Source organism: Neopsephotus bourkii, unplaced genomic scaffold, assembly GCF_033783945.1.
Source record: "Neopsephotus bourkii isolate Nb327-2 ecotype Australia unplaced genomic scaffold, CSIRO-AGI_Nbou_v1 NB_1524, whole genome shotgun sequence".
In the NCBI taxonomy this organism is placed as follows: Eukaryota; Metazoa; Chordata; class Aves; order Psittaciformes; family Psittacidae; genus Neopsephotus; species Neopsephotus bourkii.
In genome coordinates this window covers 34,344-175,969 of record NW_026902000.1, presented here as the reverse complement: position 1 = coordinate 175,969, position 141,626 = coordinate 34,344, and the positions used below count along the sequence as shown (strand labels likewise).

General features: G+C 40.1%; 1 protein-coding gene and 1 long non-coding RNA gene across 2 annotated transcripts in view; both read right to left on the bottom strand.

Moving 5' to 3' along the window:
• Positions 1 to 30,066: 30,066 nt before the first annotated feature.
• SLC7A11 (solute carrier family 7 member 11) lies at positions 30,067 to 97,328 on the bottom strand. Its single transcript, XM_061369928.1, has 12 exons — positions 93,508 to 97,328; positions 91,927 to 92,053; positions 87,768 to 87,883; positions 76,737 to 76,862; positions 74,414 to 74,513; positions 71,254 to 71,298; positions 42,952 to 43,075; positions 41,656 to 41,759; positions 41,065 to 41,161; positions 37,950 to 38,099; positions 36,065 to 36,242; positions 30,067 to 31,247 (listed from the first exon to the last, which is right to left on the bottom strand). The coding sequence occupies exons 1-12, from the start codon at positions 93,782 to 93,784 to the stop codon at positions 31,180 to 31,182; spliced, it is 1,512 nt and encodes a 503-aa protein (XP_061225912.1). The 5' UTR covers positions 93,785 to 97,328; the 3' UTR covers positions 30,067 to 31,179.
• Positions 97,329 to 126,408: 29,080 nt separating this feature from the next.
• The window catches only part of LOC133221218 (uncharacterized), a 23,408-nt gene continuing 8,190 nt past the window's right edge, over positions 126,409 to 141,626 (bottom strand). The window contains exons 3-4 of the long non-coding RNA XR_009727937.1: positions 126,860 to 127,000; positions 126,409 to 126,524 (exon numbers count right to left, since the gene is read on the bottom strand). This is a non-coding gene — a long non-coding RNA (uncharacterized LOC133221218). The remainder of the gene's footprint in view (positions 126,525 to 126,859; positions 127,001 to 141,626) is intronic.

Sequence of the window (141,626 nt, the reverse complement as noted above, 5' to 3'; positions counted from 1 at the left end):
TCCATTCCTGGCAGTGTTCATGGCTATGCTCAACAGAGCCTTGGTTGACATGGTTTAGTGTGAGGTCTCCTTGCCCATGGCAGGGGGCTGGAACTAGATGATCTTAAGGTACTTTCCAACCCAAATCATTCAATGATTCTATCATTATTACAGGCAAATTTTGCAAAATATTGCACTGATGGGGATGTTCTTCATGAGAAACCTGTGTCTGAACTGACCAGTAGAAGCCATAATTGCAGAAAAATTATATTGCTCCTCACAGTAGAATAGGGTAGTGAAAGTGTTGAAACTAGAAAAATATCATACAGGTATATAGGTGTCCTGGAAGTCTGAATATATCATAAAATACTCATGCTTTTATCTTGTTACAATCAGAAACCTATAATGTCTACCTAGTGTTTTATCACTAGTTTTTTCTCAGTTGGTTCTTTATATGTAATGGATACAAATAACTCTTATAGGTAGTGGTGTAGTATTCAGTTACGTAGTACTGGCAACTAAACACTTAGATTTTATTTCTTCTTCACATAAACTGTTTTTTCAATCCAGGTTAGTCTTTGGTACACGTGCACAAGAAATTAATATGCCTTTGAATGAACAAAAAATTATAAAATCCAATATCTACTAAATAACATTGGAAAAATTTCTCCCTGACAGCATGATAAATATTCCAAGGAACCCAGATCTACATGTGTGCAGGAATTTTACAACTGTTTTAATATGTATTTAACAGTGTAACTGTAAAAATGACTGCAAAAATAAGGTCCATATCTGTGCCTATCTGCTTATGGAATTCCCAAAATCTTTTTGCATCTTTTGTGCTGTTGTCCCATCTTTTTCTGGCTGGTTTTTTTGTTTGTTTGTTTCTTTGTTTGCTTGTTTTGGGTTTGTTTTTGTTTTTGTTGTTGTCATTTCTGTATTTGGATATTGTCACTGAAGCATCCCATGTTTATTTCCCAGAGCAGTATTTTCTGTCTAGAGTAATATATGCAACTTATATTTAGATCTTATGGTACTGATACTTACTTGGGGGTTTGGGGGTCTATTTGTTACTTCCACAATGGCTTCTTTACAGTATTATGCTTCAAAACCTGATGCCATCTCAATTTTAGAAATACATCATATTGTTTGTTTTATGAGTGCATTAACTCCATCAAATATTATTCTTAAAATATTTTTTTCCATTACATGAGTCCTAAAAAGACTGTGGTTTAGATTTCACAGAGTTTTGGTTTGATTTCATATAGTTTTATGTAAAATATTCCTTCAGCTCTAATCTGAATGAGTGTGATATCCTTTAACTTTATTGTTCCTTAGCACATAAGGGCTCTGACCCAAGTGAAATTCTATCTGAACTTGAGTTTAATCTGAATTCACATTACCTCATCCAAACTCTTTTTTTTTTTTTTTTCAGATATAGTACTCCAAGTTTTAAACAAAGTTCAACTCAGCTCACACCCAAACTACCATCAGTGCACAGTCATGTGATTTTTGGGAAGCTCTGATAATGGTGAAACTAGCACAACTTCACTTATAAATTGTATGACAGCATGAATAGCAGGCCAGACTAAGTCACATGGCTCTAAAACTTATTTAACAGTCCAGGTCTAAACTATCAGAATTGAAGCACCACTACAATTTGCATGTTTCCATTTGTTTGCAAATATATCACATTACTTTTCTATTACACCAAACCAGGTGTGTGAACACAGACATATTAACTCAAAGGACCCAGAATCCCTGCTTATGAAAATTGGTTGATGTTAGTAGAATTGGTTGATTTCCACCATTTAACCATCTGTCCCTCCAACATTTTCTATAAAATACAGCCAGAATAACAGCTGAGTAGCTAAGCATAAACTAACAGATAGCAAACGTATGCAAAACAGTGGTACATTTTGTAACTGGAAAGTAAGAAATAGATGTTCCAGATGAGACTTAGCTCTCCATCTGGTACTGGAAGTGCCTTCACCTGGAATTTAGATGCTGCAAATACTGAGCTATAATCTGCTTTAGCACACAGAACTATGGCAGGCTGGGAGCACACACACCTACTCAGCATCTGTGCCATAGCAAAAGCCCTGGAGCTTTTACCAACAGGCATTTCCTTCACCACCTAGGGACATGCTGAATTCCTCCTGCTGAAGTGTCTCCTCTTGTGAAAACTGATTCAGTATTAAATCAGTGAGGAACCCAGCCCTATGCTGAGATGGAGTTAGCATCTCTCTTTCTCAAGGTAGTGGTAGAAACCAAAATCCCCTCAAGCCCTCAGACAGCTTGGAGCAACTGGGCTCCAAGCCCACCATTCATTGGGCTTTTCTGTTCACTTGCTTGTTTGGAGGGGGGACATTGGCCAGCCTTCTCTCACCTCCTAGCCAGCTTTCATAGCTGTGCACCCTGAACACAGAGAGACCTTTCCATACCTCATTGCTGAGAAAGGCATCTAAACCCTTCTTTTCCTTTCTGCTGGTCAAGGCTAAGCAGCTCCCCACTCAATGTGCAGGCTTTTACAAACACAGGTCTTAGCCTTTAAGATATATCTACAAAGTTAGGCAGTTGTATTTAAGTGAGCAGGAATATCAGAAAGGCCCCAGCTATGTTAGCACAGGATCCATCGATAACCAGGTTGGGCTGTGTGCCCAGGAGGGTTGTTGATCTAACTTGGCCATGCTCCCTTCAGTACTCCATTCAGCTACCTGAGCAATGCAAACTGCCTCTCCCTCTGCCCCTGCCCTGGGCCTGCAATTTTCATATTGCAGCACTAAACCCACTTGGGAATCTAATCTTAGGTTTTTCCATGACTAGAGCAGGCTTATTTGCCTATTGACATGGCAGTATATAAAAAACCTGGAATTTCTGTTCTCTTTTGGGGATCTGAATCTAGACCTAAAACCTTTCCTCATACTCTTATCACTCCCTAAAATCCATTAGTCTCTGCTTCAACAATCACAGCAAAATAATAGTCGTTACCCAAATGCGAGGTGCTGCCATCTTCTCAGTACAAAAAAAAAAAAAAAATCTTCGTTCTGAGCTCATTATTCATCCTGCCCCACACCTACTACTACTGTTAAAAACCATAACACACTGAAGGGAGATTGTGCTATATTTCATGAACATTCATTGCTGGCACTAAGGGACATACCCATCTGTTATTTGCTCTCATCTTTGCTTACTGACAAAACAGGAAAGACAGCTTGCTGATGGGCTCTTTGAAGCAAAAGGCTCCTCTCCTTTTTACAATTAAGGTTTATAAATTATTTTTTTAGTAGACAGTTGCAGCCTACCTCAAATCAAAACTGTTTCTACTAAATTAGAATTAAATATTCTGCACTCTTTTTTTTTTTTTCACGTGACTTTGAGTAATGGAACTTTACAGTAGCATGACTCATTTGAAAATATATTGAATGGGACTTTTTCCCAGCACAATCTGGTTTTCTGTTATCTGGGTTTCAAACGTACATTCTAGTGTGTTTCCCAGCTATGCTGTCATATAAAAATACATGAAGGAGCTAGTGCTTTCTGGCTCAGGGACACAAGGGGGAATTAAGGGCAGAGGTCAGGCAGGAAGATGTAGCTGCCTGTAGGATGGAGGCTATGATGGATACTGTGCTGTGGCCTTTCCAGGTTTCTTTCTGCTCATTCTTATGGCCATCACAGGTCCCAGGAACATCCCAGTACTGAAGACAGAAAGCCTGCTACCATGCTGGGAGTGACATTAGCCATCCAACACACCACACAAATCCCTCCCAGCAGTGACTGCATCCACCAGAACCTCTGCTAGTCACCATCTACTTTGGGCTCTTGCAGCACAACCAGGGGCACTGCAATAGTCCTGTCAGAGCAGACCCATGCAGGGACCTGGGTACTGCCATGATGAGCAGGCACTCTTTCTTATCTTCATTTCTAGGCATCTTGCTGACCTTTCCCATGCCAAGTTTCTGCTTGAGATAGTGGAGATCTCTATTGTGCAAAGAATAAACATAAAGGCATGAATACAGCTCCCCCCAAAAAAAAATATGTGAAAAACACCCTCTTTTTTTATTGTGCTTCTACTCTGCACGTGCTCAGACAATTCAGTTATCTCACACTTTTTCAACAAGGCAATATCTGAAGATTTCAGCATCTAAACAGGGATGGTTTTCACCTCCAGGGACATGTAATTGGAGATAAAACAAAGCTATGCATGTGGGAACTGTGTTTTCAGAGTATGAATGAGTCCCTCCTTTTTATTACTCAGAGTAATAATTGCATTTCCAACCACCATCAATCAGTGCATCAGCTCAGATTTAATACCAAAAGAATATTAAAAGTCCCCTAGAAAGTTTCCAGTTCTGCCAAGTATATAACCTGGCAGCTACCCATCTAACATATGGTTCCTGTGCCACCCTTCAAGCCCCATCAGTGGACTGCTGGCCAGGCAGTGAGTTCATCTTCATTTAGTGCAGGAACATTCAGCAGTGACAGTTCTGAGTCAATGGGAGTCTACTCCATGGAAAAGGAACACCAGTGACAGATGATATACGGTTTCTTTTGCTATATAGTTCAAAGTGACATTTAAAGCTTTGTGACAGAAAGTTAATTTTCTGCCTGCTGGTATTATACAACCTGGAAACACAGGAAGAGTGATCCTCCATGATTCACAGTCAACAGGTTCTGAGCTTTCAGATTTAACAGTTAACAGCATACTCTGTGCATTTCTCAAGGTATTTGGGAACAAATAATTGTTCTGACAAGGTCATTTCTACTGCTTGGACCTGTTAAACCTCTTAAAGAGAAAAAAAATACATTGCCCGTTAGCACAGAAAATTCAGCTGTAGATTCAAGGTATTTCAAAGTGCCTTCATAGTTCAGAAAATACAACCTTATAACATTGGAACAAATTCGCTAACACAGACACCTCTGCACAAGCAGCTTGATTTTGCTAAACGTGATCAATATACAGAATTCTCATAATGGGTGTGCCACCACAACATATGAGATATCCAAATAACCAAATGAGCAATCTTTCCCTATTCTTCTTCCCACATATCTCCTTATTGCCCACATTTACATATCCTTATTTACAGCACAGGAGAAAAATCTAAGGAATGTGGACTGGTGGATTCCTATCACTTTGGGAGGCTGGAGGGCTGTGTAAGCTGAGTCACTGTGCCACAGATGTCAGCTTAAAATAACCTAGGAAAACATTCAGGGAAGAATAGCAGTGTTCTCTGGTTGTACTGTTATTCTACCTTTCCTATACTGACAAGCCCTCAGAGAAAGCTGGTGAGAACTACCTTACTCACACCAGCTGAGGATGTTGGGATTCTTGATAAAAAGCATTGCTGAGGTACAACTCTCAAGCAGTGAGAGGTCTGAGACACTGGCGGCTGGCCACCAGAGCAGCTGAGCAAGCACAGCCTCATAACAGAGACAGGGTGGCTGGAGTCTGCTGAGGAGCTTTGCTGTGCTTTGTGGAGGGACAGGTGTCGCAGATGTAGTGTGCCGGTTTACATGGTTTATGTTTACAAGGGGATTTAAGATGGAAAGTAAATGCAGGCAAAAGCCACAGAAAGTGCAGTCACCCCTTATGTGCCTCTGGCTACTGCAATTGTTGCCTGAAGCACACTGTACTGGTGAGTCACAAGGTCTCAGCTGGACATTAGGGTACAAATGTACAAAGTCAGGGTAACCTCACAGTGCAAAAATCTCCACTGTATTACTGCTTTGCCTGCAGCAATCATTGTTATCTCTTCTGTAAGCATAGCTGTCGTTGTAGCTGAACATAATTACATTAGTAATTTGTCTATGCTTTGAAAAAAATGTGTAGCTTGCAATGGTGTGACCCACTGTCACGAACTGTCTTGATTCTGTCGCTCTCTTCCACATAGCATATTTGCTAAATTTGCTTTGTTGTTCGGGGTTTTTTTCCCTCTTGATCACAATAAACAAAAAAAGCACATAACAAAAACCTCCACCAGTCCTGAGGCCCTTAATCTTTACTCTAAGGCAAACATGCTATTAAAGCCAAGCTGATACCTGTCTCCATTCAGACGGACTGGCTCCAAAAGGGCAGGTCCGGTTTCTCCTTGTAAATTTCCCCATCCAGACAAGCCCTGGGCACTAGCCTTCACCTGATAATGCTGGAAGAACAGTACAGGTACGGTCATTGGTTATAAAGAATTTCACCACTGACCAGAAGGTCTCCCTTCCTGCTCAAGGCAATGGAGAACCCTCCACTGAAGACTTTTTGGGGCCAAAGTACATAGTTCCTCTCCCCAGAAGCAGAAAGGGCTACCTCTTTCTTGCAGTCCAGCAGCGTTTCCAAGGCACCAGAACAGAAAAGGGGCTTACGTAGCACCAGTTCATGAAACCTTATGTCATGTGGAAAGGGTCATCTCCTATGCCCTTTTCCTTGCTTAAGAAAATTAAAGAAAGGAAAGAAGGAAAGACACTCCGATGCACAATAGAAGTGCAAAAATGTAGACAAAAAGTAGGCAGAAATACCTATGTTTGTGCTCTATTTATGCGTGATTTATGAGTGATTTATGCGTGATTTATGAGTGATGTTTTTCATCTCTGGTGATGTAATACATCTGATCCTTGAAATATACCTGTATGTGTGGATATATGTGCCTTTTTTTTTCCCCACTGGTATAAGTTCACTTGTTAGCCTAGTGTTATGCTGTCAAGAGCCTTCTGGGAAAAGTAATCGGGATTTCATGGTTATTGTGAACTTTTCATTCCTTCCTTTCAAACAAGGTCTATGGATTGCTTATCTGTTCCCTTCAAGTGTGAACACATTCTGTCATACATTATTACATGAACCTCCTTAGGGACTATATAATGCAATTAGATCCCCTTCTGTCACCTTCTTTCTAGGACTAGAGATACTGTACTTTTCAAACCTCTTTTCATACATAACATACTCATTTAATTCCCCACAGTACACTTTTTGCCCTTCTCTGCACTTCCTACACTATTTAAGTACCATTTTCAAACTCTTGTTATGAGACCATCCAACGAAAGAGCACACAGAAATTAGCCCAATTTCTGGAGACACTGTAGAGATGTTTTCTTTGACTCATAAAAAAACTCTTCCCGGTCTTCTGGCAGCTGAATCCTTTGAGAAAAGGAGCCTCAGAAGCAAACCATTTTGAAAAGAGAGGTATAGCTTTTTGCTTTCTCTGGTACACTTCAGTCGTTTTCAGGGCTTTACTGAGTGTCCTGGGTTATACAATTTCCTTTTGCTGAAGCATGTCATCAGCACCTAGATTCTGTTTTGGTAGTGTTACAGTCAGCATACAAACAGTGCAAGGGATGAATTTCAAAATAGATATGCTGGGAGCTAAAGGGCATTTCTTTAGTTTTCAAAGTGTTGTCACAAAGCTCTAAAACCTTGAATAGCTATCAGAAAGAATGAAACGTTTGCTTAGGAAAGGAAGGTTATAATTTGTAACAGGAAGAGTTTCTATTCTAAAACTAAAATAAAGCTGAGGGAACAAAATATCAATCCCTCATCAAGCAGCCCTCTAGAGAAATCAGCTATCTCCTTACTAACAATGCCACTTATGAGTGAAGTATTCTCCACTTTTCTTCCCAAATGGATTTTGTACTCAATAAAAGCATGAATGTGTAATTACATAATGGTTCTTACAGTTGCCAGTGCCTAAGTATATTTAGTCCAGTTCTAAACCCTGTCAGGTTTACATTTTCCCTAGTGTTAAATAGACTATTTTGTGGAGTTCGCTCCTGCACAATAATGAGCAGACTGGTACGTATCACTCTTGCACTGTCATTAGCAGTGTTCTGGAACGAGGCCATGCCTTGCTGGAGCAAAGCCAGACTATAGAATTATTTAATAAATGCCAAAGCTTGTCCAAGAGAATACCTCATATAAAGCAAGCCAGAAAATTTCCATCAAAATAAGTTTTTATTGAAATGCATCAGGTTTCTCAAGCACAAAATATTAAATACAAACTTGCTGATTATGGTGATAGGGGCCATGAGAAGTATGACTAGTTTCCAGCCAGGTGAAGCAATCCTCAGAAACTGTCCGGGTCTGTACTGGAAGCATCTTTTCTGTTGAGAGACCAGCAGTTATTCTATGACTCATGGCCCAGGAGCACATCGCACTTGCAGGCTGGCACAGGTAAGGGGCTCTACAAACTACTCAAGGAGGGGTATTTCCCCAAAGTTTTCCCCAGCTTTTCATTGGAAGTTTCATATACATACTTTTTCAAAACACCCCCCCTTTTTTTTTCAAAAAAAAAAAAAAGGAGTGAAAGTACCCAAAGCCCCAGGGATTCTGAGTATCTCAAAACTGTGAAAAGAAATCTCTGCTTTCCACTACCTCTGTTTTCAAATATTGACTTCTTCAGAGAGCTCATAGTAAATTTGGTACGCAGGTTTACACAATGCAACACTTGGGGCAAGTATATGCTTTAACATGTAATTGCTTTGGTTTCCTTACAGGTAGAGGAAAAACGCAGTAATAATGATGCAGTGTTACCCGCTCTTAAGTGTTTCTTGTATTTCTTTCTGTTTTGGTGAAATACACTATATTTTGAATTTTTTACTGGAATCGTCAGCACTATGCAGCATTATAGTACAGGAAGCATACTCCTTGAAGCTTGGATTTAACAGTAGGTTTAATGGTCCAAATAGTGTGCTCCTCTGCCTCATCTGAGTATAAATTAGCCTGTGTAAAATGACATGAAGATCCAAACCAGATGAATCAGTGTTACATCTGCAAAATGAGAATAGCATTGAACTCTGGTCTTCCTACTACTGTAGTGCAGCACAACTGTAGAGATGACTTATGAGGCAATTCCTCTACATTAATTTAGATGACATGCTCTCCCCTCAAAAATAACTTAGGCATTCTTCTGCCAGCAAGTATATTGTGCTGAATCAGCCTCTAGCTAGCTCTTTATTTCAGTGCCATAAATTTCAACAACTAGTAATAAAATATATACTTTTTCTTCCTTAGGAGAACCAGAAGTTTGAGATTTACGTTTCTTTAACCATGGAGCTGGGTTTGGTCATTGCAGTGGTGCCTGTGGGTAAAAGTAATTAATAGTTCCTGACTAATACTCTTCGTCAAAAACAAGTCATCATTTGTATGAACAGACGTATGTGTCTGCATCAGGAAAAAAGCTCTTAAAAAAGGCTAAAAATTCAAGAGATGTGAAAATCTGCCTTATAGTTGGGGCAGGGGTGGTGATGTTGTGAGCTATATTTACTAATGAAGCTATGCTTTCTTTTGGTTTTAAGATCCAAACTTGCCTTAACTATTCCATCAGCAGTAGCGCCTCAGTATTTTATTAGAGGATACTTATACATGCCAAATCCTAGAAGAAAGATTTTATTTCACTATTATCTTGAGTCTGATAGGGGCCTGGATTGCTATTTCTGTGATTTTAATCCTCTTATTTTCTGGCCTCATTTACCTGGCATGTGTGGTTCTATGTCATGCAGCAGGAGAGGTTTGCTGTCCCCTGGAGTGTTGCAAACAGTCTAAAGGTTTACAGACTCTTAGTGGTAATAATGCCTAATGTCCCCAATTCCCTGTTCTACTCACACACTCAGTATCAGCCTGTAAGCCAGATTTCATGTCTAGACAGATTTTATATCCTATTGGCTTGGAAAGGACAAAAAGATGGCGGTTTTAGCTCTCCACTGTGTGGAGTACAAAGGAATCCCTAGGCTTAGATGTGCATTCTACCCTACAAAATGCTGTGCCATAGGGACACAGAACACTGCTCTTTACATACATACGCATGCAAAAGACCTAATCTCAGTTTTTCTCTGGGTTGGTTGTTGTGTTTTTTTTCTGGCTTCTCTTCAGTTCTGCTTCCTGTGGTTCATTATTATTTTTGCCTTTGAATCACTTACTACAAGTCTTATGTTGATTATTGGGTATCAGAGTGATTTGCGACCGCTGCAGGCTGGTGACAATTAGAGTAGATGTTTTGTAGACCCTTCTAACCCAGACATCAATAGTACAGTTGTCTGTGATAGTCAGATGATCCCACATTTCTAACATATTTGAGCAAATGTTAAATGCATCCTGTCCCTTCCTTCTCTCTGTTTTTCTTATTGTCATTTGTAAAGTTAGACTTGTAAGACAGAAAAATATCTGAAGATACCTGATTTAAGGCTAAATTTCCCTTGGTTCATGCATATCTGTCCTGAAGAAGAAAGGACTATAGCACCTTGAAGGAAACACTGCAGTGCCTTGGAGCAAAGACTGAGAATCAAACCGCACATTTTGAAGAAAACAGATACCCAGTTTCACATATAATGTCTGAAGGTGTGAATGGGTATGCTGAACCTTATGTTTAACTTCACAGTAAGAGGCTATCTTTGTTTTGTCTGTAAATATAATGAAGAACTGAGCCCAAAGGCACTGATTCAGCTCCAAGGTTGCAAATGTCCCTTCTTCATCATATCTCAGGCTCTGTAGGTGGGGTTGCTTGCTTATTCTGAACTCCACTTCTACACATTAAGTGTAGAAGTCTGTAATTAGTGTCTAAAGTAAATCTTTATGACTATTCCAAGGTTTCTGCCTAAAGCAGAAGCTCCAAACAATTTCAGACAGCTGAAACCGGGATGTTGTACTGCAAACCATTCCTTTGTACAGCATTATGTTTATTCCTCACTAGTAGTTCCAATTTAATTTATCTCTTAAATATTCACTTCTCTTCACTATGATCTTATAGTGTTGAAGGTTGACCACAAGCGGGGCTGTACTGGTAAGACTGGAGGCAGCAACTCAATATAATCATTATGCTCCTCTTTTTAGCATTTCTGAGACCATGTTTGGGGTAACATTCCCAGTTTTGGGCTCCCTGATACCATCAGAACATGGAAATACTGGAGCAAGTTCAGAAAAGGGCCATGAAACTGGCTGGGGATCTGTGAGGAGATGCCAAGGGAGACACTCAGTGTAAAGAAGTCCTCAGCTGTCCAGTAACAAGTTTTATGGAAGAGCCAGATGCTTCCTGGAGGACTAACAGTGAAAGGACAAGAGGCAAAGGACACCAGATGAGCCAAGGAACAGAGTTTCCTGCAAGGGTGGTCCAACACTGGAGGAGACTGCCCAGAAAGGCTGTGCCATCTGCATCCTTAGAGGCATGCAAAACTCCACTGGGCATGGCCCTGAACAGCCTAGTCCAGTGTAGAAGTTGCCCATCATAGATAAGGCGGCTGGACCAAACAAGCTGTAGAGGTCCCTTCCAACCCATTTTTTCCTCTCTGCAAATTTAAAACCCCTATGATGAAATGGAGCAATGATGTGTAAATCAACAGGCAGAGGTGCAGAGAAACTTAGGAAACCAGAACAATTTTAATCCTGACCTGAATTTCTCTGTCTTTTGAGACTATAAATTATTTCATAAACATAACTCGGGAAGTGTCCAGTTCCTGAGGCACATTTATAAAATGCGTTGACATTGAAACAAGTCTTCCAGAGCAACATCTTTCCCCCTCTCACAAAATGTGTTTTTTTTATGACATTTCACAGAGGGACAGCCAGCCGTGAGAGGGCTGATTAATTCCACTCCCTGTTCACTGGGGGTAGGTTAAAAGCTGAAATGCAGTCATCTAGCCTAGCAATACTAATTATAGTAGTAAGATGACTAATGAGATGAGTAATGGAGGATATCATGGCTTAAAATTTCACCTTTCCCAGGGATGAAAGGTTGAGGGACATAGTTGCATTTACACACTAATTCCTCCCTATACAGGGACCAGATGGTTTTTAGAATTGATTCCATTGATTTTTTATTTTTTTTTATTTATTTGACATTCTAGCAGGAGAGCTCTTCTTTCATAGCAGCTGTGGGACTTATCTTTTCATAGTCCCACAACAGTTATTTCTTCCTTTTCCTTTTCCTAATCTGTGCAGGTTTTGATAACCAAAAAGCCAATTTTGCGAAGTTTAAATGGAGCATGAGTGCAAGATGGAAACATTATTCTTTTGTTTAGCGTGGTTTGTCTCTTATACTAAACAAAAATTCAGCCCTCAGAAAAAAAGTTACACACAAGAGAGATATATGGTGGCTTACTGTAAAGCATGTTAAAATGGTTTGCCTTTTATTAGGCCCACACTGCCCGATACTGTGGTAAAGTCACACCTGGAAAAGCACTTAAGCACATACCTATTTATAGGTGGCAGAAGTAGCTTGCAAACCAGGAATGGACTACTCAGCTGGGGACCACATTTGCAAATTGCACACTTATCAGCAATCTGAGTAAGTCTTGTAAAAGGAACTGCCTAAATAGCACACACATGGTGCAGAAATTACCATACTCCCAGAAAGAAAATATACGGAGTGGTAATGATAATTACTAGTATTGTAATCTATAGAAATGACAAGTAACCGGTAATGATGTATCCCAGTGTTTAGATTTGAAAGTTTATTCTGAGATTAGGAGTTTCACAAAAGTTTACGCTATAAAGGGCAATATTTCACAACAGAATGCAAGCTTAATGCCATGTTTTAAAGAGCTCTAAACATCAGGATGTTCCAACAACAGAGGTTCATTCAAGAATCGTTTTGCAGGGCCTTACAAGCAGGCATTGCTAGGTCCCACACAAGGGGGTCTTCTGCTCCCTGTGAATCAGTATCTGTTCCTTGCAGCATTACTGACTGTGCTCGAGTCTGCTACTAAGGGTCTGACTTAGAATCTTCATCTATTGACAGCTACTGAAGGGAATAAATAGCTTCAGCATCAGGTTCTGAAAAAGGAGGCTTCTGTACAAGTTTTGCATCAGAGGCTGTGGATATAAACAAGTTTGTTTCACAAGCAAACTCTGGCCTTTATATCCCCAACTTCCCTCTAATGAGAAGACAGGTTGCAAGACTGTAACATCTGCTGCCTCTTAGAAACAGGACAATGATATTAACTCAGCCTAATTGCACAGGCTGGATACTTGCGTCCACATAAACGTAGAGATGTGCCCACGGGGAGCACACTGACTTCCCAAGTCACTTAGAAATTTTTGAGAGCCTTATACATCAGATCAGATTCACCACCAGTCTTCTTTGCCTCAGGGGAAACCATGACAAATATGTTCACAGTTTTTACTTCACAAAGCGAAACAGTGCATGCATGGTGCCAGTTGTCTTTGCTAGATGACTCAGTTTTCAGTTCTCAGTTCAAGAGGTCTATCTCTCAATTTGGAAAGGCTTTGTTTCAATTTATTACCCTGAGTTTGTTTCTGTTGAATAGGAGATACTCAGTTTAATAATTTGAATTTATAGGCCTTACGCTAATAACTTCATCTGACTGTGAAGTGTGAACAATGGTAAAGACGGAGTACTCTTATTGCAAAATAGCTTTTGAAAAATTGAAGTTGGATTTATGCTAATACAGCTATAAATAAACAGGACTAGTCTATGACATCTCTACAGAGAAAAACAAAGCAGCAGGGGTACTTCTTATGGCCTTTCTCACACTTCTTTTTGCGATTTTCCATTTCAACTTCATGCACTTCAGGGACGAAGTACAGCTATGCCTAGTTACCATGACAGCACTAAAAAACTGTTTCAAATTCACCATGAGTGTAGCCTTTTGCTTGTACAATTTGCCTGGTATCGGCGGCCACAAGAAGCACAGTCCTGGATCCCTGCATTGCTGATGGGAAATGGGGAGGGGAGTATTTACCCCATATAATTGCAAGACATGAATCCTCATGTAGGCCAAGGTCTTGGGTCTTTATTGCTCACCTCAAGGAGCCTTTTCTGGTTATTCCCTGGTGTACAATAGACCAAAAACCACTAGCAGATACTTTAGAGAAAGGGGCTTTTCTCACAGCCTTTCCCTCCCTGTTCCAGTCCACTTATGGGCATTGACTAATATACCTGATAAAAATCATAGAATCATAGAACAGTTTGAGTTGGAAAGGACCTTTAAAGATGATCTAGTTCCAGCCCCCCCTGCAATGACCAGGGGCATCTGCAACCACAACAGGTTGCTCAGAACTCCATCCAGCCTGACCCTGACTGTTTCTAGGGATGAGGCATTCATGAGTTCTCTGGGCAACCTGCTCCAGTTTTACTAAAAGGCCTCCCTAGAGCTTTCTCTTCTCCAGGCTGAACGGCTAGAGCTCTCTCATCCTTTCCTTATAGAATCATTCTATCCTTCTGATCATTTTTTTACAGAAATAGGAAAGCATCCTCCTTCCTCAAAGCAATGACTTTATTTGCAGTTGACATTTATCCAGGGTTTAGACATCACACCTACCTGTTGCCTTCTTCAGCCACACTCCACCCTCTTTTTGAAACATGAAACCTTTCACTTGTACTGCCCTTTCTGACTTGCAGATGGAGCTTTGATTGCAGATGAACTTAGAAAAGTCTCTGTTACCCATTAACTTTTTCTTTCTATAGCTATATTGCAGCTCAGCCACTGAAGGCTGATCGACTACAGTAACAGGAACCGAAGAAGCCAGAGGACAAACTCAAAGCATCGTACAGACAGCCCTGCTACATAAATATGTACCTTAGTGTATGTCTGTGTATGCATGTGAGATAGCTAGTGCGTGCTCATCCCCCCCACAAAAAAAAAAATTGCTAGATTACATTTTTTTTAATAACTTCAGTCTGAGACAAATTAAATCACCCTTCCAAAAATAATGAAAGCCAAATTGATCTCCTAAGTGGATCAATAGAAGCTTAACTGAAATACATAGGGGAGTTTATCAGACCTGATGTAGTAAAACACTAATAAGATCACTTCCAATTCACACATATAGGACTAAATTTTCAGCACAAATTGATCTCATTGCCAAGGATGAATGGGAACCCTTAGTAATGGATTAGGGCTGTAAAGCGTTCTTCTTCTATGCAAACAGTAGATTTTCCCCTTTTTCTTACTGATTGCATATTTTTAATGCTGCATTTTGCACAAATCAGTAGATTTCTCTCTGAAGTGCTTATTTGTTTCAGAAAACAGACTGTCAGTTCATCACCTGCACCATTTTGCACTGAATGGTACCTGAGACAAAGAATCTGGGAATAAAATCATTTATTGTCATGGGTGTAAGAGCAGTCCTCTCACAGCCCTCCTTACTATCCCTGCCTTCAGTGTCCAAATAGTGAGGTTGGGTAAAGTGAAACAACCTCAGGAGAAGGGATGGAGAGTCCCCAGCAGCCCTGAAGAAGAGGGGAGAGCTGAAATGGAGGCTCCCATAGCTGGTGCTGACCACTGGGTATTTGGCACCTTTTGCCTTAAGTTTTCAATTTTGAGTTTTTCTAATGGAAAGAAAAAACTACTTTGACCCTAGCTCGATTATGAAATCTGCAAAAGGCACGTCACTCCTGCTGCTGCAGCAATGGGCATAAAGCCATTTTTTCCAGCGAAGCACCTCTTTCTCTTCATTCTTCCCAGCTAATGAGTTGCTCTCTTCCCTCAGCACATTATCCTGGCTGTTCATGCAGGCATCTGTACTGCTAGGTGGATGGATAATCTCGTTGCATTTATTGCTACTTCTTCAAAGAGTGGGATTTACCCCATCTATTTTCAACTGCCCAAAAGTTCGATGTGTTTGCTCTTACATAGCTCCATGGTCAGTGGGAAAAACCAGACTACTCCAGACAGAGTGATGAGAAAACCCACCATACTCAAATGGCTGTGAGCTGAGATGTGTCAAAGAGTATCGGTGTAAAAGGCAGGAAAGTCCAACAGTACTGGAGAGACAAGAAAGTACAACTTCACTGAAAACAGAAGGCAGGCAGACAGAAATCATCCTGCGCACAGCAGAATGGCTCATATTAACTCCTGGAAGGACCAGTTTTTATCCAGTGATTAGAGATCTTCAACACTTGCACTGACTAAATGCTTAGTTTTCAGGTGGTTAGAGGCAAGTGAATCAAATACAACTTTGAAGATCCAGCAAAAACAACTGTGAAGTTAGCTCTTAATCTGATTCAATTTTTTTCTGGAAGGCTGTTCATGCAGCTGGAATGTAACTTGTTTACTGCAGGTCGACCCATTTAAAGGAGGAAAAAAAAAGGGACGAGAAAACACTTGTCTTCCCATTTTTGGTTACATGCATGTAAATAAATGTATTCAGAAAGGAGACAGCCCTTGCACAACTTTACCTTTCTCTGTTTGACTCCTAAAATGTAAAGAAAGAAAATGAAAGGAACTGCCAAGAGAAATCTTCTTGTGCTATAGGACATGAAAATAAAGGGAAAATAGACACAATAAAGTATATAGATAAAAAAAAACAAACAAGAATTTTGACTATGTAAAGTTTTGGTAATGTTAAGAGGTACTCTCTATAGCAGCAATTTCTGACCCATTGGGTATGGGATACAGAGCTCTGTTGTAACCCTTTCTGAGGTTAATATACCTCCTGTGAAGTGATACAAATTGTTTTGATACAGAGATATTCAGTAAGGAGCTTAGTATGCTATGGGATTAAAGGATCCAGAAGACTTTCAGTGCCGGAGATGAAAGATGGCTAAATATTTTTATCCCAAGGTTCAAATTTCCTGTAAATTTAGAATAATTTACAGGAAAAAATAGGGACGAAATTATAGCACAGCACAGTAACATGCCTTTCCTAATGGTTTGAAGTTTTTGTTTGGTTGGGTTTTGGGGGGTTTGGGTTTTTTTGTGATTTTGGGGGCTTAATTTTTTTTTTTTTAATATAAAGGGATATTTAACAGGATCATTCTTCCTTTTTAATTTTAGGACCAGCTATATATCATCAATAAAATGGACTTCATCGATAAATACATTTATGAAAGGTAATAACTGCTTTGTAAAGAAACCCTGTAGCAATATACAAGAGCAATATAGATACACTATCAAGGAAAGCGGAATGATACTGAAGATTTCTGACAGCAAAACAACAGGGTACCAAATGCAGGTATGCATTTGATACTAAATGAGAGGACTCTCAGTATTACCAATTAGTACAAATAAACTTACTGAAAACCAGACAGGACTGAAGAAAGATAATATTTCCTGAACCAGAACTTCTGAACACGAATTATTGTCTGAAAGAATCATGTTGAATATGGCATATTATAATAGATACAAAACCAACTAAACTGGAATTACAATCAATTTTTGAAACAACAGAAACATAAATAAGAGAGCAACAGTATCATGATACCCATTGGACCTGAATTTTGTTAATGAGAAATAAAGGATTTCTGCAAAATAGGCTGTTAATATAAAAGCCATAACTCTGCCTAAGCTTCAGATAGCTTTCTCTGGAATGATAGCCCCTGATCTGCTCCTAGCATTTCCAAGAATACAAGAATGTAAACTATATGCAGAGTACAGACAATAAAGCTAAAGCCTTTCTTTATTTATTTTATTTTTTTTTTTAGTGAACAAAATCTTTTAGTAATGGACTTGAATTACAGGCTTTGCAGGCAAAAATTCTGAAGCACTTTTGGAACACAATAAGCGATACGCACACTGTTCGGGGATTAAAAAGAATAAATTTACTGCTCCAAATAGAGTCCCCAGCTTCTAATTTAAGGCTCTGAAAGTCTGAAAATTAAACTCAAAGTATAACAAACCAGATGCTCTGAAACACAGAAAACCAAAATCTGTTGTTCTATGTCAATGTATTTTTTTCTTACTTAAAAGACATAATTGCAACTGAAGCCCTTTGTGCATGTCCTTTCCATTATCATTTGAACTGAATGTTTGGAATAGGTGCCCTAGCTGAACAGAAACAATATTACATGTCTGTCTGAACCAATCACAGTTGGTTTATGGATATAATTCCTCAATTGTAGACTAAAGAATTCAAAACTATTTCTCAAATATGTCTGAATGTCAAGTGACCCTCAGGGAACCACAATTTGTTAATTGATATGACAGTATCAGAAAAAGGACATGCAACCGGCAAAAACCTATTAAAAATGCATTGTCCATATATTAGTAAGAAACTAAATCAAGAGATAAATTTCTATTAGATGCACAGGCATTGCTGGGGAGCCACAAACCTTATCAGAATAAATTTTCATGGTGAAGAAAAGCAGGAAAGAAGAAATTTCAAATAAGCAGTGCTGCAGGGACACTTACCCCCCAGGGTAGGCAGTGCACATTCACAAGTGAAGAGAGAGGTTATTGTGTACCACTTCAAAAGCACCCGCATAGGAATATAAGGGGCGCCTGACCAACAAACAGCCTGTCCTGGGCCATGTGTCATCTGATTTGTGTGAGTACCTGCTGAAGGTTCAAGCCACCATTGGGCGTTTCTTCTTTCTTCATCTCTTGCCTGAACCTTTCACAAGATGAAGTGACTCTGATCATGGCTGCAGGCGGGGGGACCTGATGTGGACAAGAATTTCATGAAGTTTGGCACAGAATTTTGGAGTCTGAAGAGGAATATTTTAGTGCCAATGTTACAGTGGGAACTCATCAATGCCCAGTTATTTCTTTACAGAGCGTTGTATATGGCACAGCTCTCTGTTAGATGTCTCTCCCTTAACTAGGACCAAAATAGCATGTGTTACACAACTCATTAAAAAGCATTGTTGCCTTTCATGAACCTTGGAAATATGTGATTTGTTCTAATGATTAGTTCTAACCTGGAAGAAAATTAAAGAAAACAAAATGGAAAAAAATTCCAACCCAAACCCCAAACTACTATTCTTTAAACTACACATGGCTATCCTTCCTATCTTCCTTCCCAGACAGGCTCAAAAGGAGAGAGCACGTTTTTTGATGATGTGCTTCTCACAGCTGTTAAATGCCCTAGTCCAGATGCAGTCACTGGCTCAGAAAGTCCTTTGTCCCCCAGGTTGCTGGGAAGCAAGCCAGAGAAGCTATGTGTCTCCCTCTTTCTGATGATCGTTTTTGTTCTCAGAAGAAAAGCCACTCACAGGGACAAGACACTAGATTACATGGACCTTTGCTCTCAGCCAGTTCAGCAACTTTTATATACATAGATCTGCTTCAACCATTTACATTATTAAAAAAAAATAAAAATAATAAAAGTTAGATTGTACAGAATACAAAGAAACTCCTGGGTCTCAATTCCCTGCTTGTTTTCAGCCCCGTCCCAAGTCTGGAAGGGCTTGGGACGCACACACACAACTGAATCAGGACTTGCTGTGGAAGCTGCCGAAACTCATGCATTTGTTGCCTGAATGTAAATATGGGGAAAAATAGGGAAGGCAATTCAGAGAAGTTGAAAGGTTTATTATGAATGTTGCTTCTGTATTTGTATGAATGGAGGCCACAACAGCTTGGATCTTTTTCAGCTCAGTCGTAGTCAATATAACTTGTCCAAGGAATCTCTTATCTGCCCTCAGGTTTCATACATCAGCCATCAGTTTTCTCTGGCTGGGAGAGATAGGTCTGTCTCTCTGGCACTCTTCTTTAAGAGGCTTTTAAGCCTGCAGTTACCTCTTTGAGTCACCTTGACTTGAAATTCATGGCGACAAAACTCTGCCCATTCATTCTTGCTGATGATGCCCTGATCCTCAATTTGGTATGTCTCCCTTTAACTTCCCTCTTTTCTCCAGCTACTTAAAATAAGAAATAATCCAGTTTTTGCAACTGCCCTCAGGAAATGAGACTTTTTTTTCTTTTTTTTTTTTTTTTTTCTGTAAGATATGCTTGTCTGTCCAGCATGTTCAATTAATTATCTCCTATGGACACAGAAGCACAGGAATACACACAACACTGACAGCACTGATATGTTTGGTTTTGGGGTCTATTTCTTTTATACAGTCTATTGTAGCCTAGTATAACAGACTTTATTGCAAACTTCACATAGCTTGTATTTGTCACGAATACTAGGTTTTGGATGGGCTCTCAAAAGCCAGCTGTTTTCCCTGGACTCTCGTTAAATACAACATTCCCCCTGGGTATGGAGAGAGCAGGAACTAAGTGGCATAGGTCATGGTCTGCCTCTCCATGAAGGCTAATGGCTTTTCCCAGGTGCTTGCTTCTGCTAATGCTCTGTAGCTCATGACTCCCATTTCTAGGGAAAAAAACACTCCAGCCACATTTCTCCATGGTGTCAGCACCTGAAAAGCTGGCATTGAAAGTGCTTGGGAGGAGAGATGGGAATATCAGAGGGGCATCCCAGAACTGCAGCAGCACAACTCTCCCACTACAGGACTTGCTCCTTCCCCGCAGCTAGTGGCTGACAGTTCAGTGTTGGTACACAGAGCATTGCTCTTATGTGCTGCTTCAAACCAGTAATGTTTTGTTCGTTCTCTCACACACACAGCTATCCAACTTTTATTAGAGCAAAAACATTTTATATAAGTCTGGAGGACTGGGGTTTATTTTTAAAATGCTTGCAGTAGTACTTCTGAAGCATCCCTATCATCTGGCAAAAAAAGGGAATTTAATGCAAACCCATATTTCAGTCACTCTCCTAACACTGCTTCCTCTTTGTTTTATTGAATCTGAGTTTTTTAAAATGAATTTGGTATTCATGAAAGAGCTCAGATTGATAGTTTGGAAAGCAATGGCCAGATTTCCACACAGAAGCCAGGTAGCAAAACTTATTTCAGACCTGCTGCAATAGCTGCTTGAAGAAGTTTAGTTTTTAAAGAGGTTCATCTGGGCTTTTGGTTCTAATCTGCAGGGAAACATTTACCCCATGTGCACAATGTCATGCAAGGCAATGTTGCCACTGACACCTAGACTTCTTCCCAGGCTTATTGTAAAGATTTGTTGCCTGGATGGAGCTCTATTGGAGGTACAGCTGTGCATTTAGTGCCTTTGGGAGGCAGCATAAAGACAAGACAGTGACCAATAATATGGTCAGACAGTGATTCAAACAACTGATCCAACAACAAAAAGCTGATTTATTACCTGACAGATTCAATATTCTCTTTCATCAGTTTAGTTAGAAAGAAAGGAACTGGTTGCATTTTAAAAGCAACGTTGAAAAATATGGTACAGATGAAATACAAAATAAAAAACCTTTTCTTTCTTTTGGCAACAGAAGAGACTACCCAAAACCTTTCAATAGTGGCTACATTCTCCAAAAAACTTCAAAAGTTGCATCAGCATTTGTCTTTATCCAAGAACTATCTTCACATGACCTGATAAACACAGCCACTTTGATATGAGTAAACACAGTTTCAGGTTTGCATCAATCAAAAGAAAAAAAAAAAGCACAAAACCGAAAACTGTGTTAAGTTTATCCAGCAACTCCCTTTTATTCTATTTTCCATTTCTATCCAGCTTGGTTCAAAGTTCAAAATAACAAACCTTTACTTCATGCACAGTTGTAGCATTTGGCAAACTGGGGGCTGGCTGATATGATACCTTACCAATAAAGATGTTAAATGCATAAGGAAAAGAGGGTCCATCTCATTTTATCTCATATATATAGGGGAAAAATAGATTCTGAAGTACTGCAGAATTATTACAGAGAGCTTGAAAGAACCTCCTAATTATTATTCACTGCTTTATACATCATTGTTAAAAGTGTTAATTTCAATATCTAAATGTTTTTTCTGGCTTGTATGTCATTTGCAGTAAAATTACTAGGGCCAGATTTACTGGTGTACACCATTTGTTGCATGCAATTCCAGCCTTGGCTTTATGACTGCTTTGTGTTGCTGGAGTGGTGTACTGAGCTTTCTAATGAATCTGGCTTATTGTCTTTCCCCCACACATTCTGTATCAATTTATTATTCCATGGTGGATGGTTATATGCTTTCTGCAATTTACTTTAGAAATAATATTAAAAATGAAGTTGACATGCATTAAATAATACTTTGTTTTTTCTTACTTTTTTCTTAAACCTGAAACACAGGAATGCACCTCTGTAACACTAGCTCTAAATCATATATATACCCATATATGCATACACAGAAAACCACATGTATAATAGAGAAAGCCAGATGAAAGCCATATAAGTTGAACATAAGTATATCTCAAATAACATATTGAAAAATTGTGAGGAAAAATATCCCCAACATTGTACTGCATGAGCCTGTGCTTTGTATGAAGGCACATTCATAACATGAATGAAATACCATTTCTCCATAAGAATTGCTTCCAAATGAGCCACACTGTTACAATGGCTACACAAGCTGCTCACTAGCAAGCCCAGGAAGGGGAGACAGCCACATGCTGCTCCCCTCATGCCTCTGCCCAGGGAAGCTATTGGGTTTCAGAACATATTTCAAGCACAGAGTTTTGGTGCAGGCATCCATCAGCAAGAGCCAAACAGCAACAAATCAAACCCAGATCTGTAGCAGTACATTGTTTCTGACACTCGATTAGTCAGTTATTTTCTAAAGCAGAAATAAGAGCAGTATTTGGGTGACCACCTAACCTTCTGTCTAACATACAATGATTTAATTTCTGAAAAAGGCAACCCTAAGTGAGCTTGGAGACTAGGTATTTTATTACCCACATGTGTCTGCCTTAGATAATAGCTTTACGTTTCCATTTTGGAAAGGATTTTGAAAACAATTTTTGTTGAAAATATGGGTAAAGGAATAAAAATGGGTCAAGGTGGATTCAACATAAGAGATAATTATTAGCATGAGCTACAGCATGAAGCATCTTAGTGTACACATGCCGCTAGATAAATATGACACTGGCACAGCACTGTATGCTATCTTCTAAGCTAGTGTGCTTTTCATCATTCAGATGCCTTTGTATGATCTAAAGTAAGACTGCATGAAACTTGCAGTCAAATGCAGTGCTGTCAAAAAGGTATGATCAATCATCTCTGCCAAGCTGACAGTACAGAATCTGATTTATCCTGCTTCTGACTCACATATTTATTATAAAATCAAAGGTTGCCAAGGTTTAGCACCAGTACATAGTGCTGGAGTTTTGTTCAATAGTGAGCTATTGCATGTGGAACAAGCGTCAAATCTTCTGGCGTTTAATGATTCATTTTAAATATATCTGGCACATGAATTAGCAGAGCTGTGGAATACTAACAGCAGCCAGAAGTAATTTATGAATATCAAATGGCACTGTGCAGTATGTCATGTAGAAATACAGAAAGAATTCCTTTAAAAGATTCTTTGTATGTCCTAGCTTTCTAGTAATCAGAATACCTGGGCGAGCTGCAGTGAATGTAATGTTCTAAATCTCCAAATTTAAGAAAAAAAATAAAAAAGAAATGCATAGCAGATATTTTTTTAATGAAGATGTTGGTAACTGAAAATATGCAAGTAATTAAGTATATATAGATAGCTAATCGTAAGATTCACTGCTGTGCACATAGTTTTTCAGTTTGTCCAAATCTATCAACATCCCCACAGAATTTTCATAACCTCTATCAGGATTTTTCACATATCCACATTTTCTAACACAACTTGGCTGTGTCAGGACCTTTAATAAGGTGTTGGAACACAAGGATTCTATTAAACTACTGCAGCACATCTGAGCTACCCTTGAGGAGCTGAGCATTTGACGTGATAAAGCCTTAAGACCCTCCACTTGCAATCTGCAAACAAAACTATATGAGCCTGTGACGGAGGAGCTGCTTGGAAAGGCTTTAGAGCCTTATGTGACCATAACTCGTGATCATGTTACTTCTTAAAAGTAATGTTACAGCCTGGAAAACAGGTTTTCTATGACATGACAGTTTTCAGATGAAGAAAAATATGAGGCTTAAAAAAAATCAAAACTGTATGGGCACAAATAGCACCCAGCTTAAAATTAAATACAGATATTTCAAAAAGCTGGTTTACACAGGAGACATTGAAAGGAAAAGCTTTCAGTGGAAAGTTATTTGTAACATTCAGTCAGGGTGCATGTAGGAGAAAGCACTAGTTGGAATGTAAGAGCCGTCACCTGCCTAGGAGCTCATATTTATACCTCTAAGATTTTCCTCATTGCCTCCCAGAAATTTTACAAAGTGCAGCAGAATGCACATGTATATACAATCTAACACACCTCAGGCTTTGCTCACACTTTGTCCTGGGCTTTGTCAGAAGCCCTTTGAAAAGCCCTCATCCACTTCAAACCAGAGATCCTCCTCAATGCTTTTAAACAGCTTGATATGCAGGTACTGTGAAAACTCAAGTTATTGTGAAGATTTACTTATTCATCTGTGTCTGTCTACTATGCTACTCATATTCATTGATTAATATCCTTTAGAAATCAGCTGGATGTCATAATTAAGACAAGCCAGCATTGCTAGAAGCAAATTATACACATACTTTAGATCCAATTACACTGTAATGACTGAGTGGCAAAGAGATATTGGCAGCTAAAGCTGAATCAAATGGCTTTCTTGAAACAGAGCCAACAGTATGGGGTAGAATTAGAAAACTGTCCCATAACATTTAGACTTCTCATAACAAACAGGGAGGAGAAACAAAAACCCCACCAAAATAACAATTTTGTAAAACATTGTAAGTACATGTGTGAGTGGTGATGGAAAAGCCAGCTACTTTATAAAACCCAGGATTCCAGTTTCTCTTGAAGAAAGCAAGCTTTGGGCTCAGCAAGGTGCCTCTCTGCAACTAAAGCTCACTTGTTAACAGCCAAAGCTGTGAGCCAGGTGGTGAGGTGTACCCCAAAGGAAAGGATGATATTTCTCTTTCAAAGGTGTACCCCAAAGGAAAGGATGATATTTCTCTTTCAAAGGGGATCTAGCCAAATTCCTGGGAGCAGAAAGAGGCCTTCAGAAAAGCTTAACAGTGGGAAAGTTTTGTAGCTTGCCTTGTGAGAAGAGAATGAGCTACAGAAGCAGAAACCTGACTGTAACCACAGTGCTTTTATAACCACGTTGGATCATCATCAATATGATATTTAGAAAACATCAAAGGTGTGGTTTAGATCACAACACTGTAGACATTCCTGTAACAGGGAAGGTAAAGAGCATCCAAACTCTTTCTTGACAAAGTCAAGACTCTGTTGAAAAAGGTGTTTCATCCATTTGGGTCTTTGCATTTCAAGGAAAAAAAATATATTTGAAAAGTTTCTTTGAATAAAAAGAAAACAAGAAAGCAAATGTAAACAGAATTGGTGTGTCAATTGTAGACATGCTCCCCAGTAATTCCTTGGCAAAAAAAACAATAACAGAAATCAAATTAAACATGGACTAACATGCAAGAAAAATACAGAGACTTCTGAAGGCAAGCAGAAACATCAGTTTGCCAAGTCTCATCAAGTCACCAGTAGGTGTTTAACACAAGGACACTTTCCTGAGTCACTCCAGACTCCCCACCACAGAGAAATGGATAAAAGGGTACAGGGGGGTGGGGTGGGAAATGTACAAGGGGAAAGAAATCACAATTGCCATCTTCTGCAAACAAGAGCTCCTTTCCTAGGATGCTTGTCCTCACCACTGTTACAAGGCTTGCACAAAAAACACCTTTACAGACTATATAAAGAGTCTGAGTAGGCTTAAGAGTGCAAGTTCAAATGCTTGAAGGTCCAGTGATGTTCCTGAACTGGCATTTGGCACTGGCCTTTTATGTGCCAGCAGTCACACAGACATTGCAGCCACTACAAAAAAGACTCTTGTCTTTGGAAGCAGCCCTATAACAAGGTTCAAAATGCCAGTTTTTGTCCTTTTCATCCTTCCCAGGCATGAATACCTTTTCAGCACTGGATTTCAGCATGCTCCCTGCTACAGGGTCTGCTGCATGAGCCATCTGTGCTCTGATGGTCATTAAACACAATGTTTGATAGGTATGTTGCAAAAATCAAATGTCTAATTCCTCCTGAGGAAAAATTAACACCCGTTTTTCTAAGACCTGCACTAATTAAAATCTGCCTGGATTCTGATATATGTCTAAAGCTTGAGCCAGAAGTTCTGGAGGTACTGAAAGTTATGAAAAGTCCTTTTCCTCTTGTTCCATCAACACAATTAGCTACCTACCTTGTGGATATAGGTAACATCTATCTTTTTCTGTAGAAGAATGTTTGAAAAATATTCTTAAATTGAAAGCTGATTTTCCTCTGAAAATCAAAAAGCAGGAGCATACACGTTCAGCCAAAAATTATATTAACCTAGTCAAAGTCAGATGAACTTCTTACAAGCCAAGTTGGTTTTTTTTTTGGCTTTCATTCAAATTGGAAAATCTGAAAAACGGAGCGTGTTCTACTCAAAGAAACCTCTATGGCAATTTGAACTGAAAATAAATAATTCTTAGGGGGTAACTGTAATCCTCAGTATCAGTTTAGAAAATAAGGGCTTTTAGTAGTTATATTATACCAGCTGCAGTAATTTAGAGTTCATTTCACTCCTGCTCAGCTATCTGACATGTTAAGCATGCCTAAACTTGTATTCCCACCTCCTCCTTTAAGAAAAACAGAGCTATGAGCAATTCCAGAGATCAGTTCACATAATTTACCTTGAATACCTGCCTTAGCATGGGATGTATCACATCCTCAGGCAGCTTCGTTTTCTCAGGCTTGTCTTTCACTAAACCAGCATGGCCGTTAGTTTATGATACCAATCTGATACATGTTTATATCAAATCAGGTTAAATGTCTTTGTTCCTGTACACTAGTATTAAAAGATTATTTTTGAAATGCACAAGTGAGAATAACAATAAGCAACAATTTCTGTATCAAGTTAAAAATGTACAAAAAAAAAGGCATGAAAGTTATGATGCTGTTTCATTTTTAAAGGCTTTTTCAAAAGTACTTGGAGGTTTTTTCATAAAAACATAGCTTGAACACATGTTATGGCAATATATACAAATATGTATATATACACATGCTCCTAAAACACCATGACCCCATAGCAGCCTTCCGGTATCTGAAGGGGGCCTATAGGGATGCTGGGGAGGGACTCTTCATTAGGGACTGTAGTGATAGGACAAGGAGTAATGGGTTAAAACTTAAACAGGGGAAGTTTAGATTGGATATAAGGAGGAAATTCTTTCCTGTTAGGGTGGTGAGGCACTGGAATAGGTTGCCCAAGGAGGTTGTGAATGCTCCATCCCTGGCAGTGTTCAAGGCCAGGTTGGACGAGGCCTTGGGTGATATGGTTTAGAGCAAGGTGTCCCTGCCCATGGCAGGGGGGTTGGAACTTGATGATCTTAAGGTCCTTTCCAACCCTAACCATTCTATGATTCTATGATTGGTGGTGCAGTATTTTAAGGCAGACCAAAATCCGTGCAGTTTGACTGAAAACACTACACGTCAAACTGCAGCAGCCTGAGAGCTGATTGACAGGGTGAGGAGCTGGGAACAAACATTGCGCTAAAGCATCTTTGCTCCTTGGTCACATCTGGAGGCCTTGGTGCCCCTGGAAAGGTGTTGTCTGTCATCAGCATGTTGGCACTACTTCTTCACAAACCGCATGCTATCAGAACAAAAAGCACCCCTAAAATATTGCAGCTGCCAGTCATATTAAAGACCTCAATGTATTTTGTCCTGTACCAAAAATGTTCATGTACAACAACGTAAAAAGGGCACTATGAAAAGCTCTATAGAGTGGATCTGGAAGCATCTCACACAACAAGTACAATTCAGATTTTATCAGATGACAGGCACCTCATTTAAAAAATGAGATTCTCTCTTACCTGCTTTGATTCCTGTGTATAAAGGAGATTACCTGGAGTAACAGAAACAAAGCATGAAAACTCTAGCTCCGGAAAAGAATGTATTGCTGAGGTGCAGAAGGAAGAGAGGACCCTCTAGCTCCCACCCAATAGCCCCTCAAAAGCCATAGGACACCTGGGCTGGGAGGGAATGGCAGGGACAGACTTGCAGCACATGGCACCATAGAAAAGGTCAGCCACACTGCACCCATGCAGAGCTGGGAGCAGCCTTCAGAAATAAAACATGCCCCTCTGATTAAATTATGCCTTAGGCAACATCGCAGTTGAGATCAGGAGGTGCAAAGATAGATTAGCATCTTTGGAGGCTTCAGATGCTGAACTGCTTCTCTAAGAGGTGCTGTACCAAACCTCATCAGTATTTGCTGCTCACAAAAGAAACCCTGCACATTGCTGCTGCCTTTGGTGAGACTTCTGCACTTATCCCAAAAGAGCAACAAATTCAAAGGAGAAAAACAGCAGCACAAATCTAAACAAAAAGAAAGACATATTTTGACAGAGTCCAGTTGATGAAGACATGCAAAGTGCAAGGACAAATAATGAAAACATTAGGTATCATTCAATCCCAACAGAAGCAGTCTCATTGGCCTGACCACCTTAGACCCAAATTAAAAAATTACATATAGATTTTATCTTTTATTCTAGAAGAATTTCCTTCATGACTCTGAAGACAATACTTTCTTAAAAGTCCTGAAAGAATAAATTGATGATTTATAAAACATCTGTCTTTCCTCCATTTGTGATGATACGCTTCACTTCCAGATGTAATTAAGTCCTTATTACTGGCTTTTATAACTGTCGTGGTTTAACCCACAGCCAGACAGCTTGTCCACTCACTCCCCCCCCACTTCTTGCCCTCCCCCTACTCTCGGAGGGACGGAGAGGAGAATCAGAAAGAATGCAACTTCCATGGGTTGAGATAAGAACAGTTTAGTAACTAAGGTATAACACAAATCACTACTGCTACCACCAATAATAGTAATGACAAAGGAAATAACAAGGGAAGAGAATACAACACCCCATCACCAGGCGACTGATAAATTGCCCCCCCAGCCCAATCAAGCACCAACCGATACCTCCTTCAACCCTGCAGTCTCCCTAGTCCTTCCGGGTAACTCCCAGTTCCCCCCCTGGGCATGACGTGCTGTGGTATGGAATACTTCTTTGGTCAGTTTGGGTCAGGTGTCCTGTCTCTGCTTCCTCCCAGCTTCCCTCCTCCCTGGCAGAGCATGAGGCCCACAAAGTCCGTGGCCGAACCAAAACATCATTGTTTTTCAGCTTTGTTCCCAGCTGAAAGTCAAAACTCAGCACTGCACCAGCTACCAAGAAAGAGAAAAATGACTGCCACTGCTAAACCCAGGACAATAACACAGCGGAAACCCAGCTACAACATTTTGTATCGTGATTCTGTGTGCTAAAGAAACTATACCTGAAGTTAGAATCCCTATGCATATCAGTCAATGAGTCTTAGGATTTCCCTTACATGAAATAAACCTTGTAAAATTGTGGTCATTAAATCAGGTTTCAGAAGCATTTCTAAACTTTAATGTCCACAACAGGAAAATAAACCAACACTCAGTTATATCTACAGAGCCCATTTATTTCCATAAGTTAGCATTGCCTCCATTTAAACTTTCAAGTAATGTGGCACAACAGGAGTGAATACTTGGAATTAAACAGTTGGTGCTGAAAACCTGGCACCCACACTACCAGTATTCAGGTGTTTTCGCTTTGGACTAGCTCTGGTGGGATCCTGTGCACTCAGTATCCATTAGCAGAGGAGTGTGTTAGTTGCAGTACTGGAGGGCATCATGTAGTTTATTTTTATCAGAGGGAAATACAGTTTGTATACTCTGCAGATGCTTCACAATGACACAGGCTAAACTCTGGAGAACTGGGATGGCAGGAGATGGCATCAAAAGCAGAATTTTGACCAAAATGTAAATACTAATGAAACACATGCACTGTCAGTATAAAAACCTCTTTCAAAACTTTGCCTAAAAAAGTTTCAAATAACATTTTAAGTTACTGTAAACAGAAAACATTTAAAAAAAAAAGTGTTTGCAAGATGTTTTCTGTGTCTTAAATTATCACTCTTCTACGGAATTAATTACTCAAATTTCTCTACTTCTATGAAATTCCACCATAGAAATACAAGAAAGAAAAACATGCATAAATTTAAGGCATTTTCCTGTACACCCTTAAAACAGTTGATATTCTCGATATATACAACATATATACAATACACAGTCTCCCTCTACTGTAGTGGTATGGCTACTAGTTGTACTTTTCTCCCAGTTTAGGAAGTTTAATGTTGCTTAGTTCCGTAAAAGTTTCCTTGAAACATATGACTTACTGACAGCACACAGCTCAAAATGTAGTGCGTTAAATATTTAAGCATTATATTCTTGATAGAGTGATAACAAACCTTAATCTTAAGACTGAGTAGTCTAACAATATAAAACTGAATTTCTAAGCATTAAAAATCTTTTCATCTACAACTGTTTTTAAAAAAGGGTAAAATGAGCTCACATTTGAGCCAAATTTCAGCTTGAACATCATTCCAAAGATGAATGAATTTCTCTGTTTCTGCTGAGATAAAACTGGGAAGAAGACATTGGCAAAGCACCTTTTCCTTGGTGTTTCAGAGCCCAGTTAATTGGAGTGTGCTCAAATCTCAAACCCACAGATTAGGCAAATATCCTACTCAAATCAACAGATCTGTTGTAGCTTGCCTTACACCTTATTCATAAAAAAGTATTTCATTTATTGCCTTGTCTATGCAGTATTCTTAGTAGTAACTATTACTTATTTCTGCCCACTGACCAATGATATAAAACTTTAAAATCAGTTTTGCCTGACTGATAACTGAAGGTCCACAAGCTTCCCTATAGAAAATACTCATACAGCAACGGAGGCTGCATCTAAATGCTTTCGCTCACTTGGAGGTGATTACTCAGTTGCTGTATTTCCTATACATATGTACACAGAGAAACACTGGCTAAACCAGTAACCAATTCCAGACTGGTGGAAACTTTAACATGTATAAAATTAGACCCCAGGCTAAAATCTTCCTGCCTCACTGTCAGGAATACTAATTCTCAGAAGATGTTCCTATCCGCTACAGTATAACAACTCTGGAATGAAGAAACCTTGCCACCACAAAGGTGTGGAAACAGTTGTGCTTCTGCATCAGCGTGCTGGTGCTCGCAGTGAGCCAGAAGTCGACAAATCAGGCTACGGGAAGAACACTAGTAAGTGAAACTCAGCAGCTTTATCTCACCCTTTCTCTGAGGAGAGTCAGGTTCTTCAGGGACAGCAAGCAGGATACATTCTTCACAGTACACATGACTACTACTTACACATTACTTAAATCTATTTTCAGTGACAATGCATCCAAAATCCTAGTCTGAAGAACCTAAGGTTTGTTAAAATATGACACTGTAATAAAAGAAATAGTGAAGAGATTAGCTCCCTCATAGTACAAGTTCTTACTTTCTACGCATAAACCAATCATATTAAAACAAAAATTTGCAACATCATAAAATATAGTTCTGGTAATTGACTCGCTCGGTATCCATCTCAGCTGTCACTTGTTCCTCCAGTTTGCAGAAGAAGGGTAAGGTAAGGGGATAAATTCCCGCACCTTCTTCCTCAGGTAGAAATGAAACACCAAGCCAAAAGCTGTACATGAAGATCATGATTTCTGGTCTTCCTCTGATGGGACAACTTCCAAGAGGATTTGCAATGTCACGGTTAGCTTGTCTGCAAAGATAAAAGCATACACATGGGAAATTGTGGTGGGGATGGAGAAGGCAGAAGCAGACAGGAAAATTACCTTAGCTGCTCTACAGCCTACTTGCACATGTGGTTCACAGTAGTTATATATACCAGGTGCATATATCATTTAAAAGACTGGTTTGATTTTTTCTTCTCTTTAACTATGGGGGTTTTTTTGCCTCTGGTCCAAGCCTACACATGTACTATAATAATGGAAGAGTATAGATGTATAAACTTGTTCAAAAAAGGTCTTCATGTATTCAAAAGCTTTCTTAAAGCCTAACTAGTCTGCACAACTGTCACTCTGGACATTTATTTCCTTCAGGTAGTTTTGGTGGAGGTTTTTTAGGGCACTGATTCATAAACGGCACAGTTAATTTATCTACAGAATAGTAAATCAGCATTGTCTTACCACTCCTTTCACTTACCACTTTTATCTTAGTAACTCATTTTAAACAAGCAGGAGTTGTTGTAAGAGAAAGTTCTGATATGCCTGGTCTAGCTCGTCATCAGTGTAAAGCAAGGATAACACAGTGCAACTCACAGAAGATATGAACTGAAACTACTTTCCTGCTCTCCTGTCTAAGGCATACTCTACCACCTTTTGCTCTTCTCTCTGAAGGTCACCAGTTCAGTGCAAAGCCAGGTTGCCCTTAAACTATAAACTGATGGGGTCAGGGAGGCTGAGAGCCAACAGGGACTACATTTTCCCCCCATCTCCCTCCCCTACCTACAGCGGGGACTTTGCAGCTGGGCTGAGCATGGCCGGAAGGAAGAGCAGGAGGAAAGCCAGCTGCAGGAATCCAGCAGGGCTTCGCCCCAGCCATCCCAGGTTTGAACCTGAGCAAGGGAAGAAGAAAAATAGACTTTCTGTCAAGCTGAGCTGTGCTGTAACAGCTCTTGGAAAAGGGCACGGCAGCAGAGGGGAAGCCTGGGCATCTCAAGAGCTGTCTGGGATTTTAATATCCTGTTTGACAAAATGGACAGAGCCACCTGCAGCAAGACCTTGCCCTTGCTGTAGCGGGAGGTGGCTGCCACTCTTTCACTGACGCACAGAAGCTTTGCTCTGTGCTGGGATGAAGCCATGGAGGAGCAATCAGACAAGCTGGGGGGGGGGATGGACACACACTGCAGTGCTTGTTTGCTGTTTCATTTGGTTGCAACATACTCAGGATAAGACAGTATAAGGAGTATTTCATCCCCAAAAATGTTCCAATCTGTATCCAGTCAGTATATCTATATCATGTGCTTTGAGCAGTACATAGGTTTACAGGACTAGTTTCACATTTCTAACAAGACAACTTACCATACCATGACAGTAACTACAACTTCCCATCTCCCTGACCTGTAAATCTTAATTTTCCCTTTCAAGAGGAGAATTCACAGTAAATGGGTCTCAGGGGACAGCCTCTAGAAAAAGAATAGACCTGGTATCTGCATAAGCACCCCATAAAACTTGGGTGGGGAAAGAAATCAGTAATTTATTGGATCTGTATGAGGCTAGACATGAAATCTACAACAGCAAAACCCTGACATGATTTCCACAGAACCCAACGTAATAAACTTGACAAATATAAGCAAACCAAGCTTATAACACTGTCCTGAGTGATCAAGTGTCATCTCCTGGTGTTTGTAAATAACCCTGAAAGAGACATTTTGTTGCATAAACAGATCTCTTTGCCGGTATGGGCTCAAGCTATGAAGAAAGCAGGATGCAACTTTTAAGCTCCTTGCAATTCAATCCACCGTAAAGAAATAGATGTTTTAAATATGAGTCTAAGGTTGGGTTTTCAAAGGAGAAAGTCCAAATAGAAGCATTCTCATGCTGGTGCTGCATCCTTTTACACACTGATCTGCTTTGTAGGATTTGCTAGGCTTGACTTTCTTTTCATTTTTGCATTAGTTCTATAAAAAGCGAGAAAGTGGAGGTCAAATGAAGCCTGTACTAGCTGGAAATTATTTGTCCCAGCACATCTGGTGCTACAGCAAATTTATTTATTTTTTTTTGGAAGAGGAAAGAACAAAATGTTATTTTCACTGCAAAATACCACCCAAACCCTATTAAGCCCACAAACTGTGATGTTACCTTTTGTTCAACACAGTAATTTGGTAAGGGGAGTGGGCAACATAAATGCCATTAAGGACAGTCAAACTGAAAGATGTTCAGCCTGGGAGAGGATTTTGTGGGTAATCCATTTGAGGGCTACTGTAACCAGCCTGAAACCCCTTTCACAAATATACTTATCTCTGATCCTAGTAAAACCTCTTCTGAATATCCAGTGTAATCTTATGTAGGGCTGGTCTGTACCCCTGTGTCCTTGCGCCAGTGTTGTCCTTTACTTAAATAGCACGTGTTCCACATGAGTTTTATGAGCAGCAGTCATTTCTTGTACCCATGTCTGGGTAGCCGAGCAAATAAAGTTCCCCACAAGGCTACTTTGCAAATGGGTAGAGAGCCCCACAGTGCTCTGTTCATGCACTGATCTGCACAGATGAAGCAACTTGGGAATAGTCTTGTTAGCACAGTGTCATGTTCAGACTAATCAGGCTTTGACTCTCCCCATGGTACTACACAAAATGCTTTGTTGAAATCTAAGTTATTGGATCTATCACATTCTCCTTTGTCTAGAAAAATCAGTTATCTTCTTAAAGAAAGTTACCCGGTCCATCTGGCAAAAATCTACCTCTTAAATTACAATCCCACTCTTTCCTGCTGTCTTTTACTTCATGTCTGGCCTTATTCTTTCATGCTTATATACACTTAATGCATATTGTTTCAAGGTTAGAATATTAAGCTTGCAGCTGCCCAATGGCTTTTCTATATCTCACAGAGGTACCTTAAGTGAATTCATGCTCACTCAATGCCTTTGAAAAATGCTCTCAAGCTATACAATGGAGCTCCCTTAACACAAAATAATGCCAGTTTAATGACTCCACACAGAAGGTTTATTGCTTCGAGGAAATAAAAAAAAAAATCTTTATATTCAAAAAGTAAATATCCACTCTGCTCCACCTCAAAACTGTCAGCATCAGTTTTCAGTCATTACTGTTGTTATTTTGGGAATTATAATTGCAAAGCGAACAAGCTGTTTCACCCACTGACTGGCATCCACTGCTTTCCCCTCTGAGCCAGTAAACTGTGCCCCTCCATACGTATTACACAGGCAACAGGTCTTTCTAGGAAGGGAATTTTGTGTTATCTAAACAGCTAGAAGATTCACCTTTGTCACAGCTGGCAGAAAAAGCTTCACATCTACCCAGTCTACCTTAAAGAGAATATTTTTTCCATCACCCATGTAATGTAGTCCAACACTGGCATCCTGTGGCCAGAGATTCAAGCAACGATTCAAAACCTCTCAGACTTCACAGAAAATGCCAGAAATCTCCTGGGTTTGATATGGGAAAATTTCCAAAATGTCAGGGCTGAGAAATTATAAACAGACAAAAACCCAACTATTTAATACAACGTCCTTTTGCATATAACTGTTTTCCTTTGCACTGGAGCTTTCTACCCATTCCCAGGACATTGAAAGAATTTTATAACCCTATGCATAAAAAAATAAGATGAGCAGATTGTGCTAGCATTAAGGTAACATCTTTTTCTGTAAATACTTTCTGTCCTATTGTCTATGGCGTTCCCAGCATGACTTCAGAGGGAAATTCATAGATCCTGCAATAGGTAGCACATAACTATGCAGCCTATATTTATAGAGAGAAAATACATACAAAAGGTTATAGTATAATAACATATATATGAAACCCCCATTCTTTTATTCTGAGCAGCTCATTTTAAATCGTCCTTTAAGACAGAAGCACAGACTACAATATGCATTTCTGATTTGGCACCTATACAAGAAACTATTTTTAGTTGAAAGCTTTCATGGCTTGAGTTTTTCTTTTGCATCAAAAGAGATATTCTTTCAGTTTGATTTAATAAATTATCCAACATTTCTGAAATATTTTGTCTATATTCTTGTTTCATGTTTTGAAAATTACCTGCACTTTGAAAACCTATCATACTGAGCAACAAAAACCAGAATAATGGGAACTGTAATAAATGATAGTGACTTCTTTCTAATGTAAATGCTCCAAATAACCTTTCTCTAATACATCAGAACTTCTACAAATGCTTTCAAAAACTTTCAGAAATGTATAAATATTATTCTTAGGGTAATTCAGATGAAAATACTACAGCCAAGTTACACAAAAGCTGTTTTTCATGAAGCACAGAAACCATTTTCCACAGAGGTGTATCAAACTCAGTATTTTTTGTCATTATTTTGTCAGGAGCCCCTGCTAAGGACAGTGTCCTCATAGCAAGCTCACCTGCACCTGTCCCATTCCAAATACTCCACAGATGCATGGTCTCAGTAGAGTGCACCAAGTCTATCCTGTCATTCCCAACTCTGATTTTTAAGTTTCCAAACTGATTCTCCTGATAGTGTAATACTCTCTCTACTAGCGTAGGCCAACAACCAGGGGAGGGAGATGAGTGATTTAAAAAGAACTGTTTGTAAGAGAGTGAGAGAAGAATATGACAGAGGGAGAGGCATCTAGTCTTTTAAAGTCAATCATTAGGTGAAGAATGTATCTCATGTATTAGGTGTAGATGTATCTCATTAGTTAACGAACACTGACTGTAACCAGCAGTGCAATGCTATACTATGCACCAAAAAGAAGCTTGCATTGTCATCACCAGCTAAGAGCAGCTGAGAGGATTGATCGGGAAGTATTTCACAACACAGGGAGCCCTGAGAAATTCCTGGAGGCAGTATGAAGGAGAGGAGTTCACCGGGGCTTACCTAGGAGGTTTCTGAACCACTTTGGCTTATTGTCCCATACAATAAAGAAGTAGTAGGCAGGAACTCCAGTCAGGGTTATTGCAAATCCAATCCCTGTATTCACTGGATCAGAGTAAAGTGACAGTGCAACCATGAAGAGGCAGGTGAAGGAAAACAATGCTGGAATAAATAGAGGTACCTGAAACATAACCACACAAAGAACTATTACTTTACATTGACCTTGCTACTGAATGACTGTGGCATTTGATGTTCCATTAAATGTAAATTGGATAAAACCCAGCAGTACAGGATAGTTCCGGAGAAATACAGGTGTCTAGAACATGGACACAAAATGTCCGTGACTGCAGAAACCAAGCTATGCAGAATGTTATGCAGTAAGTACCACAGAAGTCTTTTAATTACACACTAAAACACTGCAGTGTTTTACATCCTCGAAAATGTAAGGGCTGTAAATAAGTTACTTTGCAAAAGTCCTTTCTCTAATCTCCCAGTAGATAAGTAATCAGGTCTAACCTCAGTAAAGATATCCTCTTTGATAATTACCTATTAGAAAACACTTTAAAACACAACCAGGAGCTCGAGTCACCTTTTAAAACTAATAAGAACATATTGATTTTCTTCCTAAGGTAAAAATTAAAATCTAGAAAGAAGAGAGCAAATTAGACAATAATTTGACTGGTGATAAAGATTTTTGATAACATTATGCAAGTGGTAGCTACTGAAAAAGCACTTTCTGATTGTATGACTGGTAGTATTGCCAGTGTTGAAAGCAGAAAAAATAAAAATATCAGATTAATTCTTTCAATTTTCAAGAACATCACTACAACCACTATGGTAGCACCTCTCTGAAGGAAACACCTAGAGGCATGGTTGAGATGTTTGGTGTAACGGAGAGCTGGAGAATTCCTTGGAGATTATTCTCCTCATTTCATGCCTTGAAGCATTACTGTTCCTCTTTTGTGGACTGTCAAAACCTTTTTTTATTATTATTTTTAGTCAAAGTAAAACAGGTAGTGCTTTTGACCTTATTTATGGATATACACACAGGAATGCAACACTGCACATTCTTAGTTCTTCAAAAAATAAGCTTCTTGGCAATACATAAACAGGGATAGTTTCCTCCATTTTTTTCATGATGGACATTATCTTTCCAAATACATAACAGGACAACTTACTTTGTAAGATGTTACTTCAAACAAGCAAAAAAAATGGCCGAACCAAAGCTAAAACAGCTACTGTTCAAAGGGCCAGACTATTAGCACTTTCAGGGTTCACAATAACTGTTTGCAAATCCATTGCAAGTCCCAGACATCATACTAATAGCATTAACAACTCATTTGTGCATCAAATTGGCATATTGGATAGGCAATGAAATAAAGGTTTAATATTAATGCTTATGCTTAACATGAATTCTTATGAATTAACATGGTGGCAAAATTATTCAGGCCTTTATCAAAGAAGAGATTAAATAGAGGACTGGCTGAAAATCAAGTTGGCACATGTAACCCCAAGATGTGCAGTTTGAATCCTATGGACTACACAGGACTAGAGGCATTTTCACACAGCCTGAATCACACTGCCTCAATGCAGCAGATAGGCAAAACTAAGCAATTACCTTTGGCACAGCAGCTTCAGTGGCTGCCACCGAAGCACCACGGAATAGACAAGAATTACCTTTCAGAAGTGAAGATAGCTGAAGAAGCACTGGGGATCTTGCAGGAAAACACTCAGAGACCTTTCAGTGCAAAAGACTATTTTCTATTGACTCTACTTTTCTCAAAAAAGAGCTTAGCTTTCTACATCATAAAATACTCCTTTACTGTCTGGACACACAATGGATAAAAGGGAGAAGGATCCATGTAAACCAGTAGAGAGTAGAGGTTACCTTGAAAGGACGAGGCATATCAGGACGTTTATATCTGAGATAAATCAACCCAGCAACTACCAGTCCAATAAAAAGCCACCTGGCAAAACTGAGGAAATTCAGGAGGCTGTAGAGATCACCGGTGAATAACATTATCATTGTGAGAGGATGCTGCAAAAGAAATTCAGAGCATAAGAGAGGGGGGTTAGTGGATTGTTCTTTATTATTTTACAGCCACAATGTCAATTTTTTCCACAGGGACAAGTAGCACAGCCTTGTGCAGAGACCCCTGAGGGCCACAGATGTGGGGCCTTCCTTTGTCATACAATCAGGTGTGTAATCGATCCAGCTGTCCCCTGAGATCACATCTGATAAATATATATCTGTCTCATGTGGCCACGTATCTGTGACCAATACATATTTGTCCATCGTGTCCTAGAAAAACACACACAGGCATACAGCCCACTGCATCACCAAAATGCTTGGGCATCCTGGGCACTGTTCTTGTGGGACCTGAGAAATATATTAGCCCACTGTTTTACTCGCCCGTCACTGACGCAGATGACAAGAGGAGCTGAGTCTTGGTCACATCTGATCATATGAAAGCAGAGGTTTCCAGGTGTCTTGTAGAAGGACAAAGTCTTACAGTCCTGCAACCTGTAACAGGGGAAGTCTGCAAAGAGGGCACGGTAAGTGGTAGCTACACACTACAGGATGACAGCTGGGCACACTGGTTTGCCAACCAGCTTGTACTTTCACTGTGCCTTTCAAGCTTGCAGGGTGGACTGACTACACATCAGAAATGCAAACATTTCTAAGCACAGAAAATCATTGAGGTGTCACTCAGGCAACTACTGAAGAACAAGAAAGAGAGGGGACACTAGAATAAATGTATTTCCTCATTATAAAGCTGTTCTGAAAGACAAGGTCTCTGTGAGGCAGGTAAAAGCTCACGTATAACCTAGTGCTGTGCCTAGGGTTAGGTTATTAGCGTAGGCTACAGGGATCTATTTTAGGGTAGTGTCTTGACAAAAGCATAACTTTTGTAGCTTGGATTAACTCTGCAGGGTAATCCGCCCTTCCCATGAGACAGCCTATGCCCACAACAACACAGTCCTTGTATTTGGGGATGAAGCAATGAATCAAATCCAACACAGCCCTTATTATTCAGCAAGAGGGATGATCCTGGCAGCCACAGCCTCTCCAGGTATATAATGAGGCAACAGGTGAAATCAACTGCAGATGCAGTAAAACACTGGGCTAAATCTTAATGTAAGGAAAACTAACTTTTATTAGTTACCTAGATTCTCAGCCTCTTTGTCTCTCTCTCTCTCTCTCTGCCTTTTAAGCAGTGAAGACAGCAAGAATTTTGGACCAAAAGGGTCAATATTTGAAATGTGGGTCTCTGGATTCCAGCCTCTAATGACTTACAAAGTGCTTGGTGCTTTATGCTGATACTAAACAAACTCCTCTGTAAAGGTCAAAGGAAATTTTACCACTGCATTATATTGGGCAAGATTTCTTCTATATAGACTCAGCCCCTAAAAGTTTAAAACCTCAGTTATAAGTATGATAAAGCTAGAAAAGGCCACAGACAATGAAGAAGAGGTATCAAGAGATAAAGAATAACTGTGATTGCACGATTTCTTGGAGCTGTTTCATACACATCTATCAAATACCAGAACATACATACATGAATGGATCTCTTAATTACTAAGAATGGTTTCCTTATTTAGCAAACCTCAAACACTGAACATGTTTATTTTCTGTTTATCCTCAAAAGCTTTCTTTTCTTACAGTGTGGAGACCTTGACAGAAGAAATAAACCAGGAAAATGCTAAAAGGCAGACTATTGATGCAGAATATGTTCTGCAACTACTCTGTTTGCAATAAGGCAAGAAAAAATTATCTCTGAATGAAAGACATCTTCATGTGGGAATATGACTTTTTCAAAGGAAATCAATGCATTGGTGTAACAGAAGCAGATGCAATAGCAGAAAATATATTTCAGAAAAAAAGAAAGTATTTCATTCTACAGAAAACAATGCCTTTACGTGAAAGATACTGCTACTCACTCAAAGCAATAAGATGCAAAGTAAATGCTTATGTAAAATGAATTCCATAAAACTTTTCGCCATAATCACATTGCCTAATATTGAAAATGTGGAAGCCTGCAGTTGTATGTGCACATATAAAATTCAACGCTTTAGCTGGCGCTTCAGAAGTGAGCTTATAAGCATGTAGCTCAAAAACTGATTTAAATTCCAGCATAAGCATCTGATCTTACTACCACAGACTCATAAGGGCACATGTGTCTTCTGCCATGGCTAGATCTCACAGATGCAGAGGTTCTGTCCAGATACATTACAGTCATTAGTCCCAAAAAAGAGCTAAATACCCATGGTTACAAAAACTGCAAGTTAAGTGAAAATCTTCAAAGCACTTTGCAAACTGAGGTTTGAGGTCAGTATTTTGACATTTTGTCTTAACATTTTACCATACAAATTAGCCTGCAATGCAAACACATGGCCAACATTTAGCTCTGCTGCTATTTTGGAAGTCAGTAATAGGATTTCTACTATAATGCTGGTGTATTTCCTTAGACAATTCACAGACTATTGCCCAGGCACACGTTCTCTCATTTTTTAATCACCACTACACTGCACTGCTGAGGGTTCCCCTTCCATTATCCTAATGCATAATTGTTTGCATTTTTCACTATAAGGTAGTATAATGAGCCTTTAGGGTGCTCCCAGATGCTGGTGTTTAGCTGCATTTTCAGTTAAATGAATCCGTTTTTTTGTTTGTTTGTTTGTTTAAGTGGAATTTGTTCCTCTGAAAGGGAACTAGCTTATCACTAGCAGGACCTTAGAAACAAAATGCAATAAGACATGAATGAGGTGGAGATAAGTAGGAGATAAGTAGACAAGTGCTACCAACAAGATTGCAAGGAGGAGATGATAGAATAAGAACAACTCCCAAATCTCCTTCCTCTCTTTACTGTCCTCTGCCCTGCCCAAAGCCCACGTACACATTAATAAATGAGACTCAAGCCGTGCCCAAATTCTGTTCAAATCCTCCAGAGCAAGGCTGTAATATGAATTCTTGTGCAGGAACATTTGTTTATATGATTTACCAAAACAATGACAGCTGGCAGAGGAGTGTGCTTGCGGACATGAATCATGGAGAGAATTTCCGGAAGGTGACCCTCACGGGATGCAACGAAGAACATCCTGGTGGGAAATAAATGTGGACAGATTTTAAATGTGCTCATTACTGCAACTAGGCAAAGCAGCTCATGAAAGTCACAGAGCACAGCAGCACTTCTTAGGCTTGTTTGAGGCATTCTGAATGAAAAGACTAGCAGGAGAAGCCTATAAGCAGAAATCAAAGTCATCTCTGAAGGTGTCCCCTCCTTACTTTATGCTATGATCAGTGTTTGGAATTGGTTAACATTTTTTCTCCGATTTCCCTCCTTCATATGAAACAAAGCAGCCATTAAGTGCTATGCTCAGAGGGATCCACTTCCAAATATTTCAAAGGGTTTTAACAATAAGAATCAAACCCAGCAGGAACAAAGGTGAGAAACAGACCCACATCTGGTAACCATTACAGTCATTTCTCACTTCCTGCTAAAGGAATGAATCCTACTCGCCTATCCTCTTGCTTCCTTGCTTCAAGTGTATATCCTATGCCCTTCACCCCCAGTAATATTAGCAATGCTTACCTGGAGACCGCAAAAATACCGCCATTCATAGATCCAAAGCAGGAGAGAGCAACAAATACTGGTACAGCTAAAGAAAAGTTTCCCATCAGTCGTTCAGCAAAGGTCTGTTAGAGGAGAGAGAGAAACACAGTGATTTTTCCTAAAACACAAGAGTCATTTTTATCTATTAACTAATCACTAATAAGTATGATAAGTTCTAGTTATACACCTTTTCTACATCCCTCACTGGCAGTTATGCTGTGCTTGTTACCTCTTATTTTATGTTGCCAACACTACCGTGGATGAGGTCTCCCACCCTTACTCCTGACTGTGTGTGGAAAATCGTCAGTTGAGGCAATATTGTGGTGGTCCTTTTTTTTTGTCAGTTTAGACCATTATGACTCAAAAAAAAAAAAAAAAGAAAAAGAAAAAGAAGACCTAATCTGAATGGATCATGGCCTGATCTGCTTACCTAATAATTTTTTCCTCCAGTCTTCACTTAGGTGATACTACCAAGTGGTATAGTCCATCCGTCCATGTTTTTTTGTTCTAGATTACCAGAAGAGCCTTAATTGGAGTTTGAGGCACCACAGGAGACATGCACAAATTTCTTCAGGTTTGCAAAATCTTTTCTTTCTAAATCTCCCATGAGCTACAGAATTTGGTCATTTTTAAATACCACGTCAATTGAAATAGCCACAGGCAGTACCACTACTGGAAAGTAAATGGAAATTTTTATTTCCTCATTGTGAGTCAGATACCGTAAATATGAACATCAGTGTCATCACCACAATTCAGCAAGAACAACCAAAGTAATACTGCCAAGCCAGGTTGTTTTGCAACTCCTTCCCAAATGAACTTCAGTGTTCACAGCAACCCCCTTCCTAAGTACTCCAGATGCAAAGTTGTACAGAGACAAGAAGCAAGACAGCTTCTTGATACAAAAAGCAGTTCAGAACTCCCACTTCCACAAGTATCTGTGTTTTTACTGCTTCCCAGTAGTCTGGCCTACAGTTTAGCACAGAATTATTCAAGCATACGCTTGACTATAAAATTTAAGTCCTATTGACTTTGTTTTATCAGATAAATAAATATGGTCTAACATTATACCATGAATGCTATCTATGGCCTTAAGTGCAATCCCACTCAACCAAAAATCAGACTAATTTCACCAGGATACCACTATATGGTGTAAGAGGAGCCACAGAAAAGCCTGATTGTATGCTTCCCCCAACTTTTTTCCCCGAGAAATAAGAATACATCAACAAACACAACTGCAGAAGGGATATAGCTTTGTATTTTTCTTCTGTAACTTACCACTGCTACAGCTTTTGAAAGGAGCAATTCCCCAGCACTGATTGTAGTGAAATAAGCCACGTTTGTTAACACATAGCCAACTGTGACGATAATCATTGAAATGCATATTGCGAGGGGTATGTTTCTGAAATACACAAGGTAGCTCATTATTTTGCAATCTGGTTGCTATTCCCTGAACATGAAACAAATAACATGAGAAGAAGCCACTAATGATGGTGAATGCACATTTGGTGATCCTGAAATACCATAATTGAAAAGTACCAGTAAAAAAATAACACATCTAAACAAAATCATCTATATAGAGCAAATAGGTTTATAATGAAGAGGTGAGAAACCATTTGAGGAAGGAGTAATTTGGGGACACCAAGAGGTTGTGATCCCCATGCTTCCCATGCAAGAAGTATTGCCCATTTGAACTGCCTACCCATATACACTTTCAAGCTGAGCCCAATGGGAAGGCAGCAGGCATCAGTGCTTGAACCAGCAATAAAGCAGATGACAGACACAGGTGATCCAGCTCTCTATCAGGAGAGCAATCACAATAGCATCTACAAAAACCTACTGCCACTGAGTGAGTGCCCATCTGGAGGTGGTTCAACACCTTCCCCTGGATGCCAAAACGTCTAACATTTGGAATTCTGCTCTTTCCTCTTCTGTGCAATTCCACTCTTGCACACCTTATCATATCCCAAATATCTCTATATTCTTTAGGGATACATGAAGGCAGAATATGACACAGAAATAGAAAAAGCAGAAATTTGTACTGTTAGCACACCACAAACATTACTGAAGAGCACAAACCTAATATTTTAGCTAAAAAACAACAATAAACAAATAATAATGTTGAACTTGTATAGAGAACATCCTCCCAGTCAACAAAGCAGAAAAGCAGATTTCTCTTTTCAAAAAGAGGAACAGAGACACAGTGAATTTGTCCTAAGCCATACTGCCAGCAAATGTTTGAGTTAGGGGGAAAAAAACAGATGCTTCAAGGTTTACGCTAGTATCTTTTCCCTTGATATCATTGCTTGATATCATTGATACGTGCATTGTACAAAGAAGAGTCTCAGATCTGAAACCAATGTTCAGTCCTTTAATGCCAAGGCTGAGAGATGCAGCTGGAAAGATGCTGCATGTGCACTCCCTCTGAGGAGAGCTGCTTCGCAGCTGGTTGCCTCTGGCTATCTACATTAAGACAGCTTTTGAAGAGATGGAGAGGTTGCCATATGTAAAGAACCCTATTGTGAAGGTCAACCCATCAGGTGGGAGGAGAGACAGAATGAGGAATCCTGATGTCCCAGAAGAGATTGTAAGCACAGTCCTAAAGGACTATTGAAATTATCTCAAAGGAAAAGGTGTTTTGAAATCCAAGCAAAGATGTATTATTTTATGGTATTTTTCTCAAAGAAATACAGCTGGGTCTGAATTTAAGGATTCTCTTGACTATCAGTCCTTATATCTCAACAAAATTCTTATTATACCTGTACAGAGCTGAAAAGCAGTGTTAAATGGAGACTAAAATAAATAGAGCAGGACAGTAAAGCTGTCGCACACCTTGCCTATGAAACCATGATGTCAAATACTGTCATTAACCCAGGCCCACAGGTAGGTAAGAGGATCATACCATTTTGCAGCACTAAATCTGGGTAGACAGGATGATTCTGCATTAACCCATTGCTACCTCATACAGTCTTAGATGAAGAAGCTGGAAGGAGGGAAGCCAGTCAGCTTGTAGGATGTGCTTGTTGATGGAAAAGGCAACAGCCAGGACCACAGCAAACAACCCAGAACACAAGTGCTGTATTTCTAGGAAAACCACAGAGTTGCTGACTCAAGCATCATTGCAGAACTGCATGTTGATATATCTGCAGAAAAAGCTTTTGTAGGTCAGCTGCCAGATATTTTGCAACTAGTATGTTTAAGCTCATTACTTGACCTGGGTGTAAATTAAATTCAACCCACTTGGCATCTGATTCAAGGTATGGATACGTGGTTTTAAAGCCTCTCAAAACAGAGATTTTAATTATATCTTGTGCATCATAGCTTCAACCATGAAGCTATTGGATAAATCAGCACTAACCAAAACCTTAAAAAAGTATTTCCAGTCAAAGATATCAAACTTGTACTATTTTCACAAATACTGTTTGAATGACTGGAACCGCACTGTTGAATTTAACTAAATTTTTCTATTCTGACTCTTACTTAACAGCTGCTTGCACTGGAATAAAACCTGTAATGCTATTACCAATAAAGATTACCTCCTTTCCTTGGAGGACCACTGTACCAATTTTTTTGTATTTTAGATATTCTCCTAAACTTCCAAATCTTTTCTCCAAATCAGGAAAAATCATACCTAGCCTCTATTCTCCATTAAACTGTCTCTATCGATGCAGATTTAACCTTTTCACATCTGTACCCTATGAATCAAACACAACATGGGATGGTAGCACACATAAGCCATGTTTCTGATATAATGCAAATTCACAACTGCCACACAGCTAGACAGGAGATGTTACAGAGAACAGCATTACTCTCTGCAACTGGTACCCTTCTAGGTCTGAAGTTTTAGCCTAGAGTGTGTTTATCCTAATTTGTTTTTTAGGAAAGCCTGCTGGAAAGGGTATTGAAAGCATTTGAGAGGTGCTGTGGTTTAATCCTGACCAGCAACTACGCACCATGCAGCTGCTTGCTCATGCTACCTCCTCCCTGGTGAGATGGGTAGGAGAACTGGAAAAAAGAAAAGTAAAATTTGTGGAGTGAAATTGTTTAACAATCAAAATAAGCCAAAGTAAAATACAGTAATAATACAAATACTACTACTGCTACTACTAATAATAATGAGTAAGAAGAAAAGAGGAATAAAACCCAAGTACAATACAGTTGCTCAACACCCAGTGATGGATATCCAGCCCCACCCGACCAAGGATCAGTCCCTTCTGGGTGACTCCCCCCAGTTTATATCCTGAGCTTGACATGCTGTGGTATGGAATACCCCTTTGGCTAGTTTGGGTCAGGTGTCCTGTCTCTGCTTCCTCCTGGCTTCCTGTGCCCGTCCTCACTGGCTGAGCATGAGAGACCAAAAAGTCCTTGATCAGGGTTAAGTGCTACAGAGCAACAACTAAACCGTTGGTGTGTTACCAGCATTGTTCCCAGACTAAAGCCAAAACACAGCACTGCACCAGCTACTAGGAAGAAAATTAACTCTATCCCAGCTGAAACCAGGACAAGAAGTTAATAAAAGCTACTGCCCTTCCTAACATGCTTTTTAACACAGCTTGACCCTTTAAAGTCAGCTGGTCATAGAAGACCCATTTTATGAACTCTAAGCAATTATATTCCAAACCAGTGAAGTCAAACACCAGGAAGAAACCAAGTAATTAGGCACTGTGGAATCTTTTCTTCTCTTGCTAGGTGACAGAAAGCAAGATTATTTCTAAATGCAGACTGTGGCGTGATTCTTCACTCTATTATCCCAGTGCCGTGCTGCTGGGTGTCTGCAGATGTCAGAGATACAGAGCCAATGCATTGAAACAGAGAGGGGAGCCCTTTTTAATGCTCACTGCAGCAGTAACATTCATGGAGTGTGTGGTGGCATAAATGACAGTGCAGCTTAATAGCTAGTCTTTTTTTTTTTTCTTCATTTCTCCCTGGAAAAGCACAATCAGAAGAAGATGAAGCAAAGCCATGTAATTTAATAGTGTCTGAGCTGCAAGCCCACAAATAGCAGCTCAGTCCAGAACATGAGGCTGGAACATATTGGGAGGCAGAGGAAGGGGGAAGCGGTGATCTACTGAGGAGAAACTTTGCTGCAATAAACAAAATAATAATTGCTTATTGCTGAAGTCAGCCATTGCCGAGACCCATATTAGCATCTACAAATACATGGAATCAAGAGGTGCTGTGATTAATCCTACCCCTTTTGCCTCTATTCCTGACTTTGATTCTGTCATGGCAGGTGGCGTCCTTTCAAGTTTTGAATCCTCCTTTTCTCTTAGCAGATAGGCTAGATTGTAATTTTTTCACATACTGACATGGTGAGAACCATTTGATCCCTTCAGTATAATGGGCTGTGCTGTATGCTGCTTTTTACATGGAAAACATGCATTCCATATAAGTAAATTTATATCAAAACATACTGCTTTGCTTTCCAGGTTTCAGGATTGCTACAGCTCACAGAGTGACTAGCTAGGAAGGGTGAGAGATGTTGGTTGGGCTCTGGAATGCGGCACTTACTAAGCCAAGCCTATACATTTTCTGTTCTTGCAATGAGGTCCTGGGAATATTAAATTACCAGGTCTCTCTTGCTGCTTTCTATATTATATTTGGTGGTGTTTTTTTCCAGTGTCAGGTTATTTTGATAAATTTGCACTTGTGAATCCTTCTGCCCAACATTTGCCCTATGGGCAGTGCAGTGGATGAATGGATTTTTTTAAGAGTGCCCAAATCTGAAAGGAGCTCACTTTGAAAACTGTTTAACAGATTGCAAATGGTGAATAAATTATCACAGAAGGGAACTTTTGAAAAGAATCTTAAAATTTCTTTGGTGGTAAATTTTCAACTAAAGAAATACAGCATATACAGATCCATGCTCACAAAACCCAAGCAAATATTTGCCTGGAAAACATGTGACGTAATTAGGACTTTTTCTCTCTTTTTTTGTTGTTTCTTTAATTTTAATTATGACAAAGTATCTTTCACAATTTCCATAGCACAGTAAAGACGTAGCTTATCTTACTTAATGTTACCAGTAATTAAATGATTTGTTTAGATCTTCTTATTTTTCCCATCTGGGTCCACTGGCACAGCTTTTTCCAGGACAGTCAACTCAGACTGAACATTTGTAAAACCTGGCCTTGAAGTGGATGCAAGGAAATTATTTTGGCACAGCCTCTAAACAACAAAGGATGCAGTGACAATACGCTTCATCCTTGTGAACTCGGGGTATATTTGACTGTGTGCTTGTCGTTTCACAGAAAGAACAGTCCACAGTGGTCGCAGCTCTTAGAGTTCACTGCTGTTATAAAAGTTGCCATTAAACTGGGATATGAGCTGTAGACATCTGGGAATGTTCCTCAGCTGATTTACTGGCATTGTTGTTCTTATCCCCAGGTTCTCACTCTGGCTTTTTTCTTCCTTCCTGCCCTCCCCCATCCCTTGGTCTGCTTTGTGTTTTTTTCTCTAAAATGTCTGTAGGAGGTAGATCAGTCTCAGAGCAGATTATCAGAAGACCTATGATTCTGAAACACCAAAGGTCAAATCCAAAACCCAGTGGATTATCCTGATTAACTGAACCCTATGCCCTAGCTCTGGGGCAGGCTCTAGAAGAAGGAAATTTGCTTCAAAGCTGTATACAGCAGAGCTTGGCAGTGCATTTCACCCTGTATAGCCATGGGATGGGCTAGGTGTGTTCCTAATGATGAATTTCTTTGTGATGGTAGACACCTCAGTGGTTTTTTCAGAGAAGCAAAAGGTAGGTGTGCTCTTTCTTTAAGCTGTTGCAGTTCTTCATTACAATTGCTTTGTATATAGGGCAGAAGGGGAATATTTGGTTTTGAATTGTAGTTAAATCTTAAAAAGCATGGAGATTCAATTTTAATTAACATTCAGAAGTTTAGAAGCTACCCTAGCTGTCTCTCATCTGATTTTATTAAGGCTTTTTAATTGCATTGCTATTTTCCTGATTCAGGCTACCTCAATTACTTTTCTTCCATTTTGACACTGTTTTTCTTCAAAGTTCTGGGAGAAAGATGAATATTGCAAAATACTTTCATGGCAGTGGCTTCCCCTCCTACCCAAGGAGCAGTCTGCTTGAATATCATTTTGGCAGTAACACACAAGACAATTACAAATCATTGTACAAGTTTGGGTCTAATATCAGCACCTCAAAATTTACTCAAAACCAACTGATTTGAAGAGTTTTCTCAATTCTGAAATCTGTTGAGATTACATTCCAAGAGGAAATAAGAACTGCCCTGCAGTAACCAGTAGCCACTTCAATGATAGTTCAAGTCCTGGGCCTGCTTTAAGTAAGTAAATTATTGCAATCTCCAATACAAAAAAAAAAAAACAAAACAAAAAAAAAAAACAACAGATGTATTGGCACACATATAATACTATGGATTTTAAGAAACTGGCCATTCTGAAGGCTTTACCAGTTGGACAAGATTTGCGTCTTGATTCTAAAATTTTTTTCCTAAGAAATGCCATACTGAAATGGATCAAGCTTTTCATCAGAAGTTTTAACTTCAATGAATCAAAATCTTAAAGTAAATTCTTGCATTTTCTGACTCCCTCTAGTCTAAAACTTTCTCCTTCTAGGCAAATCCCCCCAGCTGAAGTCTCAAGCAGAAGTAAATCTGTCAACAGCTTTGAGAGACTGAGATTTAAACCTGGCTGTATTCACATTGTGTACCAAGTCAAGTTGGCAAGACAGATCTCCCCAGAGTGCCATATTCATTTGCATCATAGCCCAAGCCCTAACTTGTGAAGCCAATGCTTTTTCTGAAACACCTTTCTTCAAAGAGCAGGATGGATTCCTCTAAAACTTGGACTACTAGCTAGAGAGGCCTCTCATGTTCAAGCAGGATCCTGAATCTTTTCACATGGACTGCATAGCATTCCTGGCTTTCCCAAAGAAAACTAAGCCAACAGAACAAACATTAAAGATGGTAGCTAAATCCACAAAGGACTTTCAAGGTCACAACACTGTGTTAGTCACTCTGTCTGTGCTTGGCCATGCATGTTTCTTGTACAGCAAGCATGTGAGCACTGTTCGGAGCCAGAAAGTGAGTACAAGAGGCAACACACAGAGCTGCTGGAAAAATATGACGTGCAAATTAAATGGGGGCCTAATTTTTAAAAATACATCTTTAAAAAAGAAATAGAACACAGACTTGAATCATAAGATATAAATTATCCCCTGTGACTTCTCAGTCAAGTATTTGATAAACCACTTCCGTATGTCCATCAAGTGCCAATATTCAACATCTTCACATTACCTCACTTGCAAAATAATTGTACAAAGTTTATAACCATTACCCAAAGACATATAATCAAACCTGGATTTTATTTTGTACTGTAATTTGTCCCCAAGCCACATTCCTCCCCAGGACCTAAAGGTCCTAAGGACCTAAGCTGGCTTTTCTTTCCCATGGAAATAGTCAAGCCTAGCCACCTGTGCCTTCAGATGAGCTTGCCCCAGGGAACTCCAGCATGCTTATTATCAGACAGTTTTAACTGGGGAACAGACAGGTGCCTGGAAATACAGGCAGCAGCTGAGCAGGATCTGTAGCAGAAGATCTGCATTTAGCACTTCAGAACCTGAATTGACTGTGAAGATGTTCAGATAAAGATGCTCATTTGTGTAGGGCAGTGCAATAAAGGTGTGGTTTAGGCTGGACCTGTAACTTAAAAAGTGTCTGCCACACCCTTTAACAAAAGCTTGCTTTTAAAATGCAGCACAATCTAAATTCAGAGGATTCAAACGCAAATCTATTGTCACTCCTGGGTCTGAAGAATGACTTGCTTGCTTTTACCCAACATCAGCCTTTTGACATCCCCCTTTATTTATTTGCCATTTTTGCCTACATGGCTAAGCAAGACTGAGTAATGCAAGGGAGCAGGCTGGAGAGGCTGCTATCATTCAAAAAATGAGCTGCTCAACTTTGGAGCCTGGGAACAAGCAGCATAAATACAAAGCACCTCACTCAGCTCTGGTGGAGGGTAGAGGAGGGTACAGCCCCACAGCTGAACTTCTTAGGAAGCACTGCTGGTAGCATATTAATGATTCTTTATGGTATCAAGAGAAGACATATTCTTAGGTGCATAAAGGGATGAAGGCAGGAGCCTTTGCATGAGTCAGATTTTTTATACTTGTTAAATTCCTAGACATTTAATTTTGAACAAGAGACTTTCCACAATGCAAAGGATCATAAAGGAACAATTTGTTGCTGTATGTTATCATTGATATTTCAGCATGAATGAAAATTGCACCATTTGGTGATGAAAAGAGCAGCTACTTGTAATAAGGAGCACCATGAAAACTGAAATATCATTTACTAAGAAAGACTCTTCTTCTGAAGGAATTCCGAATGAGAAAAATGGCAATGGTGGTTGCCTTGAAGCATTAGCATTTTAAAATATATAAAAGGCTTTAAATGAAATTAAAAGGAGATGTCTTAACAATACTGCACTACCATGAAGAGGGCTGTCTGGCAGAAAAAGAGTTTTCTCAGCAGAAAGCATGGAAATAAGGGTTTTGCTAAGGACAGCCAAGCAGTCTGGCTACAGCTGTGGGACAGCCCATACAGCACACAGAAATAACTCTGTAAGAAATGACTAGGTTCTGACACAGAAATCTAGAAAACTCCAAGTTTGAGCTGAAATATGCCTTTGTAGCATGTCATAACCAGAGGCACTTGAATGGAGCTCAAATGGGAACTTTTCCCCTTTTATTGTCTTCAGTGCTTTGAGAAAGGAAATATCAGTGAGCTGAAATCTTCTTGCTAAAACTCCATAATGCTTGAACTAGAATTGCATGAATAAAGGACCCTATCCAATTTGGGGGGGGGATGTGCTTTTGGTTTCTGGTTTCTTTTAAGGAGTGTTGAAGTAATGCCATGAAAAGAATTATACAAAGTCTTCAAAATTTTTTTTTTTTATATTTTTTTTTTTTAAAGGCTGGTGGCTTTGTGTCGAACCTGAAAAATCCTAAATATAAGCCTTAGAGAACTAGTATCACAGTATCACAGTATGTTAGAGATTGGAAGGGACCTCAAAAGATCATCTAGTCTAATCCCCCTGCCGGAGCAGGAACACCTAGATAAGGTTACACAGGAACGTGTCCAGGCGGGTTTTGAATGTCTCCAAGGAAGGAGATTCCACAACCTCCCTGGGCAGCCTGTTCCAGGGTTCTGTCACCCCCACTGAGAAGAAGTTTCTTCTCAAGTTTAAGTGGAACCTCTTGTGTTCCAGTTTGTACCCATTGCCCCTTGTCCTATCATTGTTTGCCACTGAGAAGAGCCTGGCTCCATCCTCGTGACACTCCCCCTTTATATATTTATATACACTAATAAGGTCACCCCTCAATCTCCTCTTCTCCAAACTATAGAGACCCAGCTCCCTCAGTCTTTCCTCATAAGGGAGATGCTCCACTCCCTTAATCATCTTAGTTGCCCTGCGCTGGACTCTCTCCAGCAGGTCCCTGTCCTTCTTAAACTGAGGGGCCCAGAACTGGACACAATATTCCAGATGAGGTCTCACCAGGGCAGAGTAGAGGGGAAGGAGGACCTCTCTCGACCTACTAACCACCCCCCTTCTAATACACCCCAGGATGCCATTGGCCTTCTTGGCCACAAGGGCACAGTGTCGGCTCATGGTCACCCTGTCGTCCACTAGGACCCCCAGGTCCCTCTCCCCTACACTGCTCTCTAACAGGTCGTTCCCCAATCTATACTGGAACCTGGGGTTGTTCCTGCCCAGATGCAGGACTCTACACTTTCCCTTGTTATATTTCATCAAGTTATTCCCCGCCCAACTCTCCAGCCTGTCCAGGTCTCGCTGGATGGCAGCACAGCCTTCTGGCGTGTCGGCCACCCCTCCCAGCTTAGTGTCATCAGCAAACTTGCTGATAGTACACTCAATTCCCTCATCTAAATCATTGATGAATATATTAAATAATACTGGTCCCAGTACCGACCCTTGAGGCACTCCACTAGATACAGGCCTCCAACTAGACTCCGCCCCATAGACTACAACTCTCTGGCTTCTCTCCTTCAGCCAGTTCACAGTCCACCTCACTACCCGATCATCCAGACCACACTTCCTCAATTTAGCTGCAAGGATGCTGTGGGAGACAGTGTCAAATGCTTTGCTGAAGTCAAGGTAGACCACATCCACCACTCTGCCATCATCCATCCACTGTGTTATTTCCTCATAAAAGGCTATGAGATTGGTCAAGCATGACTTCCCCTTGGTGAAGCCATGTTGACTGCCCCTCATAACCCTCTTATCCTTGATACGCCTTAATATGGCACCAAGGATAAGGTGTTCCATCACTTTCCCAGGGATGGAGGTGAGGCTGACTGGTCTATAGTTACCTGGGTCCTCCTTCTTGCCCTTTTTGAAGACGGGAGTGACATTTGCTTTCTCCAGTCCTCAGGCACCTCCCCCATTTCCCAAGACTTGGTAAAGATGTTGGAGAGCTTTCTAGCAATACTGAAACCCTTCTGCAAATTAAGTTCCTGCTAGTTTGGATAGTGACATGAAATAACCAGAATTCTTCATCTTTTCAAGAATCTTGGACAACATGGTCAATGAGACATGAGATTTTTAAGGATGACTTATCTTTGCAATTGCACACTCCTCAGTGTACCCTCTGTCCGCGTTGCACTACTCTTCCATGCTACAATCATAAAATGGAAGTGTTAATCATGGTTTACACAAAATTTACTGCATCATCTTATTCTGACTCAAAATCAACGCATTAAAACCCATATACTGCTGCTATTGAAAAGCCCTACATTCTGGCACTCCATAGCACACAGTCCAGTACTCGCCTCCCTGACATCTGCATTTGAAAGGAAGCCTAGAGGAAACACAAGCTTTGTAGAACAGGACTAGTTTATGTGTTAGTTTAGCAAAAGCAAGCTTGCAAGGGCTTGTTTCAGTAACCAGAATAAGCACAAAGCAGATGGCAGGATTTGGGCCACTGTGGGAGAAATTTCTTTCTTAAGAGCAGTAAAAATATGGAATTCATTGAACTCCAGGGTAGATCCTCTAGGACAGCATCCCAACTATGACAACGGTCAACACCATGCCCAGGTGGCCTACAGCTGGGACCTTCTTGTGCCTGGGATAACCTGCAAATGAGAAAAAGACTCTCCTCATGACCTTCACAAGCACCAAGCAAGAATCCTAAAGGAATTGTGTTTGTTTTTCACATCTATAAAAATATTTTTTCCTTAGAACCACAAGAAGCTCATCATCAAATGGGGTTTTGCCCAATGAAAAGGAATTGCATGATCTTCTGTGCTCCTTGTGGATGAATATTTATTGTTTTTTCTTAGCAGCAGGTTTTTTGCTGTAATAAACATAGGAAAATCAGAAGCACCTGCCATTCCTTCACCATAGTATGAATCTAATATTTCTTTTCTCTAAAATAACCAGCACAGAAGTTAAACTTCTTGCCATATTAGGGTGCTCTTATTCTCTATTCATTCTCATGATCTATGGAGGAGGTCTCTCCATCACTGTTAGACCTTTTAAAATGATATTGAAACTAGACTTCTAAGGGACATTTCAGTCCACCATACTTTGAAAAAATTAAATAGTGTTATTATATAGTCAATTTTTTCACCATGAACTAAACATAATGACAAGGTGAAGACGCAAATAACAGTACTTGCTCACAAACTGTTACATGTGAATGAGGATTGACATAATAGACCTCAGCAGTGCAACTTGTAAAATGCAGATTATTCACTTCAAAACTCCTCTGAAGCCATTATAATCTTATATAAATCCTCTTAGTTTACAGTTCATGAAGGTAGGCTGTACTGTAATTTAAATGATTGAAAACCCTTACAGGTTGTTAGTTAACAATATTATTTTGTTAAATAAAGTATCATTGTTACTGTGCATTTAAAATTCCAACATACTCAGAGCCAAATATCAAAATATAAGCTGCACTGTAAGAAACCTGCTTGCAGAACACCAGTACACCCGTAAGCACATACATCAAACAGCTACACGTAGGGAATGAGCGTGCAGGGGAATAGGAATCTGAGCACTCACTGACTACAAACAACCTAGAGCCTCCTCTGATGGCAATTCTGTTATCACACAGAAAGGGGTATCTCATCCACAGGAAAGATGCACAAAGCTTAATTGTCTTGTTTTGATACGACTATTACATATCTTAAATACAAGCCAGCATTTTCACTACTTATTGAAGTGAAACAAAGATGACAACCCCATTGAATGTCCCATCCAACAAGACCATATCAAAGTTAAGGAAGTTATTCTGCTACCTGAACCAGGTGGATTATATTCCTTTTATTGTGTATGATAATACCATTGCTGCTGATATTTTGATGATGCTGTTCTAAATGATAAGTACTCTTGATGACATGGTACATGTTAATAACTGTGCAGTTGTAAAACTCCAGTCTGATGCACGTTAAGTACAACAAAGAACATACTACCCTTGCAATTTTAGTAGTTCATTCCTTTGGTTTATTCTCACATTTGGTTTTTATACCAGTAAAAGAAGCTATCTTACTTTCTCTGTCAGTTGGTTGCCAGCAACAGCCTATAGTAGGTTTAAATGACGCTCTAATAAAAGAGTTACTGCTAATGACATGCAAGATGTTGCTATAGTTTCCAGTATAACACCACTCTCACCTAATACTGGCTTAGCACTCTAACAGTTTTGAGACTCATCATTAAATGGAAAATGAAACAAAAAGGGCACAAAGACGCTCATCCTCTTCTCCAACCAGGATGCATCACTGTACAGATAGTGCTGTGAATTAAACTAGAGGTCCCTGCCGTAGGTAGCTACCCATAGGTAGTGTGTTGGCTTGCTTTTACAATTAACAGGAATAACAGCTGAAAGACTCCCATTATTTCTATGCAGAGGATGTAACTGACACTGAAAGAACCCATGAGCGGACTGCTCTACACCTGTGGAATTTCATGAGGAATTTCTTTGCAACTGATTGGTTTTACAGTGAGATTTCAGTGCTATCAGATCAGATTTTTCAGTTCTTTGAAACACATATTTAAACCTCAGACAAAAACATTAATGCGAGTACTCAGATTGTCTCCCCAGTGGCCAACGCAATTGGTAAATAAGGAAATAAGAGCAACAGCATCAGAGAAAACCAGGCTCCCATTTTATAGTGGGAAGGAGAAAACCCAGGAGAGGTTTGTCACCACTGCAAACCAAGATCAACACCAAAAATTATATAAATCACACTTGCTTTCTTTTACACAGGGCCCAAGATAATAAATGTGGAGGCCATGCAGAAGCCACAGGGACTGTGCTCTGTATCAAAAGCCAAGCTCTAACCAGCCTCACTTGGACACACACTTTGCCACATTACCAGCTGTTAACCCAAAGCAGTCTGATAGTGGTTATCAGCCAGCATAATCAGAGTTTTTCATTAGCATACAAATCAGGTATCTCGTTAGCATACAAAAAGGCAATATGTCATAGTTAAATGAAAAACACTTCTTGATCCAGTAATTCTTGCGTAGACAAAGTGTTTGCTGACTTGGCTAGGTATGTTTGGCACAAAGGACTCAGTGCTGTGGCTGAAGTTAAGTGTATAGATACAGCTTTATCTGACCCGTACTTGGACAATTCTTTTTTTTCTTTTTTTTTGCCTCATCTGGTTCTAATTGATTTAGTAAGTTTAGTCACTTTTCTACCTACCATCAGTGCTCTGCTGCCTCATCTCTTTTCCAGTAAATTCAGTCAAGCGACCTGCTTATGGACCACTAAAAAGAATGATAACATCTGATGAGAGCCTAGGACCTTCACTGCAGCCAAGAGAAGAGCTAACTTAGCCCTGGGAGACCCATGCTCTCTCCAGTAAAATGCAGCATGATTTGCAGCTCTGAAGCATTAGCTGTACATCAGTCTTACAAGAGATTTTTATTCCTGCAGTGGATATTCTGTTGAGCAGCTCAGGGTTCCCTTAAAGGCTAAGAAAATTTGGGCTGTTCAGCCTTGAGAAGGCTGCATGCAGACCTCATAGCAGCCTTCCAATATCTGAAGGGGGCCTACAGGGATGCTGGAGAGGAATTCTTCATCAGGGACTGCAGTGATAGGACAAGGGGCAATGGGATCAAACATAAACAGGGGAGATTTAGGTTAGATATAAGGAAGAAGCTCTTACTGTGAGAGTGATGAGGCACTGGCACAGGTTGCCCAGGGAAGCTGTGGCTGCCCCATTCTTGGCAGTGTTCAAGTCCAACTTGGACAGAGCTTTGAGCAACCTGGTTTAGTGTGAGGTGTCCCTGCCCATGGCAGCAGGGTTGGAACTGAATTATCTTAAGGTCTTTCCAACCCTAACCATTCTGTGGTTCTGTGACTCTATAAAGAAGATACTGTCATCCTTCTGCACAGGTGCTGCTATGCCCCTTTATGTGAGAGAAAAAGATGTTAAACTAGTCTGGCATGTATTTATGGAGGTGAAGATGAAGGAAAACACAGAGCAGTGGAAACTTTGAAGGTTACATAGTTTTGTCGTTACATTACATTAGCCTGATGGTAAAACAGATTAGGATTTTGCCAGCTACCCCAGGGACACTGTGAATAAACGTTTGTTCTACTTCTTTAGCAGGGCTGATGTAGAGTAACAATGATTCATATAAACAAACAAAAAAGAAAAGGAAAAAAAGCAAACAAAGCAAACACACCTTGCACTCAGCAGGTTATCACATCAGCAAGCACACGGGTCACAAAGGCTGGAGAGGAGAGACCTGCTCTCTAGCGACGGTGGCACAACACAAATTAAACATCCACCACAGCGACAGCCAGAGCCAACGTGTGGCTTATCACATCCTTACACCTCGGAGCCACGAAAGCTCCATGAAACACTGAGCCATAGGCACTGCAAGGCAGCCAGCCAGCTCCTGCAAACCTGGGGTGCTTGAGGCACTCTGGGGAGACACCTCCACCAGTGTGGAGGAGGAGGAAAGGCAGGAAGCTCCAGCTGAGTTCCCTGAACTTTGCTTCCTCGAAAGAGGTGCCAAAGGGCTGGCAGAGGATGAAAAACCTGGCTGAGGGGCTGCCTCTTAAGTGTCCACTTCCATGTAGATGTTGCCTCTTCTGTGTATGCTCCACACAACAGCTTTACCTGCACACAGTCACGACACCCTATGTCATCAGTGTCAAATTGACAAAGGCAGTCACCTGTAAAAATCAAAGTATTGAAATACGCTCATCCCCTGAAGAAGCGATTAGCCTGGGCTCCTTTCTCCACTACTCTTGGATCAGAAAAAAATAAGCTTACACATTACAGCAGCCCAGGCACCTGCTTGTCCACTCATCCCACCAGGCTGCACACAGGAACCTCTCCCATCCAGCAGACACCTCTCCTTCAGTGGGAGCCCACCCAGGTGATGCCTTTTCAGGACTATAAATAATCCTCAAAAAGTTTCAAGTGTCTCCAGAATTCTGAAGGATTTAGTGCACTCATTTTCATTTCAGGTTGGGCCTTTTATCTTAAACTACAGGGTCTACATAAACAGAAACAAGCATATCAAAGCAATGGCTTCTGAAGTATTGCCTTAATGTAGGTGTGCCTTAGCAGGGAGACCATCCGGCAGTCAGCCTGCCGTCACATTATGCCTCACCCTCCTAAGAGCACGCACACAAACACTGTTACACAGGAACAGAAACACCACTAACCCTGTGTCCTGACATATATCAGTGTGGTATTATGGCCTTTGCCTTTACAATTTATCTTTTCCCTTTCTTCCTCCTTCCATTCTCCAGCTATGCTGAATACCTCTGATTTTTCAGGTGGGTGAGTACTTTCCTGATTTCTGTACTAACATCAATGCAATATCTCTATTGCATTCTTGACAAATAAAAGGAATTGAAATCAGATCCTATATCAGACAATTAGAGGAAAAAGAATAGCAATAGCACTATTTATTTTAATACACATATCCATAGCTAAAACCCAGCACAGTGATACTGATTTAACCCTGCATCTACAGCATTCATTTCTGTTCTTCCATTTTTCTGATAACTCTTCCTGAACACCCATGTCAGATGTGCTATAAGTTAACTTTGACTGTATGAAATAGTGAATTATACTACAAAATCAAAACCAAACAGAGATTAGATAGAAAAAGACAACTACACTTTTAGTGGGTTGGTTGTTTTTTTTTACCTTAAAGCTTAGGTATGAAGTCTGCATTTCCTAGTCCTAAATGTTTCCATGGCCATCAGCTCATGAGCTCAACATTTGTGCCAGTAGAAGCATTTTATAAAGGAATATAAATGTTCTAAAAGGTAATTAAACAAGTGACCTTGCCTTTCTTCATTATTAGTCTCCTCAACTGTAATTTTATGAGGCATCTGGACTGTGAACTGGCTGAAGGAGAGAAGCCAGAGAGTTGTAGTCTATGGGGCGGAGTCTAGTTGGAGGCCTGTATCTAGTGGAGTGCCTCAAGGGTCGGTACTGGGACCAGTATTATTTAATATATTCATCAACGATTTAGATGAGGGAATTGAGTGTACTATCAGCAAGTTTGCTGATGACACTAAGCTGGGAGGGGTGGCCGACACGCCAGAAGGCTGTGCTGCCATCCAGAGGGACCTGGACAGGCTGGAGAGCTGGGCGGGGAATAACTTGATGAAATATAACAAGGGAAAGTGTAGAGTCCTGCATCTGGGCAGGAACAACCCCAGGTTCCAGTATAGATTGGGGAACGACCTGTTAGAGAGCAGTGTAGGGGAGAGGGACCTGGGGGTCCTGGTGGACGACAGGGTGACCATGAGCCGACACTGTGCCCTTGTGGCCAAGAAGGCCAATGGCATCCTGGGTTGTATTAGAAGGGGGGTGGTTAGTAGGTCGAGAGAGGTCCTCCTTCCCCTCTACTCTGCCCTGGTGAGACCTCATCTGGAATATTGTGTCCAGTTCTGGGCCCCTCAGTTTAAAAAGGACAGGGACCTGCTGGAGAGAGTCCAGCGCAGGGCAACTAAGATGATTAAGGGAGTGGAGCATCTCCCTTATGAGGAAAGACTGAGGGAGCTGGGTCTCTATAGTTTGGAGAAGAGGAGATTAAGGGGTGACCTTATTAGTGTATATAAATATATAAAGGGGGAGTGTCACGAGGATGGAGCCAGGCTCTTCTCAGTGGCAAACAATGAAAGGACAAGGGGTAATGGGTACAAATTGGAGCACAAGAGGTTCCACTTAAACCTGAGAAGAAACTTCTTCTCAGTGAGGGTGACGGAACACTGGAACAGGCTGCCCAGGGAGGTTGTGGAATCTCCTTCCTTGGAGACATTCAAAACCCGCCTGGACACGTTCCTGTGTAACCTTATCTAGGTGTTCCTGCTCCGGCAGGGGGATTGGACTAGATGATCTTTTGAGGTCCCTTCCAATCTCTAACATACTGTGATACTGTGATACTGTGATCCTTATTGTCTTAATTAATAATCAAGGTACATCTTTGAAACCTTTACAGACTCTATAGATTACACCAGTCTCTTTTCTAATTTACACATATTGACTGGCATATGAGTTTAAACAGGTAGCTCTTCAATCAATTGCTAAAGAGAACAATCACTTTTTTTTTTACTTTTTTTTTAACATTAAAATAGAAGGATTATAAAGTGGGAGTAGGAGACAGGAAGATTGGAGGTCAGCTGAACCAATTCAAATGCTAAACTTGATGTTTAGAAAGCAGCTTCCCATGACAAGGTTCTGCTGCCTGAAAGCTGCACCGTCATCTCTCTCTCTCTCCTGGTGTGGAATTGCTCCCCAGGACTCAGTACTGTTATAAGCACCAAAAAACATGGGGTGTAGAAAAAACAAAAACCAAACATGAAGCTGCACAAGAGAAAAGGAAAAAGTAATAAGAGCATATGTTGAATGCATGCCATATACACATTTCTGAACATATAGATTGTAAAGGTATCCATTAAGTCAGTCCCTAATTACATGCTTAAGGAAAGCATGCAAGCTCTGGAATGCAGTATACACACACAACAGTACAGCCGCTATCTCTGACTGACTGTAGACGTAAGGAAGACAAAGAGTGCCCAACGAAATCTGCAGCCTTTTAGTTATCCCCGCAGTGAAGCCTTTGCTCTCTGAGATCCCCATTCCAGATGACAGGTGAATTCATGAAGCAAGTCATCTCCCCAGCCTCTCTGCTGTCTGCATATATTGCTCTGGTGAATTCAAAGCTCTGCTTAGACATGAATTGCATGTGTCAAAGGCAAGGCAGGGGATTTAGGTTTACAGAGTATCTTTCTGAATACATCTGGATCATTTCAGACTCAAACTACATGATACACCATGTTTTACAGCTGTGCTCTCTGTTTCCTCCCTCTTATGACACAGCACTGCTTTTGAGGATGCACTGCATCCACAAGGCAAGGGACTTCCAAGTTTGGTAGGAAGAATGCATGTTCAACAGCCTGTAACAGGGAAAACAAGAACTCAAGGAATGAATCTGCATCCTCAGGTAATTATGAGATACTGTGTATGGTAGCTAGTTTGCTGGAACTCTCAAAAATTGCAGGTCCAAATCCAGCTACCTGGATTTTAATTTAAGTTACCAATTCAAATTCAACCCTAATATTTTCCCTGTTTTAACTCAAGCTGCTAAACCAGCTAAAATCAGTTTCTCTTCTTCACTCCAGCTGGTTGCAAATCTTTTGTGGATTCAGCGACCCTCACCAAATCCTATCACGGGCAGGCCCCAAGTATGGCTCACAAGGAAGTTGCAGTCCCTGAAACATTTGCATGTCTCATATCTTAATCACACCCATCCTCAACAGAACCAACAGATTGTCAAGGTTAGCACATTTACAGCATTTACAGCACATCTCATGGGGGGTGGAATGAAAAGGGGAGAAAGAAAGAGAACCGGACTTGCCACAGTGCCTGCTGCTCCAGCACAGACTTCTCCTTCCAGATCATTTTACCTGTATCTCTAAAAGATCCAGTCACTGACATGCAGGACAGTGCAGCAGCAAAAGCAATATGCCCTGAAGGAAGTCTGTTGGCTTTATACAAAAGCATATTATCCCTTATTGATTGACCAGCATCTCCAGTAGGAATTAAGAGGCATTGCAAGAAAATCTGACTGCAGTACTATTGTGTCCAAGATGAGATTATACCTGTATTTTCAGTACTTCTCCCTGGCTTTGTAATTGGTTTTGAATCCAAGCTGACTCAAACTATCACCAAAAATTAGCTGAGATCAGGTGCAAGATAAAGTAATAATTATTAATTCCTACCAGTTGTATCTATGAAGCGTATCATGTCACAGCTAATGCCTGTGTTGCCTTCCACATAATATTCCGTCAAGCAATTCTGAGCCTGATTTTGTACTCATGGTCTTCAAGTGACACAGTCTGGAAGACCCCTGTATACCAAACTATAGGATGATTAAGCCTTCCAAACTAGGAGTTTTAGTGAAAAAAATAATATATATAAGAGCAAAGCAACTCAGAATATTTGTATCCCATTCATAAGAGAATTTTCAGCTTGCAGCAAGAGAAGAAGCAACATCCTTTACTTAAAATAAATAAATAATGCATGAAGAGCAAAAAAATCAGTTTCTATACTGAGATTTCAGAAGTCTGAACCCACCAAAAGCAGGCATTCAACACTGAAATGCTTTGTTTCAGAAATTATCGGTCATTTATAGAAAACTATAATGAATGTGTTGACCATGTGGGGCATTTAAGCAGTAAGTAGTTAACAAGGTTAGTGAGAGAGCAAAAGTAAAGGCAAGTTCATTTTATCAAGAACAGTTTCATTCTGGTGAACCATCTCCCCTATGAGCTACTAGTTGTTTCTCCCTCTCAAACATACACAACTACTACTGAATTACATTCTTAATTAAATGCTTTTTCATACACTTTACAAACAGCAAAACCCATGCTTGGTTTTGTTAAGTATATTTGGCCTAGTGAATTAATTTGGTTTTTTTATTTAACAGATTCATCTCCACATTAAAGGATTTTATAGTTCTGAAGACATGATTGTGAATCTATTGCTTTATCCCTCACACAGGGTGCAATTAAATTGTGGGAAGTGATGTTGGATTCACCAGTGTCTGGACACCTTATCTTCTGAGATGCTTAGCAGATAATTGAGGGGAATTTAGGTAGCCTGTTATTCTGTTAGATAGAATAAAATTTAGAGAGAATAAGATTTCTACTGAAGAGACACATAAAAATAGTTGGAGGGAGGGTAATTAGAACACCCTTATTCTATCATGAAGAATAAGTATTCAAATAGAATAATAACCCAGGACACAAATAATATCCTGAAGAAAAAAAAGCAGATGCTCACCTAACTGACCTGGCTTTTCCTTTAAGGTAATCTGATGAATTTGCATGAGCAAATGGGCTTTACAAAATATTTGACAGATTAACATCTGTTATTTTATATTATATTCAGATAAAATATCACGACATAATCCTGTAGCTTCTGCACCTAATATTTGGCACTGTAGCCTGAACAAAGAAAATGAATTGGAGTCAGACATATCTTTTACAGGTATGTGAAACAGAATAATGTAAGAAAGATTTCAAATTCCAGGTACCAAACATATTTTGCTTATATCTAGGTGGGGTACCTGCATCCAGTGTTACCCTTGAAAGGAAGAAACTGCCCACCTTTTTTGTGAGAAAAGCTTGTCCAAAGTTTATTTAAAAACTAGATTGCATTCCCATGGGGAACACCCCCAGGTGCTAGTTACTTGTATAGGCACCTACACATGCTTCCTTGTTCCACTGATACTATACAAGACTTTACAGGACCTACAGAACCTACACCTAGGGTCTGATAAATCTGCTGAAGGCAACAGTTTAAGGAATAGTTGTGTAGATTTTTGAATCCAAATAAACTCCTTTTTGGTTCCCCATAGTCCATGGCTTGCCCCTGACCTTAGAAGGACATAAATACCCCAAAAATGAAGCCAGGAGGTGACACCTCCCACTCCATAAAGTGAACAGAGAAAAGAAGGGGAGCAGAGAAAGGAGAGAAACACAAGGAGAAAAGATGAAGTAACCTGCCCTCCATTTTCACATCAAGTTTGTACCTGAGCCAGTTCTCCTAAGTCCCTGTTCATTGCTTCAACTACATCATATGTCTTTCCTGAACAAAAAGCAGTGATGAGGTGTGTTTGAAATTATTGGCAGCATCACTGCAGGGAGATAAACTTCTGACTTTATTCCTTTACTGATACCTATGATAATCAATATCAGCATTAATGTTCCTCTTTAGAATAGAGTTTGCCATTAAATTCTAAAATAACAAAAAAACAAGGAGGCAGAGAGGCAGAAAAGGCAAAGGCTTCCATTCTCCCAACTGACATAAAAAATATTTTTCATTGTTATGATTAGTGGGAACGAGTAGTCAGGGTCTAGACTGGTGAGAAACAGTGCAATACAAGTTTCTGATTGATATTGGAAGAGAGTGGAGAGATGCATCCTAATGTGAAGTGCCAAAATCATATAATCTTAAACAGCTAGGGAGCTGGAAGTGTTTTAGTGTCTTAGCCACCATGCCCTTCCCATCTATCTGCATCACTATAATGCATAAAAACCTTAAAAAAAAAATCACTAATACCATATTTCTCTCAGTCCTCATAGATGCCAAGTGTGACTTTAAACTTTAATTAATACAAACGGGTGGTACACATTAGATTTTAGATTGATTAGACATGACACATTATTTAAACTGAATATAAAACCAGTTTCTATCAAACATTTTGATATCCTGATTTTACAGAAAGTCCGATGACACCAACCTTTGGTGACACGCTATACATCTACTTCTTCTCAGTTCCTTAGAAAAGAAGGAATAAATGAAGTGAGAAGAACACTGGAAAAATTTAATAGACAAACTGACTAATCTCAGACCCCAAGGTCATAGCAAAGCAATTCATTTCTTGGCTTTTCAACAGCACAAGACATGGTTTATCAATCTTAGACCAGGCTTATAAACATTATACGTCTCAATAATATGTTCGTTGCACTGTGTAACTTTTTAAACAATGATAGATTGCCTGGGCTGAGCCAAAGTTATTTTACAAACAGAAACAGAATATATACAAATGAAATAAACCAATAAGGGAAGGGAAAGAAAAAGAAGGAAAAATAAAAAAAGGAGGAAAGGATTATGCGAAATAGCAGTTATACTGCTATGCAACTGTAAAGGAATCGTAACTTTTTGCTGTAAAATATGTTCAGAAAACATGCCCTTTAAATATCCCCTAACTATCATTTTGTACAACTGAAACAGAAGACTTCTAAAGGAAAAATATTTCCTAAGTTCTGCAACACTAACAAAAACTTGCATTGCCAAAGAAATAATATGACTGACTTAAAGGAGGACTGTGAATCAATACCCTAGCTGCCCACTTGATCACAGACAGCCTTGATGTCATTATCGAATTCAAGTCTTAGTTTCCTTTCCCTTAAAGCGAAATAATATTTTCTTTCTCTTTCAGCAAAAGCCTACTCTTTAGGTGAAATGTTTGGGTTCATCATCTGCACATCCTGAGGATGAGGAACATAGTTTTGTTAAAGTAGGAAACTTTTGGTCAGCATCTTATGCAGTCTGGCCCTGATTTTGACAAGGCTCTGAAGACATTGCTGTAATGTAAAAACATTCCTGTGTTATCTTCTCATATGGAGTCCACCAAAATTCCTGACAAACTTGAGCACTGATCCTAGGCTCTGCTCTGCTTTTCCTGGGAAAGGAGGAGGGAAGTACTGTTTGGCCATGAGCTGCTTTTAGCGTCTTTATTGAAAAAACTTTGTCTTGAGAGTACAGAGTGGATGCTTGAGAATACTGATGAGCTTAAACAGTATGTATAAGAAATGAGTTTGAAAGTTCAACATGCTTGATTTCCAGTCCTCTAAATTCAGTGCTCCAGGCAACACAGCTCCTGTCAATTTTCAGGTGACAAATTCTCTCTCAGAGACCCATCAGTTCCTTCATTCACTTATTTAGACAATACAGTACAACCTCAGTTTGAGTAGGGCTGATCCTTATAATGTAAGAAAATCAAAAAGATCAAAGCTGCATGTGATGTGGCTGCATGAGGTTATTTTGGTGAAATTTTGCTTCAAGGACTATTCATGGAATCATAGAATGGTTAGGTATGGAAAGGACCTTAAGAAATATTTCAAACAGCAATCACTAATGACCCAGCACACATGCACAAAGCATAATTTTCAAAAGTAAAAGAAATTTGTTGCACTTCAGCTTTGTTCCACATATTCTTAATAATAAAATTATTTCAGGCTCTTTTTAAAAAAGATTGTACTTTAAAGCAGCTGAACACTGCAACTGCAGCTCCTTGTAAAACATCAACACTGTGTTGCTTCAGATCCTAATAATGCTGTATGAAGGAAGCACTTTCACAAAGAGGAATAAAGAGAATGAGTCCAGGTTTAAAAATGAGACATCAAAAGGAAGTTTAGCAGGAAACCGAAGCAGCAACTTCTACTTCTTATGATAATTGGGGTCATAATAATGTCCTTTTTTATATATATACAAAAAAAGGGACTGTGATGTTTCCAAAGTGAGAATTCAGCACTAGTTCCAAAAACCTGTTAGAAAAATAATGGTATTCACTTTCAGATTTTTCCCCCCTTTTTTCCATTCTCCCTTCTATAATTTAAAGGGCTCTTCCTCTTTAGCCCCCTCTCTCTCTCTCTCTCTCTCTCTCCCCAGGATTTCATATCACCGAGCTATCTCAGTGCCTCAGGCCCATAGTATTCATCTTATTTATAGACCTAAATCTGCAATTTGTTACACCTGGACAGACTGCTGCACCTATACAGACTCCCACAGCTTTCAGGATCCCTTCTGCCAGTACAAACAGCAGCTCTGCTGGAACACAAAGGCAGCTTTCAGCTGGGCAAGGTTGTGAGCATCTCCCCCCTCCCCTGCCTCTCTCCTACATTTCCAATGGCATTCGCTGTAATCTGGCAAGCTCTCTTAGTGCTGCACAGACAAGAGCAAACAAAGCAATCCCTATCTGAAAAACTTTAATATCTAAAAGTGTATGTTTCCACCTTCCTGTGCATTTCAGGATATATCCTAGGGCCCTGACCCATCTCTCTCTCAGCCTCCACAATACGGCAAAAGTGGAAAGGGAGTCGAGGATTCACCACATAAAGAGGGGCTTAAAGCCAGGTCTACAGAAATGCAGGTCCTTGGAAGATCTGCTGTAAGTCCTCTCTCTGCTAGAGCATTTCTCCATTCCCCCTGTTGCAGCCATGTTATTCAATGCCAGGCTGGATGGGGCTTTGCGCAACCTGGTCTAGTGGAAGGGGTTAGAACTAGATTAGGTGATCTTTACAGGTCCCTTCCAACACAACCATTTTATGGTTCTAAGAATCTATCCTCCCCACAACTCTTGGGATACACTGCATTATGTGTTTCTGTCGTGGTTTAAGCCCAGCTGGTAACTCAGAACCACGCAGCCGCTTGCTCACTCCCACCCTTCCTCCCCACGCTCCCAGAGAGATAGGGATGAGAATTGAAAGAATGTAACTCCCACGGGTTAAGATAAGAACAGTCCAGTAACTAAGGTATAACACAAACCACTACTGCTACCACCAATAACAATGAGGGAAATAGCAAGGGTAGAGAATACAACTGCTCACCACCCGCCAACCGATACTCAACCCGACCTGAGCAGTGAACTAGCCCTTCCGGGTAACTGCCCCCACTTTATATACTGAGCATGCCATGCTGTGGTATGGAATACCTCTTTGGCTAGATTGGGTCAGGTGTTCTGTCTCTGCTTCCTCCCGGCTTCCCCTCCTCCCTGGCAGAGCATAAGACTCAGAAAGTCCTTGGTCAGAATAAATATTACTGAGCAACAACTAAAAACATCGGTGTTATCAGCATTGTTCCCAGGCTGAAAGTCAAAACCACAGCACTGCACCAGCTACTAGGAAGGAGAAAAATGACTGCTGCTGCTGAACCCAGGACAGTTTGCTGCAGGTTGGTTAATGTGGGGACAATGCTGATCATTCATCTCAGCACCAGCTGTCAGTTACTCCAAAAGCTGCCACACACCTGGAAATACACAACTGTGACTGATTCTCAGAAAAACATTTACCTTGACACACTCACTACAGAAGGCATTACCGTGCCCACCTCAGTCACTGTAAGTAATTTGTGTCCCTAACCACTGACAACCATTACAAATTGCACACCTGGAGCTGTTACAGACTCTATGTAGTTCAAGCCTATACTTCCCTCTTCCCTTTTAAAAACAGCTACATAATAGCTCTGCAGCACTATATGCAACCTTTAACATAAGGCATACAACAGGAATGAAAGACAGGAAATGGCCTCAAGTTGAGCCAGGGGGGAGGTTGAGATTGGCCATTAGGAAAGATTTCTTCACCAAAAGGGTTATGAAGTATTGCAGCAGGCTGCCCAGTGAGTTGAGTCACCAGCCCTGGAGGTATTTAAAAGACATGTAGATCTGGCACTTAGGGACATGGTCTAGTGGTAGTCTTGGCAGTGCTGCGTTAATATTTAGAGCCAATGATCCTAAAGGTCTTTTTCAGCATAAATGATCCTAAAATTCTATGATCTTTGGTAAAAATATAAAGAAAAAATAAATTGAAAAAATAAATTTAAAACATAAAAAAAAGCAGTTGAGTTCTAATGAATGCCTACAATAGCAGAACAATAGGGGCTCATCTAACATCTGTACTGTTTGACAGGAGCTGAAGCAGTTGTCCTTGGGATTAGTCTACCCTATTCCCTTGCCCTGGATCTTTAGGAATGGTGGTGAAACAGGTCTCTATGCAGCAGGAAGTCTTTCCAAGAGAGCCATTCACAGTTGGCAACTGGATAAAAACAATATTCTAAGTGTTTAGTTTAATTGCTTTATTTGGGTTAATAGAGTCCAGAATTCCTATTCACAGGTGGTGCAAAAGTCTCCACCAGCCCAGCTGGTAGCAATCCAGTTGCCCTGCCATCACCTGCTACTTATTTAGCAATGTTTAAAATCCCAACTTCTTCTACTATATATTTATGCCTTTACATGGCTTGTGATACCAGGCACGCTGCTGTAAAACCTGGGCATCTTCCCTTATCATCTTCTCAAGCTGCAACCCCAGGAGGAAGAGTGATGAAGTGAAGTTAAAACTTAAACAGGGGAAGTTTAGACTGGGTATAAGGAAGAAAATCTTTCCTGTTAGGGTGGTGAGGCACTGAAATGGGTTGCCCAGGGAGGTTGTGAATGCTCCATCCCTGGCAATGTTCAAGGCCAGGTTGGACAAGGCCTTGGGTGATATGGTTTAGAGCGAGGTGTCCCTGCCCATGGCAGGGGGGTTGGAACTTGATGATCTTAAGGTCCTTTCCAACCCTAACTATTCTATGATTCTATGAAGCTTTAACATCTTTGCCACAACACTGCACAGGTAACATTAAGCTGTTTTTTCCAGAGCCATCCTGGAATACCCTGAACCAGACAGGCTATGTGGCTTGCAGTCCTGCGTCCTCACTAGCAACGTAATTAACTTCAGCAGCAATCTAAGGTAACCCGCAGAGCAGAGAAGCTCTCCCAAGATGGTAGGCAGAAAAGACAGTGTCTTCCTATTTCACATCCCAGCTGCAATGAAGAAAATCCCAAAATCTAATCCATATAACTTTTCTTAGCTGTGATACAACATGCTTCAATGGGTGCATAGTTAAAAACATACAAAAAAAAGGAACTACGACTTTTTGTCCTACACAGCAGAGGGCACAAAACATTCAAAAATACAACTTAAACCACAAGACAAAAAGTCAGCATAAACCACAATAGCTGTAATAAATATTACCAATAATTTGACTTAATTGTTATGCCGTTAAAGGGACTGCAGAGACACATCGATGTATGAAAAGTCCCAAGGGATAGTAGGCATGTGCACATTTAATAATATTACATAGTATTGATGGTAACCACATGATAATTTACAAATTATATTGCTTCTAGCAAACACTTTTGATCATATCATCAAGTCTTTGGCTCCTAGCCCATCTCTGCAGAATTTCCTGAAGCAGTAGAAGACTTGGACCAGAATCACTTCACTCCTTTAGTTTCATATTTCCTTCTAAGTCCATTTACCATATAAAGATTTCTTAAAAGTAAATAAATAAATAAAAATAAAATAAATTAAAAAAATATGGATTTTTTTAAAAATGTCTGCCTTCCCCTGGCCTTATAAAGCACGGATCCTTAGTAGCTAAACCCAGATTTGCTACTAGAACATCCAGCCTGAGTTCCTGTGTGTCCCAGGCCTAGGAAGCATTAGCCAGCTGCTCGCCACTGACGCAAATTACTTGTGTTTCACTAAAGCACAGCTCCTAGAAAGGTGTTCTGTCTGAAGACTACCAATGAAAATCTCAATTGTACACATGTATCTGTGTTAATGATTACCAAACACAGTGTTAAATATCAATGTTGTATCTACCTGCATTTGTCTGGTTTCAGCTTCCAGTCATAAATTCCTTTGTATACATATCCTGATCACATTAAAGAGCCTGTTAACACCCAAGCCCTCTCAAAGGCAATGAAACAATAGGAATCTGCCAGACTTTCTGCTGTTTTCATGTTTAATCACCAACGTCTTTAAAATTATTTTCAGGTCTCTGAAGAAAACACCAAACAGCATTGGGCTTGGTTCAGACTTTGAAGAAACCAGCTAAAAATCTTCTGCATGCTCCCTATTTTTCTTCACATGTCTCAGATACATAGCTTCATATTCTCTGAGTGTACAGTGCTTGGGTGTTTTTAAACAGTAAGTTCTTTGGTACCAGTCAGGCATCTTATTTTAAACACCTAAGAAAATGTCATCTACCCATTAATTTTTAATCAAGTACATTGTTATTTCCTCAAAGAACACAGTTTGACTTGACAAAGAGTATTTATATAATTCCTAGAGAAGGTTAATATTATTACTGGCTGTCTGGATGAAAACATATCTACCAAAATAGATCTGCCAAATCTAACTCTCCCTAACAGTACAGCTTCTTACCATACAGACAGACACTGTGAGTGTATTTGTCTCTGCTTTGAAATAAACTCCCACCAATATCCCCTCTTCGCTTAATTGGATTGGATGCTGTGCTACATGTATTCAAGATCCTGCAACTCTGAGACACTTAAAACAAGTACCACTAAGTATTTGATTAATATTTAAACATAGCAAAATTGCCAAATATTGCAGGAGATATGTTTCTTGAGCAAGAGTCCCCTGACGCGATACCAGTAACTTCCGCTGAAAGGAGCCACTGATAGTTACTTGTACCCTGAGGGGGTGAATCAGAACCCTGGAGATCTACTTCAGTTTTCTGCTTTCTGTGCACATAAAAGCAGAATATATAACAAGGTCATGACAGGCCGAAAATAGCAAATTTTCAAGCAGTTGTAATTCAAATAGGTAGCAGATCTGCTGGAAATCAAGCAACTTGACCAGAATGCAGAATTTCTGAAGATCAGTGCTTTCATAAGCATTTTAAATTTACAGCTATTTCTCAAAAGTCAAGACAAACATTAGGTACATACTTCTCAGGGTTTTCCACTTCTTCAGTAACAAAATTGAGGTAAAACCTAGAAAAGAATTGTAAAAGCTATTAGAGGGCTTGGTAGATTTTGATTCTGTATTCCTTTCCCAAAGAATCAAGAAGATGCTTCTAGTTAAGCACCACTGTTAATTATAGCAGACTTTGCAGACCCATGATTGGATTCAGGAGAGTGTGAGATTTCACGTTCCCTCAGCCCCATGCCCAGGAAGGGAATTCCTAGAAATGATAACAAAGTAGAAAAAAAGACAAAAGCTCTCCAATGTCAGCGTGGAATTAAGTTTTTTTCCCCTGGCATACTAGGCATATTATGGTTTACCCTAATCTTATACACAAACGCACACACATACCCTAAAGCATCATATTCCATTTGTGGCTGTAGCCTTGTGCAGTTTCAGGTTGTATTGGCAAAAATTCTCAGCAAGGTACTTAGCAAGGACTTCTTTACAATAAAAATATGAGGCCTCAAAAAAACCCTCCTAAAACCAGTATTTTGACACTACTGTGTCATATGCAATTACAAACCCAGGCTGCTAATCCTGTGTGCTCTCACACCGCCTCCTGTACAAGTCGCTCTCTGGTCATATTCCAGCAGCATACAAGAGATAGCTATGTATGGGAATTCATAGGAACTATTCACTGGGCACAGCCCTGCATACAAAGCAATTGTAAGCCTCAAGGTCACTAAACCCTCTGTTCTGCATTTATTAGCACTATGTCTGCTCATCACTGCATCATACAGATGTGCCTGGCTCAGATGTGGGCACAAAGTCACATCCCGGCTAATTAAACAGAGCAGTCAATACAGTGCTCATGCTGGCTTTCTGCTTTTATGCAGGAAGGCAAATGATATCTTACCCAAGAGTGCTACAGTGAATAAACAGATGGTACCTGAGCTGACAGAAAGTCTGTGGATCTTTTCTCAATCACAGGTCTTGGAGCAGATCTGGGTTAGCAGAACAATTTAGCACTGGCTTGTGGTTTTGAAAAAATATGATTTTGTGACTGAGCACCAAATGCTGTAAAAACTAGATTTGCCATTTGTAGAGCCACCTCAGTACTTGTTTCTAAACTTGATATTGCACAGAGCACAAAAAAAGAGGTTAGAGTAGTTCAAAGGAGAAATGACTTTCAAAGAGTAAGACATTCAGCTCCTTTTTCTCTAGTCTTAGTCCTGTTCTAGACAGAAGTAACCTGACAGCCTGGCATCAGTGATGCAGAGACATGCTTCCTTGCATTCTTTTCTCTACTTGTCCTTTTTCACCTAGCATTTTCTATATCTCATAGTCTACACTTGCTCTTCACATGGATGAGCCCACACATATATAAGAGATAACACCTTTGGTTTGTTCTTTAAAGCTGTCATTAAAAGTTCATAGCCTCATAGGCTATGCACAAAACTTTGCCTAAATCCTCAGACATAACCCCAACACTTGTAATACTCCTTCACATTCAGCTTATTGGATTGATTTAGCCCTTTAAAACTGTTAGTGCAAGGGTATTGACATTCCACTTAATGGTCTGCTCTCCTATGCTCTGAGGCAATCAATTTGAGCTGGTGACAAATCGGCAGGTGGGAAGAACCACCAGCCAAATTAGATCTTTTCCTGCTAATTTCTTTTATAAGTAGCAAATAAGAACCTTGAAATAAAATTCAGAAGGTGCAAAGGAAAAACAGAGATTATTTTTATTGTAGGGATTTGGAACGTTTGGTGGAAAATGAAAAAAAAAATGGGAAAGAAAAAACAGAATAATAGTATTTTAAATATAACATTTTACATCAAGCAAACCGTACCTCAGTGATGAGCAACATAAAAGTGCTTTTAGAATTGCCTTCATACAAAAGCATACAGTTAGGTCAAAGTTTTAAGAGTGAGAAACCATCACATGTATGGATGTGAGAAATAAAGGCAGTTGTATGAGAGAGAGGGAAGAAGGTAGAGACTGTCTGCATAATGAGTTCAATTTCCTCGAGCCTTCAAAATACCAGGCTCTCATATATATATATTATATATATATATATATAATCTCAGATAAAGGGTTTAGACACTCTTGGATTCCCCCACCATCACCATTTAACATAAAAGCTCTGTTCAGTATTTCAGCATGTATGTTTATAATACTCCTGCAATCTGGGAGTTACAGACAGACAGAGAACTCAAATGCTCAGTCCGTTGTCCCTCCAAATTAAATATATAAATCCCTTATCTCTCTGCCCTCACCTTTTTATGCAAGATGAAGGGACTTGGCTGCCTGTGAAGCTATGGAAAGGGAAGACCTGCAGACAAAGCTGCCTCAGAATAAACCCACTCTGTTCACTGTAGTTGCCTTTTTTCCCCCCACACTGCTGCTGCAAAAGTATGTTGGCGCTGTGTAGTGTGGAGCCCTCACTAAGCATGAATAAATCGTAAGGCAGATTCGAAGCAGCAGTATCTTTCAAACCAGCTGCTGTGTACGTTGGTGGGGAGAGGGAAAGAACTTGAAATAAAGTTCTGAGTAGGGTACTTGAAGACAGATTCTCATATCTTTGCTTACAGTCAATAGCACTTGACTTCCACAGAAGCCAGTTGCTGTTCTTGTAAAGTGAGGTCCAATTCTCCCAGAGCAAAAGGCATAAGAAACTGTCATTTTATCTTGTTTTGTGGTCTATACTGATGTTATCATGGTTCTCATTCTTCAAATACTGCTTTTACAAAGCAAAGGCTGAGGTCCACACAACTTTGTAATAGTCCCTAGAATTATTTTTCATGTAATTACTTTCTTGCTCAACAAAAATTAAAGCTTCATTATCTCTTTTATCCTTTTATCCAGTTACTTGATGAAAATTTAGAAACATCCCTTTCTTGTTGCCTTTATTCCTGGTCTTAAGAACAGAAATAAAAGTCTGAGGGTTTGTTTGGGTTTTTTTTTTTTTTTAATGTCCAGTGCATGTTTACTTACTGCACACTGGAGAAAAAAATCTTTCCCTTGCAGAGCTGTTTGCAGAATAACTACTGAGCTTATGGAACAGTGGTAAGATCTCCCCTTACACTACATGATGCAGTTCGAATATGATGATCATTTCTTCATATAAATAAATCTCTTTGTTAGAGCATATATAGTGTTTATTTCAGGATAAATACTCACAAGTTTCAACAACTTACCAGCCTGAATAGGCATACATTCCTGAATAGAAAGCAAGTGGCAATCCCATAACACTGGCATCATTCCCCGCAAAGGCATTTTTAAAGTGCTGTGTTTCTCCTGCAACATCAACAAGAATCATTTTGAAAAATAAGCTCTTTTGTCGTCTCCTACTGTGACAAATATATCACACCATGAAACATTCAATCACCAAGCAGTTCACTAACTTCCAGCTCTGCCCTTGACCCTAATTTCTGACCCAACCCTTGCACCTGTAAGCTGCTACTGACTGTAAAGGTTTTGTGGTGTCTCTAAGTCATGCAATAGCAGAATTTGACCTATTAAGTTTTTTTTTCAAAGCACTCTGAGCTTGATGACACTCACTTCACTGTCATCTCCAGCAGTGACTTATAACAACACAGAAGAGCAGAATCAGCTCTGTTGTTTTGTGCTGTGGAAAATCTCACTTGTTGAACATTTTAATCAGAAGGAACATTGTTAATATTTCACTCAAAAAGGAGCATTTTTAAGGTAAATAAACCCAATATGTCTACCACTGAAAGATTAGCAATTCCCTTTATAATTAGTATTGTGTTAATATTACACTAAGTAAGAATTACAGACCTATAAATGCAATCATTTAAGAGTTACGTTGTGCTTTTACTCATTTACAAGGTCCAGTATGGTTTCTAAGACCTCCCTACAATATCCCAGATTTCCTGAGAAGCAATGATCCTCCAGTAAAAGGAGCAGGAAGAAACAGAATTCATTCAGAATTAAATTAGCAATAGGTCAAATCCTCTACCCTTTACTCAGTTTTTACTGAACCCTCAGTCTAAATTCTCACCAAGAAGGGGCTTTTTGGGTAAGGAAAGAGCTGCAGCCAGAGGTAGAACCCCAGTGGGGAGTCAGGAACACTGTCCAAGCTACTTAAGGGCAGCAAACCTCATCCAAGCCTGGGTCTGGCCTGCTTCAAAGGTCTAGGAAAAATGGGGCAGATGGGAACAGAGGGACATTTTGCACATGAAAGGAAGTAAGGCAAGAGGCACTGCAGCTGCCAGAAAGGAAGTGAAAAACACGAAAACAGAAACAGTGACTCAGTGGAGTGCTACACAGGAAAAGTTTTATTTCAGAGTCTATTGCTAACCACAGAAAGCCGCCTGTCCCTGAGCAGCTGAGCTCACCGCAGAACCTAGCACTGCGCTGTTGACTCAGGCAGGAGGGTTTGCGCAGCACCACAGAAGAGCATCCCAGGGACATAGCCAACAGCCATGATAATTTTTTCTTAGATGAAATCTACCATCGATTAATTAAAAAGTGCTCCCCATTCTGGCCCTCTTCACTGAATGGCTTCTTGGGCTCCCTGTAATTACTCTCTCGCGTTACTGTAATGAGAGCGAGCTAGGGCCTCTCACCATCTCACAGCTGCTGCTGACAGGGATCTAATGGAAAAGCCTTTTCAGGTAGCAGAGCGTAAAACAGTGAAAAGAGTTTCTCTGCAGGCATGGCTTTACCCAAACAACCTCCAGAGAGCCAAAGAACGGCCTCCACAGCTGTGTTCGTGCTGGGTGCTGCTAGGGAGAACAAAGGTGTGTTTTCACACTCCTTGCTTACACAGCAACATTGATAAAGACTGTAGAGTCATTCTGTCCTTCCAAAGACTTCTGATCTCCTTTCCTATGCTTGGGTTAGCCCCAGACTATTGCATTTAGCTGCATGCTTTTTTTTCACTTGGAAAAAGTAAAGCGTGCCTGAAGCATGAGCATTCAGTACTTGTAAGCAGGAAGCCCATGAAAGCGCTTTCTGACTACAGTTTCTCTTGCCAGTACAGCACCTTTAACTTCACAATTTACATCACCAAAGTGGTAGAACCGCATCCATGATACCGTTTCTTTCATATATTCCCCAATACTGGGCCTCCTGCACCACCATATAACCAGTACCAAGCAGACTAGGCATTAGCCCAGTTAAAGGAGACATACTCTGCCCCAGATAGGTGTGTGCTCTGGGGAGGGATATACCCATCTGTCATTAAAACCCATCCTGCCCCTGCCACAAAGTTCACACCAAAGGCAAATTACAGAGAAGAGCAATCCTGTTGCTTATTTAAAACATGACTCTGATCTGAATAGACTCATTGGCATGCTGAAGGAAATACCAGTTCATCCCAGTGTAGTTCCACTTCTAACCAATTACATGACAGTACAGAGCTTTAGTTTAAGCAAGCACAGACTAATTAAGAGATTTTGCTGCTATAAGCATTATTTGGTGGAGGCAGGTGGGGAAAGACTGGGGAGGGTAAAGATAAAAGCAATTTAAAAGCATTTACTTTTCATTTCATACCTCTAATTAGCTGGATAACTCCAGGGACTATAATTATCAGAATTGCTACAAGCTTGCAAAAGGTAAGGAATATCTGTATGCGGGCACTCCAGCTGACACTTGTGCTATTCAGGACCATCACCAGCGCTGCAAGGGGAAAAAGAAAAATCAGAAAGAAATAGTAATGCTGCTGAAATTGTCACAAAATTCTTCACCAGCAGAGAGGCTGTACACCCCCTAGATCCTGATGCATTAAAGGAAACACACCCTGATAACCTTCTTCAGCTTCTGCTAGCCAGCACCAAATTACAGCTTCGTTTACCCAGAATTGTTACCTGCTGGCAAACAACTGGCTGGCAGGGGCCTGCCTTGAATAAAAGAAACTAATTGCCCAACCCTTGTCACTCCAGATTTCTGTATCAGTCAGTGCCACTTTGAGTAGAGATTTGTATTTTCAGAAAACAGTAACAATTAATGATCATATTAAACTTTCACACCCACATTTAGCCCCCACATAAATTGGTCACTCACTCACTACCTTATTTACCTCTTTTCCATGCTTTCTCCTCTCTTACTGCTGTACCACCAAATATACAGGAAGGCAAGAGTGCAAGTAGCATGCCCATCCTTGCTGGGAATTGGTGAAGAAATAGAGAGTTTTAACTTTTAAAAACAAAGCCCAGGTCTGCAATATGTAGAGAGATAAGTGAGAAGGACTTTTACGTCCTGTCTGCTTGGTTCTCATCTCCTTCTGGGTCAGGGAGGGCATCTTTTGGCCTTTACTACAGCACTGACTGACAGGAGGACTGTAAGTCTTATCATTTGAGTGCCAGTTATTCTAGCTTATTTAAACTATTACCCTGGAAAAACATAATCAGTAAAGGAGTTTACATTATGGGTTTTTTTAAAGTACCTAAAGAATGGAAAATGTGAGTCACTTCACAGATAAAAAGTCCTGTTCCCCCTCTGCTGTTGGGAAAGGAGAACATAGTCAAACAAGCCTGCTGACTTTTCTTCTCTTTCTTGCCATCATATGGAGCTAATGAATTAGCTCCTCACCAGAGTCCTCCCATACTTCAAACTCTTTTAAGAGCATTGATTCATCTATATCATGAGCCATATCAACACATCCTGGGGCACATAAAAACTTGAGTTGCTATCTCCTGCCAGAGTCTGGGAGCTAGTTTGTACGAGCTGGCATTGTAAATCTGGCATGGTACAAACTTTCTGGCAGCAAACCATACTGATTTATCCCAAGTCTTTTATACAGATTCTGTTCACCAGCAAGGCCAAAACATACATATCATAAAAAATTCTCAGTTTAAACAAAAGTTTAATGGAAAAGGAAGAAAATTCCAAGTAATCTGTATTGCAATGTACTTTTTAGATATTTTTAATCAAATAAAAATTCCAGGAAAAAAAAATATGAAAGTGTTTCCTGGAATTTTTATCTGGGAGGAGATGGCCCCACTCTCAAATGTGCAATTTACAAAAGTCAACATATATTCTCAACGTCACTTAATGAAAATTTTTCACAAAAAAAAAATCTTAAAGTTCAAAATGTTTTTCCAGTTCTGTATTTCACCATATTTTGGACCTGAGGCATTCTTATCTAAGTCATGAAGAAGTCACTTAAACTTCTGCAAAGTTCCACTTGAGATCCAAACACTTATTTTTTGCTTTATTACTTCCATGTATACCTATACTTGCCAGGAAACAGAAAATCCCACGGGCCTGATTCATTACTCTGTTGTCCCTGACATACCTTCATTTTTAAATGCTGAAAGATTGCTTTTGGTTGCTGCTGAATATTAACACTGATTGAGGCTCCCCCTTTTTTCTCAGGGCTTGATTACCAGGAAGGTTAACAATTGTCATTTAAGCAAAATGTATTCAAAATATTCATTAGACCAACAGTGTTTATTTATGAAGGACTTATAAAGACAATCCAATGCCATAAGCAAGCACTGGCTTATTTCAAATGTCTAAGAAAGTTCAGGATATCATACCTTTCTTTCCCAGAAGACGAAGCCCAGTCAGAGACCAGGAAACAAGAAAATATCAAGGAAGAGTTTAATGTGTAAGAAAGTATCAGATATTGACATCCAGCTTACTCAGAATTCAAGCTGACTGCAGCTGTCTGTTACTTTACACAGGTCAGAACAGCTAGCATGAGCAGCCTCTCTGTAGAGAGCCCCCCTCAAGGTTTTCTAATGCATCTGATTCACCTTTCTGATACACATACAAGAATGCCACTGCATAGCAAACTAGTATAAACACTAAGGTCAACTCACACTGAAACTCAGAACCTTCCTTGCTGGCCAGCCACCCACAAATCACAGCCCCAGATCTGTTGGCGATCTACACTAGCTTGAAAATACAAAATGCAGGCTGGTATTTTCATGAAGGCAGTCCGATCACAAGCAGTGTTAAAACTTCTCCATTCCATTGTGAACTCAAGCCAGCCAAATGTTTCATCTGCGGCTTTCTAATGAAATAGTGAAAGCAAAATGGACACTGTGAGGACCTTCATTTAATTGGGAAGCTGAAGTGGCCCTATACCTGCACAGTCCAGTGCACATGCCACTAGTTTTGATGGTCCTCTGTCAGAGTAAGTCCTTTGGACAACTACACAAATATTTGTTCAGGTTCAGGGACTCAAGTTCTTATAAGAGTTATGACTGATTTGGTATTTTGGGGAATTTCATTTTATTGGACTTAATAGGCTACAAGAATTTACAGCCTACTTATTTAGTCTTAGCAGTTGTATGCGCATAACAGACATATGGGGATATAGGGCTTATACTGTTATCATCTATCAGCACCATACTGGTTGTATTAGCAACTGGATAGCAAAAGGAAACAGAAGAGTCATGAAGAAAGCTGCTAAAGACCAGGAAAAGAATATGACAGCTGTGACAGGATTCAAGAAGGAAACTATCTTGGGACTGTAGTCATTATTGAGCACATCACTTCTATGAATAGGGCCTTATGGAGATACTTCAAGAAACTGATTGCAGACACTGTGATACAGAATCACATCAAAGATCAGAAGGAAGCAGCAACTCCCCAGACAAAAGGACAGTGAAAGGAGGACTCATGTCTAACTTTGCTAACTAGAAGTCAGGCATCTAGCATGACTGCACCCCCAGTGAGGATACAGTTACCTCTAGAGGATGAATAACAACTCTTCCAGACGCTCATCTCAGATGAGACGAGTGGTCTTCAGGAAGCATCTGTTCCCCTCTTTCTCCACTACAGGGAGCATAGACAATTACCTTAAACTAAACACCTAACTAAAAGCAAAATGAATCCTGACCGATCAGAATAGGGAGGGAAAATAAAATGGGGCTCATGAACAATCAAACACAATGGTGACAAGAAACATATTGCTTTTCACAATCCCTTTCCTTCACACAGCCACAGCTATAGCTGGATAACGAAATCTAATGGGAGAACTAACAGTAGGCATTACATTCTAGCCTACTTTTCAAGACTATATGTACCATTGCCTCAGAAGGAAACCAAGGTAACTTCCCTCCCCTCACTTGTCAGGCTTTTAGGGTCAAGATAGTCACACACAGCAAAAAAAAAGAAAATTCCCTCAATTTGCAGATCCTAATGTGTCAATTAAAACAGGCACAGGAGGCACAAGAGCACCCACCAGAGCAGCTTTTGCTATCCCTGCAAGCCAAGAGATGTCTTAATTTGAACTGCTTGTCTGAAAACTGTCAGCATTGGCCATGACAGGGACAAAAAAAAGCAACTAACTATAGACTCACATACACACCAAATTTATGCCAATAAAGCTTTGGGCTGGAGTATTTGCCAGCAAGCACTGATAGATGTGTACAGCTGACCTTCGTTTTCAAGCAAAACACTGCCTCTAACAGCCATAGTTTTTAACAGCCTGATATTTGAGGGGTTTTGGCAGACCTCCAAAAAAAAAAAAGGGGGGGCGGTATTTTATATTATTGTAGTGTAAAATGCCCAAAATACACATGAATGAGCATTAAAACCTTAAAAACACGTGCAGTTTGTCTCAATTTTTAATAGCTGAAACATGTTTATCTGCTTTCTGATATAGAAAAAAGATTAGAATAGTTAAGATTGCTGATCTATTCAGGTTACATATTGATAGTACAGTTCAATACCTTTGCACAGTATAATTTATCCCTTCCTGTTACCAATATATTTAAGTTTACCATTAGCAGAAGAATTGAAAGATACTGATAAAGCAATATATGAATAGGGAAGTTTTGCACTGTCTATCACCATGCTTTGCAATCATGATAGGATGTTTCTTCATTGTAAGAAATAATAAATATGTGGTCTACCAGCTTTCACATAAATAGAAAAATGAATTTTTAACTCTTCCTTCTAAACAGACAGTCTTCAGCACCAGAACAAATGTGAACATCATCCCTTCTGCTTTGTGTTCTGGGGCTGTTGTGTCCAACTCAAGAAAAGCTGGCATTTAAAAGGCCTCTCCTCCTGCTTGTATTTCCTTCAGCTGTCCTTCGTTATGCTGGGGAGCATCCAGGTTCTCCCTCTTCTACCTGGCCACTTATTTTCATAAAAATTGTAGTAATCAGATATCTTTGAGCTGTCTGCTCTTCTCTCCAGTACTGACCAAGATATTCATATCCAGTATTTGCCTAGGTTTTAATCCTTGCAGAGATACACTTCACAGTATCACAGTATCACAGTATGTTAGAGATTGGAAGGGACCTCAAAAGATCATCTAGTCCAATCCCCCTGCCGGAGCAGGAACACCTAGATAAGGTTACACAGGAACGTGTCCAGGCGGGTTTTGAATGTCTCCAAGGAAGGAGATTCCACAACCTCCCTGGGCAGCCTGTTCCAGTGTTCCGTCACCCTCACTGAGAAGAAGTTTCTTCTCAGGTTTAAGTGGAACCTCTTGTGCTCCAATTTGTACCCATTACCCCTTGTCCTTTCATTGTTTGCCACTGAGAAGAGCCTGGTCCATCCTCGTGACACTCCCCCTTTATATATTTATATACACTAATAAGGTCACCCCTTAATCTCCTCTTCTCCAAACTATAGAGACCCAGCTCCCTCAGTCTTTCCTCATAAGGGAGATGCTCCACTCCCTTAATCATCTTAGTTGCCCTGCGCTGGACTCTCTCCAGCAGGTCCCTGTCCTTCTTAAACTGAGGGGGCAAGAACTGGACACAATATTCCAGATGAGGTCTCACCAGGGCAGAGTAGAGGGGAAGGAGGACCTCTCTCGACCTACTAACCACCCCCCTTCTAATACAACCCAGGATGCCATTGGCCTTCTTGGCCACAAGGGCACAGTGTCAGCTCATGGTCACCCTGTCGCCCACCAGGACCCCCAGGTCCCTCTCCCCTACACTGCTCTCTAACAGGTCGTTCCCCAGCCTATACTGGAACCTGGGGTTGTTCCTGCCCAGATGCAGGACTCTACACTTTCCCTTGTTATATTTCATCAAGTTATTCCCCGCCCAGCTCTCCAGCCTGTCCAGGTCCCTCTGGATGGCAGTACAGCCTTCCGACGTGTCAGCCACCCCTCCCAGCTTAGCGTCATCAGCAAACTTGCTGATAGTACACTCAATTCCCTCATCTAAATTATTGATGAATATATTAAATAATACTGGTCCCAGTACTGACCCTTGAGGCACTCCACTAGATACAGGCCTCCAACTAGACTCCGCCCCATAGACTACAACTCTCTGGCTTCTCTCCTTCAGCCAGTTCACAGTCCACCTCACTACCCGATCATCCAGACCACACTTCCTCAATTTAGCCGCAAGGATGCTGTGGGAGACCGTGTCAAACGCTTTGCTGAAGTCGAGGTAGACCACATCCACCGCTCTAGCATCATCCATCCACCGTGTTATTTCCTCATAAAAGGCTATGAGATTGGTCAAGCACGACTTCCCCTTGGGGAAGCCATGTTGACTGCCCCTCATAACCCTCTTATCCTTGATATGCCTTAAGATGGCACCAAGGATAAGGTGTTCCATCACTTTCCCAGGAATGGAGGTGAGGCTAACCGGTCTATAGTTACCCGGGTCCTCCTTCTTGCCCTTTTTGAAGACAGGAGTGACATTTGCTTTCCTCCAGTCCTCAGGCACCTCTCCCATTTCCCAAGACTTGGTAAAGATGATGGAGAGCGGTCTAGCAATGACCTCAGCCAGTTCCCTCAGCACCCGCGGGTGCATCCCATCTGGACCCATGGATTTATGGATGTCCAGATTGCTCAACTGGTCTTTAACCCATTCTTCATCGACTAAGGCAGACCGCTCCGTTGACCTATCTTCATCCGAGGTCTCAGCGGTACAGGGCTCTTCAGGACTGCCTCCGGCAGAGCAGACAGAGACAAAGAAGTCATTCAGTAACTCTGCCATCTCTGTATCTTCCGTCACCAGGGCACCCGTCCCGTTCATCAGCGGGCCTACATTGCCTCTGGTGTTAGTTTTACCTGCCATGTATTTGAAAAAGCTCTTTCTGCTGTCCTTGACCCCTCTCGCCAGCTTTAATTCTACGGAGGCCTTAGTCATCCTAGCAGCTTTCCTACATCCTCTAGCAGCAGCCTTATATTCTTCCCAAGTGGCCAGCCCTTCTTTCCATGACCTGTAAACTCTCCTCTTCCACTTGAGCATACCGAGCAATTCCCTATTTAGCCACGCAGGTCTCCTGACCCTCTTCCTTGACTTCCTACGTGTCGGGATGCTCCGATCTTGAGCTCGGAAAAAGCAGTCCTTGAACATCAACCAACTATCTTGGGCCCCTTTCCCTTCAAGCAGCCTAGCCCACTGGATTTCCCCTAGCAATCGCTTGAAGAGGCCAAAGTTTGCCCTGCTAAAGTCCAGGGTTGCGATTCTACTTGCTATTCTACTGACCCTACCACACAAGATCCTGAATTCTACCATCTCGTGGTCGCTGCAACCAAGGCAGCCCTCAACCTTCACTCCTTCAAACACACCCTCCTTGTTAGTGAGGATGAGATCCAGCAGCGCACCTCTCCTGGTTGGCTCATCCACCATTTGCATGAGGAAGTTATCATCCATACACTGGAGGAACCTCCTGGACTGCGGCTGGGTTGCCGAGTAGTCCTTCCAGCAAACATCAGGGAAGTTAAAATCCCCCACGACGACCACGGCCTGTGACTGTGAGGCTGCTCTCAGCTGCCTGTAGAAGGCCTCGTCAACTTCCTCACCCTGATCCGGTGGCCTGTAACAGACCCCCACAACAGTATCGCCCCTGCCAGCCTGCCCCTTAATTCTCACCCACAGACTCTCGACTCGCTCATCATCTGTCCCCGGACAGAACTCAACGCATTGTAGCTGCTCTCGCACATAAAGAGCAACCCCACCACCCCGCCTGGCTGGCCTGTCTTTCCTGAAAAGGACATAGCCCTCCATGACTATATTCCAGTCATGTGAGCTGTCCCACCACGTCTCTGTAATTGCCACCAGATCATAATCTCCCGACTTAACACAGGTTTCTAGCTCCTCCTGCTTATTTCCGATGCTGCGTGCATTGGCGTACAGACATTTCAGGGAGCAAGCCAAGCACACCGATTTCACCCTAGGATTACAGGAGGCCTCCCAGTCTGCATCAATTCCGGAGCGCTGTCCCACTGAGGCAAGCCGAGCTACAACCCCATCCCCCTTCAAATCTAGTTTAAAGCTCTCCAAATGAGTCCTGCTAATTCGTGCCCCAGCATCCTTTTACCTCTGTGCGATAAACCTTTCCCACCTGCCAATGTCCAGACCGGTGCCCTATAAAACCAGCCGTTATCAAAGAATCCAAAGCCCTGCCTGGAGCACCAGCCTCGAAGCCAATCGTTTATGGACTGCATTTTCCCATTCAGTCCCACATCATCAACAGAAGATGGAAGGAGCACTTGAGAAATACCAAGTGAATAAAAGCAATTTCTAAGTTTGAAAAAAACAGGCAGCCTTTGCTTCAGAGATTTGAAAGCTGGGGTATCTGCAGAGAACCTCAACACAAGCATCCTTCTCTCTACCAAGCCCCTGAAATGCCTGGACTTTTTGGTTTATATTATAAAACAAACAAACAAACAAAAAAAACAACAACCCCCCCCACCAAACAGGCATCATACTGTGGAACAGAATAAAGATTGTTCGAACTTGCTCCGAACAGAGATGATTTTGAGAATTTTGTGCCCAGCCCATACTTTTTTCCTATAAATACAAAACCAAGAATGAGGGGGGTTTTAAAGGTTACCCTCTCCTGAAGTTCCATTTTAGGTCTCATCTGAGCTACACCTTTTCTGCAGCACCATTGTTCCTTTTGCACCACAGAGACACTGAGGTGGGGTGGTGGGGATCAGAAAAGGCTGTAGCCCCTCTATGAGAAGTACTTGTTTGTAGCTTGCAGAGGAGCAACAGTATTTGCCATTCTCCATCATAATTCTGGTTGCATCCATCTTGGGTAACCTTTTAGTAATAGGATTAAATTGCAGAAAAGGAAGGGGCAGAGGGAAAGATGTCTTGTGACAAGGATAAAAAAAAAAATCAAGCCACAGTATTAGATGAGGCTTTAGAAATTCCCGCACTGGAGGTTTTAAGACCAGGTTAGACAAAGATCTCTCTGAATTTTTTTAGATACGCTGATTGTGTTGGGGGGGGCAGGAGATCACCCGGAGATTTTTCAGAATCTCTTCCTGCCCTTTCTAGTATGATCAGAAATGACAAGGTAAAAACTACAGAACAAAGTCTTACCCAAGGACAGAATTTAATGCTGCCTCCCACTACCTTTCCCTCATGCAATAAAGACAGATATGCAGTGAGCACTCTGTCATTAGGTACAAGAGGGAAAAGGGACCAGGAGATGATAAGAAGACAAAAGGCAGTTCACTTCCTGATTAACTTAAGATTTTCAATGGAAGCAAAGACTACCTTTAGCAACATTAAATTGGATTATACAGGGCTCCAATGTGTCTGCTCAGCTCAACACCACCTTAATTAAAGGAAGTTCTTTACTGTAAGAGTGGTGAGGCACTGGAGCGGGTTGCCCAGGGAAGCTGTGAATGCTCCATCCCTGGTGGTGTGCAAGGCCAGGTTGGACAGAGCCTTGGGCGATGTGGTTTAGTGTGAGGTGTCCCTGCCCATGGCAGGGGGGTTGGAACTAGATGATCTTAAGGTCCTTTCCAACCCTAACTATTCTATGATTCTATGATTACCACCACAGCAACTAATTCTTACCCTATGAGAGTAACAGTCATGTGTTCTGGGATCCCTGAACTTGAGTGTAGCATATAATCAAAAACTACTATAAATGAAAGTCCACTGTAGAGCATACTACAAATAATAAAGATTAAGTCTCTGACATGCCACTCTCTTCCTCAGAGCTGTCCCATTCATCGCTACAAACTTTATACAAGAATCCCTTCTTTCAGTGACATGACAGCTCATATTACCTGTGCTATGCAGACCTGTGCTCACCATAGAAGCACTGCTGTGAGCCCCTCTCTCCCTTTATGCTCTAATTATTTCAGTATAACTCCCTCCTCCCCCCCCAGTGCTACTTCTTTGTTTAATTCCTTTGCAATGCCCTGGCTTATCACACAGATTTTCAATTAAATTAAAAGCAATAAAAACCTATTTTGAATTGTTCACTTATTGTGCTTGAATCGCATCACTTAACAAAATGCTTTGATGGAGTCCTCACTTAACATTCCTTCTGTCTCAGTGATCTTGAAGTTACTGAACATCTGTTTCACCCTTATCTTGCACTGAAATATTTTAGACAGATGTAGCTATAAAAAGTCATTGACCCTTAAGCCCTTAATTCAATTATTCCTATGAAACCTATAGTTTGTGCATAATTAAGTTAGAAAGAAATGTGGTCAGATAATGATTTTTTTAACACCCTGGGCAGAAGGGAACTCTTGTCAAGAGAGTGACTACAAAAAAAAAACAAACCAAAACTGTAACCTGGAGACTGGAAATTTCAATGTCAATTGAACACCCTACCCCAAAGAAAGAAAAAGGCATCTGAACCTATTATTGTGGAAAACTGAAGGGGTCTCCTGTGTGCCTTTGATCATTTTGCATGTCTTAATTCCTTTTTCCAGTCCTTTTGATTCTGAGATGTGCACTGACCAAATTGAAAGAAACAATCCCTTACTAATTACTCAGGTCTACTCAGCACTCCTCTCCCAACAGTTGAATACAGATGTGTGCACACTAGTGCAAGGAGCATCATAACCAGGGAGCAGACAGAACACAAAAAAAGCCTCTAGTACTAAAGGCAAAGTGCTCCAGAGTCCCATTTGCATCATGACTTGTGCTTTCTTGTTTCATACCCACACCAGCCCAGGTACACTGTAAAGTTCCTGGTCTCTGGGTAGCCTGCATCCTTCCACTGGCAATTATTGATTGCCTGTAGCCCTACAGAGTCCTTCTCACACTAATTTCAAAGTCAGCAAGAGTAAGATGAGCTGCTGGTAACAGATATGCATTTTCACCAAGCTTCATACCCTTCTCCCAAAGTCATTAGTTGGGTTTCTGCTTCCCAAACTGCAAGTGCCCCAATAAGTTTTATTGCTATGAAGGACAGAGTGGCACTAGGGATGATGATCTCCTGTTGCCTGTGCTCCACTCGAGAGAACTACATTTCTTCATGGCGTTATACTTGGCACTCAATTGCCTCCTAAAACAGAGGTAGAGCAAAGCACTTAAAATCAGGCAGTCATTCTTCCATATCTCTGGCACTGGCTCACCATCTCTTAGGGACTGAAATCGCTTACACAAAAGTAATGAGAGTTCTGCCATTAATTCAAGAGGCAACAGGATCAGCCTTGGAAATAGATTTGGCCTGCCATTAATAAAGGCTGCTATTCTCTTTACTACTGTGTATGTTCACAAACACACATACCCAGGAAAATAGTCACACCAAAGCCCTTGACACCGGAGGCACAGCCCTTCTGTAATGATTCATATGAAACAGATAATTGTTCAGTGTGCAATTACTTCCCCCTCCCCTAGTTTATATCTTCTTTACCCTTCCCTTAAACTAAAATTAGATACTTACTGATGCCAACAGCTGTAATAAGTTTAATAGCAAGTTCTGGGATTTCACACTGCATAAAGAAAGGTTCCAAAATGTAACGTCCAAAGGCCAATGATATCACTGCTGTGGCAGCAGGGCTAGAGTAAAAACAACAAAAAAAAAATCACAAAGTTAATCCACAAGAGATAATATCCTTATGGGATCATGCTTTATTATCACAGAACTGTGAATCATACTTAATATTGGCGGGTGCTTGTAGCCTGCTGTTATGTACTGTGGTCTCTGAATGTATCAGGGAACCATAAGCAGTTTAGTTTTGCTCAGCTGTTCTGATCTTGACAACAGCACTTGTTACCAGGATTATTCTTGCCAATTCCATGCTGTAAAACAGCCGTAAACTGAAAAGAAAGGTATCAATAGAAATCTTCATTCACTTGCTCAAAGTGAACATGGCCAGAATTAGCTTACATGAGCAAAATACCAAGCAAAAGTCATTGGGGAGTGAAATTTAGTGGCCAGTTATATCTCACCACCCCTCAGATACAAGCAAATTAATTTCAATCAAGCTGAGAATTCTGCTATATTGAAACAAGTATCTCAAACCTACTCAAAGCTGTTATTAAAATCTGAGACCATGCAACAAATGAGTGAAAATGGTATTTCCTAAAATGCAAACAGAATTTGTTTCTTTTATTGACTGACAACTTCCTAGCAGTGTAAGTGAAATCAAAATTCCTTGAAGCACAGAAAGCACCTACCATGAAAGAGAGAAATGTGAAGACATGTAGTTGTTGCCTTTACAAATTTGAAATACACAATGTTCATACAGCCTTTCTCTTTGAGATGAGCTAAACGTCTGCCACAAGCCTTAGCACTGGCACAGTTGACAACAAATTACCCTGTGTCTCAGATCAGACATTGTCTGCATATAACAGTTCCAGTGACCTGTTTGTGTTTGTGCTTGGTTTGGGAGGACACTTTCACCCTTCTCACAACAGCTGGTGGCTTCTGTGCTTCACCACACACACACAATAAAGACAAAAGGGATTACTATTCTGCCTTAAAGGATTTTTGTGTTAACAAGAGTCCATGCAAATTTATCGTGGAAAAAAAGGATCCAGAGCATTTAATGAAGTAATGCCTCACCTTAAAGAATTTGAATAGAAATATCATTGCTAAATATGCTATGGAACAGTGTAAAAATTCTGCAGAGAAGTTATTATTCTCCATCAGACAATAAAGGAATTTTTCACAGAAGAGTTTTGCCCTTGAAACAGAACTGACTTTCTTAGCATTATGACTCAACCAAAATGTCACGCATTGCATTGAACCAAACTGCAGAGCAGCAAAAACCAGAAGTTTCTTCCTCTGAAAGTCTCTGTATGGACAAATCAGGGTTGTGGCTTGTGTGTTCCTCACACATGAGGACTGTTTCTCTCACTGGCCAGCAGTTGGCTTTGCAATTTTTACCTTTGCTGAGGGACCAAATGTCCTCTGTGTTGGATTTACACAGACATTTTACGATTTTACCTGGGTGCAATATTTTTAATTTACATAAGATCACCAGGCTTCCTTCCAGATTTTCAACACTTCAAGCTGCCAAAAGTAGTTTGAAGTGTCCTAGATCAGATGAAAGATCAGATCTTTGGAGCTTTCCCAGTCTTTTTTCCCTCAGTCCCAGCTCCTTTTTCCAGAAATTGAATTTTTCCCTCTCATCATAAGACAGGCCTTTTTAAAGAGGCAGTTGCTGTTATCCACACCCCTATGTCTTTTAAAACATAGCTCCTAAATTATACTTCTCATAGCTGTGTCTCTCGCATTCACATATTTGGGGGTAGATGTTACTGGCAGCTTAGTCAGCCAGTGGAGGTGGAAGTTGAAGGAATGGGACATTTTCCTTTGGATCACAATCCTAAGGACAGGCTAGCATCCCCCTAACTACTGTGAGCTCAGGAGTGGGCAGGAAGGGCAACAGCAGCTTTCTTTGAAAGGCAAGGAGCACAAGAAACATCAGCTAAGGAGCAGGTATAGTGCCCCAGCACATACCACAGGTGAGTCAGTCGCTTGGCAGCTTGCTCTACCCAACCTATATGTAGCAACAGCTATGGGTAATTACTACAGCCAATGCATTTACATAGTCTTATTCACTGTTTGAAAACTAGCCTCTTTTTTCTTTTTCTTTTTTTTTTTTTTTTTTAAGGCATGTAATATACCTGCAACCTGACTTCTGGGGAGAAAAAAAAGTTCTTACTTATACTGGTCGAGGAGGAGCACAGTATAAGGTACATCTAAACTGCAGGAAATTCTGGCACAGTTTAATCAGTATGTGAGCAGAGTTTAAGTGTGTCCCGGACTATAAAATAGTGGCTAAAAAGATATTTGAGAACAGGATATGCTGAGTTTTGTTGTGGCTTCTTTGCCAGCCTCTGGGTGTGATAATCCTGTGATCTTTCAGAGGAAAAAATGGCTTAGCTGAGAAATGTCTGTGCAACTTCATCTATTGAAAAAAAACCTAGATACATATTAGTCCTTAACTTCTTGATAGCAGCAGCCAATTGGTTTACTAATGTAGGAGTCAGATATTAAACCCTACACAGAGCATCAGCAGCGCTGCTCTGATCATCACAAGTTTTAACAAGTACACCTTGCTTGCTACCTCTCACATTTGATGATTAAAGAATTCATTGATGTTCCTTCCCATGCAAGATGATTATTTACTGGGTGTGGGGCAGATCACGGTGACTAAGAGTGTTTTTGTGACATTCCTGGGACACTGTCATATGTAAAAAAGCAATAATTTTGCAAGGGGAGGAATTTATGAAACCTGGTTTCTTGCTGGTGTTTGTACCTATGTTCATAAGGTCTGCTTGCCTAGTAAGGTGCAAGTTAAGAGAGGGATATTTCAGACTCTTGTCTTGATCCTGGAATGTGTAATGATATAGATATGATCACAGCACTGTGATTCTCACAGTTTAAAAATAGATCTGCTTCCTGACTGGTTCTTCTTTTGTCAAGAAGTTAATAGGGTTAAGACCTCTGCTCTTTCATCACATGTGATGGATGTTACGGAGTTAATGCAAAGTTTACTTATGGGGGTGAGGATGTAAGGGACCATCTGACATACAGGATTACTTCCTCCGGAAACAAGATGAAGATCCTTGGATTCATAATGACTCAGCACTGTCTGTGTTTTTAAACTCAAATCTATGCTAGAACTTGTTGATATTATGTAAACATAGTCGTGATTTGAAATGAGGAGTGCACTTCTGTGACTAATTTGCTGATTGCAGAAGAGAGGGGAAAGGAGTGCTAACTAGCCTGAGGCAGGACTGGAGCATTCCCAAAGTTGTTTTATAAGTGAGTTGCCCCTGTTCTACCTGTAAGCCCTCCAGCCTCAGTGATACCATTAAAAAAAAAAAAAGAAAAAAGAGGGCCACATTTGAGTTTGCTTTAAAGGTCCATTTAAATTATAAAAATATATGTGACATGATTTGGCATCTTCATATTGTAATTCACCTATACAGTGTCAAGAGCTGCAGGAGTCACAGGCTTTCATGCCAAAACAATACTTTGGACATTCTAGATATGTAAAGAATTAACGCTGCTTTATTTGGCCAGTTAGTGCTTTTCATAGTCATCAGGATTTCAGCTTTCCAGCATCCCACAAAACCAAAAAAATGGGGACCTGAACTGACGTATGAAGAACACGTGGCACCCCAAACCTGAAAACTACTGGGCAATAGCTTCATCAGGAGTTATTCCTGTATCCACAGACAAAAGCAACTGCTCCAAAAGCCAGTGGCAAGGCTGAGAAAATATAAAGGTGACTTCCCTTTTCCACTATATGATATATAGACATGGATATTGGCATTACTTTTGACATTAATGGATATAGTAATCTTAGAAAAATGAATGCAAGTAGCTGAATTTGTATGGCAGGCAGTTTTCTTCCAATCATTTTTTTCTCCCCCATACATGCACATATGTCTCCTTGACTGTTTCAATGCTGACAAGCAAAATAGTGTTGTTGTGTTATCTGAGGTAACCACACTAAAAGAACACAGCTCACTGATCAAGGTATATTTGACTTGTTTTGCCCACCACATAGTGGAGGTTTTTGTTTATGACTGAAAAGTGTGTTGCTGTCAGAAAAACCACAGAAAAACCACAACAAACTTACCGAATGATGAGTAACTCAACCCAGACTCTCACAAAAGCCGGTAAGGGGCCAAAGGCCTCCAGGATATAAGTATAGTGACCACCAGATTTCTTAATGCATGTTCCTAATTCAGCATAGCAGAGGGCACCTGTGAGAATTAAAGTTTGGCATTACAAGAGATATCCAGAAATACCTTTCAAAACTTTTGTAGGCAAAACAACAGAGCTGCTGTGGTATCACAACTACTTTAGATATATTTTAATAACTTTTTTCAGGCAGTTAGGTAAGTTTTAATTCATTCAGCTAGGCTTGCAGTTAACAAGTACATAAACAGTACATGTATCTAGTTACACTTGGGTGAAAAGCCACTGGAGGAACTCTTTGCTATCAATACATTTCATTACTCATTCAAATCTCATGAAGAGGGACAACAAAATGCTGTGTCATGCCAGCTACCCCAGCTCCCCACCCAGCCATCACTAAGTGAAAGCCTTCTAACATATTTGCATGTTATCAAATGATGATCAATAGGTTACACTGCACATCGTATGATACATTTAACATGTGACCTACGGGTTCTAATCTCAGTCTTGTCTGATTCGGGTGGGCTTAGCTCGCAAACAGCCCATGTTTCTTTTAAGCTCAGAGCCAATTTACACAGGGTGGCATTTGCATGTTCTAGCTATTGAGCAGACACATGTTAGCCAGTCTTTGCCCTCTTTACCTCCTGTCAGAAAACAAGTAATTTCTGTTTTAAATAAAGCAAATACTCCTGCTAGTTCTTCAGCCTCTTTGAGATTAGCTCATTAAGTAGGTCAGCGGACCCCTCTGTCCCACTGAGTCAAGGCTGCGGTTTGCCACTCTGAATGGGGGCTTTGTGTACAGAACAAATAAACTAGCATTCTTCAGAATTTAACACTCTTCAAAAGTACACAAAATTAGTAAAATATAATAACTGCTGGCCTGTCATGATACGCAGGCCAGCAAAAAAACTTGCATTACAAATTTGTTTCCATCATGCTGATTTTTGCAGTTCAATCCTTCAAAGCAACGTCATGAGGAAGGAACGAAGTAAAGACTGGCAAGAGGGGTTATTAGTGTTATTACTATTTTGTTCCTTTTTATGCCTATACAGCTTAGCTCCAGAGGGAATTATTCCTCTCAGACCTTGCTCTAGCCTCCAGGGAACTAAATTTAAAAGGCTAAACATTCATCAGGTGTTCGAGTGGAGTGATCCCCATCCCCAGCTGCTGGGGGGCCTTACAAGCAAACTGTAAACTACCTCTTACATCCAGAAAAAAACCACTACGCATACATCATGACACATGGCATAAACTGGACATTTACTCTTCCTGTTCCTTTAGGGACCCCTAAGAAACAAGTATTTATGCTTCCAGCTTGACTGACCAGGCACCGGTGGGACAGTGGTTACATATCTCTGTGCCCTCCACGCAACCTATCACACAGAAAAAAACCTTCTATAGCCTTATTGGTCCTTAAGCTCCACTCCATGCCTTGACATCCAATGACAAAATCAGAAAAATAATAGCAATAATCCACCAGCCTCCCTCTGGATTAATTAGAAACTTTAAAGGGACTTACCAAAGAGCGAGAGGATACCACACACCGTCCAGACAGTCAAAGACATGCCCACACTGCCTGTGTTCTTCAGGATGCCTTTGGGAGAGATGAATATGCCAGCTCCAATGATAGTGCCAATTATGATGGATATCCCTCTCAAAAGTGTCACTTTCTTCTTCAGCACAACTTTTCCCTCCTGGGCTGGCTGTTCGCTGTCCATAGAGGGCAACCTGCCATTAGCATGCCCCTGAAAGTAGCTTCCATTAGAGACCGTGGTTACAACAGCTTTCCTATACATGCTACAGTGCCACCAGCACACTGACAGCAAGCACAGGGAAAAAAGTTTTCAGCAGAAACTCAAGACTTTTTCCCCCCCCCTGTGTAGCCAACCACTTGGTCTCTTCCTCTGCCCTCGCTTATCTTTCCAGCTGCTCCTACACACAGGCAAATAGCTCCTGAAGTGTATTTGAGCCTTTACTGCAATCAGAGCACTGCTCAGGAACACCTGCACTTTCACACTGGGAGCTGGTACTGCCCTATCATTGGGAACCAGCTCAGCTTCCGCATGGACTTGTATTTAAGCTCTTCTCATACCAAGTTACTCCAGCTGAATGATGATGCAAATTCTCCAGGTTTGCATCAGCCATTTGAGAAAACTCTGGCATTAGTCAGCATTTCTTTTTTTTTTTTTTTTTCCTTTCTCCTTTTTTTTTTTTTTTTTTTGAGCAGTAAGGGCATGTTTCACAGCTGACCTGAGGGTGGTGGGAAGAACAAAGCACTCCCAAGCAAGCCGAGCCAATCAAGCTAAACTCATCACCCTTAACACCCCAAGACACACTCCCAAATGTTTTTAAAGCAACTCGGAGCCAGAAACAAAAGCCTGCCTAAACACAAAGCTGGTCAGAGTGCAAGGAGAAAAGAAATCAAACAGGGTACGTCATCTCTGGGTCTAATCCAATTTCTTCCTTGAAAAACTCCTCTTGAAAGTTAAGTTTGTAGGGCTTAACTTCTGGTGTGGCAGCTGATCAGCTTCTCCCACGGCTCTATTACTTACCTGGAATTCTCTACAGAAACCTGTACCTACCAAAAGAACACATAAAATCCCCCTTGTTGCCCCGAGTTGCCTAGCAACACAACCAAATCAGCCTAATGAACACCCGGGGTTATTTCCGTGGTACAGTAATTTCCACACATGCTGTGTGTTTCTAGGATGTTCATAAGAAATGCCTCTACAACACTTCCCCTTCAGAAATATCATTCATGTTTACAGCCACCTCATGAATGTGATCTGGCAGGAGGAGGAGGAGAATATCCCAGAGCCTGGGATCTCCAGCAGTTCAGGAATCAGAAAGAGGGTTTTGTGTTATACCTAGTTCTTCTCTGACCAGATAAACAGGTAATCAGATGCATAAATACTTTTATTGCATGATTTGATCAATCAAATTCAAGCCTGAGAAATTAAAAAGGAGAGTTCTCATAAAACAGAGTAAAAATCAATAGCCTTCAAGCACTTGTAACTGGATCAAGGGACAGCCTGTGCAATATATGCCAAAGGGGAAAAAACCTTCGTAGCATAAATACTGCAGCTGCTTGTGACTTCAGATTAGATCAGTGCAAAGAGAAATTATTACTGCAGTTACTGCTCTTACTGCTTAATTAGGACCTAGGATTGAGGTGAGGAGAATCACAGTTAAAACATTTTATCATTTCAAAAGCAGGCACCAAGCTCTGAGCACTACAGTGCTTTCAAACTTATGTGAGAAAGAGATCCTGGAATATCAACACTCTGCAGCTGTAAACCTTCAGTGTTTTTAAAGCCTCCTATTTGCAGTCATAACTCACCCTTAGTAATTTGCACTGAGATAAAAGAAGGCATAAAAAAAAGCTTATCTGGTTTAAATGCACACAAGTAGAAACCAAAGTGATTACAGGTTTTGACTGCATACAGGTAGTGCTTGTCTATTTTCTGAGCACATCCTACTTCTCCCTCTATCTGCTGACCCCTCACTTCTCTGCACAGCTCACACTCTCATCCTCGCTGCTCCATGTGCCCAACCTTTTGGGAAAGCAATTGCCCCTCCAGCAGGTGCTGCAGGTGACTGACCATGCACAGGACCTCCTCTGGTCACCCCAGAGTCCAAACCAAGCCAGTTTTCACAGCACTAGTTACATGTAAACCCACAAGTAGGTGGTGTGCTGTGCAGAATTGCTTTCCCCTGGTAGTACATTTCATAGGCTGCCCCTCAATAAGATTATAAATGCCTGAAGGGAATAACTAGATGAAATCAAAACAGGAAAAAAGCATTAACCACAGAACTCTGTTTGGGCTGATGACTTCTGTTTTAATTTTCAAAGGCTGTTTAATGAAGAGACACATGACATCTTAAAATATCTAATACTTTAATCATTCTTAACTAATGCTTACACTATTTACATAGGAAGATGGGTTCAAGATCAAACCAAAAGCTCAGTAACCTCCCCGATGATCCTGAGGCAGTTCCCAGTAATCCAGCTATTCAGTATAAACACTGGACAGTATAATGGTTTTCAAATTCCATTTAACCACTCACCAGAAGAATGCATGTTTGCCATTGGACATAGCTATTAATGTTCTCCCATGAAAGGAGAAGGGTGCTTGCTTCTTCTGTAGTATAGGGGTAACACACATGCAAAGCTTAGGACCATGTTAAAATCCCAGTGAAATTTCTAAGTTGGGAACTAAGGAAAGCTGGATGCAGAAAGCTCTTTTTCCTAAATACTGGCAGCTTGCTAGTGATCACACTATTTGTAGCCTTCCTGGTGAGTACTGTTGTTATACTGCTTCTCAACACTATCCCCTAAGAATAAATGAAGAAGGAAGCACACTTTTTCTCCTTTGAGTTCAAGCCTTACTTCCACCCAGGACAGGGAATACTTATTTAGTGTTAGGAGATTATTTGTTGTATTCTGGAAATATAGAATTCTCTATCCGTTGAATCTATTCCTGAGGAGGGCACAAAACTGGAAAAGGGCCACGCTGTTTGCTGTCCCCCATTATACAGCATACTCACAAAATCTGTTCTGTTTTTTTTTGCAGCACAACAGCCACTTTCATTTGAATTATTCATCACAAAGCAAGGACCGGGTATCACTATGCAACTGCAACATAAAATGCTCTGTGCCTTTTCAGAGAGCTCCTCTGAAAGCAAAGGGCTCAACCTGTCCAAGACTCAGCCTCAGCACAGCCCTGTTCTTCCATAAAAATCCACTCTGAAAACAGACCAAAAAGATATAAGGAGCAATTTTCTCTAGATTGATGAAATTATTTGAAGCAATGTTTCTAAAAAAAATGCTCTGAAAAGAAACATTCAGCCTCTAATGGCATCTAGCACCTTGCACAACTTTTTATTGTTTCTTTCTAGCTGGTGGGGGTTTTTTTTCCAAATCCATAGACATTTTCTCCCAAACATTTTAAAACATAACTGAGATCATAACTGTGAAATGGTTCCATTTTGAATCTCACCATCCACTGTAGCATCCACTGTCTGTTTCAAACTGAAATTCTCACTAGCTTTTAAGTCCTCCCACTCTCATACTCTAAGCAAACAGCTAAACCACTAGCTGAAGGGGTCAGCTCCCCATCAATGCTGGTTGCCAGAGGGCTCTGACAATCAGGACTGGCTGCATTGCTGGGACCTTTCACGGTGTGTAGAACATAATTTTTTGGAACCTGCACTGCACTACTCCAGCAAATGAAATACTCAAGCATCACAGGGAAACAACGATACTACAGTGTTTCACAGGGTGAACATGCCTGACACGGGGGCACCCCTGTTTTTCATATTAGTAGAGATTGTGCCACATACCTGGGACACAGCTGAATCTCTGATTCCAAAGAAGCTACAGTTTTGATATTTCCCCTGAGGAGTGCTACAAAGCACACACACAGCATTCCCCTTTATGGGAACACTACAACACACACAGAGCAAAGTGAAGCACCTGAAATTCAAGCCTGGACTTGAGTTTCCACTTCTCAAGCCCACAGAAACTCCGTAATTTCTAGGTGTAGTGAGCATACCTTAACAATCCTTCCAGGCATTTGTGTATCAGCTTATTGAATCGAGCAAATCCAAACAGTCACAAGCCAAGCCTCCAGGCCACACATTGCCACACTGACTGGAGACTCGGGAATAAAAAAGGAAGTGTATCAACACTGAAGAGGCGAGGAAAGCCCCGAACTCTTTTGTGTGGGTAGCATGGCATGAAAATGTTGTTTAGGAAACTGAACTGAGTCTTGTCTGTATAATGCCTAGCTGTTTGTGAGACTCAGAAAGCAGCCCTGTAAGAAGGCAGTAGTCTGGTTTCAAATGTCAATGAAGGGCAAAAATACCTAAAAGTATTTGACTCATGTAGACAATCTAACACTGAAAAGTTCTGACTGGGAATTTTCTGCTCCTTTTGTAGTGTTAAGAAAGAGTTTAACTAGCATTGAAGGAAAAAAAATAAGCCTGTAAGCAATTTAAGAATTAAGGTGTCATCAAGAATTAAGTGTGAATAGTAACATCATGATGTTTACAAAAACCTCTAGATTGAGACTAGGTTTTGAAGTTATAATGCAAACCTAGGACTTTAAGAAGATTAAAACAAGTTGTTATTGTCTCTACTACAGGCCAAAACTTTAGTTAAAAATGGAATTACTGAGAATGTTGGGGGGAGAGTGTTATTTTGTAGTCAGAGATTCACAACTTACTTGCTTAGTTATTTTGCATTCCACTGTGTGCAGGATACAAAGAAGATATTTAGAGGAAAAACAAACAACAACAACAACAACCAAAAAAAAAAAAAAAGGGAAAAAAGAAAGAAAAAGGAATGAAATACACATCCAGCTCAGAGGCTTTCAAAATAAAACAAAATCCTATAAGAAATGTGAAAGCAATTCAAACGTTAGCTTTTTGTGTTTTCAGTAAAAAGCTTCCTACAAAATGCCTATGCAGTCAGCAAACAGAAATCTGGTTCCAAGAAGACTGCAGGCGATTATAGCAGTTTAGAAGGCAAATACTTCTGACAGTTTCCCTGTCTCCATTTGCTGATAGCTGCCAGTCAATTTTCAGCTGGAAAAAAAAAAAAAAAAATTCAGAAATAGCTCCTCTTTTTCTTGTTATTAGAGCTTTATTCCAAAAGGTACTAGGATTTCTATTGAATGCTGTGACATTTTAATTACTTTTTTTTAAGTGGACAACAATCATTGGTACCACACAAGAAAGCTCCACATGTAAGAAGCCAATTCTTACTGAAGCCCTGTGTATGTGAAAACATGACTGTGCTTTATACCACCTCATTTTTCTTATTGAGAATATATGCAATTATAATCTAAGCAATGCTGCACATAAATATTATTCTTGAGTTTTCTGTGTTTGCATTTCTCATCAGCAGAATGAGACAACAAATTCCAGAGTCACTATGTTATTGTTCCTCGGCTTTTGGATGCAAACACTGAGGTACCCCACAGCTTTCAAGAAATCAAGTCCTCAGGGTAAATTTCCATCAAAACTGCATGTGCCAGATACCTGGCACAATGGCAAGATTGCTGTCAGCTTCAGGGAATCAGGATTTTACTTGAGCTGTCTCAGGCTAGGCTAGGCATGTGAACAGAATTAAACAGCACATCAGAAAAAAAAATTAGGATTCCTAATTTAAAAAAAAGATAGAGGCAGAATTAGCACCAATAATGTTTTCTTTCATAGCTCCCTTCTCAATTTTCCTGATGAGAATTCTTCACACTAGATAAAAAGCTGGTAATGTGAAGAAATCATTTAACAGCAGCCTAGATTATCAAATTTAGGTCCCATTACTTAGTTACTCCTTACTCACTTTTATTATATTTTTAATAAAATTTGCACAATATCATGTGTACAAGAAACAGGATCCTGGAGCATTTGCCTTACTCCTCTATTTGTCCAGGTACTGTACTTGATGCGAATCATGCTTTTCCATTATAAATCAAATATTTCTTTTTTAAAGAGGGATACTTATAAGAAAGCACAGGTGCAACAGACAGATTCAGCCACTGACTTCATTTACTGAAATAATCTACCCAAAATCTTAGAAAAGAGAATTTCAAGAACTTAAAGGATTAATTTACTCTTCATGGGGAAACCTTTCAGATCACTTGTCTTAGTCTGAACTCCAGTTCCTTATTGCCACCCTTAACAGAGGTCATCCTTCTTTCCTGTGAGGTTTAGCAAGCTCATTCCCCTCCTCTTGCATATAACAGACTAGATGGAGCACACACTCAAAGTTACTTGATTTTTCTGAAACATAAAACTACACTTGTACCCAAGAATAATTGTAATGGGATTTTTAGTTCTCATTCCCCTCTCAATCGCCAGATGCAGCAAAAATTTCATCTGTGAATTTCTCTTTTGGTTCATTTAATGTAGTTTTTTGTCTGGAGACCAAACATTTCTTGGCTGTGGCCTCTTGCAGGTCACAAATGCAACTAGGTCAGGCTCCAGTCAATAAACTGCCAGTGGTTAGGGCTGCTTTAGCATCTGCGGTGATGGCACAGCATGTGCATTGAGACAGATGGAAAGAAGCATCTCAATTAGGGGTTGAAGTGGTGACAGAGTTTACCACAAGAAGGGATTAAACTGCAAAAAAGCAAAAGCACGTGTGTGCAGAAATGCTTCACTAGTGATTGGTGGTCAATCATTCACACTCATTGTAATTTAGCATTGAAATGCAGCCTATGGGTCCTGCAGGGAATCATTTTATTGGCATCTAAATGCACACACTATGTCTTCTTGAAGTATTAAAAACTTCATCAGAAAGGGCATTCATTTGGAGCATCGCCAAGGTGCTTCGGCAGTTTGTACTAGTGCAGCTCCATATATTATTCCCACATTTCAGTACAGAGGAAAATCTTAGTGCTGAGGTTAGCCTCTCTTTCTTCTTTGAAAGCAAAGTCTCTCTTTTCCATTTTTACAATAGATTCTTCAGAGACGCTGCTTATTCAAGCATAGTAATTTTATCATGGTTTTGTGACTTTTGGTAAGAAGATTATGAAGCCAACATACAGCAGACGTGTGCAGCGCATGGGCATGATGTATTTCTGCCTTGTCTACTCTAGAATTTGTACTTCTATACAAAACAGCCATCATGTCAGAAATCTGCCCTCTTCCCCCCTACTACCTTTGCAGGTGGGTAGAGGTTATCCAGATCATCAAATGTCAAGTCTCCGAGACAACAAAAAGTAGCGGCATGGATATCTAAGTACATTTTAAATTCATGTTTCACATATAAGCTTACAAACAGCCAACAGCTCAACCCCTTCTGTGTATAATGCATCAATTCTAGCCTTTTTCTATCCCTCCCATGTTTCATCTAGTCCAAAGGTTAAGAGAGAAAGCTTTTTTACCAAATACCTCCACTTTTATCATAGGCTCTTTTACAACAAAATGGACACCATCTAGAGTGTTTTATTCTTCTTTGTTAGTATCTTGCTGGCACTTCAAGGAGAGTTGAGACGACCCTATAAGAGCACACTTTCATGACTCCAGCCTTAAAATAAATTGATATAGTCAGTATTGCTCACACTTTTCCAGAGGTTCCAGGCCACTGTAGGGAGGGTGTCAGAGAGGCGTTCAGCAGGACAAAAGACTCCCACACTCCTCTCTCATTTGCACATTGCTGAAATCTGCAGCCAATACACAGAGTGGAAAATGTATACAGTCAGCCACCTATACAGCAAAAGCAAATCCTACCTACTGCATAACCTGTCCCACACAGGAGGAATCTTCCCCTGAGTCTATCAACATCTCCATTACTTGATTAGTACCCCATCAGCTTTATTGAAAGTACAAACTTGACTGAAAACAGTACCTAAAGTAACCATGGTCATTTTCAAGTAGCACAACACCTTCCTGTAAAAGGTACCCATTTTTCACACAGCAGGCTCATAGACGGAGTACAGAAAGATGCTGCACTGTAAAACTTGTGAGCACTTACAGCAGAATAGGTCAAAAGTAGCACAGAAATTTAAATCAGGGAAAACTTATCCTGTATCAATTTCTAGTCAGGTTATGCAATGCATGTTTTTATTTATGCTTAATTTAAACAAAAAATTGGAATCTGGACAGGAGTATACTCCAAGAAGAGAGATCATACTTATCATTTCAGTATACTTTTTATTAACAATTAATTAACTTCAATTTATTAAAACCTTTCAGAGAAACTAAGTAACATATCCCAAACTGACTTTCTCCGAAAACAATGCCAATTTAAAGGTACCTCCTCAAACATAATAGTAATGAGTATGGTACATGAGAGACATGTTGCTATTAGTTATTGTTTTATTTTAATTTTCCATCTTTATTTCTCACTTTTTCTCCAACTTAAAGCACACTCTGTAAATTCTACACTAAAGTAGGAGAGATTCAGAATTTCCTCTTATTTTCCATGCCCCTTTCCAGGAGGAAATGAATGACCAGTCTTAGTGAATCTCCAGGAATAATACAGAATTTACTCTTTGATCCAGGTACCTATCATTATCCCAGATGTCTCAGGTAAGCCTCCAACAAGACAAGCAGTTTAATCCAGAGTTTTTTGCCATCCTTCCTGCCCCTCAGGCTATGATAACCTTACAAACTAGAGGAGGATTTAAACAGTCGGCAGAGCCAGCCTTGTGCACACTAGGGCACAACACAGCAGCAACCTTAGTGAGGAAAAAGCAGTTACCAGATTATCTTTTGTCATTGATGCGATTTCTTAAGCTAGTCTGGGGTCTGCCATATCCACTTCCATTCAGTGCAGAGTCAACGTTACTCAGGGTACAAAGACAGGAATTTCTGGTTTTCTACAGACAACACAGAAAGAACAAGCAATATCATTAAAATAGGAACTACCCTCTTATAGGTCATTTGGGAATAATTCCACTAGTCCTCCCCTTCCAAATGGGAAAGGCTTCATTGCTCCTTTATCATCAAGCAAGAACAGAATAGGTGTTAACAGTCAAAATACTAAAGAATACCAACAGATCCTGTAGGCAGAGCAGAGATATTCTTTTTATAGGCCCTCCTCTTCATATGGATAGCCTTGTTAATCTTCAGAATGGAGGATATCACCATGAAGTACAGGGCAAAGACTTGAAAGGTCAAAGTAGTAAAGAATTTTATATTACAGAATGTATTTCACATTATATTTCTAATATCGCTTCTCCTGACAAAAGCTATTCTGAACACACTGGGCGACAAAACAGAAATTCAGCCTCCTGACAATTATTCCGTCAGAGCACTGGAAATGAGGAAAAAATGCTCTGAGCCACAGTTCATCTTCCTAACTTTACCTTCATCATCCCACTAAGGGTACGAAGTCCAGTTTTCCTGGAAGAGTTCCCTGTCCTCTTCTGCATGACAAGCACATGCAAATATGTATTCCGGAACCTTTGCACCAGCAAAGCCAAACCACAGTGACAGGCAATTTTCTCCAAGGTTTGGGAGACCATTTTACATGCCTTGTTTTAATTTTGTCTTGTGAGCTTATTCTATCCCAGCCTTATCTATCCAGATATACAAAAATCACCCCTGTAAGCTTCAGGATCTCCTAGTAAGTGCATTCATCTTGTTCAATTTGAAAATGATCTTCCCACTCCAAACAGTCCAATGTACAATCTGCTTCATACATTCTCTTTTGATTTAAACAAACAATACAAAAGTAATTTTCAATCTCTTGAGCTAAAAAACTGAAGCGAAAACTCCTCACCTCACATACACCAGAGGCATAACTTCTTCCATCACCTCTCATGCTATGCTGAGCATAATAAACTCAAATGACATGAAATCACAATATGTCTTGTTGGAAAGCAAGCTGCAACTCCTTAGGGTAAAATACCCGTGCATTTTTATTTCCTCTTGCATGGCCTTGCATTTACTTCTTCTCCACTTCTGATAATTAGTGACTTGGGAAGGCAGAGAGCAGAGAGACAGATGGGCAGAAAAGCCAAGGATTGTGTCAAGCTCTGTTTTGAAAAAGTTGCTTTCTTCTCTATTTTGGCAGTAAAATTTTGCATTAGTTTTCTTGCATTCCATAACTGTAGCTATCACTGACTTAGTTTACAAGGGGAAATTGTCAGCGCATGAAAAAGGAATTCCAAAGCTAAAAAGCAGGAATGTTTCAGTCTCTGTATTCTGGATTTTCATATATCTGTTGGCAGTTTCTGTAATTGAAGCAGCAGATTCAAAACTCAGCACAATCAAATATGTAATGAGGTCCAACAGTACAAAAGTTTACTGGGTTAAAAGGAAACCTGCAACTATTTTGTACAGCAAATAAAACCTGAAAGTAAAAAATAAAATAAAATAAAATAAAGATAATAAAATAAATAAATTCTGAGAACAAACCCAAATATGCATCAGTTTGTTTCTTTCCTTGAACAAATAAATGCCCAGGTGCTAAACTATCACCCAGAAAGTGAACATTTTGGCACACCAGGGAGTATGCAAGCATGAACAAAGGGATTTCTGGCTCCTTTCTCTGCAACCAATTGACAGGCTACTCTCTGTATGCATTTTAGCAGAGCCTAGGGATTACCTGACCTTGTCACTGTTAGGTATGAAAAGAGCCAAACACATCTAAGGCATTGCTGTAAAGACTGCAAACAAACAGCAGCCAAATGGCAGGCGGGCACCAGGACCACTCAGCATAATCAGCGCAGAAATGTAGTCACCTTGTAATGTAGTTTGTCAACTTCAGGTTCTGAATCTGCCCCTGCATAAACATTGACCTTTTGGCAACATCACATCGAGAAAGGGGTGCTTCCTTCCTCCAGCCAAAACAGATGTGCAGTTTAAACCTCTGGTTTTTACCAATATCTTCCTACCTAGCTCTTAGCTAATCTAGTCAGATTTGCATGATAACCTGATAGCATGAAATGCAGTACAACATCTCTGGTATTTAAAATTAAGATTCTGCTTACAGGTATGCTCAGTACTTCATCTGCATGGCTGGTCTGCTTCCATACTCTTCTTCTGACTTAAAATTACAGAAATTTATTTGCATTCAGGGCTCCTCAATATGTACTTTTTGGTTCTTTTTGTGTTCATCAGAATGATATTTTTATCTTCTAGAACCTGACACCCATCCTGAAGAGCAAAACATAATAAATAGATTATAAGCAGTGTGCATTCAAATAAATTACATGTTTAAATGTGTCAGTTAAATTATAATGCTCAATTAGACAGCTAATTAAGTTGAAAATGCAGTTGTGTACATAAATTTGATGGCCACTCCCCCAGCCTGCCTGGCTGTTTCTATTCATATATTGTTTCTTTTTAGTTTTATTTTTCAAATATCACCTAGCACAAATTGTATCTAGGTGCAGGCATACATAGTTTTACTATTATTTAATTTTAAAAATTTTAAATACAATTCAATATTCACACTGAATTTTACTATCTGCCATTGGAATTTTCGTGGCAGTAGGATTTGTGGATCAGGTTCCCAGACTTCTCAGATCACATTCCCAAAAGGCTTTCCCTCAGTTTATGACGTCTTACTTTCCAGGATGCTTTTTTAATCACTCTCACTGCATCATTTTATGAAGAAAAAATTAATTTCTTTTAAATTTGCATGCACATGTGACTTTTACAGATAGACTTCTGAGGTAATGAAGAAGCTGTGCAGGAAATCATAACTGACACACATTTATATAACACAGTACTAAAATTGCCATTGCACACGTTAATACCAGCTAGGACCTGGAAATCAAGTAGGAGAAGAGTCTGTCAGCATCAATTAATCAAAAGTTGATTTAAGGATAATGCCTTGCTATGATAAATTACATCCTTGCACATATTCATGATCATAATGTAAAATAGAACTTTTCAGAAATATTCTCCATGTTTCACCATTCATTCAGTTTCTGTAGGTTTAAAATGTTTATGGGCAACCAATCTAACTGAAGCACATACAGCAAAATCCAAGCTCTTCTAAATGATTAATTCTGTGAAGAGTGAAATAATGACTTGTTTTGTATTTCCAGGCAGTTACATATCTCATTTCTTACAATATGAAAAGAATCAGCAGTGAGTTCAACAGTATCACTGTGTTAAAAATTTAGACAAACTAAACACAGTATGATGCCACCAAAGAGAGAAACTCCACTTGAGCTCAGCATACAGTAGCATTTCACGCAGTCAGCTCTTCTTTTCAGTTCTTACGCTTCGATAATACAGAAAAAAATATGGTGTGGAAAAAATGCAACCAACAATCAAGCCTGATAACTTACTTTCCCTTCTAGCTTTTTGGCCTTTCTTCCAAATTGTCAAAGGTAAGAGTTTCATTTTTAACTCTAAAACCACTGTCATACAGTTTCTCCATACTGTCAGGTTGGTTATACACTGTGGAAGCCATAATTATTTCTGGAAGTGTTCTCGGTTAGCCCATATTTCCTGATAATCCATTTAAGATACCTCCCAGTAAAGAAAAATAAACCCTGAAATAATCACGTCTGCCTCTATGGGCATATATGGCAGTAAAATCCAGCTCCTCGAGACATCCAAAATTAATCTGGATAAGTACCGCAAATGAAAACCTATAAACCTACTTCAACTTTGACAACACAAGAGAGAAAATGATCTATTGCACTTCATCTTTTCTTGTTATTATCTCTATGCTCATTCAAGAGGGAAATCTTCATACTTATGCTATACTTCGTCCTTTTGGGACTTGTGCTCTGAACTGTCCCAACTACAGAAATCTGGGAATTCCAGAGCATGTTTTTTATGACACACACTACAAATTATTAAATTCCATTTTGAAATTAAAAGTTCTGTCTAAGTCTTTTTTTTCAAAAATGGCATTAAAGACCACACATCAATTTCTGACGTCATTCTGAAACACTACTCATGGCACAAACTATTTTAAATATACAGAAACAGCAGTAGTGTTTATCATTTGGTCTTACATCTCTGAGCAGTGCCAGTCTGCCAGCCTACAGAGTGACACTGAGAGGGGCTACAAACTGCTTAGAGATTTCTAAAGGTTCTTATGACTGTCACTAAGCTTGCTGCACCACAACAGATTGAAAAATGAGAGAGGTTTTCCAGCTGAGGTCACGTGTGTGTTAAAGAGGATTAATGTGAACAGCCAACTAGTAAATTCCAGTTTCTTTCTTTCCAATTTTTAATCCTCCTTTCTTTCTCTCCTACAATAAATTACCATCTCTTCCCCCTTCCCCCCCTCCAATTCTATATATTTTCCCCTTTTTGGAATAACCCATAGAGGAAGCAGGAAGTCATTTAACACATGCATCTAGCAGAATGAAATTCTGTGCTACAGACTGATGATACAGACTGTGTAGTAAATTTCACTCAAAGCAGAGAGTATTAAATCAGAGAACCACTGGAACAACTGAGGTTCACAACTGTTCATTTACACAATTCAGCTGTTGCATGCTTATCTCTGTCTTCTCTCCTGTCCCCCGTGCATATATCAACAAAACCTGTTCAATCCGAAAAACACCTTTGGGTTAGCATTCAAAGCCATTGCAGAGAGAAATAAAATAAAAATGCTTTGGGTGAATCACACTGAGGACACATCCAATAAGGCTTTTGTATGCTGCACAGCCTCACCCCATCATCTGTCCAGCTTTCACCTTCATCTACATCTCCAAAACATTAATGATATCACAGTTTGGCCCAGTTCTAGATTTACTATTCACACACAGTAGGTTGGTTGAGTATAGAAAGAAAATTGGAGAAACAAACATTGTAACTAACAGATCTCATCATTTTCCCAGATTTGAATAGTTTAACCAATCAGCTGTATACTTCTTCACGTTGAAGTGTTGCCATGATGAACAGATGTGTTCCCTTGATGTGCTCTCAACTAAAACTTAAGGGAAAGAAAAGATACTAAAGTTAGTTGTTTTTGTTTTTGTTTTTTCTAGTGGAAAAAAGGTGAGTCCGGGGGGCTGTGGCTGATACTGAGCCAATGTTATTCACCTTTCCCTTTTAGGAACATTCCTTTTCACAACAAAGAAGTAATTTCTGGTTACCTCAGTAACTGCTTTATACTGGCACGATGCCACCACCACAGCAGTTCTTCAAGGCCTGGTAAACTAGGTTTCCCAACAAACACCATCCAGGCCACAAAGAGTTGACTACAGCTGCAGTTCCAATACCTCTTGACACAGAAGTTGCATCTGAATTACAACTGTTTTAATTGCCAGAATACACCTCTAGCATGAATTTTCACAAGTTTTTCAGACATCATTCAAGTCTGGAGAAACAATAAAAATAAACAAACAAGCAAACAACACCCAACATTTTCTTTAACTTTGCTTGAAAGTTTTCTTTTAGACCATACAAATAAACAAATAACATATAAAAAAAACCCAAACAAATTACCGCACCCCCCAACAGACTGTGCTCTTTAAATGTCTTGCTTTAGAGGGCAGTTTTCTAAGATGTATTTTTCAGCAACTTTCAGGAAACATGTAAAAAAAACAAGCAACAAACCAACAAATCCTAACCTTCACTAATTTCTCTCATAGAATTTTTTTTTTCATTTGCATTGTTGAACATCATTCACAAAGCAATTTGACATCTGTAGGAACTTCAACTATAAACATCTCAACATTTCCCTTTTAAATTCCTTGGGAAGTAGTGGTCAGATTTAGACGCCAGAGATGAGGAAGACAGATTTTTGCATGGGGCCTCCGAGAGATAGACTATAGCACATTGTATTTATTACATTATCTCCTGGTGGAAAAAAAAGCCAAAGGTAAAAAGGTAAAAGAGACCCCTGGGTCTCTTACACTATTCATTTATGTTAGAAACCTTTGTAGTGCCTCAATATTTCAAACTACTTCCCCTAGAAAACCTCAAACAAGTAGTATTTCACTTTTTTTAGTGAAACTTGAAGTACAAAATTGGCTGAGCTTCACATAAGAAGGTACATTACTACAGTGAGAGGCTGATTTCACTGTACTTACAAACCAACAGAGTATTGCTTTAGTGTAATATCTTCTCAAGCCCTTTTGCAAATGAATTTGATTCAAGCCAACACTGTTCTCAGATATGGGTGCAAAAAATGGGGCAATTCAGATGTCAGAATAAAACCAGTGGGATTTCTTTCCACCATAGTGGTTTCATTTCTTTATAATTCATATATTCTTGGTTAAATTACCTGTCACCAGAGAGTCTATCCATGTTTCAGGCCTGAATGAGAACATAATACACTTCAAAATGTATCTGTTTTTTGTGTTTAAGGCATTAGCTATTTAAATGCTATTCAGTTCTCACAGAGATCTTAAACTCCTGCTTATTGAGGCAGTTTCCTAAACATAGAAATCACCACTCCAGGAGATTATCACCATGAACTTTCTTAATGTATATCCAACAGCAATTTTTTTATTTTTTTTTAACAAAATATTTGGATAGATTTCATGGTTTAAAGTTTGCAGATTTTTATTTTGAAGCAAATAACATTTGTACATTGCCCTGGCTTTGGCTGCGAGCAGTGCTGTGTTTTGGCTTTAGTCTGAGAACAGCCCTGATAATGCACTGATGTTTTTAGTTGTTGCTCAGTAGTGTTTACCCTGATCAAGGACTTTTCAGTCTCTCATGCTCTGCAAGTGAGGAGGGGCACAGGAAACTGGGAGGGAGCCAAGACAGGACACCTGACCCAAAGTAGCCAAAGGGGTATTCAGTACCACAGCACATCATGATAAGCATAGAAACTGGGGAGAGTTGTAGGAGTAGCTGGCCAGGAACCACTGATCACTGCTCAGGGACAGGCTGGGCATTGGTCAGCAGGTAGTGAATAATTGTGCTGTTCATCACTTGTCCTTGTTTGGGAGGTTATTTCATCATCTTTATTATCATCATTATTATAATAATTACTATTGTTATTTTACTTTATGTCAATTATTAAATTGATCTTATCTCAACCCACGGATTTTATCTTTTTTCCATTCTCCTCCCTATTAAACCAGGGGCATGGAGCTGGGAGTGTGACGTGTCACCAGCCGGGGTTAGACCAGTCCCACACTGAAATTGGTAACTTTATTACTCTTGGTACTTATGTCACCCTTGAAAATCAGAGAAACCAAATTAAAAGGAAGAAAAAAAATAGCTTCATGTTCTTTTGGAAGGAGACTGAGGTGACAGTTCACGCACAACTTGTTGCATCCAGTTGTTCAATGAATTGTGCATTAGCTGCACAAAAACCTGTCATGAACCATCAAGAAAATGCTGAACCTTAAAATAACCCCCCTCCACTGGAAAAGTAACTCTTCCAGCTGGAAGTAGTAGTCAAGAACACAGTAAATTTATTTATCATACTACACAAGCTGCATGAAAGAAAAGGGAAGTACAGCAGTGCAGAAAGAAATGTATGGCTGAATCTATGTGATTTGACTACACTTATTCCAGAATCATGACCAGTGAAATAATCATCAACTAAGCTCAGCATGTAACTACAGAGATCCTAATGGTAATGATCATTTTATTTTTAAATGATTATCAGGCAATTTGTTTTGTTTTAAATAAAAAGCAGTCCACTCTCCTTTTTCTATTGGTTTCAGTATTCATTATTAATACGTAATTTGCTTTTATTGCTTTTTTCATAACTTTCATCAAAATCTTATGCTTGTGGTATCACTGTTTGCTGTGAAAATCTTTACAGAGTAGTGAATTATAAACAGCAAAGTCGGCTTATTCTAGAGTACATCGTCTTTTCTAACATAAAATTTTGGTAATTTTCTCAAAAATTCCCCCATGTGGGTAACAAAAGGGAATTTTTCACTCTGCTTTTAAAATGAGGAAAACATACAGCCTCCGAGTGACTGTGGGCCATGGGAGAACTGTGTGACTTCTGCTTTTACCACCTGCCACCTCCACTTTCTTGTATTCACAGCTAACATCACAAGTCCCACCGCATACCAGTGACTCCCATGCACGTCAGTAGGATTTTGGCTGCAAACCCTTGAAGGCAGGGATTAGGTTTAATTTATAAACGTGAACCAATTGTCCTGGGTTCAGCAGCAGCAGTCATTTTTTTCCTTCTTAGCTGGTGCAGTGCTGTGGTTTTGACTTTCAACCTGGGAACAGCGCTGATAACACCAATGTTTTTAGTTGTTGCTCAGTAATGCTTACTCTGACCAAGGATTTTCTGAGTCTCATGCTCTGCCAGGGAGGAGGGGAAGCCAGGAGGAAGCAGAGACAGAACACCTGAGCCAAACTAGCTGAAGAGGTATTCCATACCACAGCATGTCATGCCCAGTACATAAACTGGGGGCAGTTACCTGGAAGAAACACAGAACAGAATGACTGCACAACAGAAGTTCCTCAGATCACTCTGTACATGGGCACTTGCAGGTATCTTCTCATTCCAGGTAGTCATATTGCTGTGGTTTACTGCAGTACCACTCTCTGTCCACACCAGTCCATTGACATGGGTCATCTCTTGCAGCTGTAATATAAACACATCAAGAAGAGTCAGTTCCTGAAACCCAGCTGGACTCAATGCTATGGAAAATAAAGCCACATGGCACAACACGTTTCCTTATCCAGCTCTACTGATGGAACTGAAGCAAGACTTCCTCATAACACGAGAAACCTCCCTATCCCCCAATAATTAGATGTACAAAACCAGCCTTTTAGACTGCTGTAATTCCTATAGTTTTGAGAGCAATTCCTATTCTTCTAAGAGGACACTGTCTATACAAGGTTTGCCATTACAACTACACCCACTGGCAGGGGAAAGGAGAATAAATCACTTTGTCAACCCAACTAAAAATAGCAAAATCCCTGGTGTAGAAACAGATTCACCAACTGCTGGGTACTATTGCAGGCTTAGGTTATGTCATTTGTCATTTTTTGTACTATGCAAATACTCTGCAGTTCTGCTAGACAGTGTCTCCATCTTCACCATGTTAACATTGTGACATATGTTACTAAAGCCTTTCCAGTGCTGGCAAGGTCAGCACGAATGCTCAGCAACTCCAACATTTTTTTCTATCTTTTCTATGAGGAATAGAAACCCTGGCTGGAGAAGGTGCATTCATTGCAAGACTTCTTGTCTTCTTTCAGGTACGGGTTATCAGGGGCAGACAGAGGTTAGATTGGGTTCATAAAAAGACACAGAAAATGCAGACTGCTGGAAGAATCACAGAACCATCTCATTTTCCTCCCTTCCCTGTTCTAAGTTCATATGGAAACTATGCATGATTAATTTTTTAAAATTGGGAAATATGATGCCTAAGGCATCTCTAATCAACTTGCTGGCAAGGTACATATGACTGCTGCAATCCTGCACGACCAATAAGCTACATAGAATTTTAATACACAAATTACCACTTGCCACTTCAAGATAATGACTACCTACGAACCCATTTAAGAAGTGTGTGCATGTGCATCAACAAGAGGGATAAATTGCAAGCTCCTTCAGAAGAGGAGGTGGCAAAATGAGGTTTTTACCAGATGAACTATCTCATAACACTTGAGAATGGTAAAAGGAGTCATCTAGGCGAGGTAACCTCACAGAGTACATCTGCTTTACAATTCTCCAGGGTCAGATAATGACAGCATAACTAAAACAAGAAGTAAGACCACCCATCAACATAACAACACCCAGCATTAAAGTAAAGCCAGTAGTCTACCAAATATACTGGCATGGACATATCTCTGGACAGAGAAAATGTTGATAACTGAGGAAACAACACTAGGGAAAAAAAGAGGGTTTGGAGGGCACACCTATCTACTATAAAGAAAAGAACCACCTGAAAAAACTGCATCATTTCCCACCACTGTGCTTGTCCTTCTGACCTGTCCCTGAGCATCTCTGCTTTTCAGACACGTCCATATAATCCTTCTGGGCTACAAAAAGCCCTCACAGCAAAAGGTGGTGTACTTCCTCTGCTTATCTAGCATTACCCAGCCCAGCCATAATTCAGGTGCAGCCAGACAGAGATTGAGAGGTCACTGGTTATTTTGAAGCTCCATCTCTCTAAGAAAAGCTTTTCCCATGGATGTTACCTATCAGTTGAAGTAATCGTGTGTACTCTAGAATACATCAAGACAATATTATGCTAAACCCAAATCTACAGCAAACTTCTCTCCAGCTACACAGAAATAACATTATATATTATTATGACACAGTGATGGGCAAAATTTGGCAGAAAATGTTAAGACATAAAAATGCAAGAAGCTGCTCAAGAATAGAAAAAAAAATATATATCAGGACCCAAATAAGCATGGCTAGGAACATTATTCTTACACTTGGGACTAGCAGACCCTGGGAACACAAAAAAAATCACAAGAAACAACCTATTGCTGCCTGACTCTGCCACAGTCAAGCAAGGGAAGAGCTAGCTTCAGAAAACAGCCCAGCTTTCTAATTAGTTTCACAATCATGCATGAATGTATTCAGAATACAAGAGGTGACAATGAGAAATACTGTAATGGATCAGAAAACTGTAGGGTCGTTACCACTATGAGTAGATCCTGAGATAATAGTTTCATTGCAGTTAGTTTTCTCTGTGTTTTTAGAGTATAAACCCAACATGTGCACAAAATTCCTAAATGTTTGATTCTTGGTACTTTATATAGGGTACATAAGTATAAACACACAACTCTACACTACCTCATATCAGTAGGATGATAACCATTTGACCTGTAGACAGTGTGAAGACGCAGACACAACACTATTTGCTAGAAATTTTTGAGCACAAGATGTCTTCCTCCTATAGACAACTGCAAGGAATTCCCAAAAGAGAAACAGAAGCTGGAAGGTGGATTTGGCATTTCAAAAAGACTTTTACAGATATTTGCATTCAATGCAATAAAATAAGTTAACTAACTTAGAAAAATAAAAATAAAGTTCAGTTACAGATTAAAAAACTCAAAAGGAGTGGGGTTTAAGGCAAAAGATCATTGAGTTACAGGATGCTTAAGGGAATTGTAATAACATTAATGCTCTTTGTTGTGTTTATTGATGAAATGGGAAATGAGATAAAAAGGGGAAAAAATTAATGATGGCACAGAAGTAGTAAGAATTCTGAGAAACAAATTCTGAAGTCATAGTAATATTTAAGTATGGAGCAACATGGTGCCAGACAGAATTGAATCTAGGCAAAGACCAGCTGTTAACAGAGATGTCTTGTGAATTACCGCAGTTACTGAAGAGCAATAGTAAGAACTGTCGATGCATGAAAAAAGTCAGAAGAAGAATACTTAATTACAAACTTTAGAATACCCTTTCTGAACATCTCCAGAAATACACTCTTTATTACCATTTGCAGCTTTATGAAGAACTGGAGATCCATTTCTACTCTACATCTAATATTTTGATCTTGTTTATGCAATCCAACAATGCCAGCTCCCAGTTTTGCAAAGAGTTCTTGGCTTTGTTTCTGTTAACAGTTCTGTTCTCCCCAGCCGTTGCCCTCAAAGAAAGCCACCAATTACATCAGAAGTCAATGATGAGCCCCAAAGTCATCACTGACTTTGGAGGAGTTAAGAGAATGCACACAGCATCTGAGACAACAGTGGTATGTGGACAGCAAGTAACACTTAGTTAAACAAGCTTGTTTACTACTTGAGCATACAACATAGCACATCTTCCAGAGTAATGTCACTTATTCAGGGCTAGCAGGATTTTATGTTAAAAATGCTGATTGATTTTTTCTTCTAAGGACATATGACTCCAAATACCCAACATAAGCTGAGACAGCTCTAGCACCTTATTACTCAGGTTTTTACAGAATTTCTTTGCAGGCTAGCTCTTCTGCTTAAAGCTTGTCTCTTTCTGTGATTAAAGTCTACTTTAACAACAACACATAAAACAGGCCAGAAGATGCTTTCCACTGAAAGCCTATATTATAATGCACAGCTTCTGTACTCCTTCTCTGCTGAAAACTCTGTGTGAATAAGTGTTGGAGATGGACATTTTGTAAGGTTAGAGCATAACATGATACATGCCTACGTTCCTCACTTTCCCCTGACAGCTGCCTCATACTCTGGTTTTCTTTCTGGAAACTGCATATCACTGCATGTCAAGTCAAAAATGCTTGAGGTCCATGAGGAAGCGTTTCTACCTGTTCCAACTTCGCTGTTAGCACTTTGTCCATCAAACACTCAACATACTTCAAACCCAGATGAAGATGTTACAGGATTATTCATCATCCTTATAGGTAGTTAAATGATACTGTTCTTGTTTGTTTGTTTGGTTTACCTCCACTTCATGTTAACATTAATATTTTCTTTTTCATATACATGTCCTCACTAATTTATAGAATAACAGGAGGAAATCTTAAGAACATTTAATTGTCATAGTCATGTTCCCAGCTCTTTATCTTTTGGTACTTAAAATCAGACCAGAATGCAAAGACAGAGGATTAGCTTAGGCTGTAACTGAGGTAAAAAGGTTTTGCAACTCTAAAATTGTAATAACTACAGTAAGAAAAGAGATGGAAGGGAATATCGTGCAAGGGAATATTTAGTCACATATGAACAACCAGAGCAAAAAGCTAAGCTGTGCAATTGCCTTGCTTCTGTGGCAAGGGATGCTAATGCTAAGTTTTTTGCTGAAGAGGACACTGCTAAAACTCAGCCTTTGTGATGAGGACATGGCAGTAAGTACTTCTGATCTTGTGTCCTGTGGGCAGCTTTTGGCAATGAAGTCTCTAATACACTTGGCTGCACTTTTTTTGTTTCTTAATTATCGTTATTTTTACTATGACAGACAGTGATTTTTTGTGTGTTAACAGTGATATCAGGCTACAATGGCATCAGCGCTTCTAGCTGCGGGGCTACAGAAGACTGCAAAGCTGTCTACATTCTTCTTCAATGTAGCATTGAGATCAGTGCTAGTTGACACCAGTAGTAGGAGCTTCATGAAAGCCAAGTAATTATACAGTTAGCTTTCCTTTAAAATACATTCTATAGCTGCTATAACCTGTTAATAACTTTCTGCAATGTATGAAGTATCTCTGAAAGTCACACACTAGGCAAAATATGCCTGATCTCTCTTTAATCCCACTGATAATTTTCCAGAATGATGTTATTGTTCAATTACATTATTCTTCTGGTAATACAACAGGAGATGAGGGTGGGTACTGAGTCATTACTCAAGTCTGCAGTTGTAACATGCTTTTTCAGCACTGATGCAAGGGAAAGGTGGTGTCACTTTGAAATTCCAACAGAGGAAGATGGAAAAATTCCAATTAATCCCAAATGCACAAAAATAGAGAAGGCTGTACAGATCTGAAGTTTCCATTAGAAGGCTTATGAGATGACAAAAATATAAAAAAGCTTAAATGTAAATTTATCTTTATGTGAGTAAACCCCCCTGCATAAATATAACAAAATCTCTATAGAGAATAAGAATTTTCCTAAAATAAAGATACCTCACTGGCTCTACATGGATGTGCCAGTCTCTTACCTGCAGAAAAAAAAAAAAAAGTGACTTCCATATACTGAAGGCTTGATTTAACAAGTGAATCCCTTAGAGTTTTTATGACGCCCATAGACAGTAATTCGCATCCAGCAAGGCTGTTGTTCTTACCACAAAGATGAAAGCCTGTTGAAGATGAACAAGTGTGTATGCCTTATTTCATTTTGCAAGGTTGCAAACATGTTGATTGCAACACAGGAGCAATTTTTGAAAAACTACTACCTGCATACCTGAAAGATATGATGAGCCAAAAGATAACCTTCCAGTGTTCCTCTAACCTGTTGTAGAGTTACCAGCAACATCTCTGCACTATCACAGAGGCAGTTTTCTAGCATGAAAATAAAATAATGATATCTTATTAAGAGAGAAAACTGAAGCCATCTATTGTCTGTACAAATGACTCAGAATGATCATATGCTTTAGGAGCATTTCCCCATCCCAAAGCCACCACATAGGATTATTCCAAAACACACATCACAGTCATTACACGAAATAGATGGTCTTTCAAAGCAATGACAAATTCAGAGTCTAGTTAGGGTCAATAAAGGTCAGGTAGGAACTTTATAAAACCAACTGTCAGTCAGAGCATCCTAATTAAATTTCTGCTCAGGTCAATGACCAGCATCTCCTGTGGTGCCCCTGATCCCCTCCCTTCCCACCTTCTCCATTTCCCCGTGAAACTTGTCAATACTGTCGCACACTCTTAAGAGACTATTTGCATTTCAGGGGTAGTCAAAGTTAAATTTGTATAGCTCAGTCTTTCAATGTGAGATAAAAGTAAGATAAAATAAGCACACCAATATGAAGATTTTCTCTCAGAAGACACCATAAACACTTAGAGGAATGACTTTGTTATCTTTACGCTGCCCTGGGGACAACTTTTCTCTTTCTTAACTCAAAACTTTTCAATAAAAATAGAAAAATCCCCAATAGGATAACTTGCAGCAAATTTTACTGTATATTTTTCTTAACATTGCCTATCTTATTTTACAAATAGACTTTTTTGGGCTCCAGGCAGAAGAGCTTATGAGCTCCTAGCACATCCCAGTTCCAGTGGGCTTCACAGATTATTCATGTCTATACACCCCCCTCCGATCTAGCAACTAAACGTCACCATAGACATGCTAAAGGGAGGTACATAAAATGAAAAACTTTAATTGTAGCACCTAAAATCCAGGCTCACTGTTATTTTGCTGTTCTGCAGAGACTTTCTTTCAACTACTGCTTTATTTGTATTATATTTGTTTTGGTCTACACAAGAAGTAAAGTCCTTCCCTACATCAAAGTTGTTCTGAAATAAATCCATGGAAACCTGTGTGGATATAGCACCTCTTCATCTGCAATCAGAATTTGGCCTAAAGTCAGGATTTATAAACCTGGCAGTAAAATTTATGGCAGCACTTAAAAATGACACAGTTTAATTAAAATGAGAGATGCTAGAGTAGATATTTTTTTTTTCCTCATTTTTATAGTTTCGTGGCCAGACTGCTGTGGTAATTGAAGACTCATCTTAGTACTATGATCTTCATCATAATTATTTTTCTTTGTTTAATGTTCAAACAAAGTTTCGTTTCTATCTTCCATTTCATTTTACAGATTTTGATCTTACTAGCAGCCTGGAGAGCCTTGTTTAATTCTACTACATGTTAGGACCAAAGAAGAGGACTAATTAAAAAGAAAAACTGGGAAGGACAAAGAAGGTTCAGGGCAAGGTGGGCGGGAGCATCATAACAACAATTGCCAATAAATGCACACATAATCAGCAAACAGAATTATCAAGGTATTATTCCAAGTAGTAGTCTCCTACCTGCGTAGTTCTGCCTTTCCTCACTAGGTCTGGAAGCAAGTTTCTGCTTGTATATTCATGAGGCCCTCAAACATCAAAAATTTCCTCACACATCTAAATGTTTTCTTATCTATTTATTTCCATTCATTTTATGAAAAAACATAGGACAATTTTAAAGATCATATAGCCCCTCTTTGCGAACTGAAAACCAAAGCAACATGAAAATCTATTCATTACAGAAATCATGAGTTCCAAGTATTAATCGTGCTACAGTTAAAATGTGTCAACCCAACTATCATTCCCTTATAATGATTACAGCCAAAATGCTATCCTCAAATTTGGCCTAGCTGACTTTCTAAAACAAGTGCTAGCAGACATAAAATATTACTCTGCCAGTAAGGAAAGAGTAGATCAGAATCTGTCATACTAAGGAGCTTAATAAAGCAGAAGGGCCACGAGGTCACTGTTGAATTCTCACAGCTTTAAGAGGAATTCACATGCATAGACACTGTCTTATTCATTTGAAATGCCTTCAGGTATATTTCTGCCTCAGCTGACATTCCACCTGGGCATGGGTATTCCATAGATCCTGTATCACAATAGCCAACCATATAGAGGTTGCATCAGCAGGTATAGTTGTCTATCCCAGTTAAGCACCTGAATCGCTTTTATCTGTCTTTCACTGCCTGCAAACTGTAAGCTTGTAAAAACATTCCTTGTAGCAGTACTATTCCTGGTACTGCATTGTCCAACACAATCCATTGACACTGGGATATTCAACATTCCATTTTATAAAAAGGTCATATTTCTTCTTCTTCCTGCATTGGTATAATACAAGATACCAAAAAGGCATGCAGGATTTAAACATGTGGAAGTTAGACTGCCCTTGAGATCAAGTATATTTAATTATCAAATTTATGTATCAAACTTGGACAGATTGCATTGCAAGGTTCTTCAGAACAAGTCATAATGTTAAGAATCAAATTGCAGCTTCCATGCTCATGGTCCAACTGCATCCCAACTCCATCAAAATGGAAATCTAGGCACCCAGACTAGACAGAAGCTTTGGCAAGCTCTTCCAGGCATCTTGCAAGGGGATCCAGGACTCCAGGGAACACTGTAGAGCTCCCCTGCAATTATCTAGATGTCACTGTAACATTAAATGTGCATTTCCTCTCTAAAATTAACCCTGAGTCCCATATTCAGAAGGAATAAGAAAGATTAGCATTTAGAAAACAAACAGAATTATTCTCCTTAACTATTGGGGTTTCAGGAGACTCTGGCAGAAATTACCAGCAGACACTTGCTTTGAATTACAAAGAGTAACAGGGAGACATACTTGTTAAGCTTTCAAAACTGATTTCATTTCTTTTACACCAAAGAAATCATACAGTGCTCAACACTTCTAATTTTCAATCACAGCTAGCCAACCTTGATCCCATGGTCTCTTATTAATTTTTCCTTCTCGCACTCTCAAGCAGCTATATTAGTTCTCCATTTTCATGTGCTTTTATCCTGTGTGATTTAGATTCCAGTGGTCAAACTGAGAACTTCTATTACAGGTATCACTTAAATTGGATGAAGGGCTTCAGACTGCTTCTGTTAACAGAGAACAGTTGATTGTTTGTTAGTGATATGCTTTTAGCTTGTTTTTGAGACACTACTGCTGTTTTGCATCTAAGAGGTAATTCAGCACTTTTAACATTGCCCAGACACAAAAGGTCAATTCAAGAGAGCTGCATTATAATGCAAATATCACACAGATGCAAATCTTATTCTATAGACACATCTTGAAACAGAGTACCCCTCAGGCTTTTTCCCTAGATGGAGCTATTTAGGACGACTTCCATACATACATTTTCAAAGAAAGGGAAGAGAAAGAAGTACCAAATATTATATTTACTTACTCTGCATTCAGAAATAGCTATTGAAGTAATTAGTATCCTATTTTCTTGGATGTATAGACAGTAGCACTTATCAAAAAGGATTAACACATCAGGTATTGTATCAAGTTATCTTTAAAGTCCAGTGCAAAGGGAATAAGACTTGTCATACCTTGATGGTGTACTTCTTACTGTGGCTTTAGGCCTGGTTTAATTTATGGAGAGCATAAAATCATTTGTAATTAAAAATCAGTATTATTATACTTTATAAGATGGCAACTGAGAAAGGCCAACATTTTCAAGCAAGCCTTGACCTCCAGTAGGTGAAAATTTGCAGATTTATGCTCCTCAGGCTACTACTCCTCCTGGGTTTATGATTAGTCTGAATTTCCCCAAAACATATATTTAACTGCCAACATTTAGTTTCAGATGACTAAGCTTTAATGGGTCACGTAAGGTATGCTTCATAACATTCAACTATAGATTGCACCATAGGCTCTGCTAATAACAAAAAGGCATTTTTAGGGCCCCAGGATCATTCATCCTTGTTCCATTCCCTGCAAATTGAGTTTAGCAGCTTCCTCAGAGGGAGACACACCATAGAGGTCTACATTTGAGCAAATGAATCCGCCTCAAAGAGGCAAGGGGCAAGTTCCCACTTCGCAGTGGAGGGATGGGTGAAGATCCCTGAGCTAGTGGTGATGGAGCTGGCATATGGACAGACAGCAGCAAAGAGCCACACAGCAAAATTAGTCTGGGACCCAGGAGCAGCAGAGTGCTGCAGTCAGAGCACTAAGTTTGCTTTCCAGACAGCTCTGCTTGCAAAGCCACATTCACAAAGAATGCTCCTCTATATCAGGAAATAGTATCTTAATTTTATTTGTTGAATATAAACAGTTGGATATTATTCAGCTTCAAGTGAGGCCCACCAATGCACTATTTATAATGACCACTTGCTGTCAGAATACTTTCAGACGTATATTCAAGGTTCATTTATATTTTACATGTCTGGAAAAAAGGTATTATTCATCATACTAAAAAATATGTGACAAGGGAAAGTAAATAAACACCACTTGTACTGCAGAATTGGACTTTTAAACTGGTGAAAAACCTGTATTTCAATACCTCTGGATATTTAAGGGCAAACAACAACTTTTTTTTTTTTAAATGTCTAATGCTTGATGGAGTGTTAACTTCACAGCTATAGATGATTATACCTCACTTCTACAATACAGGTCTGTTTATGTATCTGTCTACATATCTCTTCATGAAAACACAGGTTAGTTTACAAGACCTCACATTTAAAGTTTTCTGGAAGCGAATTAAAAAAAAAAAAATCCTACCAAAAAAACCCAACAACTAAAAGCTTTCCTGCCATGAAAGTCCCTATAAACACTGGATAACAGTAAATCACCCTCTAACAGTACACAATTAAATAAAGTCTTTCAAATAAAAAGATTACTTAATCTACTGAGAAAAAAACTGCTGTTATGCTTGGATGTGCTTTAAAAAGGAAACATTTTGTAACTGGTGACTTCAACAGAAAAGGTTTTCTTAATCTTCTCTGTCTGGCACTTAGAAGATTCATTTCTATCTGCTTTAAGTGTTAATGGGAGTATGAACAATAGTTATTAAGGACTTCCTTGAGGAGCTTTATTGGAGCAGCATGTGTTTTTCTCTTTCAAATGTACTGGAGTTTCGAAGTTAAAATTATTAATAAATAGTAAAAAAATATCTGTTCTCTGTATTTGTTTTCTCTAAGTTAGAGTGTGTCCATTTTCGGAGAATATGCTTTGGATATGACATCAGGTAAAATCTAGAGGGCATTTCTCTTAGGAATGTCTCCAACCTGTGACAAATCCATTGCAAGTTAAAATCTCCAGCAGTTATGTTGAGACTTCACTCAAAAAATTAACTTCAATAACCGTTGAGATAGAGATCCATGTCAGCAGTTTCCATAGCAAATCTGATCACTCTACAAACACTGTATCTATACCAACTGTCAGTTCTACCTATAAATTTAGCCTTTGGCATTAGAACAGAAACATGAAAGTCATGTACTTTGTTCCCAGCACAACACTAAGATAGGGCTGCCTGTGCCCATTTTCTTCTGAGGAAGAACAGAATGATACTCCCACTTTATACCCTCAAGGTCTGACACCACATTTTAGTAAATAATGCTTTACCCTTCAGATGCCCATTAGGATTAACTACCTGTATGTGTAAGGATTAAATTTCAAGAAGTAACGTGAAACAAGGCTGAGTAAAATGGGACAAAATAGAGAACAGGAAAATACACTATGTTTCCTGCCCACAGCTCATGTGCTCAAGGGGTGCTGCTTGACTTCTTTGTTTTGCCATGTTTCTTCTGCTCTCACAGTTACAGACTTGAATGCTCTTCTAGAAGCTTGAACCCTTAAGATATTAAATACCATAAGAAAGTGTAACATCTGCTCTGGAAAACAATCCTCACCTAGCAGGAGGATTTAATTTTAATGCTTTATATAGTTCTTAAACTTATAATTATCAGAACTATAGAAAGCAACGCATGACCTACAACGCTAGTTACTCAACATGTCAGTGTTCAGTGAAACACTTTGGCCAGGAACATTATAAACAAATAAACACATAGTTCTGTAGCAGTTTTATCTCTGTTACTTTCGAATTAATCAGAAATCAGTAATTTGTTTTGCTGACTACCCAGTCCTGGCTTTCTCACAACAGAGTAATACAATTTTGCCTCCATTTCAATGAGCAACACCAGGACAGTAATTTGAACTTCTATGCAAAACTTAAGCTGATTTAAACTTTTCTCTCTTTTTTTTTTTTTTTTTTGTAGGAAATTTCACTGCATTGCAACTGGTTCACACTTGGGGTTTTCTTTCTCATACGAGCAATGTAGGATAGAATAGTTACCCTAAAAAATTAATAAATCAATCTCTCTTGCCCATATTTCTACACACTTCTTCATTTCTTTGAAATGCGTATGATCGGCCTAGGAAGTAGCTCAAAATGTACAAAATAAGGACATACCTTATGCATACCTTATAACAGGATCTCTTCAAGCCAAGTAAAACTTCTTTTTTAAAAAAAGATAGCAAATATTGATCTTTTCCTGTTTCTTCTATCTTAATTTCCTGAACTTGCCCTTGAAGACTTCTGTACCTAAAAGGTGAACAGCCAGAAAATACAGCAGGTGACAAGTGCAATTTTTCATTCTTATAATAAGATATATACCACAGCACATCAAGCATTAAGCACTCCCTAGATTTTCTTTTTCCCTGGGGAATACCTTGCCCTGGAATACACAAAGGATTTTTGTTTGTTTTTATTTAAAATGAGCAATGAATTCTGCTATTTGGATCACTGGTGACATATTACTGAATTTGATGATTTGTTATTATTTAGGTATCTGCTATTTGTCCACCAGCATCTTCAAGCAAAGAAAGTTTAAAGAAATTCACATTTTATCTTAACAGATAGGGGGGGAAAGGTGGTTGCCCAATCAGGAGTAAACAGATACAAACTTCTCAGTGAAAAAAATCTTCCAGTTTCCAAAAAAAAGGTTAATGTAGTTTGAAGTGTGGTCAGATTTGACATACTTCTGCTTTTACCGATCTGACCATAATAAGGCACATATCAAGACTGCGACGTGAGCAACACTTTTTTGAGCATGATATCTGCATGCACAGAAAGCTCTCAGTCACTGAGTGACAGCAGCTATTGCAGGTACTCATCCTTAAAGAAAACATATTTTCTGTTAATACCCGCAAGTGCTCTGCTAACAGGAATTTCCAAAATCTGGATTATCATGGCTTCAACATGCTTTAGTGATCTCTTTTATTTCTTTATTGGAGAATGGCTACAAGCAAGATGATCTGTTTCATATAATATCCTGACCTTCCCCCAAGCTTGGCAAAAAAACTCAGGCATAGCTGAAAGTACGGATGTCATGTAAAAAAAAAAGGATTTTGAAAAGGCTTTTAAAAAATCATTCTCCAGATAAAGGTCACTGAACACTAGTTAAATTATATAAGGAGACTAGGAATTAAGATTATGCACCTTTGGCTGTTTTCCTGCTTTATAGAATGTGAGAACAATTAATAATGGAAAGAGCTTACAGTATTTAATGATTCAGTGTGCTTAGCAGAATTACACATGATATTTCCAAGACACCACAACAAAGACTGAATCATTTGAAAGAGGTATGCACTTCTGCCTGCACAGGCTATCATCTTGTTCCTTCATGATTTTTGAAAGCTCTACCCCATTCACAACTTCTTTCCTTAAGAAGACAAGACAAATGCAATCCAGATTCCTTTTTCTTAACTGATTTAGAATCATAGAATAGTTTAGAGTTGGAAGGGAGCTTTAAAGATCATCTAGTTCCAACTCCCCTGCAATGACCAGGGACATCTTCAACTAGATCAGGCTGCTCAGAACTCTGTCCTGCCTGACCCTGAATGTCCACAGGGCTTGAACGTGACCTTGAATGTGACCTTGAATGTGGCTTGAATGTGACTTGAATGTGAATGTGGCTTGAATGTGACCTTGCATGTTCACAGGCTTCCACGACCTCTGGGCAACCTGTTCCAGTGTTTCACCACCCTCATAGTAAAATTTCTTCCCGGTATCTAGCCTAAATCTCCCCTCTTTTGATTTAAAGCCCTTGCCCCTTGTCCTATCATTATTGGCCCTACTAAAAAGTCTGTCCTCATCTTTCCTATAGGCCTTGAAGGGTCACAATAAGGTCTTCCCAGAGCCTTGTCTTTTCTAAAATGAGCAAACCCAACTCTCTCAGCCCTCAGTCCTCTTTAAGTTCCTCCTCTGGACCCAAAGGTTTACCTTCAATTACAGCTGAACTTCCAGTTAACTCCAAACAAAACAAAAAAATACAAAAATACCCAGGAGAAAGTGAAGATCCCTTCCTAGATTAATAACCAGTTAAAAGAAAGGGCCAGTTTTTGCAGCAGAGGGAGACTACCAGCAGGGTCTGTGTTACACTCTATTCTGCATCCCCAGCATCTGCATGAATCAGAAATGTGAGAACAGAGAAGACAGCAAAGTGAAACATTTTCTGTTTCAAACAGAAAATGTTTGAAACCAGGAACTATTAGGAAGGAAACTGAGAGCTTGATGGAAACAGACTACCAAGACCAGAGGTAAGGCAGAGGTGTGTGGGTAGCCATCAGGCTCTGTCTGCACCCTGGGCATTTCTGAGAGTGCAAGAGTCAGAGCAAGGCAGAGTCTGAGAGCAGGCTCTAGAAAACAAAAGTCTAGGAGCTGAACCCAGCTCAACAGCCATCACTGTGATGGCTCCATGCACTGTGTTGCTCTCAAACCTGCATAAATATTTGTTAGAGAAAGAAAAGAGGCAGGAGCTGCAGAAGTCAATATGTTATTTTAATGCTTTCCTGAGGCATGTGCTTAGAGTAAGAGATTTGAAAGAAAAATGATAGAGAGTAAGAAATAGCAAAGCTTCAAAGATGATAACGAAAACTGTTGGTTGACACTTTCCCTCTTCCCTAGTCTGTTTCTGAGGCAGGTCATAGTTGTGGTTTTTAATCCCCTGTTGTACTGCAAGTAGACACTTTAGGATGTACTGTGTAGCAAGGCAAAGAGGTTTGACGGAGTCTGCTAAAGATCTAATGCAAGTCTTTCTGTGGCTGCAATCCCCTTTCCACCCTAAACTGTACGCAAGCCCACAGGAGACTGCATTTGCTTTAGTTTCCCTCATCCACTAATCTGAGGCAGAACAAGAGACACCCTGACTGGAAGGAAAGGAGTAAGGGAAGCAATGGAAGGGGCAAGAACACACCCAACCCTGTACCTGATCAATGCAACACTAGCACTGACTCCAGAGAAACAGAACCAGATTAAATAACTATCTTTATTCACCATCTTTTGTGTTTAAAAAAACAAATCTAAAATAATATTTGGCGCACTAACCCATGCCAACTCCCACATTAAACGCATACTTTCCTCAGCTATATATATTTACCTGATCAAATCTTTCTTACTCACTCCCAACCAGAGTGATCCAATAAACTTGGGATAATTAAATAATTTAGTTAATGGTTTTAATTAGCAGAAAACAAACAATCCCACGTTCATTTAGTGGGTCTGCAAAAGGAGAAAAAAAAAGGAAAAAAAAGGGAAGAAATGAAAATATGGATGAGGAACATTTTGTTTCAGAGAGCTAGCAACTTCTTTCAGGAGTTTTGCAGACTTTTTCCTACAGCGAAAGTGTATTTAGCGTATAACTAATCTGAATACAGACCTGTACTTCTACAAAGCCAAGTCAATTTTGGCTCATTATCAGCAAACTAAAAAAGGAGTGAAGGGATACATCATTCCTAATATTTTCCTATTCCAAGGTATATATCTGATTTGGTACCTTAGAAGAATAATAATCTCCTAATTGTAAAATAATGGGATATGAACTGGCCATAGGAAAAGCATGGAGATTTTGATAGAACAAAGTTTTTGCGAGTATAAGGGTGAGTTTCACTGGGACTACACAACTACAGATTTTTATTTATTTTTATTTTTTTCTACCTGTTCCGGGCATCTGTATTTTTATTTTTCCAGCTCTCAGAGTGAGTGGGAGGTGAAAGCAGCTCCACTGCAGCTTTTACACTTCTGCACGGGCTGAGTACCAGCAGTAATACTCCTGTGTTTCTCACTAATACACATATATAAGAGGCAATTTTTTGTTTATTGGAAAACAATAAACAAAAAATATTAAAAGAACCCAGGAGAATAAATCCGGTTTCTAATGAAAGCTTTCATGACATGGATTGTCCTACTCACCCATACGTCCTCTGCTTTCTGATGTTCTCCCTCCTTATTCATCTCTGCTGAGTAAGTACTGCCAGAAGATCTTACAGCGAGGTTACTTCTTTCAGCACTGCTTCCAGTGCAACTAGTTTCTTCTGCGTAGAAGATAATAACAAGTGTCTTTCATTTCTTTTTAATGGATTTCATGCCAGAAAGAAAGGCAGGACTATTTAGCAATACTATTTTTGTCATCATAAGCAGGAACAGAAGATGTTTGAGCTACATCTGTACTACCAAGCTTAGCATGCACTCCAAAGCAGTTCTGCATCTCCGTGTTTCCCAAGCTACTCCTGAAACATAGCTTCTTTACCATGGGTACCTGTATACCCCGCAATTGACCCCAGCATATTGTCTAGGTGCAGTTTATATAAAGTCCTTTAATACACCACAAGATTAATTTAATCAAGCAAATCAGCTTCTTCCATCTTACTTGAATTTGGGAGGCTGGTCAAAACAATACGAGATTAATTGACAACTTTCAGCAGTTTCTGCTTTACTAATAAAGACTTTGTCTATGACTGAAATTTCTCAGAGGCTGGCAAGGCTTTTCAGATGGTCAGCAGAGCTCAGACTGCAAGAGATCAGGAAATCATTCATAAATGGGATTATCATTTTTAATAAAACCATATAGAGGCTCCTACAGATAAAAGCAAGCCACTAAGCAAAGCAGAAAACAAACAAACAAACACAAACAACAAATTACACCCAAGTTTTTAAACTTAACTATTTTGCCTACAATGTCCAGGACTGACCATGGTTTTTTGTCCATAACAGGTAGTCCTTAAATTGAGAACAACTGTGATATCCTAAAAGAAAGCACTCGGTTGACCAAGCTAACCCTATGGTATTCGCATGGCTGTTAACTGCAGCTGCCTTTAAGATCTGAGTAGAAAAACAGATTTACTAAAACATGTTAGCAAAATGTAGTGTAACGTAAACAGAGAAAATTACTGAGATTTGCAAAATTAAGTGCAGGTTTTGACAAATCCAGTAAGGTAGAGAAGATGTCAGAAAAACTGCAGAAGCAGAAGGAAAAGGCAGCTGCTGGAGTTTCAAATTGCAGTCTTCCCTATCCTCATGCTGAGGGCTGAAGAGAGCATCACACAGCTCTGACTCATATGGTCAGAAAAGTTTGCTTTTGCAATAGGCTTGTGGCCATATGTCAAGAAAAGCCAGAACTTTTGATCCTGTAAACCTCAATCCCATTGAGTACAAGGAGCAGCATAGCTCAGGCTGGGAAGGACATTTTAATCAAGGGCAACCTGTGACTGCAGGGCTCTGATGGACATGCAGCAGCAGATGAAAATTGGACAGCTGAAGCTGATACCACTCCCTGCCTTCCTCCCCACCTGCCTAACAGGTGTTACTGCCCCCAAGGCAGAGATGTCTGATCCACTCATGAATCAACTCTTAACTCACACTGCTTTTCAGCCCGGCATTCTGAGTTAACCTGACATCAAAGTGGGTTTACCACCAGCAGGGTGGAGCAGACAGCTATGGGCAGTAACAGCTTTAGCTGTCTGATGCTAACTCACAGGCATGTTCCTGACAAAGCTGCTGGCCCTACTGAGCACCCAGCTGTGCAGGAGGACCAGGATGGCAGTGGTCCCCCCGGAAGCAAGCCTCATCGAAGGCGGGCGTTTTTGACTTTCTCTGATTAAGCACCAATCTGTGCCTAATCAGTAAATCTCTCCAGGCTCCAAAAAGGACAGTGATTTGGGAAAGAATTCACAGGGGCAGGGAGATTTAAACTCTACACTTATGCTGAGCCCTTGCTTTAAGCACACACTTGACTCAAAACACGTCCTTTTATGCTATAATTCAGTGTTATGGTGAGTTTTTAAGAAGAACAAGATGAAATAATAAAATTAGTATCTACTGATCTGTATCTACATATCAATTGCAGCCCAAAAAACATCTGAGCAGTACAGAAATCACAACCTACCCATTTATTTCAACAGCTGCGTGCTTAGCAGGAAAAGGCCTGACTTCCATATAATATCCCAGGCACTGTATTTGTGCTTAGCCCTAAAAGGAATATCCTGAAGACATTGTTTTGTTTTTTAGCTGTATCTATCTGAACCAAGGGCAAAGTAGTAACCCTGGAAAAAACAGCCATCCCAGAAAAATGAAAATAATTTTTTTAGGGAAAAATCCCAAACACAAGGATATGGAAGTTTGTGGAAATTAGAGGTACTGAAAACCTGAGCACATTGAACTCCAATCTCCTCCTTAAAGAGTTCCTGATCTGTTTGCCTGGGGACACAATACTAAGGACAAGATTATTTATAACATGCAATAAAAGTGCAACTTTAGGTCCTTTTAAAAAGTTAGTGCTATTGATCTTAGGTTCTTTATACAAGACAATATCTGTTACTTTCCTAAACATTTACTGAATTGCAGCTAAATTTATTTTTTCATACAAAATGAAAGTGTGTCTGGCACAATTTACTTTTTTATAATGCTATATTAAATCAGTCCAGAGACATTGACAACAGAGCAGTAAATATTTAAGATTACATCTTCTTTCCTACAACATTATTCTTTTCCTTCTCTATCAGATCTACTGTCAAATAATTCAGTTCCTCCTTTTATTCTTACTCTTCAAATACTCTCACCCTCCCTGCTACTCTAAGTCATCAGATTTTACTGGAAAGATGAGCATTGAAAGCCTGAGAGAGCACTTAGGTCATGATCCAAAGATACTGGAGTCAAGAAGAAACATTGTTTTCTGGATCAGCTCAACATTAAGCTCCAGATATTTATTGCCACTTCTTGTGATCGTATGCCTAAGTGGTCAATAATATTACAATGAAGTGTTTATTGGAAAATGACAAAAGTAATGACTGAAAATATGACCAGGTAGAAAACTTGATGTTCATAACCCTTCTCCTATCAAGGGATTCCTGAAAGAGCAAAACAAGTTTTTCTTTTGATTTCTAAGGAAAAGATTCACAAAAGACTTCAAACAAATCTCAGGGAAGTGTACGAAAGTAACATTGCCCAGGAGAGCTGGGATAATCCTGCAAGTATTATTCTGACCTGGAATTCCCAGCAGGTCAACAGCTACCTTGCAAGAAACACTGGTGACCATCAGGCAATCACACACTTCCTGTGGACAAAAAAAGCGAACCTCAAGTTACGCTTATATACGATGACACAAGACAAATGCTAGCTACCATCCACAAACATTTCTCCAAAGAAAGCTTTTGTATTTGCATGTCTCTGAAAATGATTTGGGTCAAGTGAGGGTTTGTATTGGTCAGTTGTTTAGCTGGTTATGGGCTCTTGCTGCTGTTCTGTTTCTCCTAGATGACAGACTTGCCTTGTTTTAAATAGTGATGCAAACCACAGTACTCAGGCAAAACTCAACATTTCAGGGGTCTGCCTTTAGCCATAATTATCAGATCACCTTTGTGCTCTGCACTTTCGAGGGTGGCAGTTTCTATATATTACCACAGCTAGGAAAAAAACCTCACAAAACAACAAAAGCATTCTTGAAGGGACACCAAAAAAGCTACAAGTTTGTCCACTGACATTTTCCTCCTGGATAACTCAGGCCAGGAGGTCAAAACAATGGCTGACTAACAAGACAGCCTGTAGGGAAAAGGTTACCATTAATAATGCAACACAAAAGCACTGTGTGCACAAGTAATGGTGGAAAAGCATACCAAGAAGACCAGTAGGATACAGGGGTCATGCACGAAATGACTACATGCTAGTCAGAGACGTGATTTTCTGAAAATGATTCAATATTATGAGCTAAACATCCTTCCAGGTGTTCAGAAACTTATGCTCCCTATGCATTTCCTGTAGAAAACACAGACCTACTAACGTTCTCACTTTATTATTAACACAAGTCAGTGTTTTGATGATCTTTCTAGGAGGCTTTCCTGAAGGACCCCTGATCTGTGCAGTCAAAACAGGCTCCAGGGAGATACCCCCCAAAAGGGGATGGACCCCCTCCCCTCTCAGACAGAGGGGAATGGCCCGAGACAGCCCCTGTCCTGTAGCTGTCGCCCGGAGGTAGGGGACCAAAAAGATGATGAGGGTTGGAAGCGAGTTCTGGGTCGGCGTCGTGGGCAGCCCTCCTCCCTTCCTGCCCCACTTCCCCAGGTGTCCCTCTGTAATAGGTTTGAGGCTCTGGATCTGCAAGGAGAGGTAGGTGAGGATGTGGTGCAAGGCCCACCTACAAGGCCACATAGGAAAAAGCGGTCGACTTCACACTTCAAGACTGCCTCTGGTAAGAAAGAAAGAAGGGTCATTGTAGTAGGTGATTCCATTCTGAAAGGAACAGAGGGCCCGATATGCAGAGTTGACCCTCATCATAGGGAAGTGTGTAGTCTGCCTGGAGCCCGGATCAGGGATATCACCAGGGCGCTCCCCAACCTGGTGCGCCCGACAGACTACTACCCGCTGCTGGTCTTCCAGACAGGTGAGGGGGAAGTTGCTTCCCGCAGTCTGAGGGAGATAAAGAAAGACTACAGGGCCTTGGGGCAGATGGTGAAAGACTCTGGGGCTCAGGTGATCTTCTCTTCGCTCCTTCCATCTTCTGTTGATGATGTGGGACTGAATGGGAAAATGCAGTCCATAAACGATTGGCTTCGAGGCTGGTGCTGCAGGCAGGGCTTTGGATTCTTTGATAACGGCTGGTTTTATAGGGCACCAGTCTGGACATTGGCATGTGGGAAAGGTTTATCGCACAGAGGCAAAAGGATGCTGGGGCACGAATTAGCAGGGCTCATTTGGAGAGCTTTAAACTAGATTCGAAGGGGGATGGGGTTGTAGCTGGGCTTGCCTCAGTGGGACAGCGCTCCGGAATTGATGAAGACTGGGAGGCCTCCTGTAATCCTAGGGTGAAATCGGTGTGCTCAGCTCGCTCCCTGAAATGTCTGTACACCAATGCGCGCAGCATGGGAAATAAGCAGGAGGAGCTAGAAACCTGTGTTAAGTCAGGAGATTATGATCTGGTGGCACTTACAGAGACGTGGTGGGACAGCTCACATGACTGGAATATAGTCATGGAGGGCTATGTCCTTTTCAGGAAAGACAGGCCAGCCAGGCGGGGTGGTGGGGTTGCTCTTTATGTGCGAGAGCAGCTACAATGTGTTGAGTTCTGTCCGGGGACAGATGATGAGCGAGTTGAGAGTCTGTGGGTGAGAATTAAGGGGCAGGCTGGCAGGGGCGATACTGTTGTGGGGGTCTGTTACAGGCCACCGGATCAGGGTGAGGAAGTTGACGAGGCCTTCTATAGGCAGCTGAGAGCGGCCTCACAGTCACAGGCCGTGGTCGTTGTGGGGGATTTTAACTTCCCTGATGTTTGCTGGAAGGACTACTCGGCAACCCAGCCGCAGTCCAGGAGGTTCCTCCAGTGTATGGATGATAACTTCCTCATGCAAATGGTGGATGAGCCAACCAGGAGAGGTGCGCTGCTGGATCTCATCCTCACTAACAAGGAGGGTGTGTTTGAAGGAGTGAAGGTTGAGGGCTGCCTTGGTTGCAGCGACCACGAGATGGTAGAATTCAGGATCTTGTGTGGTAGGGTCAGTAGAATAGCAAGTAGAATCGCAACCCTGGACTTTAGCAGGGCAAACTTTGGCCCCTTCAAGCAATTGCTAGGGGAAATCCCATGGGCTAGGCTGCTTGAAGGTAAAGGGGCCCAAGATAGTTGGTTGACGTTCAAGGACTGCTTTTTCCGAGCTCAAGATCAGAGCATCCCGACACGTAGGAAGTCAAGGAAGAGGGTCAGGAGACCTGCGTGGCTAAATAGGGAATTGCTGGGTATGCTCAAGGGGAAGAGAAGAGTTTACAGGTCATGGAAGGAAGGGCTGGCCACTTGGGAAGAATATAAGGCTGCTGCTAGAGGATGTAGGAAAGCTGCTAGGATGACTAAGGCCTCCTTGGAATTAAAGCTGGCGAGAGGGGTCAAGGACAGCAGAAAGAGCTTTTTCAAATACATGGCAGATAAAACTAACACCAGAGGCAATGTAGGCCCGCTGATGAATGGGACGGGTGCCCTGGTGACAGAAGATACAGAGATGGCAGAGTTACTGAATGCCTTCTTTGTCTCTGTGTACTCTGCCGGAGGCAGTCCTGAAGAGCCCTGTACCGCTGAGACCTCAGAGGAAGATAGGTCAACGCAGCGTCTGCCTTAGTCGATGAGGAATGGGTTAAAGACCAGTTGAGCAATCTGGACATCCATAAATCCATGGGTCCAGATGGGATGCACCCGCGGGTGCTGGGGTAACTGGTGGAGGTCATTGCTAGACCGCTCTCCATCATCTTTACTAAGTCTTGGGAAACGGGAGAGGTGCCTGAGGACTGGAGGAAAGCAAATGTCACTCCTGTCTTCAAAAAGGGCAAGAAGGAGGACCCGGGTAACTATAGATCGGTCAGCCTCACCTCCATCCCTGGGAAAGTGATGGAACACCTTATCCTTGGTGCCATCTTAAGGCATATCAAGGATAAGAGGGTTATGAGGGGCAATCAACATGGCTTCCCCAAGGGGAAGTCATGCTTCACCAATCTCATAGCCTTTTATGAGGAAATAACATGGTGGATGGATGATGGCAGAGCGGTGGATGTGGTCTACCTTGACTTCAACAAAGTGTTTGACACTGTCTCCCACAGCATCCTCGCGGCTAAATTGAGGAAGTGTGGTCTGGATGATCGGGCAGTGAGGTGGACTTTGAACTGGCTGAAGGAGAGAAGCCAGAGAATTGTAGTCTATGGGGCAGAGTCTAGTTGGAGGCCTGTATCTAGTGGATTGCCTCAAGGGTCGGTACTGGTACCAGTATTATTTAATATATTCATCAATGATTTAGATGAGGGAATTGAGTGTACTATCAGCAAGTTTGCTGATGACACTAAGCTGGGAGGGGTGGCCGACACGCCAGAAGGCTGTGCTGCCATCCAGCGAGACCTGGACAGGCTGGAGAGTTGGGCAGGGAATAACTTGATGAAATATAACAAGGGAAAGTGCAGAGTCCTGCATCTGGGCAGGAACAACCCCAGGTTCCAGTATAGGTTGGGGAACGACCTGTTAGAGAGCAGTGTAGGGGAGAGGGACCTGGGGGTCCTAGTGGACGACAGGATGACCATGAGCCGACACTGTGCCCTTGTGGCCAAGAAGGCCAATGGCATCCTGGGGTGTATTAGAAGGGGGGTGGTTAGTAGGTCAAGAGAGGTCCTCCTTCCCCTTCTACTCAGCCCTGGTGAGACCTCATCTGGAATATTGTGTCCAGTTCTGGGCCCCTCAGTTTAAAAAGGACAGGGACCTGCTGGAGAGAGTCCAGCGCAGGGCAACTAAGATGATTAAGGGAGTGGAGCATCTCCCTTATGAGGAAAGACTGAGGGAGCTGCGTCTCTATAGTTTGGAGAAGAGGAGATTGAGGGGTGACCTTATTAGTGTATATAAATATATAAAGGGGGAGTGTCACGAGGATGGAGCCAGGCTATTCTCAGTGGCAAACAATGATAGGACAAGGGGAAATGGGTGCAAACTGGAACACAAGAGGTTCCACTTAAACTTGAGAAGAAACTTCTTCTCAGTGAGGGTGACAGAACACTGGAACAGGCTGCCCAGGGAAGTTGTGGAATCTCCTTCCTTGGAGACATTCAAAACCCGCCTGGACACATTCCTGTGTAACCTTATCTAGGTGCTCCTGCTCCGGCAGGGGGATTGGACTAGATGATCTTTTGAGGTCCCTTCCAATCTCTAACATACTGTGATACTGTGAAGTCAAGAAAAAGAGAGAAAAAGAAGGGGAGAATGTGAATGATGCTGTTCCGCCAGATCTGGAGTAGAAGACTCCTTGCCCATGGCAATGAGTGCAGAAGTGGTGGCGGGTCTGTCAGATGATGCCACCCAACTCACACAGTCACCCCTAACAGTCTACACACTAATTCAGTATTTGGTCCAACAGAAATTGATAATACCAAAAAAATTCATGAGGAATTTCTGAAGGAAGCTAATGTCCATTAACCAAGTCAGCTTAGTAGCAGCTGAGGAAAGACTCCATATCCCACCATTCCCAGACCTGTGAAGAACTGAGTCCTGTACAAAACACAGGCAATTTCATAGCAACATTCATAAAAGCAATATCAGCACATAACAAATTTGCATCTAATTTGGATAAAGTCTGCACATCTTTTTCCTTTCTATGGACATCAGGATGCAAACCTTGTTAGTGGAAATCCAAAAGCTCCAAACATAAGCAGTACAGGCTGAGAAAATAAATGTACTCTTCTTCAGACATCGTTGAACTTCAAATCAAAGGTGGGAGACTTGGAAGCTTACTATTTGAATGGTGTGGATTCTTGATTAAAAAAAAAAAATAAATCCACTAGACTAGCAGTATTCTGAAAGAAAAAAACCACCTTCTTATAACACACATGTAATTTTAAGGTTTTAGGAATGCATAATGTCAGGTATTAGGGAACAGCAAACCTGTTCCATTTTCTTAAAGTTAAGTATCCTCTAGCTCTTATCTTACAGTACTGTAAACCAGGAATAACTTAAGTGAATTCCTGTGAGTTACAGTAGTCGAAGGTTTATATGTAAGTGGGAAGAGAATCATGCTCTCTATGCTCCATAAACTATAAGCAAGGAGAAGAGTTTACATAATGGGTTTATAAACAAAAGCCCTTCTTATCTGTACTCCATGACCAGTAAATGAATCTGTCCTGCATAAAAAAGGAAAGATGGCCCACCTTACAACCCCTCGTATGAATAATAAACATGAGATAGAAGCGAGTGATTGATATGAAGGAATTACAGATAAATCACTAACAGCCTTCCTTGTATACAGTAGCTTTGGAAGGGGTTTTGCAGTTTATTAGTTAGTATCAAAACAGGTCTTCTGTACAAGATGGCATGTGTGTAAGAGTATGTAACTGTAGTGAGAAGACGACTACAGTGTGTGAGTTGCGCATTCAGTAATATTTATTGCTAAATAAACCCATCTCCTACCAATGGCAAAATGGAAAGCAGTTTCAAAGTCTTTGCGTTGTCTTTTGCCTGCTTAACACAATGTACTTGCAAAGAGGCTTTTAATCACTGTCTTCAGGTACAACACAGTAAAAATGATTTCAGAGCTGCTTTTGGTGAGGTAGTGGGAAAACAAGCCTCAGCAGGATAGTTTTCCCTTGTGAGCTCTGTACAAGTGCGGGAAGTAACAAACGTTTCAGATTCCTAATACTCTTTCTAATTCTGATCCCAGTCTCGTGATTTCAGCCAGTCGTTATTTCAGGCTGCTGAAATAAAGACTTAATGGGACTATGAGTGAGGCTTACTAAAAACAGCTAAGAATTACCTATTTCATCAAGAACTAATATATATGTTGTACATATATATATATATAGGATAGGTCAGAAGCTTATCCTGTCTGTAACTGATCATATTTGGAAGAGCAAACCAATTTTTTTCATTGCAGCATGTCTGTGGTGTCAGTATAAAAGCTAGAGAGGAACTGAATGCAGCTTTTAAAAAATAAACTGATAAGAAACAGCTATACTTATTTTAAGGATAACACCACATAAAATTATAACAAATCCACATGAATATGACAACATGCACAAATTAGTTAATTGTGTTGCTGGCCTGTCCCAGTTGACATAAAAAACAAACTTTCTTGCATTTCTAGTTACTTCTCTGAAACGTCAAACATTCTCCTCAGAAGCACAAGGGCTACAGCACAGAGCTTGATGAGAAGAAATATTCACTTCTATCCCAACTGATTAATTTCCAGAAAAATTAAACCATATCCTGAGACCTTTGGGACCTCCAACCATCTATATGCCTCACTGGTTTTATACATAGCCCTAAAAAACTATGTTAAGCCAGAAAATCAAAATTATCTGGACTAAGTGTCCTCAGCCAGTGTTGTTTCCCCCTGAACTCGCTCTTCTGACAGTGCAATATCTAAAGAGAAAAGATGAAGAAAAAGAGAGCACCAGCCAAGGAACTAGACAACACTAATCCACCACCCTTCAAGGGGAAGGAATAGTTTTGCACAGAGCTGAGCCTTTTTCTAATCATGTGGATATCTAATCTCTATATCAGAGACATACTAATGAGAACAAATGAAGCTGCAAAGACAATGAGTTTTGCTAGAATTTGAGTATATAAGTTCCAACTACTCGGGTTAGACACCCAAAGCAATGGAGAAGCCAAGGTGTGCTCAAGTAAAAGTGGTTTTCCTGTGACTTAAACACTCCCTGAAAAGCACAGAGACACAGAGGCATCAGAGCATCCAAGTCACTGCAAACATGACAATCTGATTTTGGACTGGCACACACTTTTCATCCTTTATTTAATGAACCAGTGAATTCAACCTAGTGTTAAAGTGTACTATTCATATCTCAAGTGCTCTGTTACACTGTCAGATTTTATTCACCCTGTCTGACAGAAAGTTTATCAGGGCATAAACAAGGAAATGATACAGTGCCAATTTGTGTGGCAATTCTGATGGGGCCAGATGTCTATTTCATCTTCTTGTATAAGCTGATACCCTTCAAAAAGCAAGAAAAGGAGATGCAGAGAAGACAAGGCAGTGAATGAATACTGAAGCACCTACCTTTAAAGGACCTGACCCAAACAAAGAGTGGATAGGGTATGAAGGAGGCCTGCATTCCATCACAAGCACACATCTGTGCAAGCCAATGCGATAGCTGTTCTGTACTGGGTTATTAGGGAGTTGTGGGGGTAATTAGGAAGGATTTGGTTCAGAGGGCAGTAGCCACTAGAGCTCTTCAGGAAGAAGGAGGGCAGGCCAGGACCAGCCTCAGCTGCCATCGTGACATGCATCTATATGAGAATTAAGTTTCCACCTGGACTAAAGTAAAATGCTACCAGCATCAACTTCTCTAAAACTTCTGGCAGTGCCAGCATCAGCCAACGGTGCCTGGACAGCCTGCACAGCCAGCAGTGCTGCAATTCTGCCAGCCCAGTCCTCCCTCCCCAACATGACAGCTCATTTCCTCTTCTCTGTCCACCAACAACCAAACCGAATGAAAACTGTTGTAAAACAATGGACATGATGAGAAGGGTGCAACTAAACTGACAAACAAGATGAGTTCAAAGGAAACAAACATTTATTACAGAAAGAGCTATTTTCTCCCCATTTGTCAAAGGGGAGAAGATACTGCTCATTTTGCAGTCATTGCACTTGGGACAAACAGGCACTGAAGAAAATCCAGCTCTGATCCTTTCCAGTCAACTCCTCCCTGCTCACACATTTCTGTTCAAGTTATACAAACTGGTATAGGAAGTATGAGGGTCAGAAGAGACTGTAGTCATGGTCAACATTATTTGACACAATAGCCAACTCTGAATTAGCCAAGACTCCTGCAAACCTCATACCTTGTACTTCATCAAGAACTTTATTTGAAAGGGAATTAAAGTAACTTTACCCAAGCAACTGATAAAAGAGGCACAACAAGTTATTGCTCATATGACACCTCCTTCAGTTAAGATGCCCTCTAAATGAAATGTGGGTCTAAAACTGAGTGATCAGAACACCCAGCACACTGCTGAGCATCAAGAAATTCGAAATCTAAATGCATGTATATAATATCTGAGAGATTACCTTGCTTTATAACACATAAACGATTGGAGGATCAGAGTAATTGTTTTGCAAGCACAGGCACTTTTCTCTCCTGTTGTAATCCACTAACCTGGAAGTACATCTAACCTGCACAACAAACAGGAGATTAAATTGTTAACTGTCACATGCAAGATAAAAGGCAGAAGTCATTTATGTGTCTCCAGTTGTACAGGCTGAACTCAGTTCGAGAACATAGGCAGCCTTGCCAATTCTAGGCATTATAAGTTCATCAGTCAGACTTTACTCCTTCTGAAACAACCCCCTTCCTCAAATGCCTTTTAAAAACATCTTTTTCATGATGGATTCTTTGTCTTGTGGTGTCTGGACACTGAGGAGGAATTATGCTCTTATTTTCAGGCTTTTCCCTGCAGAACAGCTGAGCCAAGAGATCTAACACACACTTTCTCTTTTTCCAATAAAAAATGAGGGTCTCTCCTCCAGAAGTCAGGGCTTCCAGAAGACTGCAAAGGACCCTGAGGAAATATTGCCACTAGTTAACAGCTCATGTATTCTCTGACATCGTGGAGAGAAACCAGTGGTGAAACTAATTTTGACACAAAAGTGTCATGATGAATGACATTTACAATAGGCATTAAATTAGCCTGCAGTTGTATAAATTTTTTTATATGAATCCACGATACAATTAAAACACAATAAATTTATTTTTATGTGTGACAGAAGTGGAGAATTGTGGAGAGCTGCGTCTTTAAGAGACTGCCATAAGCCAGGCCGAACCAGTCACAACAGACGTTTGTAACAAAGCAGGTATCTCTAATTCAAGCATAAATTATTAGGCTCACTCTAGGCACAAAGGGTAAATCTCTGCAGCCTGAAATATCAGTTTTCTAGATACAAAAATTCTGATTAATGGTTTCCATTAAGACTAGCTCAGGAGGTTCCAACACTGAGGCAATATTTCATCAAAGTTGTTTATGGTTTTTTGAATTTAAGATAATTCTATAGCTCACAAATTAACAGACAAGGAAGTTTTAATTATCCTTAATTGAAACTAAAAGTACAGACCATCCCTGTCCATCTCCACTCACTAGAAGACTTCAGTCATAGAATCATAGAATCATAGAATAGCTAGGGTTGGAAAGGACCTTAAGATCATCGAGTTCCAACACTCCTGCCATGGGCAGGGACACCTCACTCTAAACCGTATTACCCAAGGCCTCATCCAACCTGGCCTTGAACACTGACAGGGATGAAGCATTCACAACCTCCCTGGACAACCTACTCCAGTGCCTTATCACCCTAACATGAAAGAATTTCCTCCTTATATCCAATCTAAACTTCCCCTGTTTAAGTTTTAACCCATTACCCCTTGTTCTACCACTACAGTTCCTAATGAAGAGTCCATCCCCAGCATCCCTATATGTTCCCTTCAGATACTGGAAGGCTGCTATGGTCTCCACGCGGCCTTCTCTTTTCCAGGCTGAACAGCCCCAACTTTCTCAGCCTGTCTTCATATGGGAGGTGCTCCAGTCCCCTGATCATTCTCGTGGCCCTCCTCTGGACTTGTTCCAACAGATCCATGTCCTTTTTATGTTGAGGACACCAGAACTGTACACAATACTCCAAGTGAGGTCTCACGAGAGCAGAATAGAGGGGCAGGATCATCTGTAATCCCAACTCAGTAGCCTGTTTTGTGGCTATAGTCTATACTTGTAGGGTACCTTGAACTTCAATACTTCTCTGAACCTGTATTTTGCACCTGAGCAAACCCAAAATAATTTAGAAAATCTGGCCCTCACAAACACATAGGAAACAAAGTTGTAGGACAAATTTGTAGGATTTTATTTGGGCCTTCTCCTCTGCTGTCCTCTATTAGTGACAGTAGTACACATAGACAACACGGCTTAAAAATGTAAATTGCTATACAGAAACATTTCATGCCTCTGGCAAGTGGGATATACCTACATATGGTATACCATACCATTCCGGACTTCCATTATTCAACAGAAAGAAAACGTGCACAGGTCAGAAGGAACTGAAAAGTGGTTGGGGGAATCACACAACAAAAATACGCGTTTCTCTCTTTAGCATACACAGCGATTTTAGGGTGACTGCCTCTGATTCAGGTGTTGACCCCTCTCAGAGACACCTGAAGTAAGGTAAGATGAATCCCAGCACCTGCAAGCACTCCTCAAGCAGGGACCACTTCTGACTGAGAGGAGGCATGGGTAAGCAGCTGAAGGAGAACCTTGCCAGAAGGTGTAGCAGCACAGAAGTCTCGGATTCCATCAATCTTAAATATACACATGGAGAATATGAAACAGAAGGAAAAACTCAGAATAAGAGTCTTACTGAGAGGTCCTAGCCTTGTCAGATACTATATGGTTCAGAAGATCTCTCCCATTTTTTTCCACAAATGTTGTATTATATTTACATTCCATTCAGATTTTGAACAGACATACTCTATTATTAATCAAATTTGTTTCACCTGTTCTCCAGCTAAAATATCTTTCTTCCATAAATCTATTATTCATCTCCATTTTTCAACGCAAAGTCGGTCCAAAGACATAATTGAAATTCCATTCCTTACTTTAAATGAAGGATATGTTTCATGTAAATATATATTTATAATTTTTAATGAGATTTATACTAAACTGTGTCTACAGAAGATTCTCACATAACTAAATATTCAACTAGCAATCTTGAAGACATCTTAAATGGCAACTCTGAAAAAGAACTTGAAACTCAGTAGTGTATATAGCTCATAAACTGTTAGTAGCTACTAAAGTGTTATGCAAACATCTGCAGGATGAGAACTTTTAAACTATAAAGAAAGAGACCAGTGATCCTATTATCCTAGGGATTTGTTAAAAAAAATAAAATTAAAAAAAAAAAACAAAATCCACATATATAATTAGATAGTATTCAAGAATAGCATATTATTCTAAGCTATTCAGAATCCAAGTTTCTAGGAGAATACGAAGAACTTCACATTTGTATCAATCACTACTACAGATTTTACTTGCTAATAAGTTGCTATGAAGAAAAGGAAAGTAATTAAAGACAACCATTAATAGTGGGACAAAAGAGAAGAGGAGAAAATTTAACCAAATATTAGTGCTCTGAATGAGCACTGAAAGTGGAAGAACAAACTTCTATTTTAATTTAATTAAAAAGTTTTTGCTTCCTTCCTAGAAAAACGAAAGAAAAATACTTTGGAAATTTATTATTTTAACTCTATCTAGTTATAATTAAAAGCCATCCAAAATCACAATGTAATATTTAGCAAATTGTTTTTCAGGTAGTAACTGTTCAGTTGGAGGCTTATCATACATAAAGTTAACCCCCCCCTGAATTGACAATAGATTGCACTTTACTGACTCGTTTAGAGTAAATGATTAGTTACTAGTTCCAGCCCAGACTTTACTGTGACATCATTGTAAATTCCTGCAAGAAAAACATATATTCTTTTTTTTCGTGCTGAAAGCGCTATTCCCTGCCTTCAAACATCCATCTCTGGTTGCTGCTACTGCTGTTATATACTGGAATGGTTTTCACACAGTGTGTGTATTAGCATTCACTGGTCTGGCAGAATTTTGACATGGGTAGGTATTTCCTATACCTTTCCTTCTT

Excerpts from the sequence above, each read along its gene's own strand:
- SLC7A11 (XM_061369928.1), bottom strand. The coding sequence starts at position 93,784 with ATGTATAGGAAAGCTGTTGTAACCACGGTCTCTAATGGAAGCTACTTT. Across the intron at positions 87,884-91,926 it reads GTTGAGTTACTCATCATTCG|CCCTGCTGCCACAGCAGTGA; the intron begins GTAAGTTTGTTG and ends TTTTTACTCTAG. Across the intron at positions 41,760-42,951 it reads TTTCAAAAGCTGTAGCAGTG|ACCTTTGCTGAACGACTGAT; the intron begins GTAAGTTACAGA and ends CTCCTCTAACAG.